Source organism: Amphiura filiformis, chromosome 14 (genome assembly GCF_039555335.1).
Source record: "Amphiura filiformis chromosome 14, Afil_fr2py, whole genome shotgun sequence".
Lineage (NCBI taxonomy): Eukaryota > Metazoa > Echinodermata > Ophiuroidea > Amphilepidida > Amphiuridae > Amphiura > Amphiura filiformis.
Window position 1 is genome coordinate 63,966,793 of NC_092641.1, and position 144,179 is coordinate 64,110,971.

General features: G+C 36.9%; 3 protein-coding genes across 3 annotated transcripts; 1 reads left to right on the forward strand and 2 right to left on the reverse strand.

Moving 5' to 3' along the window:
- Positions 1-39,662: 39,662 nt before the first annotated feature.
- Positions 39,663-50,954, reverse strand: LOC140169113 (uncharacterized). The gene is made up of 2 exons (XM_072192378.1): positions 50,152-50,954; positions 39,663-41,585 (listed from the first exon to the last, which is right to left on the reverse strand). The coding sequence occupies exons 1-2, from the start codon at positions 50,255-50,257 to the stop codon at positions 40,654-40,656; spliced, it is 1,038 nt and encodes a 345-aa protein (XP_072048479.1). The 5' UTR covers positions 50,258-50,954; the 3' UTR covers positions 39,663-40,653.
- Positions 50,955-59,601: 8,647 nt separating this feature from the next.
- On the forward strand, positions 59,602-110,541 carry LOC140170436 (solute carrier family 22 member 15-like). The gene is given in 13 exon segments (XM_072193809.1): positions 59,602-59,677; positions 83,872-83,960; positions 84,622-84,757; positions 84,760-84,833; positions 85,453-85,658; positions 87,174-87,303; positions 91,111-91,202; positions 91,807-92,031; positions 93,967-94,101; positions 95,309-95,394; positions 98,322-98,436; positions 101,330-101,402; positions 108,326-110,541. Coding segments are annotated over 12 exon segments (1,521 nt in total). The 5' UTR covers positions 59,602-59,677; positions 83,872-83,936; the 3' UTR covers positions 108,551-110,541.
- Positions 110,542-127,431: 16,890 nt separating this feature from the next.
- Positions 127,432-134,218, reverse strand: LOC140170438 (uncharacterized). Its single transcript, XM_072193810.1, has 3 exons — positions 134,102-134,218; positions 131,800-131,978; positions 127,432-127,875 (listed from the first exon to the last, which is right to left on the reverse strand). Exons 1-3 carry the CDS (start codon positions 134,142-134,144, stop codon positions 127,609-127,611), a joined length of 489 nt encoding a protein of 162 aa, XP_072049911.1. The 5' UTR covers positions 134,145-134,218; the 3' UTR covers positions 127,432-127,608.
- Positions 134,219-144,179: the final 9,961 nt, after the last annotated feature.

Below are 144,179 nucleotides of genomic sequence, written 5' to 3' on the forward strand. Positions count from 1 at the left end.
TTACTTTGTCTCGCAGTGATATGTTTAACGTTCCATTGCTCTTTGGGCGGATTGTAATTTAGTTTCTAAATATATAGTTAATGACCATGCTTCAGAGCCATACAGCATTGTTGGAAGGACACATTATTATATACTTTCCTTCTTAGTGACATGGGTATATTTTTGTTGCATAAGATTTCTTTGTCTTCCAAAGCAACTCCATCCTGCTTTTATCCTTCTCAATACTTCTTCCTTCGAATAATCCTTTAACCTCAGTGTTTGGCCCAGATATTTGTACTCCTCAACTCTTTCAATTTCCTGATCTTCAATAACGATCTTTTTATCTGTTGCCATATTTGTCATATATTTTGTTTTTTCTTTGTGCATTTTCAATCCCACCTTCTTGCTTTTTTTATTCAAGTCATTAAGTTGCGTTTCCATGTCCTTCACTGTTGAAATAGTAAGGGCAACGTCATCTGCAAATCGGAGGTTTGTTAATTTTTCTCCATCAACATTGATTCCTCTTTCTTCCAAATGTATTTTTTTGATAGCCTCCATAGCTGTTATGAATATCTTTGGTGACAACGTATTTCCTTGTCTAACTCCTCTTGATATCTTAACAATTTCAGAAACGTCACTATCCAGATGGATTCGAGATGTTGCATCCGTGTATAGATCCTCCAGAATACAAACATACCCTTCATTTGTACCTATTTCTCTCAGTGCTTGGAAGAGATCCTGATGTTCTACGGAATCAAATGCTTTCTCGTAATCAATGAATCCAATACATAAGTCAAGTTGATATTCGTTTGACTTTTCAATGAGTTGGTTTATTGCAAGTAGGTGGTCCATGGTTGATAAATGTTCTCTAAAACCCGCCTGCTCTCGTGGTTGATGTTCATCCAGTTTTCTTTAGTCTATTTTGAAGAATCTTTGTGAAATTTTTGTACAGATGTGAGAGAAGACTATGGGTCTGTAATTCTTGATGTCTGCTTTGTCTCCCTTCTTGGTGAAGAATAATAATTTTTGCTTCTTTCCAAGATTTTGGGATACATTTTTGTTGTTGATGATTTGGTTAAGCAGTTTTGCTAGATGGGTTATTACTTCACTTCCTTGAGAATATCCTTTGTTATCTCATCTAATCCTGGTGCCTTGTTGTTCTGCATCTCCTTGATCATTGTTGATTGCTGTTTCTACTTCACAAAATGTGATGTCTGGTAATTCTGAGTTTTCTGGTGATGTTAATTGGCTTCTTGGCCTCTGTGTGTGAATTGTATAGTTCTTGATAGAAGTCGGAACATATTTTGAGGATTTCCTCCATATTTGAAGTTGGTGAACCATCTTTTTTGCGCAGTTTTTGGATTCTGACCTTCTTTCTCCTCTTTTTTTTTTTTTATAAATTAATTTCTTTGGTACCTTTCCTATTTCCAGTATGTTTTGAATCTGCTTCTTCGTCTTTCTATTTTTCTGTCTTCATTTCTTTCTGGTTGTTTTAACAAGTTCAGCATATTCTACTTTCTCTCTTGCTGACTTGTTATCTTTTTCCCTTAGTTGCTTTCTTTTTGAGTTCAATTGATCGATTTCAATATCTTCCTTTGAGATATAGCCAAATAAAGGACATATTTTCTTTGTTGTTTTGGGAACTCTAATTCTCTCATCTTTGCTTTGCAATTACTTCGTACTATTCTATAAGAAAGTAAATATTTAATATTTCCGAGTTCCGGCTGATTTTGCTTATCGCATCACATTAACGTTTTCATAACATTTTCAAAAGGTCGCACAAAGGCTGGTGGTAGCAAATGTTTCCAACAAAATGTTTGTTATGTACTTAGGCCTACAGAACATTGTGCAAAGGTTTGCAAGTATTTTACAAAAACATTTTCGCATATATTTTCAAGCATTTTAAAAATAAATAATTTCATTCACATATATAGACAGGTATCAACTCGAATATTACAATATTCTGTTTTATTAACATTTTAACATTGGTTAATATATTTGACAACATTTAACTCTTAACATTTTAGATGTATCATATAAACTTCAAAACCACAGAAGTGTCATAAACTGTAAACACTACTCCCAAATAACAATGTGCTACTTACAAATGAGAGCGTTATGTGTGATACTCCCAAATGGCAATGTTATGTGTGGTTTTCTCAAATATAATTGTCCAGTGTGCTACATAATATGATCTAGTCATGTGTAATTTTCACGAATATTATTTATGTGTAAGTCTTACATCATGCATGTACTTGTACACTGCAAAAGATATTTTACTCAACATTGAGTAAAAAGGTCACAACCAACAGTTGAATAAAAAATTACTCAACATTGAGCTTATGTTGCATGAATTTTTACTCATTTGTTGAGTTGTGACCTATATGAGCTCAATGTTGAGTAATTTTTTACTCAAATATTTTACTCAACTGTTGAGTTGTGGCCTTTTTACTCAATATTTTTTGCAGTGTAAATAACACCGGTCATATGTGATTCTAACAAAGACACTTTCATGTGTGGTACCCACAAATGACAGTCATGAGTGTACTCAATGAGTGTACTCAATGAGTATACTCAAATAATACTTTAATGTCAGGTTCTCACAAAAACAGTCATATGTGATATTCATAAATAACACTCATGTGTGGTGTCAGAAAGGTACTCAAAAATTAAAATATTGTGTGTGGATCAGTAAATTCACACAATTAATACTGTTAAGTGTGCTTCTCACAAATGGCACTGTCATATATGTAGTTCTCACAAATAACATTCTGGTTTTCACAAATATCATTACCAAATGTTCTACTCATATGGACCTGCCAGGCTGCCATGTGCAGTTCTCACAAATAATATTTGTGTGTGGGTCTCAGTATACGTAGCAGTCATGTGTGCACTCATAAATAACACTGGTCATATCCTGGGGGGGGGGGCACTCCAACTTTGTAGGTGACGCGTATGTAAGGCTGTTAAGACCCCCTTTTTCAGCATCGCTGTCACCCAAAACCCCCCCTTTTTTTTAACGAACACATGCTCTGTCACCCAAAGACCCCATATTTTTCCATTTGATCTGTCACCCAAAGACCCTTACAAGTTCAATTTGAACAGCAACTTTCATTTATCACTTATTTTGAAAAAACAAAGAAATTTGAAGCCATTTAGAACTAGAAATTCGATTTTCGAGGTTTTTGTGGCGCTGTTTATTTTGGCTCTCACCCAAAGATTCCATTTAAAAAAAGGTCATGTTCTAACCCAATGACCCCATATTTTTTACATTTTGCTCTCACCGAATGCCAAAAATCATGCTCTCACCCAATGACCCCATATTTTTTACATTTTGCTCTCACCGAATGCCAAAAATCATGCTCTCACCCAATGACCCCATATTTTTTTTTACATTTTGCTCTCACGAATGCCCTTAGTGCGAAAGTGCCAGCCCTACACCTATATCCATTTCAAACTGAAGTGCCCCCCCCCCCCGGGTCATATGTGGTTTTAACAAAGACACATACTTGTGTGTGGTGCTCACAAATAACACTGTAATGTGTTGTTCGCACAAATAACAGTCTGCTGGTGTATAAATAACATTGTATTGTGTGGTTCTCAACAGTCATGTGCAGGGACAGGCGATTTGCGCGGAATTTTTTTTTCAGTGCAAAACATGTATCCCTGCCCATAGGAAAAAAATAGCCAATTGCGCGGAAAAAAAGTTCCGCGCAAAATCGCTTGTCCCTGGTCATGTGTGTACTCACAAATAGTACTGTCAAGTGTGCTATGGCACTGCCATGTGTGGTTCTCATAAATGATACTCATATGTGTGTACTCACAATTACAGGCCCTTTCAGTGATTTGCTCATCCGGAGACGATCGTAAAATTATCAAAATTCTGATTTTGGTACCTTTGTAATTGTCATAGATGTGCTAACATAGCCTCCAAGTGGTTCAGCCGAAAGCTATGTATTTAAGACAAAATAGGCATTTATATGAATCTGTAATTTATATATACTGACAAGTATATAAACTAGCTACATGTATTTGAATGGGGCTTCAACTTAGTCAATTCTAGTCTGCTGTCTGTTTTTTGCCAATTTGTTTTCATTTTAAAAATACCAAAAGACAATTTGAATGACTTCTCCTTCACTTAAAAACAATTTACAAACAATTTTAATTTTGTTACACTTGCGCTAGGATCATTGAATGGGCCTTTAATTCTGTCACATGTGTTACTTACAAATGACATTGTCATGTGTGGTACTCACAAATAACACACTGCCACATGTGATGGTACTCACAAATAACACACTGCCACATGTGATGGTACTCACAAATAACACACTGCCACATGTGATGGTACTCACAAATAACACACTGCCACATGTGATGGTACTCACAAATAACACACTGTCACATGTGATGGTACTCACAAATAACACACTGCCACATGTGATGGTACTCACAAATAACACACTGTCACATGTGATGGTACTCACAAATAAAAGTGTCACGTGTGAAACTCACAAATAACAGTCATGTGTGGCTTTTCCAAATAACACTGTCATGTATGGTTCTCATTAGGTTTTACTGCCTGAAGAGAATTGATCATGTCTCACCTCCTTTTTCAACCAAATCGAGTCGACGGTAATAACTCTTTAACTCTTATAAAGAGGGATCAACATTTAACTCACTTCCTGGGAACTCAATACCACACAAGGTCATTTTTATGTTGACCCATTTGTGTTATATACTGCCTCTAGCTATAATGACAGCCTAGTAATCTGGTCAACTCATTGAAAGATACTAACCTCAGGAGGGATTTCAATTTTTGATCAATTCTCTTCAGGTAGTGAAACCTAATGACAAATAACACTGTTACACGGCCACAAATAAATCATGTAATTATACCCACAATATGTCACAAATAACAGTGTGCTACTCACATGTGTGGTTCTCACAAATAACACTATACTGTAAAAACTTGATAGTTAGCATAATGTGCTTACTAAAAGTGTAAAGCGTTTTGAGCAAATCATCAAAACACATAGTTATATTACGAACAAGTAAACCTGCAAATGTGTCTCAACCCCATTAGCTCAGTTGGTCAAGCACAGAACTTTGGTACAATTTCATGTTTTCAAAAGCACTCGATAGTAAGCACACATGCTAACTATTGACTTTTTATGGTATGTGATACTCACAAATGACAATGTGTGCATGGTTCTCACAAATATAACACTCGCATGTGTGGTTAATACAAATTACTCACAAATAACACTATTATAGGCAGTTCTTACAAATAACCCTGCGGTATGGTACTTACAAAGATCATGCTTGCAACAGTAACATTTACTTTAAAATGAAAGAACAAAATGGGGATTATTAGCATGTGATAATCAAAGTGGGCTGAGAATTCAAACATTTTGACTGATTATTTTGGTGCTTTTGAATTATACCCATTATAAGTTTTGAAAAAACAATAGAAAACAAAAGAAATTGTAACAGGAACTGAAGCTATATTTTACAAACCTAGCCAAGTAACATGTACCTTTCTAAAGCTTGGAAAAATAAGATTTAAAAAACACCATCATTATTTAAAATTAAAAAAAAAATGTCATATAGAAACTTTTAATTTGGGATGATGATGATGATGATCATGATGACGATGACGATGATGATGACGATGACGATGATGATCATCATCATCATCATCATCATCATCATCATCATCATCATCATCATCATCATGACAATGATGATGATGATGATGATGATAATGATGACGATGATCATGATGATGAGACGGTGAATTCTCAGCACTTTAATAATTGTTGTCTCATTAGCATGATTGTTTTAAACAAAATTACATAGGCGTAGATCCAGGGGGATAAATCCCCCAATATTTTGCCGGGAGGGGGGGGTGGTCCATACAATCATCCCCCAATGTTGATGCCTGAATATGGGTTTCTGACCAAATTGCCCTCATATTTGCCCATTTTAGCCACAAAAGTGCAAATTTTCGCACACTTTACACACATTTATTCCACTTTTGTACCATATTTCATCAGTTTAGCTTCAAAATAGCAAAATTTTGCGTGCGCTTCACATGCATTTGTACCATAAACTTATTCTGTCACCAAAAGGTGCTGGATTCACCATACTTCAAGAATAGTTTTCAACTCCACCCCCCCATGTCAAAAAAAAATCTACGCCACTGCAATACCATTATTTGAATGAATCACTTTTTCCTACCTTAAATGCAAAACAGTAACTTCTAATACATATCTACAGAATATGATACTAAAAACAAGTTATTTATGGAACTTATATAACACTTGTATAGTTTACTTAAAATAGCACTAAAAGAAAAAAATACCATTATTTTGATATTTATAACAAAAATGTCATGTGCAGACAGTGCTGGTGATGTTTAATCAATAGCTATAAAGATTTTTTTTCTAGCTTAGGCTAAAAAAAGTTATGTCTCAAAGCCCATGGCAGTCTCAAAAACGAATGCGGAATGAGAGTTTTTTGTAAAAGATTTTTGAATTAAGATGTCATTTTCGAGTGTTCAAAAGTACAAAGCATAAAATTGTGGTTGATTTACACGATTAAAGTACAAATATCAATTGTTTTATACATAAACAATGCGAGAATTGAATCAAGTAACTTTTCCAAATTTGTCTCAGAATTTCATGACTTTACAGCAAATAAACTAAAAAAAAAGAAATAAAAAATGAATTTGCCGTTTCAGCTGACATGGACGGGCTAAGAAAAACGTGTGCAGATGCTTTGAGACACTTTTTATAGCCTTATAGAAACAAAAAAACAACACAAACTTTAACATCAAATGATTTTATGCCATAATCTAATCCAACCAGGCAAAAATAAGGCAATTGTGAAATGGAGGGGGGGGGAGGGTGTTGGTGAGGGGTGTTAAAGTGGCTCAACTTTTGGTCTTCAGTGAGAGACTAGAAGCTAATAGACAAAATAAAAGGGAGTCATTTGGTGACAAGCCCCCCCCAACCAAAAAAAAAAGGGAGGTCTTTCTGTGAGGCGGGGGAGATTTTACCAAAAAAAAGGAGTCTTTCAGTGAGACTGGGAAAAATTGGTGTCAAAAATATAAAAGTTGACAAACTTTTGATACAAAATTTTCAAAAAGTCATTGCATTTGAAGAAAAATAATGAAATTTTGGGAATTTTACAGAAAAACAAGATCATTCGATGAGTAAGAGATTTTCAAAAATCTGTTCAAAGGGTCTTTTGGTGTCAGTAAATTGAGCGAAACCAAAAAGGGGGTTTATTCAGTGAGAGGGAGCTGAAAAATGGGGGTCGAAGTGGCTGAACATCCCTGCCACTCAATTTTAGTGAGTGCCACCTGGCAAAATAGGGAGCTAAAAACATTACAATACATAAAGAAAATGCGCATTCCGAAAGCTCATAAGTCTGCACCCACATATGTAACACATGTACTGTGTAAAATTTGAAATTGCCTCCTTAAACCTGTTTGAATCACATTGTGTCACATGGCTCATTCTCCGATAAAGCGTCCAAGTTTGGTCTCGGTAATTGCAAAATTCCAACCACGAAGAATTCATGAAAATCATTCAGAATCGTAAACTTTAATAGTTTCAGAGCACAAAACAATGCATGGGTGATTTTTCAACAATACTTCATTTTTAAGCAATATTACTTGTACGCATTGGTGGTAACGTATCAGTGGTAACGTATCTGTGAAGCCCTTTCACACTTTTGTCTTAATCGTGCAAGTGTAAAAACTTACCGACTTAATACTCATACTTGATCAGTCATCACCCAATGTACTAAAGTCTGGTATGGTATTTGGCTTCATTTATCACAGCGTTTTTCCGAGGGGAGTAGAATTTAGGTAACGTATCTGTGACGACATGAACGTAACGTCAGGATTTTTTGCCATTAATAGACCTGATTTGTTTTACTTTGAAACCATTGTGTTATGTACCACATATATAATATAACTATGGAGCCTGAATTGATCCATCACATATGAAAACATTGATATAGCTAGTTATTTTGACAGATTGCTATCCATTAGAAATATGGTAACGTATCTGTGAACAATATTGGCGACATAGTCTCAAAGCCCTGTTGGAAAAATTTAATAAACTGCGTTGTGATGTTTTATACTTTATAATTAGGGCATGATACCAGCTAATGAAAAGTACTTATAATCCATTATTATGCGCGCATGTATAGCGAACAGGGACACATTATACGGAACGCACCTTGGCTGGCGACATGGAGGAAAACAATGGATGTGTATAATCAGCTTTATTGTTTTATACTTTCTAGGCATGTTACAACCTCTAGCCCCACACACTTTAGAAAGCAACTCCTAAGTATCAGTTATATTAATAAAAGTCATTTCTTTCTGACGAAACAAGTCTGAATACGACTTGTAACTATAGGCGACACAGATTTGGCTTTTTGGACACTTTATCGGAGAATGTGCCACATATGTGATGTGATCAAGCAAAATGAGTCGATGTTTGGAATATTGACTCTGAGATTTAGCCAATAATAGAATTCAACTTCCTTCGTGGCCTGCTATATCTCTAGAACTTTACGTTTAAAAATGGCAGCCTTTTCAGCCACGGCTCAGAAAATGAATTTTGATTTTGATCTATATCAGACTCATTTAGCTTGATCACATCAAATATGATTTTTGGTTTTCAATTTAAAAGGTTAACTTACTTCAAACTATTCAGCAAATTATATGAGGTGATACGTGGAAGGCAGGGTATGACGTATGCGATGCATGGCAGTGCCATGATGGCACTGGACTATTACATTTGAAATCTGCAAACCCTCTATGGAAGACTTGAGCTTTAATAATCTTCCATCAGGGAGTGTGAATTTCAAATGGGATTTCCTAAATGGGTCACTCCATTTGAAATCTACACCCCCTGTGTAAAAATTAAGATTGAAATCATCAGCAGGGCAAGTCTGACATTTTAAGAGTTTAAATGTTTGATTATTTCCATCTCAATTTTCAGATAGTCATAGTCATGCAACTTTCATGAAAATAATGAACATTTTGACCAAAAGTAAATAGTGATGCGGTAGGTGATGGGAAACTGGCATCATTTTTTATTAGTCTAGAATGTATGTGTCACGTTCATCCAGACTCACCATTGGGGTATTCCAGTTGAAATCCATACACCCCCTATGGAAGACATGACCTTAATCTCCCACACAGGGGCACAGATTTCAAATGGAGTCACAAATCCAGGTAACCCCATTAGAAATGTATGGGAGAGTGAGGCCACGTCTTCCATAGGAGGTGTATGGACCCGGGGGGTGGGGGTGGTACTCAAGTTTGGTTTTGGTAGGGACGTGCCGCTGAGAATTGAAAGTGGACCCATAAATATATCAATTTTTCAAGAAATTTGGACCCATTGATATACATGTACCAAAAGTCAAAATTTTCGGCCGAATTTAACCCAAATTGTCTTAGTTTTTACAAATTTTCCCAAAATTTTGACAATTTTGGCTAGATTAAGGAAAAATTGGGCTATTTTCCGAAAAAATTGAGAAAATGTTGAAAAAAGGACCCATTCATATACCAAAATAGGCTTTGAAAAAGGGGTCATTGATATACCAAAAGGCTGAAAATGCTACCCATGTTTGCGGCACGTCGAGGTATGGTCACTTGTACTGGGTACCCCCCCCCCCGGTATATGGATTTCAAATGGAATTGCCCATTTGACCACCAACCTCACAAACTCAACATTCTTCCATTTGATGAACTTGCTCATGTCTCCACCAATTCTTCACCACTTTAAAACTCTTGTCGCAATATCTACACAAATATTTATGTCCAGCATGGCCAGCCATATGTGTCACCCAATCACTGCAATGTTTATATTGTCCACCACACTGTGGACAGCCATAGGGTTTGTCAATGTCTCGAGAGTGGACAAAGTTATGAGACCTGAGTTGTCTCTGCTGGGTGAATGATGACGGGCAGAAGCTGCACCTGTAGAGACCATCTGAACCGCAAAAGAACTGAAAAAAAAAAAATATATGTTGTGGAAATGATCAAAATTGAAATGTCAAATTACACTCCTCAAAAGAAAGGATCAGATGAATATATCAGCATTTTTTATATCAGCATTTTTGAAAACGAAACATCATGTACCGTGCCGAACAACCAAATTTTAGGCTTAAACAGCTAAATGTGATATCATGCTAATGTATACAGATGCTTTTGAGTCATTCTTAACTTTAACTTCCCCTCTGTTACAAAATTATTCACTTTTATGGCATTTTTATAGCTTTTTCGGATATAAAATGTATCTATTTTAATGACAAATTGGTGGCACTATTTAGTTACTGGAAATTACTCTTTCAAGCTTTTAATACAAATAACCTCATTTTATTTTTTGATGATATATGTTTATAAAATTTCTTTGTTGCTTGTTTCACCTATTCCACCTGTTTAAATGGCAGTATTGATTACCTACCTCTTGCAAATTAAGAAATATGATTTATGATAAATAGCGCCACCTATTCTATATACATCAAACAACCGTGATACCAGTAGGATATGATGATAATATTATTGATAATTGTGCTTGATCTTTCATCACTTGTTCACAAAGTTGTACACAAAGTTCACTCATTACAAATATCCTCTATCACCCACATCTTGAGGGGAGGGGCAAAAATGGAGACTCATAAATGTTGATATATTCATCTCCTCCTTTAATTCTTTTGAGAGGTGTACATTGTGTAACAGAGCATTTTTGTTATAAATGTAAAACCCAGCAAAATAATATTTGAACCCATAGGCTTCTATATGCAGCTGGGTCACTCAACTATTGAAGTGATGGGTATAATTATGTGACTGTCAATAGGCCCCCTTTTTTGAAGTTGAAATACCCAATGACCCCTTGAAGTCCTACCCAATGACCCCCTTTTAGGTTTGGCTACCTAGCAATTTGTCATCAAAATGCCATAAAATAATGCAACAATTTTCAAATTCTCTTACTTCAGCAAATCTGTATTGTAAATTTGGCAAAGGATAGAATTTTTCAAAATTTGCTACCAGATGATTTATTTTTTCCAATTGTTATACCAGATTATCCCATTTCTCCGAAGTTTACACCCAATCCAATGACCCCTATTTTCATTTGTTTATGCACAATGACACGTTTTACAACATAGGCACTTACCCATCACTTAAAAAGTTGAGCTATTTGAAACTATTTAGACCCTTTTTGTCACCCCCCCCCCTTGTTGCCTTGCCCTCTCCTCTGAAAGGGGGCTTCAAACCCAATCTTATATTGTATTGCATTGTAAACTTTTGTCCTTTTGTCAAATGGGTGATGGAACAGTTTAAAATTGCCGTAAAGCCTGCATCATTTCACATTTCAGGTGGGATGGCCCACTTCAATGGCTGCCATTGATTGGTGTCGGAATGTGTAGAATCGTATTTGTCTAGTCTCTCATTTGTAAATTGTTATTATCATATCAGAAATTTGAAAAATACATGCATTTGGCTATTCCAGTTAAAACCATACACCCCTAACGGAAGACATGATGTGATTAAGTTAATCTTCCACACAGTGAAGCTCAGGGAGTGTAAATTTCAAATGTTGTTTCCTGAATAGATGACCATTTAAAATCTACACCTCCTGTGTGGTAGAGTAAAGTCATGTCTTCCATATTATTTTCCTTTTAATCATAGTTTTCCATCAAAATGTATCAAATTTTGATAAACCATACCTTTTCAGAACTATATACTTCCAATTACAATATTTTAAATGTCTAATTTAACATTAGGGATGGAATCCAAAACTCGACCGGCGGTTGATCGCCGGTTCCACCTGGTTCCGTCCAGCTACCATTGTTTAGAACAATAGCAACCGGACGGAACCATCAAGTTTTGATTTCGTCCCTTACCTCATTGTAACCGCTTCCAGCAGCTGTCCACATAGGTGTTACTGCTCCTCCATCATTCCTGAGTGACCATCCTCCATCTTCATCATGAAACCGTTGATGATATACCAAACTTATCTGACAATCAAATCCAATGTGACACACTTCACAAGTCCAGGGAGATGCAGCTTGATTCTTTGTTTGATTGCCTGGGTTATCTCCTGTTCTTAAGCTACTTGTTATTTGTATTCCATCTGGTGGTGGAGACTTTTGACTGCTGATAGCAGATACTGGTGAAGACTTCTGACTGGTGATAGCAGATACTGGTGAAGACTTCTGACTGGTGATAGCACTTTCTGACTGGTGATAGCAGATACTGGTGGAGACTTCTGGTTGGTGATAGCAAATACTGGGGGAGGCTTCTGACTGGTGATAGCAGATACTGATGGAGACTTCTGGTTGGTGATAGCAAATACTGGGGGAGGCTTCTGACTGGTGATAGCAGATACTGATGGAGACTTCTGACTGGTGATCGCAGATACTGGTGGAGACTTCTGACTGGTGATAGCAGATAATGGTGAAGACTTCTGACTGGTGATAGCAGATACGGGTGAAGACTTCTGGTTGGTGATACCAGATACTGGCGGAGACTTCTGACTGGTGATAGCAGATACTGGCAAAGACTTCTGACTGGTGATAGCAGATACTGGCGGAGACTTCTGACTGGTGATAGCAGATACTGATGGAGATCTCTGACTGATGATAGCAGATACTGGTGAAGACATCTGACTGGTGATACCAGACACTGGTGGAGACTTCTGACTGGTGATATCAGATACTGATGGAGACTTCTGACTGGTGATAGCAGATACTGGTGGAGACTTCTGACTGGTGATAGCAGATACTGGTGAAGACTTCTGACTGGTGATAGCAGATACTGATGAAGACTTCTGACTGGTGATAACAGATACTGGTGGAGACTTCTGACTGGTGATAGCAGATACTGGTGAAGACTTCTGACTGGTGATAGCAGATACTGGTGAAGACTTCTGACTGGTGATAGCAGATACCGGTGAAGACTTCTGACTGGTGATAGCAGATACTGGTGGAGACTTCTGACTGGTGATAACAGATACTGGTGGAGACTTCTGACTGGTGATAACAGATACTGGTGGAGACTTCTGACTGGTGATAGCAGATACTGGTGGAGACTTCTGACTGGTGATAGCAGATACTGGTGGAGGCTTCTGACTGGTGATAGCAGATACTGATGGAGACCTCTGACTGGTGATAGCAGATACTGGTGGAGACTTCTGACTGGTGATAGCAGATACTGGTGAAGACTTCTGACTGGTGATACCAGATACTGGTGAAGACTTCTGGCTGGTGATAGCAGATACTGGTGGAGACCTCTGACTGGTGATAGCAGATACTGATGGAGACCTCTGACTGGTGATAGCAGATACTGGTGGAGACTTCTGACTGGTGATAACAGATACTGGTGGAGACTTCTGATTGGTGATAGCAGATACTGGTGGAGACTTCTGACTGGTGATAGCAGATATTGGTGAGGTCATTGTAAACCAATCTGCCAATGAAGGAAGCTTTACACTGCTGTTAGCAGCTACTAAAGAGTTTTGTAGCTTTGTTGTACCGGTATCGGCCATTAACTTCTCGGCTCCACAAATACCCACAATGTTTCTACCAGCCGCAGTTGAAGGAGGTTTTACACTGCTAATATCAGATACCAAGGAGTTATTTGATGTACCTATCATGCTCCTCTCTACTCCAACCAAACCCACAATGTTTCTACCATCTGCAGACGGAGGAGGCTCTACACTGCTGATAGTGGGTACTAAAGAGTTTTGTGTTGATGTATCTGTCATGATCTTCTCTGCTTCATACAAACATGTCATGTCTTTGCCATATGCCCTTGGAGGAGGCTCTACACTGCTGATAGCAGATGATGAAGAGTTTTGTGTCTTTGATGTATCTGTCATCATAATGGTCTTCTCAGCTCCATACAAAAATGTCATGTCTTTGCCATATGCTAATGAAGGAGACCTTAGACTGGAGATATTAGATGCTGGCATAGTCTGCGTCTCCAGACCACCCAAAGTGTTCATTTCTGTTCCAAAACTACCCATGTCTCTTAAGGATGGAGGAGATCTCTGACTGCAGATGGAAGATACTGAAGATGTTTGTGTCTCTGCTACACCTGTGATCATCACTGCCTCTGTTGATGGAGACTTTTGACTGCTGAAACTAAATGCTGAGGACGTTTGTATTCCTGGAGAGTTAGTGCTCTTTTCTGCTCCAATCCAAGCTTTGCTCTTGTCATTTACTAAAGGGGAGTATTGACTACTGACACAGGATGCTGAAGAGATTTTTGTCTTTGATGCATCACACCTTCTCCTCTCTCCCCCAAGCCAACCAACTATGTCTTTGTCATCAACTGGAGGAGATGTGTGGCTGATGATACTGGATGCTGTCAAGTTTTGAATCTCAATTGTATTCTCTGTGTCCAATTCTTCTCTAAACAAATCCACCTGATATCTGCACTCATCTGTGGATGGAGAGGAATTATGACTGCTAATATTGTAATCTGAAGAGTTTTGTGTCACTGTTGTGTTCTTCAATGCTTCAAAAGTACACACCGTATTGTTGGCATCTGTTGATAAAGGGGGCTTCCGACTGCTCCTGCTGGATTTTGAAGTGTTCTGTTTCCTTGTCACAATTGTGTTCTTTACTGATCCAGAACAACACACTGTGTCTTTGCCATCTGTTGATGGATGAGGCTTCTGACTGCTTATGTTAGATTTGGCAGATTTCTCTTTCTCTCTTTCACCTGTTCTATTACCCACCATATTGTTGCCATATATTGATGGAGGGGGCTTCAGACTGTTCCTGCTGGATTTTGAAGTGTTCTGTTTCCCTTTCTCAATTGTGTTCTTCACTGATCCAGAACAACATACTGTGTCTTTGCCATCTGTTGATGGATGAGGCTTCTGACTGCTTATGCTGGATTTGGCAGATTTCTGTTTCTCTGTTTCACTCGCTCTGGTACCCGCTATATCATTGCCATTAATTGATGGAGGTGGCTTCCGACTGTTCCTGCTGGATTTTGAAGTGTTCTGTTTCCCTTTTTCAATTGTGTTCTTCACTGATCCAAAACAACACACTGTGTCTTTGCCATCTGTTGATGGATGAGGCTTCCCACTGCTCCTGCTGGATTTGGCAACTTTCTGTTTCTCTCTTTCACTTGTTCTAGTACCCACCATATCATTGCCATTTATTGATGGAGGTGGCTTCCGACTACTCCTGCTGAATTTTGAAGAGTTCTGTCTTCCTGTCTCAATTGTGTTCTTTACTGATCCAGAATAACACACTGTGTCTTTGTCAACTGTTGATGGATACGGTATCTGACTGCTCCTGTGGGATTTCTGTTTCTCTGTTTCACTCGTTGTATTCTTCACTGCTCCAAAGCAACTCATGTCCTTGCCATCTGTTGAAGATTTGTAAATCCCTATGATCCCTGTTTTGATTTTCACACCAGTTCTGCTTCCCTTCTGTTTGATTTCACTTACTCCTCTGGCAAGAACATCATGTCCTTTCTTAGTTGTACTCTTATTGCTTTCTCCATCTTCAGTCTTTACTTCTTGAACCAGATTCAGGTTACTTTCTTCATGGCTTTTCTTGTGTTTATAAAGCTGATCAGGCCAACCAAAATTCTTCTCACAAAATGAACATGAAAATGATTTCAGTCTCAGATGCACAGATTTTTCATGGATTATAGCATTTTCTTTTCTGGTGAAAACTTTCCCACAGAAAGAACAAGCACCAGTTTGTTTACGCTGTCCCCTCTTAGTAGCCATGGTAACTTTTGGAGGTGGAATGCTTGGATTATTTGTTCCTCTAGGTGGTGATACTAGTTGTTTTTGTTGTTTATTTTTCTTTAGACATTTGCTCACACCTTTTTTCACTTTCCTTGAGGCTGTCTTTGGTTTCACAAGCACATCGGTATGTTTTTGCACATCAAAATCTGTTGCATGGCATATAGGCATTTCACTCACCTCAAATTGGTTACTCATTTGCATATGTTTGGCCTCAAGATGACCCCTCATTTGCATATGTCCACCTTTGACTTCAGGTTGACCAACCATTTGCATACTATGTCCATTGATTTCAGGTTGACCAGACATTTGCATATTATGTCCATTAACTTCAGGTTGACCAATCATTTGCATATTATGGCCATTAACTTCAGGTTGACCAATGATTTGCATATTATGTCCATTAACTTCATGTTGACCAATCATTTGCATATTATGTCCATTGACTTCAGGTTGACCAATCATTTGCATATTATGTCCATTGACTTCAGGTTGACCAGACATTTGCATCTTATGTCCATTGGCTTCAAGTTGACCAATCATTTCCATACTATGCCCTTTGACTCCAGGTTGACCAATCATTTGCCTATGTCCATCTTTGCCCTCATGTTCGTCCTTCATTTGCATATGTCGACCTTTGACTTCAGATTGACCAATCATTTGCATATCATGTCCTTCCTTGCCTGGTAGCTGACCAACCATTTGCATACCATATGCTTCTTTGACCTCAGAATGGCCCCTCATTTGCACATCATTAACTTCTTTGAGATCAGGTTGATGACTCATTTGCATATCATGTACTTTGACGTCAGGTTGACCACTCTTTTGCAAATATCCTTTGACCTCAGGTTGAACATTCCTTTTGTTCTCTTTACTTAATATCTCAGCCAATACCACTTGTTTCTTCTTGGTCTGATTCTGATTTTCTTTCATTCTTGATACTTCTTGAAGTGAAAGTTTCTGTTTTACTTGCTTTCTCTTGGTTATCCTGGTAATACTCTGGACATTATTTGTGGTAATACTGCTGCATGTCTGCCGATGTTTATGAAGGTACCTGGAATAACCAAAAGATGCAGCACAAAGCTGACACTGATATGGTTTTAGACCCATGTGGATGTAGTTCTCATGATCAATACAATTATCTTTTCTTGTGAACTTCTTATCACAAAAAGAACAAATCCCTGGTTCTCGATGTTGTTTCCAAGACCCATTCTTTCCCTGCTTATGTTCAAGTTTTGGTGTGAGTTTTGTCAGAACAGGTGGTGGTGTGGTATCTGGAACCTGATCTTTCCAATGTACTCTCTTTTTGGAACTTTGTGACAATTTTGAATCTGCTTTCATCTCCTTTGTGCTCTTTGTAGGTTTAGATTCATTTTTCTTACTTTTCTTTCCATGCATTTTCGCTATATGACGTTTTAGGTATGTACCGTTTGGGAAGGCTGCCACACACAACTTGCACTTGTTAGGCTTTAGGCCTGTGTGAAGTCTCTCATGTCTGACACGGTTGCCAACAAAGGAGAATTTCTTTTTGCAGAATTGGCAAATGCATTTCTTGTTCATTTTTATTCTTTTTCCTTCAGATCCTAACACAGATATTGTACTAGAATACTCCTCTACTGCAGAGTTATGCATACCACTGCCTTGATGTGGTCTTGGTCTTTCTTTGCGTGCTTTCTGAACTTTGAAACTTGGTTCAATTTTCTGCTCATCTTGTCCATGTTTTGAGCTCTCTATGACATCTGCACCTACAGGACAATGACTAGTTTTGATATCTTGTGTACTTTGAGGTTTTCTTTGGCTTCCTCTGTGAGATTTCTTAACTTGTGCACTTCCTGAGCTCATTATAGCATCTGCTGTTACAGGACAGGTGGCCAAATGACTGGTTTTCATATGCTGTGTACTTCTTTGAAGTTTTCTTGCCCTTCCTCTGCGAGATTTCTGAACTTTGAACTCAAAGTTCTGCTCAACTTGTGCATTTTGTGACGTCTCTGTGGTACCTGCACTTACAGGACAATCAACCAAATGATCAGTTTTCATATCTTGTGTACTGCCATGTTGAAGTTTTCTTGGCCTCCCTCTGTGAGCTTGTTCATCACAACTACAGCTTTTTGTAATATTTGCATCCACTGTGATTTTTGTGACCTTTCTTGGCTTTCCTTTAACGGTTTTCTTAACTTTTAATGTTGGAGCAAATTTCTGTCTGCTATCTACAAAACCTGTGATGGAAGATTTTGGTAACCTATAACTTCTTTCTTTTGGCATTGTCTGCCTTCTTCTTCCAGCTTTCTTAACTTTAAATGTTGAAGTACATTTCTGGATGCTTCCATCATCTTCTAAAGTGGAAAACGTTGGTAAGGTGTCATTTTTGATATCCTGTTTTGTGTATCTTAAAGATGACTTCAACTCTCCATGCATTCTGTTTTCATGACGTCTCAGATATGTACTGTTTGGAAAGGCCTCAATACACAGCTTACACTTGTATGGCTTTACGCCTGTGTGTAGGCGCTCATGTATGACACGATTTCCAACATTGAAGAATTTCTTCTTGCAAAATTGACAAATGTTCATTTTCTCTCTCATCTGTGCATTTGCATTGTCTCTTTTATCTGCTTTATTTTCCTTTGTACGTTTCTTTCCTCTCTTTCCAGGCATATACGTTATATGCTTGTCTTTGCACTTCAAAGCAGGTGTTGTACTTGAATGCGCTGTTGCTTGAATGTTGTGTGAACCTCCAAGATGTCTAGGTGTACTTCTTTGGAGATTTCTAGGTCTTCCTTTACCAGCTTTCCGAACTTTCAAATTTGCTGCATCTTTCTGTTCCACCTGCTGATCAGATATTGAACTCTTTACAACATCTGCAGGACAGTTAACTAAATGATCTGTTTTCTTATCTTGTGTACTTTGTTGCTTTCTAGGCCTTCCAGCTGTCTTAGCTTTAATAGAAGGAGTCATTTTCTGTTCCATTTGATAATCTCGGGTATTACCTGAATCTACTGGTGTGACAGCATTGTTGTGATCAGCCTTGACATCACGTTCTTTGTCAGTCAGAGATGACCTCAACTTCATCTGTGTCTCTCTCACAGTCACCTTATTTCTCTCACTTGTCTCTCCATGTACTTGGGTTAGATGACATTTAAGGTAAGTCCCATTTGAGAATGATTCCATGCATATCTTGCACTGGAACGACTTACGGTCTCTGTGAAGCCTCTCATGTCGAACACAATTTGCAATAGAAGAGAAATCCTTTTGGCAAAATCTGCAAATGCATCCAATGTCCATTTTCCTTCTTTTCTGTGCACTTCCTGTTTGTGCAGCTGCTGTAGTACCTCTTATACCTGGCGCACTCCTCTTCTTCTGGCTACACTCCTTAAGATCGACTTCACTTGTTGAAGCAGTGTCTATACTTGAATTTACAGCTACTGGAAAGTTATAAGAACCATCTAAGTTGTTTGCCACACTTTGTCTCAATGTCAGTGATCTTCCTCTACTAGCTTTCTTAACTGTGGAACTTGGTTTAAGCTTCTGGTCCACATTCTGATCACTCTGTGAAATCCTTGTAGCATCTATAGGACAGATGGATAATTTGTAAGTTTCCATATCATGGGTGCTTTGAACTTTTCTTGTCCTTCCTCTGTTCACTTCTTCAACCTTGGACTTTGTCCTGTTATCTGGTGCAACTAATTGATAATCTCTTGAACTCTGCGTACTATCCGCATCTAAACGTCTCTTCAGCAAATCAGTATAAGTATCTTGTGCTATATCAATAACAGAGTTGGTGTCTGCCTTTGACTGTCTTGTAAGTTGTTTTTCTTTAGTTTCACTTCTTACAGTTTGCTCTCCATGCTTTCTCATCATATGATGTTTAATGTATGTATTATTTGAGAAAGCTTCTGTGCACATCCTACATTTGTATGGCTTCTGTCCTGCGTGAAGTCTTTCATGTCTTACACGATTTGGAACTGAAGAGAGTCTCTTCTGGCAATATTGGCAAATACATCTAGGTTCCTGCTTCTTTCTCTTCTGCACAATCACCCTGTCACTTTGGTATGTTGTATCTTCCTTACCACATGGTGCCATTCTCTTCTTTGTCCTACGATTCTTCACAGCTGAGTCACATGGTGCAGTAGGGGTTGTACTACAATTCATCCCAAGTGGATTGATGTGTGAACTACTCAAAGCTCTTGCTGTACTTTGCTGGTATTTCATAGGCCTTCCTCTTCCAGCTTTAACTTGCAAACTTGGCTCCATGTTCTGTTCCACTTGTCCACATTTCGTACTATCTTTGTCTACAGGCCAGTTGAGCAAGTCATCAGTTTCCATATTTTGTGTGCTTCTTTTAAGCTTTCTTTGCCTTCTTTTTCCAGCTTTCATAACCTCCAAACTTGGCTCAATGTTCTTTTCTGCTGGATTTCCACAAGTCTTGGTCAATTCTGTATCTGTAGAACAGTTGAGCAGGTTATTAGAGTTGTTCACATCTTGTGTGTTTCCTTTGAGCTTTCTTGCCCCTTCTTTTTCGGTTTTCATAACTTCCAAATCTGTCTCAAATTGCACTTGCTGTTCACATTTAGAACTCTTTGTACTAACTGTGTCTACAGGACTGTTGAGCAAGTTATCAATTTTCATATATTGTCTTCTTTTTGTTAGCCTTCTTGGTCTTTCTTTTCCAGCGTTCTTAACTTCCAAACTTGGCTCAATGTCCTGTTCCAATTGCTGTCTCAAACTCTTATTACTATCTGTATCTGCAGGAGAGTTGAGCAAGTTATCAACTTTCATCATATCTTGCCTTCTTTGTGTGAGTTTTCTTGACCTTCCTCTTCCAGCTTTCTTAACTTCCACACTTGGCTCATTGTTCTGTACCACTGGTTGTTCAAATGTCCCACTCGCAGTATTGTCAGAAGGACAGTTGAGCAGGTCATCAGGTGTCAATTCTTCTGTGCTTTCTTTGAGCTTTCTTGGCCTTCCTCTTCCAGCTTTCTTAACTTCCACACTTGGCTCCATGTTCTGTTCCACTGGTTGTTTAAATGTTCCACTCGCAGTATTGTCAGGACAGTTGAGCAGGTCATCAGGTGTCAATTCTTCTGTGCTTTCTGTGAGCTTTCTTGGCCTTCCTCTTCCAGCTTTCTTAACTTCCACACTTGGCTCCATGTTCTGTTCCACTGGTTGTTCAAATGTCAAACTTGCAGTATTGTCTGCTTCAGAAGGACAGTTGAGCAGGTCATCAGGTGTCAATTCTTCTGTACTTTCTTTGAGCTTTCTTGACCTTCCTCTTCCAGCTTTCTGAACTTCCACACTTGGCTCCATGTTCTGTTCCACTGGTTGTTCAAATGTCAAACTTGCAGTATGATCTGCATCAGAAGGACATTTGAGCAGGTTATCATCAAGTGTCAAACCTTCTGTGCTTTCTTTGAGCTTTCTTGGCCTTTCTTTTCCAGATTTCTCAACTTCCACACTTAACTCAATGTTCTGTTCCACTGGTTGTTCAAATGTCAAACCCTCAGTATTGTCTGCATTTGAAGAACAGTTGAGCAGGTTATCATCGGGTATCAAACCTTCTGTGCTTTCTTTGAGCTTTCTTGACCTTCCTCTTCCAGCTTTCCTAACTTTCACAACATTCAGTTGCACTTGCTGATCACATCTCAAATTCATAATACCTGCAGCTACAGGGTAGTTAAGCAAGTCATTTGGTTCCATATCTGGTATGCTTCCTTTAAACTTTCTTGGCCTTCTTTTTCCATCTTCCACACTTGACTTCATGCTCTGTGCCACAAGTTCACATCTTACACCTTTAATATTATCTGCATATGCAGGAAAATTGAAGTTATCCATGTTATCAGATGTCAGGTCGTCTGCACTTTCTGTCAGCTGTTTTGTCCTTCTGTTTCCAGCTTTAACACTGACAGATGTCAGATCGTCTGCACTTTCTGTGAGCTTTTTTGTCCTTCTTCCAGCTTTAACACTGACGGTTGATGCCTTTCTTTGTTCCACTTGTTGGTTCTGTTTTGAAGTCATGTTGATGTCTTCAGGAGCATTGTACAGGTTACTATGCACTGAATCAATCTCTGGACTATGTTTTTCAATGCTACATTTTGGTTTGTTAGTTTGCCTGATGCACCCTGATTTGCTTCTTGTGATGATTGCAGATTGGGTGTCTTGTGGCCCCAATTGGGTGTCTTGTCCAACAATTTGGGTGTTTTGTGACTCCATTTGTGTATCTTCTATGGCAATTTGGGTGTTCAGTGGCATGGTATTTGCAGTTTAGGTGCTATTTTGCAGTATTAGACTGCAAATTGTGTTGGTTTCTTGCATACACTGTTACACAGCTTCTGGTGGTGATTTTGAACTTTGACTAACTGCATAATGTAGAAAATTGAAGAAACAAAATTGAATTGAAATTAGCAATGAATACTTGGACTCACCCTTGATTAGCAGTGGTGGCATCAGGAATGGGCTACCATAAAAACTTTATAGTTAGAATATGTGCTTACTATCGAGCGCTTTTGAAAACATGAAATTGTACCACTAGTCCGGCGCTTTGCCAACTGAGATAATGGTTTATGAGACTTAAGTGGCAAGTTTTCCCTGATTTATTTTTAAAATACTGAATTCCACTATTTTCTGTGGGTAGTTTTAAAGTCTAAATTCTGTGATTTCATTAGAAAGGATGGCATGCCCTTGTGCTAGGTAGGCTTACAGAAGATGCGTGCCGCTTAGAGGTTAATGACTGCGCATCAGTTGTTTTGAGGGTATTGTGAAATATCTAAACATTGTGCTTTGGAACCCGAGCGCCCGAGGATATTCCGAGGTCCAAAGCACAATGTTCAGATATTTCACAATACCCGAAAAATAACTGATGCAAAGTTATTAACCTCATTCATAATCATGATAACCATCACTTTTCACTTTTTTTAATTCAATTTACGTCACATTTTCTTCTTTTAATTTGAAAAGAGAACACAATTTTAACTTTATCTGTCGTTTTTCCTGTAAAAAATTGAATAGCCCATTAAGGAAATACCGCTAGCGACCAATCACACTGGCACACAATCATGTGATGTCCAAATACGTTGGCCTGCGCCCACGTAAATTGTTCGAACGCGTAACATGTCACGTAACGCGGTCATTGTAGAGTGTACTTTTAGCTACGTCTTTTTCAATGACCTGCATTTGCGTCCGCGTATTTAAAAGTTATTATCTGTGATTGGATCGCACTTGCTGCGTATATTAATGAGGTTATGAATAAAAATCGGGGTAAAAGAAGTTACTTGCATTATATTTTTAATTGTTTTAAGGTTGCATGATATCTTTGAAGACAGACTTCATTTTCATTATTTTTACCTCACATTATCATTATTCTTCATTTCTATTTTTCTCAAGGAAAAACATGTTTTCCGCGAATTTCAGTGTTTTCCATTTTTTTCTTAAATTCCATGGATTTTTTCAATTTTTCTGTGACATCGATCCGAGAACTTGCCACTTTAATTGAGAAACACATTTGCAGGTTTACTTGTTCATATTATATAACAATGTGTATCAAAGATTTCTTCACAACCCCTTTACACTTTTGTGGATGGGGCTCTTCATGTTTGCTTGTTTTAAAAGCGCATGATAGTAAGCACATATGCTAACTATCGAGTTTTTACGGTATTGCCTCCGATACACCCCCAATTGGGTTATTCCAGCTGAAATCCATACACTTTCTATGAAAGACCCATTAAGGGCAGAATAAGGGGAGACACATTTTCTTCCATTACTCGCCCCAATAAGGTAATCCCATTTGAAATTCACACCCCCCTGTGAGGAAGATTAAAGTCTCCCATAGGGGGTGTAATGGTGGGGTGTATCAGGGGCAAAAATGCGAACATTTGCCTGCCCAAAATAGTACAATTATCTTTTTTTGGTTTTTGATGGGGGTGGGGCAAGTGCTTCCCATGATGCTGCTACTGGTATTTTGACAAAAGAGAAGCATTAAATGGTAATAACATTGTAGCTGAATGCGCTTTGACGACCTTAAACTTACTGTGTTAAATTTTGACATTGCCATAAAAAATAACACCATTATGCATTAGATTAAAGCCAAGAATTTTCTGCTTTACAAATGCTAAATTCCGCTTTTCTCCGCTTTGTAATTTTAGCACATTTCTGACATAATAAAATTTCACAAGAATCTTGTGACCATCATTGCGATTTGCAAAGTTGGGATGGGTGATTGGGTATCATGGCTGCAATGGGAGGTAGGACAGGCGTTATACGGTAAATCTATGACGGATTTTACTTTATTTTGATGAATTTTGAAGACCATTTCATTTAGTATTTTATTTATTTCTTTTCAATTGTATTTTTTTCCTTTTTCTAGGTCTTTTTGCTTTTCTTTTTTTTTTCTCTCAGAAATGCGTTTTCCGCTTTACCTCCGAATTCCGCGACAACGCGGAAAATTCTTGGCTTTACATTAGATGACTCGGCAACATGCTGCCTGACTCGGCAGTATTTCCTGATCAGGCAGTCGGACCGGACTGATAATGGACTATTCCAGTTGAAATTTATACACTGCCTGTGGAAGATATAACTATCATGTACAATCATATGAAATTGGTCAATTTTTTTCAAACTTGACTTTTTGGTATATTTGTATGTGGCGGATCCAGGAATTTGGGAAGGGGGGAGGCACACTCGGAAGTTTTTTGTCGCCACCTTTTTGAATGGCCACGAAGCACCATTGTGTCGCGCGCCGTGCAGCCGGCTGTGTCGCCTCAGAATTGGAAACTTGGTCAAAGCAAAGACCTTGAAGCAATTTTGGGGGATCATTGGGTGTAAGCTGATGGAATGGGGGTCATTGGGTGACATATTTGCAAAAAAGTCCACTTTACCTGCAGAGGAATGTTAAAATGTAGCCAACAGAGTCGTGCAACTTTTCAGTATAGCCCGAAAAGGCTAAATGTTAGGGTGGATGAGGCCACTTTAGTGGAACTTGAGAAAGTCCACATTTTGGAAATTCTGCATCCCCACAAATAAATCCTGGCTATGTAGGCCTAGCTATTAACAACACGGGCTCGCTTAAAATGTTTTGCTGCAACTTTTAAACATGTTGCTTACATGTTTTATACCATTATAACCCGAAAATGAAACTTTTTCTAGCAACCTCTTGTAACATTAATGTTTTATGTTTGTTGGGATAAAGTTAAAATCAACCATTTTGTCACGAGCTGTTTCAAAAGAAATCTGAGAGATTGAGTCAGTAACAACATTATCACAGGTCTGGATAATCATTTTAGTCATAGCTTCTTTAATATGACAGTAGCTAACATATGGTTATGAAGCTTACATGATCATTACTATACTGGATGAATAATCTCCAAGACACCATGATTATCATCACCGTTTACCATGTTTACTAACCACCCCTGTTTACTAACCGCTCAACTAGCGGGGACCCGCGCGAAGCGCGGGTCTCCCGCTAGTTACTAATATTTGAACATTTTGAATAAAGATAACAAAATTAAAATTTGACGGAAATTATATATGGCTTTAAAATCTCCAACACGGGGTGTAGATTCCCAATGAAGTCACCCATTCAGGGAACCCACCCCATTTGAATTCTACATAGCCTGTGTGGAAGATTAAGGTCATGTCTTCCATGGGGGTGCATGGATTTCAACTGGAATAGCCCAATGATGATAACTCCCTCTATGTTTCATCACAATAGAATAAATCGGTAAAAAAAAGTTAGAGCAATATTGAAAAAAGAAAATTACACATTCTAAATGCAAATTACATAGACATACAATCAAAAGTTGTAACAAGTCACCGAAAATTACATCGAGTCTAGTCAAGTCGAGATACTGTGTAATTTAGTGGTAATTAATATTGCCCTATTGGCAATAAACATGCTGCCTAGCGGTTAGGATACTAGCCTTTGATGCATGGGGTCTCCAGCTTATTAAAATTCCTGGCTGTGGAAACTTTGTGGTATATTGACTTGGGAAGATAACTTCTTCATGCAAAGGAGGAAATATCTATACTGTTACAGGGTAGCTCAAAAATGTTCAGGGTCCAGATGATTTTTCCGGACCCTTTAAGCCCTGCGAAACCCAAATTTATGGGGTCCGGTGAGAATCTAAGGGGTCCTTATCAGAGCATAATATAACCGGTATCGCATCGCATTTTGCTATACAATCTAGCCAAATTGCTATGCAATCACACAAACATGTGTTATTGCTATACATCATTATTGCTATACAAAGTAAACTTTGTTACAATTTTGCAATGCTAAAATCTGACACTAAATTATGCCCTGGTCCTTATGCGCAACCAGGAATATGTGGTAACTTGTCAAGGTTGATAATATTGTTCAGTATAGTCATTGTATTGACCGAATATTTTCATGATTTTTGAATACTCTATTCGAAAGATTTCTGTGTCATAAATGGTTCCTTTTTTGTATCGACAATAACAACATTTTAACAAATGATAACAGCTTCTGTGCATCGTGAAATGTAAGCGGTCCATGAAGTTTTGATCAGACCTGTTGGTCAATTTCAACTTCTAATTTAAGGGGTCCAAAACAAAAAGTAAGGTCCAGGATGGACAGACAACAAGAATACGGCCCCTGCATTGCACAGATAATGCTGTTATCTTTAACAGATAATGCTGTTATCTTTAACAGATAATGCTGTTATCTTTAACAGATAATGATGTTATCTTTAACAGATAATGATGTTATCTTTAACAGATAATGATGTTATCTTTTAAGATAATGATGCTATCTTTAACAGACAGGGGCGGCGGAACGATTTTGAAAGTGGGGGGCCAGTCAGGGTGATGTAAAAAAACGAAATAATGGGCGTTGCGCTTGCGCGACGCAGGGGGTGTCTGAGGGGGGATGTGCCCCCCTCCTAAGTGAGAAACTTTTGCAAAATGAAGGCCCAATTGAAACCATTTGATGGACTATTTTGGTACTTATTCAGTGTACAATTTGAGTTTGAAAAAGCCGAAAATTGGTGAAATGAAGCTATTAAAACCATTTGTGGACAAGTTCTCACTATTATTAACTGTATAAATTATTACTGTAAACATGAAGTGTCGGGTGTCCAAAGCAGAAAAAAGGCGAAAGCTGTCTGAGGGGGGATGTGCCCCCCTCAGAAGTGAAAACTTTTGCAAGCGGAAGGCCCAATTGGAGCCATTTGTTGGACCATTCTGGCACTATTATTGTGTACAATTTCATTTTGAAAAATCTGAAAAGGCCCAAATTGAAGCCATTCGTGGGTAAGTTTTCACTATTATTGTATAAATTATTGCTTTTAGTGTTGGTGTCCAAAGCAGAAGCGAAGAGGGGAATTTGTTTATCCATAGGCCTACACACTGTGTATTAACACAGGGGTGTTGGAAAATTTTGCAAAATGAAGGACCAATTGATGCCATTTCGTGGATCATTTAATTTACACTTTTTAAAGCATGTTAAGGGTCTAGAATAGAGATTTGATTACTTATGTTCATCTAAACATGCTACACACAGCACATTATGGGTTAAAAGTGGGGGGGCAGGCCCCGGTCAAAAAAAGTGGAGGGGCCACTGGCCCCCTGCCCCCGCCGCCTGGGGCAAAACTGCACCCTGGGTGCAAACTTATATTAGTTGTTCCATCGGTAGGCCCTAGTCCTAGTTATATGTAGGCCTATATTCAGTTACAATATGAAGTGGGCCTACCATCTCTGTGGAGTGAGTGGTTAACTTCTTATAGGCCTAGTAGGCCTGTAATTTGTATGACCAATATAGAAATATTCAGTAGGCCTACCATCTCTGTGGAGTAAGAGGTTAACTTTTAATCATTAATTCTATCTGTAGGTCTAGTTATATGTCTATGTTTCAGCGAAGTGTTTACCATGTTCGAGTAGGCCCCTAGATAGCGCCTCCATTTCCTTGAGTGAAGACAATTAAGTTATGTCCAATTGGGGCAAAACGGAACCCATCTGTGGGACAAAACGCCCGAGGCAAAACGGAACCCTGTTCCGTTATGCCCCGCACCTAGGGTTCCGTTTTGCCCCATACCCAATTTTTTAGAAATTGGTTGCATGCATAATACATCGTAGCATATAGGCCATGCACTTAATACAGCTCATGGCTAGTACCTTCGCGTTTACCATATACACAATTATTTGGGAATCCGATATTAATGAAGTAAAATTTCAGCGCATTAAACATCTACATATCTTACACCAGACGGGTAGTAATTTTTTGACTCGATCTTGCTCGAATGTCAGTGGATTGTTTCAGATAAAATTTTTGTTGTAAATCCTCGTAGCCATACTCAATATAATTTGCATAGACGGCAGTATTGCCAAGGCCTATTTTTCAGGTGGTTCCGTTTTGCCCCGGGGGTCCGTTATGCCCCACCTTCCCCTAATGATGTTATCTTTAACACATGCACAAAATACATTAAGAGCACCACAAAAATGCTGTAGCTAAAGTTTGTTTGTCTTATATAGGCCTAAGGCGGAAATTATTCGGCCTTTGTTACTGCGTGCATCAATAAAGTCCCAACTCACGCTTACATAAATTCACATAGGGGAAAGTGGGGTAATGCCGGACTGTGGGTAATCCTGGACACATCGATTACAGCTAAGCGGAGAAGGGTGGCACTATTATACTACCTTAGGGTATTAGCTACCTCAAGGTGTACCTCACATATACTACTACCAGCGCTTTGGGTCTCGCTTTGGGTCTTTCTTTGTGAAAATTACGAAAAAACAGAAATTGTCATTTTTGACTTTTTATCTGAAAAGTGATTTATTAGCAGGGGGACAGTTAATGTAACAAGGGACACAGATGAACTATGGATGAAAATTATGTTTGATACTTGATTGTTAGGTGAATGTATGAATTTTGGTACCGGTATTTTAAAAATGGATTAGTAGAACAAGCACTGAAAAATTAAGTCGGGACCGTGAGGAGTAATCCCAGACACATGTGCGTCTCTATACAGATGGGGTAATGCCGGACACTTGTTATTTCGAAAATATAGACAACAACGACAGCCCCCATAGTTGTATGCTTGAGGTAACAGAAGTACCTAATACATATAGGGGATTATCATCCTACTCCACTTTCCCTCTTAGCAGCAATCATGTGTCCGGGATTACCCCGTGTCCGGCATTACCCCATCATTTTTTACCATTTTGTTTTTTAATTCTAACTTATTAACTATAGATGTTGAGTTATCAAAAACTGGTTACTAGTTAGAACATTACTCCTACTTTGCATTGATATGATTTTCACTGATGAACTTTATTTAATCTTGTACCTGTGTAGCCTTATGGAAGGTGCCCGGGATTACCCCACTCCCCCCTAAGTGTGCATCAGTCACACATTACACAACGCATAACTTGCGTAAACATTGCGCCCAACTGTGTGCATGCCATTCTATATCAATACACGTTGTTATGAGTCTTATTTTTTAAGGCTTATATAAACCGAACAAATTTTTAATAGAATCCACAGAAGAAGATGTTTCCAAAAACTGGTTTAATATTACCAAATGGCTGCTTTGTGTGAAAATCTGTTTTGAAGTTTTCTTGTAGAGTTGTAGATCTTTTCAAAAAGAACAACAAGTCTTTTAACCATCCCAAATTTAAAACGCCCATATGCCCCATGGTATTAAACTACAGGTAAAATGTAGGGGCCTACTTTTTTTTCAAAACATTCTAACATGCCGAATCCAACTTCTGTTCTTTTTGAACTTTCAAATGGAGAATTGTGAAGGAATATATAACAAAATTATTTATTTTATTTAAATCAATTCATCCATTTAAACAGGGATTGAGTTTTGCGGCATGAGCATGCAATCGCACCTTAAGTAGGCCTAGTCAGGCCCGTACGCAGGATTTTGTTTGGGGGGGTGCGGATTTGGAAAAAGTGGACCTTTTTCCCAAGGGGGGGCAATTTTGTGAAAAGTGGACTTTCTTTCCAAAATTTGGACATTTTTTGACGAAAAACCCGTAAAAAACCTGATTTTTTTGGCTCACTACGCTCGCAAATTCTGCAATTTTGGGACTTTTTTTTCACTTAAGGCCATATAAAATTAATGTTTTGGTTCTTGTTCCCTTCCTCCTTAATTTCTGGGATTTGTCAGATTTTTTTTTTTAGATTTTTAATTATTTTAGACTTTGGAATGATTTATGATTTTTTCATACATATAAATAAGTTTATCAGAGAACAAGGATCACTTCCAAGTCTTTTGTGGTACTCTAGGGGTTTATCCTCAGAATCTCACATTTGAAAAAAAAAAAGTGCCTCATCGTTTCCTCAAGCACTGTTGGAAAAGACCGAAAACTACTGACAATGCTGATTTTACATTGAAAAAAAAAACAAAACAAAAAAAACACCTCCCTCCCTCATCAATTCATAAAAATCCTCTGGACGAGAACCAAAATATTAATTTTATATGGCCTAAGCAAATTTGGGGGGGGGTGGGGGGACGCACCCCCCTGCGTACGGGCCTGGGCCTAGTAGCATGCAATAGCACACCTCAATTCCTAAACTTCTTACTGAGTGCAATTTAATAGCATGCCTGACAGCACGCCTTAAGGGATCTAGAATGAGCGTTTATTGCGTTTCGACAGTATTTTTTGAGGGACATGAGAACACCTCAGACCTATCGAATTGCATTCTGAATACGAAGCATGTCTTTCTGATATCAAATAATTTTCATTTTTTGAAAATCACAATTTAATACAAATTTTATGACAAATTATAAAATTTGATATTTTTCAAATTTTTGATATATAAAAGTCCTCAAGTAAATTATATAAATCTAATGATATATTCTTAAAGTGTATGTAGCAGGGAGGAAAAGCCGACGGTCAATTGAAAATTTTGACATTTCATATTGAAGATATGGATTTTTTTCCCAAAAAGACCTAATTTTTTTTTGGTGTTTTGGAAAAAAAATCCATATCTGGGTATTTCTCTGAAAAGGTGTACTATTTGAAGATAGGCAAATATGAATTTGAAAATGATTATAAAAATGTTTCCTTTACATATCTGTAAGGATGTAAGTCTCTAGTGCATGAAAACAATATTTGGCGCAATCTTTAGGGCGCCCTCTATATTATAGAGGGCGTAATCTGCAGGTTGTGCCAGGTGAGCATCATCTCCGTCACATTTAGGCCAAAAAGGAAATAAGGACAAAAAATTGTTAAAACTCTTAATTATGAGTTTTATGGATAACTTGTAAGTTGCTTGATTCATGTTTGCTTTTTTCATTTAAAAAAAATATGATTTTGTACTTTCGTCATTTAGTTGGGACAATGAGAGGCAGGCTGTACGGAAAATGTCATGTCTGTTAGTATTTTTTATACAAACTTAAGTATATTCATAATTTTGCTTGAAATAACTAAATAAATTTCTATTGACATAGTAAACACATACAATATCAATTACATTTCCAAATAGTAAATTCCATGTTGTCTGGGTCAAAGGTCAAATAAAGGTCAACAACAATTGTGATGGAGATGACAATGCTGTGATGGAGATGATAGTGATGTGACGGAGATGATATTTCTACACAAATTCCTATAGAGAATCATCTCCGTCACAGACATTTGATTTCAGTAATGTTTTCACACTACTTGAAAATTAAATTCATACAGATGAGAAGGTCTAGAATTGGTAAGCATTTTCTGATAAACTAAACTGGACTTCGCTGTATCTCAAGATCCGGTGATGTGATGGAGATGATGGTGATGTGACGGAGATGATATTTCTACACGAATTCCTATAGAGAATCATCTCCGCCACGGCAAATTGTGACGCCAACTGATGTAGCGGAGATGATGGTTCAGACATTGCTTACGATTAATAGCAGGGTTAATCTTACCCACGTGTTACATATCACCACAACAGCTTGTGGGACATATTCAACCATCATTATTTTCCGGAAAATTTCAACAATAAGACTTATATCAAATTGATCAGAAACGTTTGGAGATGATGTTGAATAAAGGTACGCACGTGTATACTTGAAGATACCCTCAAAATTGGCAGGAAAAGAGTGCCAATGTGCACCTATTCCGGGTTGATGTTTTTCGTCGTCTGTAAAAGGCAGCGTACAGGGTCAAATTATTGACCTCTGATATTTGGTCTTCACCTCCAGTCGTTTTGATGCCAATGTGACGGCAATGATGCAAAACCAAGGGACAGCAATTTTTGACACAAATTTTTGAATTATTCCATAATATTGACTTTAGAAGTGGTTTTAAGCATTTAAACCTTCTTAGACATGATATTTACCCCAGTTAGTGGTAATTTTCACTTCCCACACTTGCTCACAAAAATACTACAAAATCACTAAAATTCGGTGCGTGACATCGGGACATGGGGTTTTCAGGGGGGTCGTCAGATATTGAAGAATTTTTTGACACCAAGAAATTAATTTTTCCCTACTTGGATGTTCTTAACTATTTTTATACATACAAAAGTCCACGACTAAGCCAAAAAAGAAAAAGAAAATCCGCTTTTAAAACTTTTATGAGCGCCGAAAGTCGCGGGACTTAAAAGTGACTCTTTTCAGAGAATCACCCATCTTCAATACGAAAGGTCAAAATGTTCAATTGATCGTCGGCTTTTCATCCCACCTACATACTCTTTAAGTATAAATCATCAGATTTATAAAGTTTACTTCGAGTACTGTTATATCAAAATATCAATTTTAATGATTTGCCATAAAATGTGTATTAAATTGCGAATTTCAAAAATCAAAATTATTTGATATCAGAAAGACATTCTCCGTATTCAGAATGCAATTCGATATGTCTGATGTGCTCTAATGTCCCAAAATAAATACTGTCCAAACGTTCATACCCCAGCCCTTAACATTTCCAGAAGCATGATTTGTATCATGCCTGTTATTTGCAAAACTCAACCCCTGATTTAAATGCTAAAATGTTAGAACACATAGGCCTACACAACTTATACCAAGGACAAATATACCAACTTACCAAGGACAAATTAACATAAGGCAGCTATAAGGCTAATGAAAGTCGATTCCTTGTTCCCGTTACCCTACTCCGCTCAAAACCAATTGCTGGCCAAATATTTCATTATTTTGAATAAAATGTTGATTTCTAACAAACTTTAACATACCAATAAATAATTGTGGTTTTAAATATATCTTAAATCTCTTTCTGTTAATTTTCAGGGATTTTCTTTGCAGTAGGAGCATGGTATATGGTTAATAATGAATTAATTATGAATACCTACTCAATTCTCTGTCCCGCATTTTTTAATCTGTTCTTTCCTCATCCCGTAAAAAATATTGTGAAACTTTTGATAATAGTTGTACAATCACCAAGTTCAACTTCATGTGGTTGTAAACTACATCTGTAAACTACAAACTGTGATTTATCACATGTATACATGGGTAGCTATTGGTTTACACCTGTAACATATGCAATAATGAAATGGTATAAAATAATGAATAATGAAAAATGAAATGGTCACCTACACAGTCATGAAAAATTGTGTAACGGGAAACTATGAATTGACTTTCATTGGCCTAAGCCATAGCATGATAAGCCATTAGTAGGCCTATACGGTTAACTACACTGCACCCCTGAATGGCAGGCAGGATCCCCTAGGGCGCGGCCGGGCAGGATGCAATAACACAAGTGTCCCCGAAAATGAACCAAATTGACATGCCCTTAAATTTAGTCAGAAGAACGCTCAAAATCAAAGCTTATTGTTTTCAACATATCTTTTAAATATGGCTACATACCTTGTATTGACTCCCTTGGCGAGATCACATTGACTTTGCAGTCGCGATATAGCCCACAAAATGAGCACAAAACTCGGGCACAAAACCTTGCGATGGTGATCTCACTGCTGCACTCAAATGTCACAAGCTGCATGTAATGTAGGGCTACATGCACGATGAGTATTTGTAGGACAACACATGTGTGGCAAGTTGCCAAATTTTACTACCGCCAAACTGAACACGAAACCATCACAACCGATAACGCCAATCTTGCCCTATATCACGTGTTTTAAGATTAAGGGAACTATCGGGGCTGGGGACTATGGCAAGATCACCAGGTTTGCTGCCGCATCAGCTTGGGGAAGTTGGAGGGCGGATGTAGGCCTACCACGTTTGAAACTCAACTCAGGGGCCTGGGAGCAAGATGAAGTCCCGTGGGCATTTCGTCGTCGTCGAAGTCGGGGAATCTCAAAGAACAGAAACCATGTTGTCAAAAATATAATTCTCTAGGGGCCTTGTTTTACTGAGACGAATAAAATTTTCTTCTCAGGTGTTTTAGGGCATTTAATAGCCACCACAAATATTAATTAGGGTAGGTGCAGGTAATATGGGACAGCAGGTAATATGGGACACCTGTTTTCATTTTAACAAAAAGTAGCTTAGAGAAGGTAAACACTTTAAGTTGATTTGTTAAGTGTTTAGAGACATCAATTGTGCTTCTAGAAATGCAGTTTTGGAGTCTGTGTATCAAACTCTTGGAAATCAATGCCAAAAAGAGTGAAATTGCCCAAAATATTATGTCGTTTTTTTGGCCTGATATAAAATCAATGACGTCACATTTTATGATTGTGTATCCAAAAACTCTGGTACTGAGGGGGCATTTGTCATTTTTTATGATCTTTAGGTGATGGGTTAAGCTTATCACCAGGTAAAATTCCACTGACAAGTGGCACTTTCCTTTTATAAATGATTATTTTCTCTGATTTTCAACTGAATGGGTGCAGGTAATATGGGACACATAGGAAATTGTGTGCATTGTCAATGCGAAAAGCAAAACTATTTAGAAAATTGAATTTTCTTGTAGAAATTTGCATTTAACATTCAAAATCATGTAACAAAAATGTTTTTAGAACAAAAGAGTGATTTTCTGAACTTTTGATTTTCACCATAGAGATAACACAGTGTCCCATATTACCTGCACATGCAGGTAATATGGGGCACTGGGCGATGACGTCATTTTGACGTCATAGCGTCCAAACAAACATAAAAACAAGGTAACATTGCCTGTTTTATTAATCTTAAAGGACAGGTTGTTCATCATAACAATCTCTTGTGGGCATATCTTCTTTAGTTTTTATGCAAATAAGCTAAACGTCCTTAATGGTCCCATATTACCTGCAGGTACCCTAGGTCAAAATTCATCCGGAGGGGGGGGGGGGGACTTCGATTATTTTTCGACTGGGGTGTGCGGCTCGAACTTCCGAACCCTTACTCATTTCCAAGGCAGAGTTTCCAAGGGTTATTTTACCGAAAATATGGACCCTTGATAGGGTAGACTGAGGTAAAACGGGACAGTGGGTAAGATGGGACAGTGATTTTCGGAAATACTTTTAGAACTTGAAATAGTCACGTTTTGCCCATTTTTGAAACAAAAGAACTTTGATATAGGCCTAATGTCTATTTATATTTCCAATACAATTAAGAGTAGCCCCTACCATTCTTCATTAAACAGGAACTTTTGAGGGCCGTAAGCCTTAAACATCAAAATAAATAATTTTTTTTCATGAGTAAGCAGCGGTCACGACTTGAGGCTATTAATATCTGAACCAATGGCCCGGATTAGTTTTTCTCAAATTAAAAAATAACTTCTAAGCCACCTTTTTCAATTAAATAAGACAAAAATTTAACTTTTTTCTTCGAAAATTATAAGAAAAGATTTCTTTTAGAAATGTGCCAAATAGGGGTTAAAATGGGACGCCATTGATTTACTGTGTGCTAACTAGCACTATCCCATCTTGCCCCAACAAAAAAATCCCCCAGTAAATCAATGCGTCCCATATTGCATATTTGAATGTGTTCCTAACGTTTTCTTACAACTTTTTAGGGCATAGGCTATGCCCCTAATATAGAAATGGTGCCCAAAATATCTGTGTCCAAAATCGCTTGCCCCCTCCCTTTCGACCTGCCAAAATCGCTTGAGCCCCCCCTTCGACCTGCCAAAACATGCTTGCCCCCCTTTGGCATGCCAAAAGATCTTTGCCCCCCCGGGGTACACATACTATTGCACCACCCCTAAGGGCCTATGTTTTTAACTTTGTCCAATCCTTAGGGCCTATATATTTATGGAGTTCAGATGTAGGCCTAACCATTTTCAAACTTTCTGAACGTTGTATGCATGTGCACTGGCTGCTCTGGGGAAAGATTAAAACTTGTTCATCTGAACTCCTTACCAATAAAATGTCAAAATACCGATGATGGTACGATGGTATAAGCTCAGCTTCAAAACGGTATCACGCAGTAGGCTATACATAAATCCTCATACATAAATTTTGGTTCAATTAAATTTACTGCCATGTATGAAACCAAAGTATGCAGGCAACTGTTTTTAATCCGTTTTATTTTTTGTTCACGGAGTGAACATTTCCACTTGAACCCATATATCATATGCACAGTTTTATATCCCTTATACATACACTGTGTCTTGAATAGCTATTGTAGCCCATCAACCCTGTGATTAAGAGGCTAGGAAATAATTCCCAATGTCTCATACCCAGGTTTGTATCCCTTTATCTAATCCTGCCCCACATGACAAGGACTTTTTAGCACATCTTATCTTGTACGTATTGAGACAATGAGAGCCAGGACTATTTTGTTGCCTTTTTTTCTAAGCATGTTTACTACACACTAAAAACTACGGGGTTATATTTTCCGTGGTCATTTTGAATTGACCACGTTTGGGGTTGTTTTGACCCTTCACGGGGTTGTACTGTTTTAATTTGACCACATTCACGAGGTCATTTTAGCCACGACGAACGTGGTCAAAAACTTAGTGGTCATTTTGCCGATACCGTCGCGCATTGATATCAGTTTCAATCTTCCGCTTTGAAAATCTCAATTCATAAATGAGTTTAAACATGAGCTGCGATTAATGTTTGTTGATTAATAAATAAAACTAATTTTTTTGACCGAAGTTACCCAATTTGTCAACTTTATAATGACTTGCATTTCGGAACTATTTGCACACACGGTGTGCATCGGCTCACGTGGTCACATCAGCGCCATATTTGTTCTGATTGTGCAGCTCAGCGGATTGTCGTGTGTGCTTGTCTGCATGATGGAATATGAAAAGCTAGTTGAAAAGTGAGACTGCAAGGATGCATAGACCCTTGTCTATGCACGCAGATTCATTCCAATTTCATGCTGTCGTGGCTGGTGTCTTGGCTGCAGTTGTTATAAGCTTATATCATGTAAGCTTATAATACGTGAACTGTCATAGGCGATGACTGACTGTGTGCGAGTGTGATACACAGATGCATTTTGCAGTTTGCTGTTTATGTAATGCTTTCTCTGTGCAGAAACACACTTATGTCCTGGTGGGACCAGCATGACCATAGGCCTACTAAAAAAATCCAGACAACCCCTAAATGTGGTTATTGAGTAACCCTATAAAACAACCCTTTCAAATGGGTCATTTCATTTGACCCCGAAATGAGGTCATTAAGTAACCCAATAAGGCAACCCTTTTGAAGGGGTCATTTCATTTGACCCCGAAATGTGGTAATATTTTGACCCCAATGGGGTTACTATTTGACCCAAATACGTAGTCATTGCAATGACCCCGACCAATGGGGTCAAAATGACCCCGTTAGTGGTATGGTGTTTAGTTGATAACTATGCTGGGGTCAAAAATGACCCCGTTTGGGTCATTTTTTGACCCCGTAGTTTTAAGTGTGTATTGGATTGAGTCATACTCATCACATGATTATAATATAGGCTTTACTGATTGGTGGGTCAATGCTATTGTTTATTTTGTGATAAGGCTGAGCATATTACTGCATATATGAAAAATACACTGCATATTTTGATACAGGCGATTTACTCAGTTACTTCCAAAGACGAAATTTAGTTCCTCTTATCTACCCAGTAATGTACTTGCTTATCTTAATTGGAACCCTAATAATCACCTCCATGGTATAATTGAATTTCAATAGGCTTATAGTGATATTGATTTGAAAGTTTGTAGGCCTATCTGCTGGAGAGTTATATAAGCCAGGGTCAGGATGTAGGTATCATTATGCCTCAAATCACTAATTTATTGTAAGATCAGTGCAGAGTAGGTTAGATAATTATGAAAATGGAAAGTTAGAACAAATTACTATACACCTGATCCGTGAACTGTGTCTTTTTGAAAGACTCTTCTTGTTTACTATTAACGTGTTATGTCAATTATTCCAGCTCCATACCCATTTCTGAAGATTTTCGATAAAAAGCCATTCGAGTGACATTACACGTAGGCCTAATTACCAGAGGATGATTTAAGTAGTACCCAACACCCCACTGGGTTAACTTGTGGTTAGCATAGCAGTGTGAGTGAACATGACACCACTGCTTGACCACTGCATAGAAGTGTATGGTTAAATTTGAATTTGGACAGTTATATTTACAATAAAAACACTTTTAATTTGCTGGTCGATTTCACATTAATAGTTATCTATAGGGTAGGACTACCAATTATCGGACACTTAAGCAATTTGCTCAATATTTAAAAAACTGAAGAATATTTTCCCAACTATAGAACATCCACGTAATGACCAAAGACAGCCCTAAATGTAACATAAAATTTGAATTGATGAGACAAGCCATTATAGATATATGGATTGAAAACCACATTGATGCATCTTGCCAGTTATCGGACGCCTATGCCAGTTATCGGACACTACGCAGCCAGTTACCGGACACCCGCAAAAATAACGGCACACATCTATTTTTTCAACTCAACCAAATGCAGGAAAAGTTTGTGTCTATTCCTTCATGATTTTGGGTTATATTTGGACATTGTCTGATACTTCACGGTGGCATTTTCCCCACCGCAAACCACATTTAGGTACAATGTAGGCCTATACATTGTAGGCGCATCAACTATTTTAAGGCCGTATAAAATTAATGTTTTGGTTCTCGTCCAGAGGATTTTCATGAATTGATGAGGGAGGGAGGTTTTTTTTTTTTTTTTTTTTTTTTTTTTAAAATTTTCTTTGTTTAGTTGTTTTCGGTTTTTTCTAACAGTGCTCGAGGAAACGATGAGGCCCTTTTTTTTTTTTTTCAAATGTGAGATTCTGAGGATAAACCCCTAGAGTACCACAAAAAGACTTGGAAGTGATGCTTGTTCTCTAATAAACTTATTTATATGTATGAAGATTTCATAAATCATTCCAAAGTCTAAAAAATTGAAAAATCTAAAAAAAAAAAAATCTGACAAATCCCAGAAATTGAGGAGGGAGGGACGAGAACCAAAATATTAATTTTACACGGCCTAATCATAACATTATAATATAACTTAAACTTAACATCAAACCCTATTTGCGTTCTCAACTTCGCTAAAATAAGCTAAAATACACCTAACATAGTGCAACATGTTAATTGACATACAGCGCCGGCTGGCTGGCAACTGTTTATATGAAGGCCAGAGGGTGTCCGGTAATTGGGCATGCGCAGATTTTACAAGCCAATTATCGGACACTTCATTCAGCCGGAAGCGTTGTTAGCAACCGGTCATGTCAGATGTTGCTGCAGAAACTACACAGTTTTACAAACATAATAATAAAAATATATCAGTTTTAGTCAATTATGAAAAGCTCAAGACCCACACAAATTGGTCATGCCGAATTATGCTACCTCATAAGTAACATGTTTTTAATATAAATAAAGAGGCATACTCAGTCCATTCACGCTCGTATTTGCGAAATAATAATAAACGGAACCAGCTGCAAGGCAGCCATTTAAATGCAGTAAGTATCCGTTCTTTCAATTGATGCGATATAAATTCACGTTGACTTGAAGAAACAATTCCACATGGTCCAAACCATGTAATCGTCCGATAACTGGCATTGTCCGATAATTGGTAGTCCTACCCTAGAATGTGTGAATTATCCTTTATGTACACATCACTGTTAATCTGAAATCGACCAAGTAATACTGACACACACACAATTTTAAAACAGCATCTTTTGCACAGAATTCAATGGGATTTGAGAAGTAAAGTGGCAGTTGAAACTCTAGTGATAACACTTTTGCAGTGCATGATGGGGTTTCCTTAAATCATCCTCTGGCCTATTTACATTATTGACTTTCGACTAGTACCGGTAGATTGTACAGAAATATAAGTTGATACCACTAAAATTGGCTATTCTAATTGAAATCCATACACCCCCTATGGAACATGTACGCCTAACCTTAATCTACCACAGGGGGTGTAGATTTCTCATGGAGTCGCCGATTCACGTAACCCCATTTGAAATTCACAATCCCTGTGTGGAAGATTAAGGCGATGTCTTCCATAGGGGGTGTATGGATTTCAACTGGAATAGCCCAATATTATTTTCATGACAGATATGAAAGCAATGCAACAAAATCTTCTTTAAAGCCATATCATAACATTTGCTGAGGAGACCGCGCTCAAAAAAATTTAAATTCTGGATTTTACACATTGTAATGTACTTTAGTCAATAAGATGCTCTGCAAAAATCAAGACTTTAGGTGCTGTAGTTTTGTCTAAATCCGAGATTTTGAATAAAACAATGGAACCGGTGTTTTATCATTACGATGGAAATATTAGTCGAACACGTATGCGCAGTACGTACACGGCGTACGGGATACACATACACACACACACCCCGAGGATCGTACCGTATTACAACCGCGGGAGTAACATGCATGGGCGCTAGTAGTAAATTCCAATTTTCTATGCTTTACCTCACTTGTTCGGCTCAAAATTAAAAGGGGACATAGCTGAGAGTATAAAAGCTAACATTTTATGGAAAATAAATACTAATCTATTTTTACAGAAATGTTATAATATGGCTTTATTAAAATTCAAAAGTGACCCCCTACATTGCATAGGCCTACCGTAATCAGTGCGATTCATATGAAGCTACCTGAAGCCTTTGTGTAAAAAGTTCATTATAATATTTCATACTAGCTTGTGCTAATTCCCTTACATCATCATCAACGTGATCAGGAAGATCCATCTTCTCACCAAAACCCGATTGTGAAAAAGAAGTTTTATGAGTCGGGTTATAACCATAATAGACACTCCTCCACCACCATTTTAAGGATGTTTCCTTTGGTAGCATCCAATTCCACCAAATGTCATTATTGGGTTCCCAATTGAGCATGGTATCGCTATAAGTCAATCCAGTTTCTTTGCAATAAGCTTTGATCATTTCCTCTGGGTTCTCTAGCAAGTCATCTGAATCAATTATTATCACTTTTAGTTTAAGAACATCTCGTATATGATGCACCAAATCATACATCTCCTTAAAGAAATATCCCGACGGTATCCAACAGCTCGAAAACTCAGTTAATTTTAAGCCTTTATTCATACCGCCCTCTGTATTATGCTTTTGCTTATAAGAAGCAAACACGCGCAGAGGGTGTCGGATGAGAAAAGTATGAGTATACCCATTTGGGATATTGTTAAATTTACCGGCAATTCCTTTCACCATATCTTTTACAATAACATTTTTATCGCCATTGTAATTTTCTAATTGTTGCTTGACCCAAGTGAAACTGACGTCTCTCATATCATAGCCATGAGTAACAGATAACGAGGCTAATGTCATCTTCAGTCCCCATTGGAGTGAAACAGACTCTCCAGATAACCGAAAGTGCTCCATCTGTGACGCAAAGAGGTAGGGTTCGAACCAGGCTTCTACATCTGGGGACTGCGAGAGAGAGATTAGGAGGGTGGTAGAGACAGACCGTGGTACAGCCCAGAGGAATACTCGAGTAGGTGGCTTGTCTGCAATCACATCTCTTCTTATGGTTTGGGATTGAGGAGTACCTAAAAGGAATAAAGGAGAAAATTAGTGTATTTTGTTATCAGCATAATATATATGTAAAGTCCAACAAGGCATGTATTGTTACCAATGGTTCAAAATATTTTATTGATATGAGCAATAGGTTACCAATTGCTAACACCAGTAGATATAGCTTTTACTGCTATCAGAAGTAGAAATCATTTATAAGTTACTTTCAACAGTGTTGCTGTTAGCAACGGGAGACACAAAGTTTTGCAGATAGCATCTATTAATATCAGTAGAAAGCATTTCATCCTATCAGTAGTAGATTGGTAAGGTAAGAAGGTCAAGTCATGAGCAAGAGCAATAGCTCATATGCAGGCCGAAGTAGATAGCATTTATTGCTATCAGCAGTAGACAGCATTTATTGCTATCAGCAGTAGACAGCATTTATTGCTATCATCAGTAGATAGCATTTATTGCTATCAGGAGTAGATAGCATTTATTGCTATCAGCAGTAGATATCATTTATTGCTATCAGCAGTAGATAGCATTCATTGCTATCTGCAGTAGATAGCATTCATTGCTATCAGCAGTAGACAGCATTTATTGCTATCAGCAGTAGACAGCATTTATTGCTATCATCAGTAGATAGCATTTATTGCTATCAGGAGTAGATAGCATTTATTGCTATCAGCAGTAGATATCATTTATTGCTATCAGCAGTAGACAGCATTTATTGCTATCAGCAGTAGATAGCATTTATTGCTATCAGCAGTAGACAGCATTTATTGCTATCAGCAGTAGCTAGCATTTATTGCTACCAGCAGTAGATAGAATTTATTGCTATCAGCAGTAGACAGCATTTATTGCTATCAGCAGTAGATAGCATTTATTGCTATCAGCAGTAGATAGCATTTATTGCTATCAGCAGTAGATAGCATTTATTGCTATCAGCAGTAGACAGCATTTATTGCTATCAGCAGTAGATATCATTTATTGCTATCAGCAGTAGATATCATTTATTGCTATCAGCAGTAGATAGCATTTATTGCTATCAGCAGTAGATATCATTTATTGCTATCAGCAGTAGACAGCATTTATTGCTATCAGCAGTAGATAACATTTATTGCTTTCAGCAGTAGCTAGCATTTATTGCTATCAGCAGTAGATAGCATTTATTGCTATCATCAGTAGACAGCATTTATTGCTATCAGCAGTAGATAGCATTTATTGCTATGAGGAGTAGATAGCATTTATTGCTATCAGCAGTAGATATCATTTATTGCTATCAGCAGTAGACAGCATTTATTGGTCTCAGCAGTAGATAGCATTTATTGCTATCAGCAGTAGCTAGTATTTATTGCTATCAGCAGTAGATAGCATTTATTGCTATCAGCAGTAGACAGCATTTATTGCTATCAGCAGTAGATAGCATTTATTGCTATCAGCAGTAGATAGCATTTATTGCTATCAGCAGTAAATAGCATTTATTGCTATCAGCAGTAGACAGCATTTATTGCTAACAGCAGTAGATATCATTTATTGCTATCAGCAGTAGATAGCATTTATTGCTATCAGCAGTAGATATCATTTATTGCTATCAGCAGTAGACAGCATTTATTGCTTTCAGCAGTAGCTAGCATTTATTGCTATCAGCAGTAGATAGCATTTATTGCTATCAGCAGTAGACAGCATTTATTGCTATCAGCAGTAGATAGCATTTATTGCTATCAGCAGTAGATAGCATTTATTGCTATCAGCAGTAGATAGCATTTATTGCTATCAGCAGTAGACAGCATTTATTGCTATCAGCAGTAGATATCATTTATTGCTATCAGCAGTAGACAGCATTTATTGCTATCAGCAGTAGATAGCATTTATTGCTATCAGCAGTAGACAGCATTTATTGCTATCAGCAGTAGCTAGCATTTATTGCTATCAGCAGTAGATAGCATTTATTGCTATCAGCAGTAGACAGCATTTATTGCTATCAGCAGTAGATAGCATTTATTGCTATCAGCAGTAGATATCATTTATTGCTATCAGCAGTAGATAGCATTTATTGCTATCAGCAGTGGACAGCATTTATTGCTATCAGCAGTAGATATCATTTATTGCTATCAGCAGTAGATAGCATTTATTGCTATCAGCAGTAGATATCATTTATTGCTATCAGCAGTAGACAGCATTTATTGCTATCAGCAGTAGATAACATTTATTGCTTTCAGCAGTAGCTAGCATTTATTGCTATCAGCAGTAGATAACATTTATTGCTTTCAGCAGTAGCTAGCATTTATTGCTATCAGCAGTAGATATCATTTATTGCTATCAGCAGTAGATAGCATTTATTGCTATCAGCAGTAGATATCATTTATTGCTATCAGCAGTAGACAGCATTTATTGCTATCAGCAGTAGATAACATTTATTGCTATCAGCAGTAGATAACATTTATTGCTATCAGCAGTAGACAGCATTTATTGCTATCAGCAGTAGATATCATTTATTGCTATCAGCAGTAGATAGCATTTATTGCTACCAGCAGTAGATAACATTTATTGCTTTCAGCAGTAGCTAGCATTTATTGCTATCAGCAGTAGATAACATTTATTGCTATCAGCAGTACATAGCATTTATTGCTATCAGCAGTAGATAGCATTTATTGCTATCAGCAGGAGCTAGCATTTATTGCTATCAGCAGTAGATAACATTTATTGCTATCAGCAGTAGATAGCATTTATTGCTACCAGCAGTAGATAGCATTTATTGCTATCAGCAGTAGATAGCATTTATTGCTATCAGCAGTAGATAGCATTTATTGCTATCAGCAGTAGATAGCATTTATTGCTATCAGCAGTAGATAACATTTATTGCTATCAGCAGTACATAGCATTTATTGCTATCAGCAGTAGATAGCATTTATTGCTATCAGCAGTAGCTAGCATTTATTGCTATCAGCAGTAGATAACATTTATTGCTATCAGCAGTAGATAGCATTTATTGCTACCAGCAGTAGATAGCATTTATTGCTATCAGCAGTAGATAGCATTTATTGCTATCAGCAGTAGATAGCATTTATTGCTATCAGCAGTAGACAGCATATTACTATCAGCAGTAGATAGCATTTATTGCTATCAGCAGTAGACAGCATTTATTGCTATCAGCAGTAGATATCATTTATTGCTATCAGCAGTAGATAGCATTTATTGCTATCAGCAGTAGATAACATTTATTGCTTTCAGCAGTAGCTAGCATTTATTGCTATCAGCAGTAGATAACATTTATTGCTATCAGCAGTAGATAGCATTTATTGCTATCATCAGTAGATAGCATTTATTGCTATCAGCAGTAGCTAGCATTTATTGCTATCAGCAGTAGATAACATTTATTGCTATCAGCAGTAGACAGCATTTATTGCTATCAGCAGTAGATATCATTTATTGCTATCAGCAGTAGATAGCATTTATTGCTATCAGCAGTAGATAACATTTATTGCTTTCAGCAGTAGCTAGCATTTATTGCTATCAGCAGTAGATAACATTTATTGCTATCAGCAGTACATAGCATTTATTGCTATCAGCAGTAGATAGCATTTATTGCTATCAGCAGTAGCTAGCATTTATTGCTATCAGCAGTAGATAACATTTATTGCTATCAGCAGTAGATAGCATTTATTGCTACCAGCAGTAGATAGCATTTATTGCTATCAGCAGTAGATAGCATTTATTGCTATCAGCAGTAGATAGCATTTATTGCTATCAGCAGTAGATAACATTTATTGCTATCAGCAGTACATAGCATTTATTGCTATCAGCAGTAGATAGCATTTATTGCTATCAGCAGTAGCTAGCATTTATTGCTATCAGCAGTAGATAACATTTATTGCTATCAGCAGTAGATAGCATTTATTGCTACCAGCAGTAGATAGCATTTATTGCTATCAGCAGTAGATAGCATTTATTGCTATCAGCAGTAGATAGCATTTATTGCTATCAGCAGTAGACAGCATTTATTACTATCAGCAGTAGATAGCATTTATTGCTATCAGCAGTAGACAGCATTTATTGCTATCAGCAGTAGATATCATTTATTGCTATCAGCAGTAGATAGCATTTATTGCTATCAGCAGTAGATAACATTTATTGCTTTCAGCAGTAGCTAGCATTTATTGCTATCAGCAGTAGATAACATTTATTGCTATCAGCAGTAGATAGCATTTATTGCTATCATCAGTAGATAGCATTTATTGCTATCAGCAGTAGCTAGCATTTATTGCTATCAGCAGTAGATAACATTTATTGCTTTCAGCAGTAGATAGCATTTATTGCTATCAGCAGTAGATAGCATTTATTGCTATCAGCAGTAGCTAGCATTTATTGCTATCAGCAGTAGATAACATTTATTGCTATCAGCAGTAGATAACATTTATTGCTTTCAGCAGTAGCTAGCATTTATTGCTACCAGCAGTATATAGCATTTATTGCTATCAGCAGTATATAGCATTTATTGCTATCAGCAGTAGATAGCATTTATTGCTATCAGCAGTAGCTAGCATTTATTGCTATCAGCAGTAGATAACATTTATTGCTTTCAGCAGTAGATAGCATTTATTGCTATCAGCAGTAGATAGCATTTATTGCTATCAGCAGTAGCTAGCATTTATTGCTATCAGCAGTAGATAACATTTATTGCTATCAGCAGTAGATAACATTTATTGCTTTCAGTAGTAGCTAGCATTTATTGCTACCAGCAGTAGATAGCATTTATTGCTATCAGCAGTAGATAGCATTTATTGCTATCAGCAGTAGCTAGCATTTATTGCTATCAGCAGTAGATAACATTTATTGCTATCAGCAGTAGCTAGCATTTATTGCTATCAGCAGTAGATAGCATTTATTGCTATCAGCAGTAGACAGCATTTATTGCTATCAGCAGTATATATCATTTATTGCTATCAGCAGTAGATAGCATTTATTGCTATCAGCAGTAGATATCATTTATTGCTATCAGCAGTAGACAGCATTTATTGCTATCAGCAGTAGATAACATTTATTGCTTTCAGCAGTAGCTAGCATTTATTGCTATCAGCAGTAGATAACATTTATTGCTTTCAGCAGTAGCTAGCATTTATTGCTATCAGCAGTAGATAGCATTTATTGCTATCAGCAGTAGATATCATTTATTGCTATCAGCAGTAGATAGCATTTATTGCTATCAGCAGTAGATATCATTTATTGCTATCAGCAGTAGACAGCATTTATTGCTATCAGCAGTAGATAACATTTATTGCTATCAGCAGTAGATAACATTTATTGCTATCAGCAGTAGACAGTATTTATTGCTATCAGCAGTAGATATCATTTATTGCTATCAGCAGTAGATATCATTTATTGCTATCAGCAGTAGATAACATTTATTGCTTTCAGCAGTAGCTAGCATTTATTGCTATCAGCAGTAGATAACATTTATTGCTATCAGCAGTACATAGCATTTATTGCTATCAGCAGTAGATAGCATTTATTGCTATCAGCAGTAGCTAGCATTTATTGCTATCAGCAGTAGATAACATTTATTGCTATCAGCAGTAGATAGCATTTATTGCTACCAGCAGTAGATATCATTTATTGCTATCAGCAGTAGATAGCATTTATTGCTATCAGCAGTAGATAACATTTATTGCTATCAGCAGTAGCTAGCATTTATTGCTATCAGCAGTAGATAACATTTATTGCTATCAGCAGTAGACAGCATTTATTGCTATCAGCAGTAGATATCATTTATTGCTATCAGCAGTAGATAGCATTTATTGCTATCAGCAGTAGATAACATTTATTGCTTTCAGCAGTAGCTAGCATTTATTGCTATCAGCAGTAGAAAGCATTTATTGCTATCAGCAGTAGATAGCATTTATTGCTATCAGCAGTAGATAGCATTTATTGCTATCAGCAGTAGCTAGCATTTATTGCTATCAGCAATAGATAACATTTATTGCTTTCAGCAGTAGATAGCATTTATTGCTATCAGCAGTAGATAGCATTTATTGCTATCAGCAGTAGCTAGCATTTATTGCTATCAGCAGTAGATAACATTTATTGCTATCAGCAGTAGATAACATTTATTGCTTTCAGCAGTAGCTAGCATTTATTGCTACCAGCAGTAGATAGCATTTATTGCTATCAGCAGTAGATAGCATTTATTGCTATCAGCAGTAGAAAGCATTTATTGCTATCAGCAGTAGCTAGCATTTATTGCTATCAGCAGTAGATAACATTTATTGCTTTCAGCAGTAGATAGCATTTATTGCTTTCAGCAGTAGATAGCATTTATTGCTATCAGCAGTAGCTAGCATTTATTGCTATCAGCAGTAGATAACATTTATTGCTATCAGCAGTAGATAACATTTATTGCTTTCAGCAGTAGCTAGCATTTATTGCTACCAGCAGTAGATAGCATTTATTGCTATCAGCAGTAGATAGCATTTATTGCTATCAGCAGTAGATAGCATTTATTGCTATCAGCAGTAGCTAGCATTTATTGCTATCAGCAGTAGATAACATTTATTGCTTTCAGCAGTAGATAGCATTTATTGCTATCAGCAGTAGATAGCATTTATTGCTATCAGCAGTAGCTAGCATTTATTGCTATCAGCAGTAGATAACATTTATTGCTATCAGCAGTAGATAGCATTTATTGCTATCAGCAGTCTATATCATGGGGTGTTCAGTGGTGGATTTAGAGTAGTCAGCGGGGGTCAATGTGAGAAAAAAATTAGTTACGGCCAGTGAAAAAGGTCAGAGAGCATTTATTGCATTCATGAAGCCTAAACTACAAAATGACAAAACAAATATAATATCTACTGCAGATAGCAATAAATGCTATCTCATTGCCTAACAATAATAACCGAAATTGTAAATTGAGCTTTATTCCTTCTTTTTAAAACCAACCGACTTGTTATAAAGAAGATAATTTTACCCTAATGGTTACATTTCAACACATCACACCAAAGCTCCCATGGGCGCCCATTCCCTTTTAAAAGAAGTTTTTATTGGCAATGTCAAAAAGTAAATACCCGGGCAATAATACATAAATAATAGATCACTGTAAAATAAGTATTTGACCAATAAGAACCCTCCGAAATAAGTGATACACGTATTTCTGATATTTCTAATATTATTATGATTTCTCCATCTCATTAACCAATCACAGTGGTGCAATTTCCAAAATGAGCAGTGGTCGAGTAGAACAATGTGATGTGGGACCACTGGTATCCATTGTTTACCTTTACACCACCATGGATCTACTATTTCCATGTGGTGGACCACGAGGTTAAAACATCTCTATTGTCATGATTGTATGATTGTTAAGACCTTGAGGAGGTTGTTACACTTATTATGCACTGTTCAAAATAATATTTCCCTTGAGACGGGGGCACTTAACACAAATGACATACGGGTATACGGGAAAGACCCCTCTATTTCGCAGCTCCAAAAGACCCCATATATTTGACCAAAATAGACCTCCGAAAGACCCTTGATTTTGACAACTTCAGCTCTAAAAGACCCCGAAATTGCTCATTCCTCATATTTCTGTTTTTTAAACCAAAAAGCCAAGAAAGACCCTTGATCTTGACTGTTCGGCGCTCCAAAAATCCCGATTAATTTTTGCTTTTTCGAGGCTCGGTTCGCAGCTCCAAAAGGCCCCCTTTTACCGGTACGCCGTCGTCACTGAGCTCCCGACCCACCACCTCAAAATTCCGAGGGAACATTATACCCACCAGAAGTTTTTGGTGGGTGCCCCCCCAGCCCGAACTCAACAGTAGTTTAAGATGGAATCAGTGTCAAGTACATCAGCAGAATTTTTAACCTCAAGTGGCATGAAGTTTAAACTGTGTCATCTCTTTGGAATGTATAGCAAAATAAATGTTATACTAGAGGTGCTGTTTTGGAACAAATTTATTCTCAAATTAGACAATTATGTCTTTCATAGTATGATACAGGTATTGGGAATTGTGCATGTGCAGGACAGAAATCCATATCTCAGTGTTTAAACCAAATTGAGTTAGGGCCAGAAAGCCAAGTTAAAGCCATAATGTATGATTTTGGTCATTTAAAAAATATTATTAATCCTTGTCCAAAATTATAACGTATTACAGCCTGACGTATTATTAAAACTGTCAAAGTCGTTTTCTGATCATTTTAAGCCGCAATAATCAGGCGGCATAGGAAGCGCAACACGTGACGTACGAGGCTGGCGAAGATACAGGCTGACAGCCCCATTCAAAATACACGGTTAGCAATTACAAATGGAAAATTAACATACTTGCAGTGTGGTACACGGTCGTACCCCGACGGTTTTAGAGTAAGATAATTTTGCTTTGACACCACATAACAAATTTAGAATTGTTTATGAAGATTTCATGATTATGTGTTAATCCAATGGCGACCTCAAAATTGGCGATATCGCTTCCATCACCGCCTGGCAATAATGAGACATGGCATGACCTAATAATAGTAATATAATGACAAAATTGTCAACAAAAATGAACATACAAAACTATTAAAAGGGGAAGGAAGGGGAAAAGAAGGAGGTAAAGGAAGAAAGTGACTCACCAGTGGTTATCAATTTAGTGAAGAGAAATAAGCTTGCAGTAATTATGGATAGCATCGCATATCTTTGCCCCAATCTCATGGCTTTTGCAGGCATTTTGATCTGCATTATCCGCTGAGCTCTGTATAAATATTTCGATGTTTATATATAACATGAAGAGCAGCTGCAGATGTGTATGCTGAAGATTAAAGCTCGTCAAATCTATGTTGTTGTACTGATATTTCCGATTAATAATTTCGGTAACATTAATGCCACTTTAAATTATATTGTCCCATCAGTGTTTAGCGGCTTTTACTAGCGCAGATCAAATCAAAAACCTTCAAGAGTGCCTCAGAAGTGTTATCAGGTTATAACTTGTAGTGTCCCAGTACCAGCAGTATACCATGTAGTATTTGTGTAGTTTTTTTGTGGTGCGTGATCCAGTGTTAGCGCAGATCAAGTCAAATTTATGGTTCTTCTATATAGAGAGCTCCGGTATTATAGTATATCATGAGGTGCAAGGTGGTAGGATCTCATCTTACAACTTGATCAAGTCTTGGTTGAGGCAATTAAATCCAAAGACAGTCATTACGTGAATATATAATAGTAGATTTTAGTGGGTGTAAACGGATTTAGATCATGCAGATTAACCAATTCAGGCAAATTGAGCTTATAGGCCTAGTGTTCCAGAACTTAACGTTTCTGCGATCTGGGAAGAAAAACTTGCAACTATCTTGATACATATGTTAATCCAATCTTGGTATAGATGAATTCATATCACTGAGTTTCTTATAAAAGTTGCTCATCAGGATGCCCGAATTTCTCGAAATCAGTTGGTCCCCCGGAGTGTCCACGTTTTCATTTGCAAAATTATCTGGAATACATGCAGTAAAATTCAAATTTTCAATGACATGATAAAGCACTCAATGGCTTGTTGTTGCTCTAAGCTGATATTCCTCATCTCCGCTCCGATGATCTTGTGTATTCAGTGACACGCACTGCATGCATAATGTGGTCTACTAGCACACATTCATTGGGAAAACTATGCAAATTAGCTCAAATTCTGGCTACCCAACATTATTCATTGGTTGTATTATTTGATCCCTGTATCTCATTTCATGTCATTTAGCTATTTTTGCAGGATCCTTTGTTCATAATATCTGTAAATAACCTTATTTGACTCGAAGGTGTTAACAATCGCAGTTGTATCACCACCTGAAAATGAGACATCCTGATCATACTGCAGTCATACTACAGTACAATATTCTTCAACAACTTGGTTGAATAATATTGACACAGAGTAAAGTTGGAGGTTAAATGACTTAAATACCATCCCATAATGCTTAGCTGAAAAAATGTTTGAAAGATGCAACTCTGCCACACTGTGACACTCTCCTAGCATCCAACATAGCCTTTTTTCTGGTCTCATTCTTCAGTATTGGAGTCTTCCCAGCAAACACAAAACGTTTTCGACATCATTCGCAAAAGGTTATAAAAGGTTGTCTGAAAACGTTTAAATGTCGGGTTATATAAAGGGTACATTTATGGTATAAAATGTTTTCATAACATTAAATAACATTTGTTGGTAATTTACTGCACAGCAAACACAAATGTTTTACAGAAAACATTTAAATGTCTGGTTATATAAAGGGTATAAAAACGTTTTAATAACATTCTAAAAACATTTTTGAAAACTTGGTACAAATCATTCTAAACAGAATGTTATTTTGGTGTTGAAAAAATATTATGCAAAAAATGTTTGCCCAAAATATTTACAATAACGTTTTTAAAATGTTTTCACGACCTTTATATAACGCGACATTTAAATGTTATTAAAACGTTTTGTAAAAAACATTTTAAGAACATTTCTGTGTTTGCTGGATGCAAATATTTTAACATAATGTTATTTAAGTGTTGACAAAATATTTGGCCAAAAAAAATTAAAAAAATAGTTAACAATGACATTTCGAAAACATTTTAAAAATATTGTTGTAGTGTGTTTTCATACAAAACGTTTTAAAACGATTTCATGACCTTTATATAACCCGACATTTTAATGTTATTAAACGTTTTTGCCTAAACCAAAACCCAAAATATAACTTATTTAAAACGTTTTAAAAACGTTTTTGTGTTTGCTGGTTCCTTCCGCTGATGATTACGGGGTTGCTGAAAATTCCAAAAACTCCGCACTGTAGTAGGCCAGATCAGAGCACCAAGTTGCAAATACTATGATAAGTATGTCGGCTTTCCTAAAGTAGGACTCGATTTACAAGTTTTAAAAACCAATTTGTCCATCATATTGGTGTCTTTTTATGCGTGAAAGAACTCGTGGTAATCGCACTCCTTCACAATTCATAGTCTATTGCTTGATTTGCTTCCAAAAGTTCGAATCAGAAATGCTTTCTTCGGAATTGTTGCAGTTGATTAACCTTCTTTTAACAATTTTTGGCTCAAAATTTGACCTCAAGTTTTGGAGTATTATGTTTTTATAAACACATTCAAAGGTCATTCTATTTAAGCCTATTAGTATAGTATTTAGAATTAAAGATTGAGAACTGTGACTGAGGTCCAATAGTGTTGACTCACTAAAGTGTATAAAATAGGGATAAAATAGTATTAATAATGTACTAATATTTTATTTAAAAACCAACTCATTCATTCAACCGTTGCTTATCTTCTAATTGCTTCCATAATAACATAACTATTCACTTTATAAGTCTTTGTTCTAAGTGTCCTTGTACAAGAATCTCTCTCTCTCTATTGGATTTTCTCTTAGGCCTAATATAAAATTAATGTTTTGGTTCTCGTCCAGAGGATTTTTATGAATTTATGAAGCAGGTTTTTTTTTCTTCAATGTAAAATTACCATTGTTATAGTAGTTTTCGGTCTTTTCCAAAGTGCTCGAGAAAAGGAGGCATGCTTTCTCTTTTTTCAATTGTGAGATTCTCCCTGGAGATTCTTAGGGATAAACCCCCTAGAGTAGGCCTACCACAAACAGACTTGAGAGTGATGACTGTTCTCTAATAAACTTATTTCTACGTATGTATTATTAAGTTCTCCTAAATCTATTTTAAAAATCTGACACATTCCAGAAATTGAGGCAGGAGAGGACAAGAACCAATGCAACTGAACATTATTTTTTTTCTGCCTGCAAACGAGACACTACAATAGATGTTAATCACCGTCTTTGGATGGATATGCTTAAATAGGATAAAAGCTTTTGTACTGAGTTGGGCAAACAAAGAAATCTCTTATTTCTGTTATATTCTTAACAATTTTCTTTGGGCTGTAATATTTTGCTCTTTAAAAGTAACTAAAACTGCCGCGGTGCAGGCCTATACGGTTCAAAAAACAAATTAGAAATTATTATGGAGGGGAATTATGTTTCTTGCTTAGGGACCGTTCACAAACACTTGTTAGGGGGTCCTGATGCAAAAAAAAGGGGGGGGCCTGAAATTTTTAGACCCTCCTAAGGGGGGCCCTGAAAAAATGACCAAAAATTTTCCTGGGAAAATTGAGTTTATGCTTTTCTATGGGGTTGACCCATAACTTTCATGTCAAAAGGGGGGGGGCTGACATTTTTAGGTCTGTAAATTTTTTTTGCATCATCCCCCCTTACAAGTGTTTGTGAACGGTCCCTTAATTCATTTAAGTTACTTTTCCCCTTTGAACATGGAATTGCTCAAAGAAAATCACGGGGTGCCGCATACCACATACATCGACAGGGGTCTAGGGGGCTCAAGCCTAGGCGCCCATGTTGGGGTCCAGGGGCAGAGCCCCAGAAGGAAAGTCCAGTTCCCAGGAAAATTGACATTTTTAGACCATTTTGCACTATTTTTTTTATTTGACTGATTCCTGGTTGACCCCCCAAAAGTTTTTGTTGGGAGTGATTTTGTTGGGAATAATTGTATCATTTGGTGTCGGTTTCACCAAAGTAGGCCTATTGTATTTTTTGAAATGAGCTCACAAACGTATAGACAAATTTAGTCATTTTTTTCGCGATATTATATAGCAACTTTTTAGTCATGATGAATATATCATTTTGGAAAATGCGCGCGAAGCGGGCAAAATGTTTTAAATTTTAATGCAATTTTCTTACTGTTTATTGACTCAGTTTGGGGTGGTGGGGGAATTTTCTTTGGGGTTGGGTTACATGTATAACCAACCCTCAAAGACCACACCGGATGAAGTTTATGTATTCTGGGATACTTACACTGACAAACTAAATACTGTAAGCTTTGAAAATAATAATAATAATAATAATAAAGAAATAATGCTTACAGGTAGAAAGTACAGAATTGGGTTGCTTTATCAAACTGTTTCACCTCGAGAACACAATGTGTGTATCATGGAGCCTTTTTTGCATAATTTGTTTGTTTGATGAGACTTTGCTACTGTGTAAACCAGTCCGGGAAGAAGTATTATTTGAGAAGAATAATGTGCACTGTACACAAAGTTACTCTGGGAGGTCTTTTTTTCTTCAAGGTGTCAGTGACCAGAAAGCCAGATTACTTGGAAAAACATTTCTAAGTAGAACCTAAATTTGTTGTAATTGAGCTGTCCTGTACGTGGAACCGTGAAGGCTCTACAAAGAAAAGAAGAGATTTTTATTATTTTTATTATTAACTCAAATAGTAAAACCATTTTTAATGGAATTGACATTTTTAGACCATTTTGCACTATTTTTTTTATTTGACTGATTCCTGGTTGACCCCCAAAAGTTTTTGTTGGGAGTGATTTTGTTGGGAATAATTGTATCATTTGGTGTCGGTTTCACCAAAGTAGGCCTATTGTATTTTTTGAAATGAGCTCACAAACGTATAGACAAATTTAGTCATTTTTTTCGCGATATTATATAGCAACTTTTTAGTCATGATGAATATATCATTTTGGAAAATGCGCGCGAAGCGGGCAAAATGTTTTAAATTTTAATGCAATTTTCTTACTGTTTATTGACTCAGTTTGGGGTGGTGGGGGAATTTTCTTTGGGGTTGGGTTACATGTATAACCAACCCTCAAAGACCACACCGGATGAAGTTTATGTATTCTGGGATACTTACACTGACAAACTAAATACTGTAAGCTTTGAAAATAATAATAATAATAATAATAATAAAGAAATAATGCTTACAGGTAGAAAGTACAGAATTGGGTTGCTTTATCAAACTGTTTCACCTCGAGAACACAATGTGTGTATCATGGAGCCTTTTTGCATAATTTGTTTGTTTGATGAGACTTTGCTACTGTGTAAACCAGTCCGGGAAGAAGTATTATTTGAGAAGAATAATGTGCACTGTACACAAAGTTACTCTGGGAGGTCTTTTTTTCTTCAAGGTGTCAGTGACCAGAAAGCCAGATTACTTGGAAAAACATTTCTAAGTAGAACCTAAATTTGTTGTAATTGAGCTGTCCTGTACGTGGAACCGTGAAGGCTCTACAAAGAAAAGAAGAGATTTTTATTATTTTTATTATTAACTCAAATAGTAAAACCATTTTTAATAGACCCGAAAAAAGAGGGGTTCTTGAAGGCCAGAAAGAACCATGCGGATTCTCATTGATCAAGATCAGCACAGGAATATCAAAAATATCTAAAATATCAAAATTATCCTAAATAGCCATAATAATATCCAAATTAACCTATCTAAAATATCCAAATTGGATATCTCAATAATCTGAAATATCCAAATTATCCTAATTAACCATAAGATTGTCTAAAATATCCAAATATCTAAAATAGGCCTATCAACAACTATTATCCAAAGTAGGCCTATCCTTTAATAATATCCAAATATCTTAAATATCTAAATAGCTTAAAAAGCTAAAGCTAATTGGATATTTGTCAGGATAATTTTAGCCTATCAGCTCGTAATAGGTGGGAATTGTTAGGCTTTTACCACTACGCCGAAAATAATTGCTATTTAGTTGACCTGTTTGGTCTATATTTGTGACCAGATCTGATCCATGGGGGCCAAAGGCGGCAAATTTGAAATTGAGATAAAGGCAAATATATGGAGTAAAAAAACAATAAAATACATAAGAAAATAGACATCACGAAACTTCATAACTTTAGAACCAAGTATGCTAGACCTTGGGTGTTTTCAGTATCATGTGATAGCCTAATGTTTGTATAGGCTAAGGTAATAGTTATAGTATTCAATTTTCAAAAATGCCTCCTTTGGCCCCCATGGACCAGATCGTGTCACATTTTGTGTGTAGGCCTATAAAGAAAGTAGACAAAGTATAGGGCTTGTATTGAATTAGGCCAAGTAAATAAAAAAACATGTTTCTCGTCCCCTCCCGCTTCCTTTTTTGAAGATTTTGCTTGTTTACATATGCGAATGTTGTCTCATTTGCTCTCGGATCATTAAAATGAAAGTGGTTACATAGAGAAATCAGGCCAATTTTCACTAAACGAGCTTCTACTGAATGAAATAAAAATATCCAATTAAAATCCCATTCAGATTTTAAAACTAGGCCTATACACATTCTTCTCACAAAATCCGTTCATAAAATGTGTTTAGAAGCTTTCATTTCTCAGGACGGGTCGTGTAAATGTTGCAAAATCACCCTTTTTTTACATGCGAAAGGGCAAAAATTAGCGTGAATCCAGTGAAATCCCGACATTCAAATGGCCCTCTCGCGGTTGCTGATGATCCAATTCTTTTTCCCAAAGTGCATTGCAAAATTGATTATCTGCTTTAGAAGTATCTATAAAAACAATTCTGATAGGTCAAATATTTTTTCCGGACTATTCAATAATGTAAAATATCCAATCGGTATGCATGTTATTAAAAGGTCAGGAAATAGCCCATTAGCATGACGTCATCACGACATCCCGGATGCGTTGCTTGGGGACGCCGCCGCCATTACCGCTTCAATCAGCTGATTGTAAGGACGTACTTCGCATCATTTCATTTAATTTTAAAATTTCTTTGCGTTCAAAAAGATAGTTTTAGTTCTGATATACTATTTAGATTTCACTGGAAGTCATTTGCTGGTTTAACAGAGTGGTGAATCAACAAAATATCGCATTTTATTTTATCCGTGTATGTCAAATCTCCCAACCGGACCCAAGGCCAAATCGGCTTGAGCCGCAGAACTTGCACTGTAGGGGTAATAGGGTTTCCTGTGTGTTATGTTTTCTACGTTTGCGATATATGAGGACCTGACACACGTAAGTTGTTGTGGTATTTGTGGAAAATTTGTAGTAATAAAAGTTTGTAAGAAACAGAAAACAACCAACACATGCTTCATGACCAGTTTGTGAATATTGATTGTGTCTTTCCCCCTCCAATTTACCCATGCACAACAATGGAGTGGTCCTAATTGCAAACTCCCTGGGTGTGCTTATGCATTATCTAATCTCCTGTGCAATGACCCAGTGAATTGTGTACATAGAACTTTGCACTGTGTGTGGATGAGGAGGTCTATATCAAATGAGACAATACTGCCAAAACGTTTCCATATGTTTTACCCGGGGGGGGCACTCAATTTTTTTTTGGGTAGGGGTGTGCCACCGCCAGTTTCGAACTTGAGGTCTAAGGAACTGATCGGCAGGTCAAAAAAGGGGGTCTAGGGAACTGATCGGCCAGTCAAAAAGGGGGGTCTTGGGAACTGTTTGACCGGCCAAAAGGGGGGGTCTTGGGAACTGATCAGCCGCCAAAATCTGAAAAATCTCGGCAACTAAACCATGCAGGCCAAACCAGGGTTCAATTTTGTTGCGTTTTTGCCACAGATTTTTGAAGGAATCGATTTCACTTTGAATTGTGCATTAAATTATTAAATCAGGAAAACCATTAATGCAAAATAGGCCTAGGTCTGTTTTGGCCTATTAGTATTACGATGAAAATCTCAGCAAAGCAAAACAGCATTCGAATCAAATTAGGGCCTACTAGACCCTGCAGACCTACAATCTATGCTATTAGCCTACTGATAATTATAGCAGCAGCTAGCAGCATTACATAAAAGTCCACCATAAAAACAAACCCACAAAAATATTTTTTTCAGTGCCGAAAAGAAAAACATTGACTACATTGAACTGCATGAGATGATTGAGTGTAGTGTGCAGAATTTGACACCATTCCACTAGACCAGTAGATCGTAAATTACCTTTTAATTCACTGTTATGGCCAGCTGCAAGGATGTGCACACAATTATTTGAGGTACTTTTCCTCATATTTGGCAATTTTATTCCCAAAAGAGATCTCAAAATCATTTATTTCAAGCAAAATGTTCATCAGCTGAAGGCATCGGCATCGCGGCAGGCACTCGATAGTGCAGTGCTGTTTATGAACAACAAACCAGTGTTGCCACTACTAAAGGAGCCCAAAAGTTCACCTTACTCCTAATACAATGTGTTTCAATGGGGAAGAAATTTATGGAAAATTCCCTTTGAAGTTTTGAGCTCGCAAAAGTAGCTTTTGGGCTTGAAATAGTAGGACAGAAAACACGCCTGTCAAGATGCCAATGAGAGCGGAAATCGATGATCTGAGGGTCTATGGAACGGCTAGAAAATTTTCGGGGCTTCAGAGCGGGCAATCAATGAATTCAGAGGGTCTAAGGAACGGCTAGCGGTTCTGAAAAAGGGGGTCGTCGCCGCGGCACATACCCGTATAGCTGGGAAATGTGAGTGCCCCCCCGGGATGTTTTATTTTGCAATCTTTCTGTAACTTTTTGTAAAGATACTAGAGAAGTTGCAACCGTCTCTTACAAGCCTTTACAATAGTATTAGAAGCATTTGTGAAGTATTTTGCTATAAAAATGATAAAAAGCGTCTAAATAGGGCAATTTAGGGCATTATTTCAATAAAAAATAAAAAGCCCCTCTTCCTCCTATTTTTCCAAAACCTGGACGAGAAACATGTTGTATTTTTTACTTTGCCTTAATAATTCGGGAATCGGGATGGTTCTGGCGAGATGTCGCAAGAAAAATTTGAAAATAAAATATTTTGATATTAATCCGCGATGTTAAAGGGTCCGCGCCGATTTACGAGCTGATCATCAAAGCCCGCCCCTCAAGAGCTCTCAAGGACAAGGTTTAGCAAGTAGCAGCTATTTTAAACTGTTGCGATTTGGTAGTTCACAGCATCTTACGAATGGTAGTGAGCCGTGGAAAAAATTGCATTGATTATTTCATAGCGGACGTGTAGAAGAATTTAAATATCACAAGTATTCTTTTGTAGGTCATGTGGTTCTTGAGTTATGTTGAAGAGAGGGCTAAAACAACAACAGTTTTGTAAAACGTACATGACAATAAATCCTGGGAATAAATCAAGCAAGTTTTTAAAGTATATGATTTGGCAAATGAACTTTTGCAAAACATCAAAGTATTATTTTTATTAATATATTGATTTAGATAATGAAAATCGAGTTTTTGGTTGCTTCGACCAACAATTATTACTTCCTGATACCGGAGCTCCGCGGAGGTGCTCCAACACAACAGGAGGAATTTCTATTAGAAATAACAATACGAGAACAATGGCGGCGCCCACGTAGCATAATTCGATCTGTAAACTTGCAGAAATCCTTCTTTCTTCTTCTTCTTCTACCGGTGAGTACATTCCTCTCTTCGAGAGTATCGTCGTACTGTGTGCAGTGCAAATGTGGACGAGCGGGAACACGGCTTCTAGTTGCTCATGAAGAAAAAATATATACAGGTGCAGTTGCAGACAAGGTGCGAGTATGTATAAGCTTACAGGTCCTTGACTCACTTAATTCTGTGTGGGATATAAACCTCTACCAGGTGTTTACACTGTTTTACACAGTAGCGAACAGATGCAGATGTAAATATTAATTCTGTTGTCGGTGAAATAATAAAGCTCTAGCTTGTTCGATGACGATTAGACTGCGGGGAAACGGGACACTTCACACCCTTTCAATTTCGGACCCGTGCACTTTCGCCCCCTTTCTATTTCGCACCCGTGCACTTTCGCCCCCTTTTTAAACCGCGGGTAATGTGCTGCTGTTGATTGATGCACGATAGATCGCTTCAAATCCCGGCGGTGCAGTGCAGTGTCTGTGACTGTGTTAGTCGGGATTATGCACTTTCAGTTTCTCACGCGTTTGAACGGGAATTGGATTGCGTACTTTTTTGATGTCTAGTGAGCAAATTTCTTCAATATTTTGAGAAAATGATGTCAAATTTTCTATTCTATATTGTTTGGTAATAATGTATTTTGCCAATAGTATGTTTAAAGTTGTAATTTTGTGTTTTTGATCATAAAGATCGGATATTTTCGTTCGATTAGAATTCTGAACCCTTCGCAAGGGTGCCGATTTCGCAGAACTTTGACGATAATTTTGCCTTTTGGACACTAAAATGCATTCAATCCTTAATTTTGTTTCAACCGAGTCTTAAATTAGCAAGCACAATAAGGTTGGTACCACTTATACATTGATAAAATTTTAAAGATTTTTTTTCAAGTTTCTAACCGGCGCAAATCGTTAAGTGTGTATTTCCCATTGACATCCAAAATGGGAAATACGAGTCTGATGGACATAGGAACGGCGACTTACGGCGTCCATGAGACTCAGCGAGTCTAGACTGTGTAGTATGTGTATAGTATTGGTTGACTGTTGAGTGTTGTTGCCTGTCTGTGTTTTGCAGTGGTAGTGCCGGGCCCAGCGTGGATTGGAAGGTGTACCGGTAATACCGGGGTGTAATAATAATAAATAATAATTATATTAAATGTGCTGCGACTGAAAATTGGTACTCATATGTTTTTTAGTTTTTTATTTTATTTTACTTATTTTATTTTATGTTATTTTATATTATTATTATTATTATTATTATTATTATTATTATTACAATGTATTATTAGTGTTGTTATTATTATTATTAGAATTATTAGAATTATGTCACCTTAAACTTTAAATATATATATAATTTAGTGTTAAATTAATTATGGCCTATATAATATTGATATGGCCAAAAATTTGATGGCTTATAATCTTATAATTTTATCCCATCTTTATGTTGCCGAATTAAAGTCGGTTAAAATATAATAAGTTTGAGACATTCAAAACTTACAGTCCTAAACATATTAAATCAGATAAGATCTTCTTTGATATAATGAAACTAAAGGAAAAATATTTGGCAAATTTCTCAAAGACAAATGTGCACAACTAGCAAAACAAGCGCCTAGCAGCAGCTTTGCGACATTGCTTTATGTAATTAACTCTAAGACAGTGGAAGCCTTCAAAGTCAACACAACAAAGCATTTCTCAAGTCACTAAATCTTCACGCGAGTCACCAGGTCATTTCAGTTGGTGTGATATGCACATTGTGCACCTTAATTACCGACTTACTTTCGCCCCTTTCTTCACCGCTAGTATTCGCCCCCTTTCACCGCAAGTATTAGCTGCCACTTACGCGAAAGCGCGGGTGTGACATGGGTTCAATGGTAGCCCTACGGTGACTAGACAGTAGCACGCAATTGTCCCAGAACACACCCGTACGGTCGTACCGGATCGATTGCTTGACAAGTCTCCGGGCTTACACACATGACATTATGATACCGGGTATGGTTTTGACATCTTATCTAGTGGCATCTGTGAGTCGCATTAAATATTAATTTATCAAAATTAATACAGCCTTTACCGTTTATTTAAACGGATAGGCCTACTTTATCATTGCAAACTCACTATCACTATGATGAGAACGCACGTGCTAATAATGTTTTATCTGTTCACTCCATACTTTCTCCCTCCCCTGCAGCTGATGAGTTCCCACTTATCTGAGGAACGAAAACCGGTCCTGCTGTTTTATCTTTTAGATTACGGTACATGGAATGTGTTACAATATAGGCCTAGCTATCACGCAGGCTTATATCATCTAATATCCGTACCATACCATGAATTGGTCTGAACTTATAACAACCTTAAACATGTATCGCAAAGCATGTATTGCAAGTGTATAGCATCATCATTGCTATACTGAGCTATGAAACGAATATATCAGGCATACCTATGCAACCTACTTGCATGTAATTTTATTTTCTATCATAATGTAATCAAAATTTAAAATAAACATTTATTTGTCTTCTCCAATTGTAATATCCAGTCTGTAGTTATATTTGGTAATGGCTTGAAGTTGAGTTTTGGCTATATTTATTATTATTATTATTAGTGTTATTATTATTATTATTATTATTATTATCATTATCATTATCATTATCATCGTCATCGTCATCATCATCGTCATCATCATTATTATTATTATTATTATTATTTATTATTATTATTATGTTAATAATTGAATGTTATTGCTGCTACATGTATTATTATTATATTAAACCAGAGAAGATGAGCATCTTCTCTGATTAAACTCATTGCTGGTATTATTACTATTTATCATTATTACTAAGTTTCTATCATTAAAGGTGCATTTCGTGATCCACAGCCTCATCCCCACTTTTCTCAAAAAAGTTGAGATTTTTATATCACTGGAAACCTCTGGCTACATAATGTTTATGTACAAAATATTTCTTGCAGATTAATTCGTTTTGCAAAGATATCGTGAAATTTGAATTTCGTTCTGGTGCACCAGAACGAAATTACAACGCATTGTCTATGGAGCAGTGTAACACACATAATCATGCATAACTCGCATAAGCATAAAATCGGAATCAACTGAAATTTTGGGAATAGGCTTTTTTCGTGGATATGTACTGAAAAATGTCATAAAAGGAGGATGCTAGGATCACGAAATACTCCTTTAAATTCTAATTATTTCATTATTTTGGGTAAGCCTGCTGCCAAAATATTTCGCTTAAAATGGCTATTGTGGTTATATGTGTACTGAGAAAACAAATGGTTCCTCTATTTTATTATAAATGTAATGATATCCTTTCTTGCCTTCCCGGGTTTATCATTACTTTAGTGCATACCCGACGGCCCCAGTACTATAACATACTATGCCGCACCGCCGCGGCGGGAGTTCAAGCAATCGATCGTGCATCAATCATTACAGCAGCACATTACCCGCGGTATAAAAAGGGGGCGAAAGTGCACGGGTGCGAAATAGAAAGGGGGCGAAAGTGCACGGGTCCGAAATTGAAAGGGTACGAACCGTCCAGCATTCGACTGCGGAACTTAGTCCTCAATGATAGTCAGTCATTTATCTTTTGGTCGTTATATGACTATCATTTGAGGGACTGAGTTGTTATAATATATCTTCCGAGGTGCAATTTCAGACAATAGCTGGGGATTAGTGGGGCAGAGGTTATCTATTGAATCCTTTCATGACCACTGAAGCATAGTCAAGTCTGCCAAGGACACTCGGCACAAATTGAAAGACCATGTGAACTCTCGACAAAAGAATGCATGCATGTCAGGTCATCGACACCAATTTGGTGTTTGTTATGACACCAATTTGGTGTTTGTTATGCACCTCGAAATATGTACCTTAAAGTCTGTGTCTAGATGACGATGGAATAAAACTAAAGTATGTTTGTACAGTTGAAAACATGTTTAACCTTGTTGCGAAAGTTAAATATGATAAATTTGCAATTTGTACCTTTATATAGCTCGAGTGGTCTAAAAGTCAGGATCGCCATGTTGTCAACATGTCAATGTCAAAATACAGTCAATGATGATTTTTAATTATAGTGGGAATGCTAATTGAATGATTTTTGAACGCAGCTTTCAATAGCGTGACGATTTTTTGCGTACACTGCACGATGTACGCCAGCGTGTGCGACTGCGTGAGTCACGCGGAAGTGAATCCAACCATGCCAACGCACACGTGATTAGCATTGTATCCAAGGTCATGCGTTCGCGTTGTATTTTGAAATACGCGATATACAACTTACAAGATTTCGCGGTTGGATCGAGTACAGCTGCTGAAAGCTGCGTTCACTCAATTGCAATTCCTATATGGCCATGTGTTTTGAGTTGCTAGATTTTTCAGTACCCAAAATTTCCAAATTTTGTCCTCTTTGAAAATGCATGCTTTTTGATACAAATATAATTGTATGTTAACTAAACCCATAAGTGCAAGAAAAGTATACATTTCCTGACAGGAAATTAAACAGGGAATCCAAAAATGATATTAGTTTTCCAGTAGGAAGATTGGTAGGGAGGTACATGTAGTATAGACTTTGAATATAGCAACATTTTCCATAAAAAATGTTCCATCTTCAGTGAGATATGCTGAAAAGAACATCATATTTGAGTTCCTTGGCTCAAGAGCTTTAAAAAAATGTATACTTTTATTGTGATAGGCATTTTCTGTAATCAAGTGATTTGCACTAGAAATTCACAGCATTTCGGTGGTGTTTCTAGATCTTAGTCTCATGATGATAGCAGCTTTTTTAATGGAACTGCTATCAAAATCCCTCTAAAATTCCATGTGCGATTGTCTTATCACCATAAAAAATCATATATTTGGGTCAAGTGAAGTATCGAAAACATATTTATGTAGTATAGGTATCTTTGACCAGCCTGTCCAATCTGTTCTTTTAAATTTCTATGATATGTATTGTGTTTGGGCCCTGGTCTAGGCGAATTTGGCTGACTAGCAAATGTGTTAACTAAGGTTTGCCTCTCATACCTACAGTATATGATATACCGGTACTTGGTACAATGTAGTACAACTTAGGAACTTATATAGTTCCAATAATTGGAACTCACGGCTCTGACCAAGTCCTCAAACGTTCAAAATTTGTAGTTACTACAACTAGGAACTTATACGATGTCCTCATTAACAAACTGATACTGTCTGTCCATCGTATAAGACTATTACCGTACGGCAGCGTGTTGAAGGAATATTACACAGTCAAGAATAGGCTCCGCTCCGTCACGTCACCCGCTGTTTCGGATCCCACACAGTCTCCCAAAACATGAAAAGCGTTGCACGTATACTATGTCCAGACCAGTGTGGTCACATCACACAGACCTAAAATTGTGTACACAAATATTTTGGTCCACACATTGTGCATGTATTCATTGAGTTGTTCGAGATGTACACGTATATACTTACTTAAGGCAGCTGTGTACTCTCAGACATGCATGTAGTAAAAGTGCCATAACTTTGTAATTATTCACGCAAGACATATAAAAGTATACATTTTTATAAAGGCAATACATCAATGAATCTTAATATAAATACAGATTTGGTGTAAAAACAACAATTATGAAGAAAATCACAAAAAGTGAGTTTTTGGCCATTTTTGTTCGGTAAAAAATAAAAAAAAAATACTCCTTCCAAAAATTTTTGTTTTGTTTTTTTCTTAATCTTGAGACACCATTCCAAAAACGTTTTTTTTAGTATTTTGATATTGGCCTTATTTTTGAGATATTGACCATATAAGGCATCAAAATGAACTTTTAAAATTCACAAACGCCTATTTGCACAAAATGATGCCTAAAATCGGAAATAGACCAAAATATAAAAAAATGAGAAAACTGTTTCTTAAGTCGATCATGCTTTTTATGATGTGCATAATTGCTTACTTATACAATGTAGATGCTGTATTTATTGAGTTATCGTGTACCTAAATCGTCATTTTAATGAGAAAATGAACATTGAAATAAAGGCCGTTGAAGTTTAAAGTGGTCATATTTTGCACTTTGATCGAAGCTCACAGGAGAATGCGGCAGTTCTCGTTTTTCTACCTTGCATTACGTGAACATCGGGTAAATCCACAGCCCCTTGAGAAGTTTGGGCGAAATCTATTCATATCTTGATGTTTAAATCGGGGGAAAGAACTTGAAAAAATTCACATTTTAGCAGCTAAAACGGAGCCATTTGACCGCTTGGTTTTTATGAAATCTGTGCTTCCGTGTTGCTTCCATAAGATGCGCCAAGCATGCAGATAAGCGTTATGCGTGTCGTAGTAGCGTATCTGTGCGTTAACAAATTGCGCGTCTACAAAACGCGATGCCTTGTTGGTACAACAAAGATTTTTCTTTCCTTTTAAATTGCGGAAACGAGTGAAATAGTGAAATAAAATCCATAAAATAGAGCAGTTGGAGTTAACAAATCTGGATTATCTTTCCTTGTATTTATAAAAACATAACAAAGCAAATACATTTCAAAAAGCTCAATTTCATGAAAGAAACAATGTCTAGAGTATACAGCCGCGTTAAGACTGTCCTTTTCAGGGGCTATTTTAGAAGAAAAAGTCACTGCACGTTAGCAAAAAGTAAAATCTAAAAGATCGGCTAGCGGAGACAAGCTTGAGGGAAGGGGTTGTTGGCAGAGAGAGGGTTGTCTTCCCTCAAGTTCTGTAAACTTTTACCAATCACGCGTTACAATCACGCATTTTACTGACTCATTTTGGACGTTAAGGGCTGAGAGCAGAGAGCACATCACTCAGACATACCAAATTGCATTCTGAATACGAGGAATAGCCTTAACTGATATCAAATAATTTTGAATTTTGAAATTTGCGATATAATACAACTTTTATGACAAATTATATTAAAAAATGACATTTTTGACATTAACAATCCCCGAAGTTAAGTTTATCAATCTAATGATATGCACTTAAAGTTGAAAATTGATTCATGTCTGGTTCACTAATGTATTTCACTAATTCATTTCATTTATAATTACCTACAGCTCCATGAAAGTACACACTAGGATCATAAACGTTATTAAGTTTATGGTATTGATGGTATTGATATGCAAAAACGAATACAATCTCTGCAAAAATGAATAAAATGCGCACAGGTGCCTAAAATTGCACAAATTTATATCTGTAAAATAATGTTTTACGAGCAAAGCGAAAGGAAAACAAATTTACCCATGGCGAGAAATGGACGATCCCTATTGTGTTTGTCGATCCGGGTATGGTCATGCTAGCTCCATGCTGGGTGTGTTGTGGTGTTGGCATGGGGATCAATAGGTGACATCGATTTTGTAAACATCTACATGTAGTGCGCGATTGAGTTTGTGAGTCATTTATGAATGTCTCTCCATCAAGTAAACATCGGAAAGAAATTTCTCTTCTTACTGCACAACAATATTGTGTTTGTATTACGTCTAAAAAGGATGCCTGGCTGGTTCATGTTCATCTCAAAACTCGAATTGAAGTACCGGAAAATCAAATTTAATTTTCCGAAATCACACGCTAAGATATGTACAATTGCATTGGATCGGCTGCTGTTATACAAAATGTAGATTTCAAGCACAAATACGCAGAGGCCAGGCATCAACGCAATGCTAAAACTTTGATGTAAAAAATATGGATAGTAATATCAATATTTCTGAGGACGTCTCGGTAGCTATAATATCCGTATACAATCGTGGAAATTGATTGTATGATTTGTATCTGCTGGTAGTTTCACGGTCTCATGGACCGGGTCGAATCTAATTGTCAACACTATTCAAGCAAGCAGCCATCAGATTCTGGATCGAGTATTTTGTTCCGTGGACATGTAGACGGATAACATAATCGGGTGAGAATGATTGTATGTATAATTGTGGACTTGATTCTGCATTTGAAGGCGTCAAAATAACAATTATATTTATTAGGTTCTGGCACACGAAAAACGCTCCAAAACGTGGCATTATTTCCTGTGGCTTTTGCGCATTAATATTGTTTGTTTATCGAGCGTGATCCTATGAATAATTCATATGAGGTGCGGTTATGACCCAAGTATGGCCCCACATACAAAACTGGGGATGGATTGTCAACAACGTAAATTATCAGTCGCACCCAAATATGGTAGCTCAAGATCCAAATAAGGCAAGACGTAATTAAACGGCGCGCTCATGACGTCAGGGCATAGGTCAGGGTTCATGAGACGGTTCAGTTCAGGAAATCTGAGCTCTGGGCGAATCAATCGATATCACGATAAAGCAAACATTGACTTCCCATTGAAAACCAATGACGATCAACGATGGTTTGATTGAGATAATGTTTATTCCCCGGCGAATTTGGACAAGAGTCAAGTTTTGCAGTGCGGAATTGGGGTTTGCAAAATTTAAGCAAATTAAACTGTCGCATTTGATTGCTTCGTATTCATTTAGTTAGGTTTTCAGCAATCTGGTATGTTTTAGGGCAAGGTTGAGAGTCGTATTCTCGGGTCGTATTTTACTTTTAGAAGCTTTTAGCGAGGGGCCGGAAAAAGATATTGGTAAAAAGGATAATTGTGTGCAAAGGAAACATTGTCGGTTTTCATGAAATTGGAGGTTCGAAGGACCCGTTTAGTTTAAATCACAAACATGTGGGGATCATGTAGCCTAGGTTTACGTATTAAAAGTTGGAAAGTCAAATAGAGGATTGATGTCAAATTATGTTCAGAGTTGTAATAAATAACAAAATTAATAATAATAACAATAGGGGCATTCAAGCGTCATGAACAAGTTATGCCCCTGCATGACGTATCAAACAAGTTGGTTGCGTCCGTTGTCTGGTAGTATGAAAGCATCATTATTTTGAATAACAATTATTTACACAAGTTTACGCACAATTCGATCTCTCCCGGGGCAATTAGTTCGCGATTTCCCGCTTAATATACATCAAAATAATATTCGAAAGTCACAAAAATAACACTGAATATGTACTTATTTAGATTGTAGAACGATTGAATTATTTTGTTCATTAATAAAAATTATGTTCGAGTTTGGGAAAATGAGTATTAAAAAGTCATTGACCAATTTCGCTGTGTGCGTGGCGAGATTAATTACACATGGGTGAAAATGCGGTCGGCCAACGGTCACGTGATCGGGGGAATCCCTAACAAATCATATGCATGATAAGAAGATAATTAGCTTTAATACGAAGATACGAAGTGCAGATCATAATATATATCGCCACTGATTGGCAAAATATTTCGCAAAGGCAAGTCATTGTGACAAATTTAAAATTATCTATAGAAAATCTGAAAATGCCATGATTTTCTAAAATTTCCGGGTCCATTTTCCCATTTCGTGCATCAAGGTGGCGGTACTAGGGACAGCCCGTCTCCCTTAGAAACTTGGCGAATTTCAACTTGTTTTGGTCAAATTTTGGACATTTTCCAGGCTTGCTTTTTAAAGTTAGTGCAAGCAAATTGTGGGAGTTAGCATAACATGGACTTACCGTGACTCATGGGTTTATTTTACCTTCATAATTTCTTCAAAATGTCTAAGGCTTACTTACTCTGCATAAAAGGTGTATTTAATTAATACATGTCTTGTTGTGTGATTTACCTTTTTTTACCTTACCATGATTTACCGTCATAATTGACGATTATGTCTATGCTTGTTTTGCATAAAATGTATAGGGCCTATTCAATGCATGCAGGTCACATGGGTTATTACTATGCATTACTGCTTGTGTGGATTAATGGTTACTTGGGGCATAATGCCATATTTATAAGGTAACCTAGTCGATTTCATCTAAAAGTGGTCGGTAGTGTAGGGCTAATGTCAGTCAGAATGCATCGATAAACTGGCACGGGCCAATATAGTCCCTGGACTAGAATTGTTATTTGAAAAAAAAAACAAAACAAAACAAAAAAAAACATTGGACCCCTGCTATGCTCTTTTGAAAAGAAAATGGCGATCTAATTTTAGTAACTTTTCATGACAAAATAATAGGGGAAAAAAAAAAAAAAAAAAAAAAAAAATAATAATAAATAAATAAATAAATAAATAAATTGGATATTTGGATTTGAAAAAGAAAGAAAAAAGACTGACTCATGCAATGCTCTTTGGATTGTTCATCAAAAGGGAGATCTATTTTTTGTCACTTTTCATGTCAAAATACACGGAAAAAATCGATATTTGGATTTGATTGGATTGAAAAAAAATTGCGGAAACGAGTGAAATAGTGAAATAAAATCCATAAAATCGGAAATAGACCAAAATATAAAAAAATGAGAAAACTGTTTCTTAAGTCGATCATGCTTTTTATGATGTGCATAATTGCTTACTTATACAATGTAGATGCTGTATTTATTGAGTTATCGTGTACCTAAATCGTCATTTTAATGAGAAAATGAACATTGAAATAAAGGCCGTTGAAGTTTAAAGTGGTCATATTTTGCACTTTGATCGAAGCTCACAGGAGAATGCGGCAGTTCTCGTTTTTCTACCTTGCATTACGTGAACATCGGGTAAATCCACAGCCCCTTGAGAAGTTTGGGCGAAATCTATTCATATCTTGATGTTTAAATCGGGGGAAAGAACTTGAAAAATTCACATTTTAGCAGCTAAAACGGAGCCATTTGACCGCTTGGTTTTTATGAAATCTGTGCTTCCGTGTTGCTTCCATAAGATGCGCCGCGCATGCAGATAAGCGTTGCGTATGCGTAGCGTATCTGTGCGTTAACAAATTGCGCGTCTACAAAACGCGATGCCTTGTTGGTACAACAAAGATTTACTTTCCTTTTAAATTGCGGAAACGAGTGAAATAGTGAAATAAAATCCATAAAATAGAGCAGTTGGAGTTAACAAATCTGGATTATCTTTCCTTGTATTTATAAAAAACATAACAAAGCAAATACATTTCAAAAAAGCTCAATTTCGCGAAAGAAACAATGTCTAGAGTATACAGCCGCGTTAAGACTGTCCTTTTCAGGGGCTATTTTAGAAGAAAAAAGTCACTGCACGTTAGCAAAAGTAAAATCTAAAAGATCGGCTAGCGGAGACAAGCTTGAGGGGAAGGGGTTGTTGGCAGAGAGAGGGGTTGTCTTCCCTCAAGTTCTGTAAACTTTTACCAATCACGCGTTACAATCACGCATTTTACTGACTCATTTTGGACGTTAAGGGCTGAGAGCAGAGAGCACATCACTCAGACATACCAAATTGCATTCTGAATACGAGGAATAGCCTTAACTGATATCAAATAATTTTGAATTTTTGAAATTTGCGATATAATACAACTTTTATGACAAATTATATTAAAAAATGACATTTTTGACATTAACAATCCCCGAAGTTAAGTTTATCAATCTAATGATATGCACTTAAAGTTGAAAATTGATTCATGTCTGGTTCACTAATGTATTTCACTAATTCATTTCATTTATAATTACCTACAGCTCCATGAAAGTACACACTAGGATCATAAACGTTATTAAGTTTATGGTATTGATGGTATTGATATGCAAAAACGAATACAATCTCTGCAAAAATGAATAAAATGCGCACAGGTGCCTAAAATTGCACAAATTTATATCTGTAAAATATAATAATAATATAAAAATCCTTTTGATTTACTTAGAAAGGTAATAGGTTTCATTTAAAATGTCATTCCATTTAATTGAATTGTCATTTTTGAAAGCTCCATAAAAGTACACAGAACCTCTTTATTAAATGTTGAATGAAATGCACACGTGTCCCTACCATCTTTTAACGTGTCGTACAGTAGCGTAAAGTTCTCACAATGTGAATGTGATAAGATTTCTGCAACTTAAGTAATGCAAAGGTGCATAAGTTGTCGGCAAATTGCATAAAAAAGTTGCATACAAATTCATTACAAAAGATTAAACACACTCTTCATGAACTAAATGTCTATAGTGCTCAACTTAAAACACTAGATGTTCAGTCCATAAACAGGGTGCTTGTTTTCTACAAGCAATTTACAGGGTGAATCCAAAAGTGCAAAAGTGCAAAGAATCCATCTTTATTTTATAACCAGATTGAACTTTTAGGATTTAAAACACATGATAATTAGCACTTGCCGTTCTGTTTTTATGACACCTTTTACAGCTTTTTAATGCTTGTCCGCGAGACATCTAAACTTTGAATGTCAGCACACGTTACTATGATTATACTATTTGGAACAACTGCCATTTTCTTAACCTCATTGGCACTGAAGTAAAATGGAGCACCCAAAGTTTTATTGTCCCTGGTCTTGTATAAGTAGAGGAAACATTGCTTTTAATTGTTGTTATTTTCCTATTTACCTTTACGTAAAAATGTTCATTCTCTATCAAAGAAACATACAAATATTTGCGCGGATTTTTCAAATGTCGAAAGGAATGTGTGCAAATTGAAGTGGTGTGAATTACAAAATATCCAGTATAAGTTGGACACATTACAGGGAATCGAAAAATTGGAGTTGGAGTTATTTTCAATAATGGGAAAGTTCAACATGGTTCTTACGTGGATATTGATTCGTTGACCTTTTTTACGTTTAATACCAAAATGATTTGACGTGTTCATCATTAGGTGTCTATGTGTTTAGTTTAGCGTTGAAAGTGTTCAATTTAGTATTTACCTCTATACGTTTACCTTGTAAGCACATAGAAGAGTTATTAAGGGTTGTGTAAAGCTATATCAGGTTGGTAGGGGTAAAAGTAAGATTATTGCCATTTTGACCAAAAACACGTACGCATTTATGATTTGCCAAACAGAAACTAACAGAATAACACCTAAAAGTATCATTTTTTTTCATTTTGCATAAATACGACTTTCCACGATTTACAAAATGTTTGTACCGGGTGTGCCTGTTGTCAAATCGATGACAGACACACGTACCAACCTTGTATAATTATACTGAATTGTGATGTAACATTCCGTACAGAGGGTATTCAATACGGCGTGACAGAGCCATTATCATTCAAATAAAAGTCTGGCCTCCATAAGGTAACAATAAAACAGGTAATAGGTATGGCTGGTCGTGAAATCGATCTTGAAACCTGTCTCGCTGTCATCTTAAGCTACAGGGTGTCACTTGCATTTATTATGGAGTGCAGAACTAACCATCCATTTGTTGCCGAAATGAGTAACATGTAATTGTGGACATAGCTAGTTCTTGCTCTGAGCCCTCGTAATATTGAAAACACATGAAAAGGTCACTTAATCCAATATCAAGAATTATTCAGTGTTTCAAGCTCTACATCTGTGCCAAATTTGGTGTATCTCCTATGACAACTGTATGATGTCTACACATAATTGCAAAGTAGGCCTATGCGATAGTGATAAAGCAGCAATGTCTTGTGCTTATGAAGCCTTTGTGCTGTAAGTTACACACATGCAATTTTTACACGTGCAAAACATCTAGTTTTAAGAATATCAATATCACGCCAAAACGAATGAAGTTTTTGCAATGAAAGTAACACAATAAGTAGGTGACATTTATGCCATTGTATTTCACGTACCGTACTCAAATTAAATACAATGTTGATTAATGTTTTCAAACACGGTATAGATCATTCTGGAACACCCTGTATCTTAGAACCGTCCTTCAACACAGGTGATAGTATAATTGTTATATTGTTCCGGTCCATTTACGACATAGCCTTCCTGATTTTAATACACGATGATACAATAAAACATGAGCTCGGTTTGAATGGTTGTGGAATCAAACTAGAGACCTGTTCCTTTGTCACATTAATAGACCTGATAAATCAAGCAGAACGATTTCATCACAAATCCTTTCACAGAATTGACCATGTTTCCAGTGCTGCAGTGTTGGTATTAACTTTGGGCTTCTTATGAATTGATTGTCAATACATTACAGGTATATACATTAAAACTCAAACGGGAGAAAGAATCGCGCATACGCACGTTAGAACATTTTAAACATTGTTTTAAAATTGTATATTACAATTTATTTACATTAACATTGTACCCTAAATAACATGGACATTTGGGTGATATATTGATGTAGTTACGGGCCATATTTAGTGCCGATTTGTCCCAATTTGCTTTTGACTTGCCTGGCAACACATGGCTTGTCGTGTGAAGAAGCTTGAAGACAAAGTTGGAGACCCATAAGGAATTATATTTGTTCTCAAACGGAATCATGATAAAAATCGTAAGTAAAAGTAATTAAATAACATAGCGCTATTAGCTCGCCTATGAACCTTGGTATTCGTTAGTTAACCGGATAAATAACTTTGGCAAAACTGACAAATTTGTACCAAAATTGACGTTAACTCGTTACTGTCAAAAATGCACAAAATATGGCTTCTGTGAATCTAAACAAATTGATATTTAAAAATTGGTTAATTGTATTACCATAAATCGAACATGGACATGCAGGATGGTATCTCTAGAAGTCTTTTTGCCTAAAAAAATTGGAATTTTGTTGAATTTAAAGTAACAAAATAACATGCGCCAGACAGTGGTCGACGAGAGTGTAAAATCAGGTAGTATTTTGTGTATTGACGAGCTTCGAACATGCCTTCGTTGCATTCCGAAGTCGCAAATATCTATCATAATTCTTATTTCAAGGTCCTGTAAATACCTCAGCAAAAAGATAGGGTCATCGTCCAACACGGACTGCTCGAAAAGAGTTCACCTATAAAAAACTGCGTGGGCTGTTATGCGTCGTTATATGTACAGGCATATTTGAAGAATTTCCTATCAACTAATAATATTAAGATTAAAATAATCAAGGTATGGTTGTCAACAAAAAGTACTCAAGACAAAAACCAAGTGCAAAACTGGGGAGATGAAGTTATTTGGAACAATATTTGTATAATTAGCAGAGGTAAGACTTTTTATTACAAGGAATGGGCTAAAAGAGGTATAATATGTATTTCAGACTTGTATGATCAAAACGGTGTCTTTCATTCACTAGACGAAATCAAAAGTAGGTTTCCACAGCCAGCCAGTGTTTGTATACAATATTTAGCTCTAAAACAAGCAATTTTAAAGACATGTAAAAATAAACAGCAGAATGCTATTAACAAGGACATATACTTTTATGATGGAAAAACTTTTGTTGCATTAATGAATTGCACCACACAATTATATAGGAAAGCTATGTTATCAAAGATTTCGACTAAACCAATATGTCAAACCTTTTGGGAAAATAAATTCAAAAATATGAAATTCAATTGGAGCAAAATTTGGAAAAATATTCTGGCAACAAAAGAACCTAGGCTAATGACATTGAATTAGAAAATAACCAGTAACATTTATGCAACAAAAGTCTTTCTTAACAAAATAGGAAAAGAACAAAGTAATGTATGTGAAATTTGTAACGAAGTAGATTAAAATGAACACATTTTTTATAGGTAGCAAAAAAATAAAAAGATATGGAGCGAAGTGGACAAAATAATTTTGCAACACTATAATGTTAAAATTAAAACCACACAAGCAGATGTTATCTTTGGTTACTACCATGCAGGAAAATGTAATACTACAATCAATAAAATAATAAGTGTTAGTAAACTGTCAATTAGTAAATATCGTTACGGAAATATCCCGATTTGATCAGTCTATTACATTCTGAATTAAGAATCAGAAAGCTTATGTAGTAAATATTGTAGAAATTAGCAAAGTCAGAAATTAGTTATGTAATGAGTTATGTAAATATATAATGTGATGAAATCAACGAAGCAAATAAAATAAAAGATAAAAAAATAATATTAAGATTGCTAAAATATTAATCTAAAGACTTCAATCTTAAATGTGCACCATAAATTTTGCACCTGAGATAGATATTGCTAGGCAAAATTTCACAGCAAACATGGCAGTTTTCTCCCATTTCGGAGATATTTGAGACAATACAGCTCGACCCCTTAAACCGGCTGATATCACATGCATTTAGCAAATGAAAAAACAATCAATTTTTGTCTCGCCTGATAAGGCAGGAGACTATATAATCACTTTTCCGTGCGGATGTGTGTAGGGGTGTGTGTGTGTATGTGACAAATTTGGTTAAAGTTTTGGTTAAAGTTTGCTTTCCGCCTATTTTCTCAGAGACTATGAGTCGCACGTTCCTCAAACTTGGTGGGTGGGTGCATCTTGACCCGAGACAGAACCAGTTTGTATTGGTTAGTGGGTCAAGGTCACTGAGGTCACCTAGGGGTCATCTGAGGTCAAATTAGTAAAAACTGTCATATGTCCATGACACTTGGTGGGTCCATTCAACATTTAAAGCCAAATTTTTGGAAGGTCATTTCGAGGTCACCAGAGGTCATCTGAGGTCAAATTAGTAAAAACTGTCGTATGGGCATGAAACTTGGTGGGTACAGTCAACATTTAAAGCCAAATTTTGGAAGGTCATTTCGAGGTCACCAGGGGTCATCTGAGGTCAAATTAGTAAAAAGTGTTGGATGGGCATGAAAATTGGTGGGTACAGTCAACATTTAAAGCCACATTTTGGAAGGTCATTTCAAGGTCACCAGGGTCATCTGAGGTCAAATTAGTAAAAACTGTTGGATGGGCATGAAACTTGGTGGGTACAGTCAACATTTAAAGCCAAATTTTTGGAAGGTCATTTCGAGGTCACCAGGGGTCATCTGAGGTCAAATTAGTAAAAACTGTTGGATGGGCATGAAACTTGGTGGGTACAGTCAACATTTTAAGCTAAATTTTTGGAAGGTCATTTCGAGGTCACCAGGGGTCATTTGAGGTCAAATTAGTAAAAACAGTCGTATGGGCATGAAACTTGGTGGGTACAGTCAACATTTTAAGCCTAATCACGCGTTACAATCACGCATTTTACTGACTCATTTTGGACGTTAAGGGCTGAGAGCAGAGAGCACATCACTCAGACATACCAAATTGCATTCTGAATACGAGGAATAGCCTTAACTGATATCAAATAATTTTGAATTTTTGAAATTTGCGATATAATACAACTTTTATGACAAATTATATTAAAAAATGACATTTTTGACATTAACAATCCCCGAAGTTAAGTTTATCAATCTAATGATATGCACTTAAAGTTGAAAATTGATTCATGTCTGGTTCACTAATGTATTTCACTAATTCATTTCATTTATAATTACCTACAGCTCCATGAAAGTACACACTAGGATCATAAACGTTATTAAGTTTATGGTATTGATGGTATTGATATGCAAAAACGAATACAATCTCTGCAAAATGAATAAAATGCGCACAGGTGCCTAAAATTGCACAAATTTATATCTGTAAAATATAATAATAATATAAAAATCCTTTTGATTTACTTAGAAAGGTAATAGGTTTCATTTAAAATGTCATTCCATTTAATTGAATTGTCATTTTTGAAAGCTCCATAAAAGTACACAGAACCTCTTTATTAAATGTTGAATGAAATGCACACGTGTCCCTACCATCTTTTAACGTGTCGCACAGTAGCGTAAAGTTCTCACAATGTGAATGTGATAAGATTTCTGCAACTTAAGTAATGCAAAGGTGCATAAGTTGTCGGCAAATTGCATAAAAAGTTGCATACAAATTCATTACAAAAGATTAAACACACTCTTCATGAACTAAATGTCTATAGTGCTCAACTTAAAACACTAGATGTTCAGTCCATAAACAGGGTGCTTGTTTTCTACAAGCAATTTACAGGGTGAATCCAAAAAGTGCAAAAGTGCAAAGAATCCATCTTTATTTTATAACCAGATTGAACTTTTAGGATTTAAAACACATGATAATTAGCACTTGCCGTTCTGTTTTTATGACATCTTTACAGCTTTTTAATGCTTGTCCGCGAGACATCTAAACTTTGAATGTCAGCACACGTTACTATGATTATACTATTTGGAACAACTGCCATTTTCTTAACCTCATTGGCACTGAAGTAAAATGGAGCACCCAAAGTTTTATTGTCCCTGGTCTTGTATAAGTAGAGGAAACATTGCTTTTAATTGTTGTTATTTTCCTATTTACCTTTACGTAAAAATGTTCATTCTCTATCAAAGAAACATACAAATATTTGCGCGGATTTTTCAAATGTCGAAAGGAATGTGTGCAAATTGAAGTGGTGTGAATTACAAAATATCCAGTATAAGTTGGACACATTACAGGAATCGAAAAATTGGAGTTGGAGTTATTTTCAATAATGGGAAAGTTCAACATGGTTCTTACGTGGATATTGATTCGTTGACCTTTTTTACGTTTAATACCAAAATGATTTGACGTGTTCATCATTAGGTGTCTATGTGTTTAGTTTAGCGTTGAAAGTGTTCAATTTAGTATTTACCTCTATACGTTTACCTTGTAAGCACATAGAAGAGTTATTAAGGGTTGTGTAAAGCTATATCAGGTTGGTAGGGGTAAAAGTAAGATTATTGCCATTTTGACCAAAACACGTACGCATTTATGATTTGCCAAACAGAAACTAACAGAATAACACCTAAAAGTATCATTTTTGATCATTTTGCATAAATACGACTTTCCACGATTTACAGTATGTTTGTGCCGGGTGTGCCTGTTATCAAATCGATGACAGACACACGTACCAACCTTGTATAATTATACTGAATTGTGATGTAACATTCCGTACAGAGGGTATTCAATACGGCGTGACAGAGCCATTATCATTCAAATAAAAGTCTGGCCTCCATAAGGTAACAATAAAACAGGTAATAGGTATGGCTGGTCGTGAAATCGATCTTGAAACCTGTCTCGCTGTCATCTTAAGCTACAGGGTGTCACTTGCATTTATTATGGAGTGCAGAACTAACCATCCATTTGTTGCCGAAATGAGTAACATGTAATTGTGGACATAGCTAGTTCTTGCTCTGAGCCCTCGTAATATTGAAAACACATGAAAAGGTCACTTAATCCAATATCAAGAATTATTCAGTGTTTCAAGCTCTACATCTGTGCCAAATTTGGTGTATCTCCTATGACAACTGTATGATGTCTACACATAATTGCAAAGTAGGCCTATGCGATAGTGATAAAGCAGCAATGTCTTGTGCTTATGAAGCCTTTGTGCTGTAAGTTACACACATGCAATTTTTACACGTGCAAAACATCTAGTTTTAAGAATATCAATATCACGCCAAAACGAATGAAGTTTTTGCAATGAAAGTAACACAATAAGTAGGTGACATTTATGCCATTGTATTTCACGTACCGTACTCAAATTAAATACAATGTTGATTAATGTTTTCAAACACGGTATAGATCATTCTGGAACACCCTGTATCTTAGAACCGTCCTTCAACACAGGTGATAGTATAATTGTTATATTGTTCCGGTCCATTTACGACATAGCCTTCCTGATTTTAATACACGATGATACAATAAAACATGAGCTCGGTTTGAATGGTTGTGGAATCAAACTAGAGACCTGTTCCTTTGTCACATTAATAGACCTGATAAATCAAGCAGAACGATTTCATCACAAATCCTTTCACAGAATTGACCATGTTTCCAGTGCTGCAGTGTTGGTATTAACTTTGGGCTTCTTATGAATTGATTGTCAATACATTACAGGTATATACATTAAAACTCAAACGGAGAAAGAATCGCGCATACGCACGTTAGAACATTTTAAACATTGTTTTAAAATTGTATATTACAATTTATTTACATTAACATTGTACCCTAAATAACATGGACATTTGGGTGATATATTGATGTAGTTACGGGCCATATTTAGTGCCGATTTGTCCCAATTTGCTTTTGACTTGCCTGGCAACACATGGCTTGTCGTGTGAAGAAGCTTGAAGACAAAGTTGGAGACCCATAAGGAATTATATTTGTTCTCAAACGGAATCATGATAAAAATCGTAAGTAAAAGTAATTAAATAACATAGCGCTATTAGCTCGCCTATGAACCTTGGTATTCGTTAGTTAACCGGATAAATAACTTTGGCAAAACTGACAAATTTGTACCAAAATTGACGTTAACTCGTTACTGTCAAAAATGCACAAAATATGGCTTCTGTGAATCTAAACAAATTGATATTTAAAAATTGGTTAATTGTATTACCATAAATCGAACATGGACATGCAGGATGGTATCTCTAGAAGTCTTTTTGCCTAAAAAATTGGAATTTTGTTGAATTTAAAGTAACAAAATAACATGCGCCAGACAGTGGTCGACGAGAGTGTAAAATCAGGTAGTATTTTGTGTATTGACGAGCTTCGAACATGCCTTCGTTGCATTCCGAAGTCGCAAATATCTATCATAATTCTTATTTCAAGGTCCTGTAAATACCTCAGCAAAAAGATAGGGTCATCGTCCAACACGGACTGCTCGAAAAGAGTTCACCTATAAAAAACTGCGTGGGCTGTTATGCGTCGTTATATGTACAGGCATATTTGAAGAATTTCCTATCAACTAATAATATTAAGATTAAAATAATCAAGGTATGGTTGTCAACAAAAAGTACTCAAGACAAAAACCAAGTGCAAAACTGGGAGATGAAGTTATTTGGAACAATATTTGTATAATTAGCAGAGGTAAGACTTTTTATTACAAGGAATGGGCTAAAAGAGGTATAATATGTATTTCAGACTTGTATGATCAAAACGGTGTCTTTCATTCACTAGACGAAATCAAAAGTAGGTTTCCACAGCCAGCCAGTGTTTGTATACAATATTTAGCTCTAAAACAAGCAATTTTAAAGACATGTAAAAATAAACAGCAGAATGCTATTAACAAGGACATATACTTTTATGATGGAAAAACTTTTGTTGCATTAATGAATTGCACCACACAATTATATAGGAAAGCTATGTTATCAAAGATTTCGACTAAACCAATATGTCAAACCTTTTGGGAAAATAAATTCAAAAATATGAAATTCAATTGGAGCAAAATTTGGAAAAATATTCTGGCAACAAAAGAACCTAGGCTAATGACATTGAATTAGAAAATAACCAGTAACATTTATGCAACAAAAGTCTTTCTTAACAAAATAGGAAAAGAACAAAGTAATGTATGTGAAATTTGTAACGAAGTAGATTATATTGAACACTTTTTTTTTGGTTGCAAAAAAATAAAAAGATATGGAGCGAAGTGGACAAAATAATTTTGCAACACTATAATGTTAAAATTAAAACCACACAAGCAGATGTTATCTTTGGTTACTACCATGCAGGAAAATGTAATACTACAATCAATAAAATAATAAGTGTTAGTAAACTGTCAATTAGTAAATATCGTTACGGGAAATATCCCGATTTGATCAGTCTATTACATTCTGAATTAAGAATCAGAAAGCTTATGTAGTAAATATTGTAGAAATTAGCAAAGTCAGAAATTAGTTATGTAATGAGTTATGTAAATATATAATGTGATGAAATCAACGAAGCAAATAAAATAAAAGATAAAAAAATAATATTAAGATTGCTAAAATATTAATCTAAAGACTTCAATCTTAAATGTGCACCATAAATTTTGCACCTGAGATAGATATTGCTAGGCAAAATTTCACAGCAAACATGGCAGTTTTCTCCCATTTCGGAGATATTTGAGACAATACAGCTCGACCCCTTAAACCGGCTGATATCACATGCATTTAGCAAATGAAAAAAACAATCAATTTTTGTCTCGCCTGATAAGGCAGGAGACTATATAATCACTTTTCCGTGCGGATGTGTGTAGGGGTGTGTGTGTGTATGTGACAAATTTGGTTAAAGTTTTGGTTAAAGTTTGCTTTCCGCCTATTTTCTCAGAGACTATGAGTCGCACGTTCCTCAAACTTGGTGGGTGGGTGCATCTTGACCCGAGACAGAACCAGTTTGTATTGGTTAGTGGGTCAAGGTCACTGAGGTCACCTAGGGGTCATCTGAGGTCAAATTAGTAAAAACTGTCATATGTCCATGACACTTGGTGGGTCCATTCAACATTTAAAGCCAAATTTTTGGAAGGTCATTTCGAGGTCACCAGAGGTCATCTGAGGTCAAATTAGTAAAACTGTCGTATGGGCATGAAACTTGGTGGGTACAGTCAACATTTAAAGCCAAATTTTTGGAAGGTCATTTCGAGGTCACCAGGGGTCATCTGAGGTCAAATTAGTAAAAAGTGTTGGATGGGCATGAAAATTGGTGGGTACAGTCAACATTTAAAGCCACATTTTGGAAGGTCATTTCAAGGTCACCAGGGGTCATCTGAGGTCAAATTAGTAAAAACTGTTGGATGGGCATGAAACTTGGTGGGTACAGTCAACATTTAAAGCCAAATTTTTGGAAGGTCATTTCGAGGTCACCAGGGGTCATCTGAGGTCAAATTAGTAAAAACTGTTGGATGGGCATGAAACTTGGTGGGTACAGTCAACATTTTAAGCCAAATTTTTGGAAGGTCATTTCGAGGTCACCAGGGGTCATTTGAGGTCAAATTAGTAAAAACAGTCGTATGGGCATGAAACTTGGTGGGTACAGTCAACATTTTAAGCCTAATTTTTGGAAGGTCATTTCGAGGTCACCAGGGGTCATCTGAGGTCAAATTAGTAAAAACTGTTGCATGGGCATGACACTTGGTGGGTACAGTCACCATCAGCCAGATAATCGTGCCCAGCCGATAACCGCCAAATTCATTTACCTCTACCAAAAGTAATTGAAAAAGCAGGTGGTCGCAAAAGCTGGCGAGACTCGTGGTTCGAGAACCGCCTTGTTTTAATAATTATCATATGGTTAAGCAGTGCTTTTTTCACTGATCTGGACTCCACTCTACTAATATATCGCAAACAGGCCCATAACCAGGATTTAGGGGGGGGGGGCTGGACTGATTTTGAAAAAGTGGACCTTTTTTCTCAAAATTTGGACCTTTTTGGACTGGGACGGATTTTGAAAAAGTGGACTTTTTTTTCCAAAATGTGGACCTTTTTTGACCAAGAAGGCTACGCTCGCAAACGGGACTTTTTGGGTTAAAAACGGTGATTTTTTTGGCCATTTTGGGATGGGGCGCCATCCCAAATTTCCCCTGCCAACTGAATGTTTGACTGATTGCCACAAACTATACAATATAGGATTTCCCGACTAGATCAGACTTACTTTGTGGAGGAACTTCTCTTTAATTTCTTAGTCATTTTTCGGGCTGAAACTAGTATAGAACTATTTCAAGCACGGATTTGTTATTCTCACTGCACGGATTTCTATTCTTACTGCACGAACGTGCCAGGAGGCACGTTAAAATAGCCCCTGGTCCTTTTTTCACATTTACGCAGACAAAGTAGGGCCGACTTGCCTAGAAATGGTCAAATTTTGGCAAGAACTATCTCTGTGTAATCCTATGCAAGTCCCACATCACATCGATATCGGCGATCATGTTTTTTTACTGAAGTTAGGCTAGGCACAACAAAATACCATGATTGGTCAATTCTCAAAAGATGTGCTTGGCTGTAAGCATGTGGTTTTTTGGAATTGTCGCAGAAATATACGGGCTAAACTAAGATTGATAAGCAAGACATTTGAAAAATCAGGATGTGTTGTTCATTGTACATTTCCTCACTACAGACCCATAAATGTTGCACTAGATAGCAAATCAGTACAGAAAATTGAAATGGGAGAAATGCATTGTGGGAAGTATAAGATATCTTTTCTGTGTTCAATCTGACGTTGATTATTTTTAATTGTTTTTTTATTTTTATTTTAACAACTCTTCCTATACTTTTGTACAGGAGCCAACCGTTGTTAATCCGTGATGAATCCACACTTTTACTGTAGCGTAAACGCGAACGCGAGCGAGACTACGTGTTACGCGAGAGCGCGTAAAATTTGTCATGTCTGGAACCTTTGTGCGTATGCAAGCTTACAAGTTGAATTCAGTATTTTTCAGGTAGCGGCTAAACATTGCCGTTTTATTCTGTTGTTTTATGCTGATATCAACTGAGAAATCATCGAAGTTTTTGTAAGGCTGAGTGGCAATGATTAACTGACATTCCTCGTGAAATAATCGTAAATTGTACGATCTTTAGCTTCTTTTCGTTGTTGAAAGGGATTCAATCTAGTTTCACCGTTGTTCATCATCGATTAACAACTCGTGTCCGGCGCGTCTGTGTGGTTTACTTCGCTCGGGCAGCTAAAGCTGCCCTCACGAAGTAAACCACGCAGACGACACGGACGCATCGTTGTTAATCGGTGATGAACAACGGTGAAACATGATTGAATCTCTAATTCTACAACATAATTCTTGTATGATAATGGACTCATATTGTGTTTATTTCATGCAGGCTCAGATCAGAAGAAAAAGAGCTCTATCAAGTTGTAGAGCATCCACTCCACTGTGACTTGAAACATGGAGTTTGATGAAGTATTGAAGGTGAGCGGATTATGTAGGTGAAGTAGACAAGGGGCAGTCTTCAGTGAACAGCTCTTTTCAGAGCCACCAAACCTTTAAAATTAGCAGATAGGCGAGGTATGCTTGTTTTCTGTAGACAAGGGGCAGTCTTCATTGAACAGCTCTTTTCAGAGCCACTAAAACCTTTAAAAATGAGCAGATAGGCGAAATCGGCTTGTTCTCTGTTGACAAGGGACAGTCTTCAGTAAATGGCTCTTTTCAGAGCCATCAGTATTCAAAATTTGTGAATGTCAGCGTTTTTTGCGCAAAAAATGTTGAAAAGCGACACCGCTATTTCAACGCCAAAACTAGCATTAAAACTTGGTCCGTTAGCAGTAATTCAGACAGGGCTTACTTTTCTTGTAAAATCGATTTGTATAATTTCATAGATCTATTCTAGTCATTAATAGGCTAGCATCTTTCATTTAAATTTTGCATTCAGAACATGCCAACCTCACAAAAAAAAAATGGTCCCTATTAAAGGACACCACCTTTTCTCCAGTAGCCATACTTTTAACTGGAACTCATCGCCATTGCACCTTTCGCATAGTGATTTGGTGTAATGCACCAAAGGCTGTCCTGATATTGCCCTTATGAACTCTCACTCTTCTGTTCACTTTGGCATCATATTTTTTGTTTGCAGGTGATTGGTGAATTTGGTAGCACCCAAAAACTCCATTTCACCCTTCTCTTATTGCTGCAGCCCTTCTTTGCGTATCATATGTTGCTCTTAGCATTTGTTGGCAAGGAGCCGTATTCTATTATCTGTAAAGACTCACCGGTGTGCATCCATGTAAAGTTGACGACTGTAAGGAATATGAATATGGACCAGAATTCACTTCTATAGTGACAGAGGTGAGTCTAGTTGCATTATAATATCATGAAGATATACAGCAATAGGGTTCGATTTACTTTGAAAAAAATGCATAGCAATTTTTAGCGAAAACATTATTTAGGTGATGTTCTTATAATATTATTTTTTTATTTAGCATATGTTTACATTGTAAAAATTGCTATACAAGCTGAAATTTGTGTAGCAGGTTGTCCAAAATTGGGAGCATTTTGCTCCGCGACACAAGTTAAATCGAACCCTGTACAGCAAACTTTAAAATTCACAGAAGCAACAAAGATCATGGCTTTGACTTGAATAGTGACAAGTGAGTTTTGTGTGAATTATAATAGCATGAAACTTTTATACAGCATGCCTCAAAATTTCAAATCATGTGATCTCATTCTAATCTTGGGATCTTTTTTGCCTTTTTGTGGCAATTTTTATTCTATAAACTATATACGCAATTGAGTTCAGTCCATGCTTTCGGCACATTATCATGGCACATTTTTTGCTCTTTCTTAAGGAACTCTATATGGTTTAGGAACCGTGAAAGCCGCATGGTCCAGCTTGGTGCTTTAAGAGCCGCCCTTGTTTTTATTTCAACAGTAGCTTCAACATATTAACTGTATTTCTCCTTTACAGTGGGACCTTGTGTGTGGGGAATCCTATAAAGCAGGAATGTCACAATCTATATTCATGGCAGGTGTGTTAGTTGGTGCATCAGTTTTTGGCATATTAGCTGACATGTATGGAAGGCGGACTATGACAGTGATTGGATGTGTATTCATGGCTTTGTTTGGGTTAATGTGTGCATTTACACAAAGTTTTGTGCAATTTTCTGCGGTTAGGTAAGCATTTATGTAACTTATGAAAACATATGACACACTAGTCTTGGTTTCAGCCTGTTGTGTCACTAAACAAACTGCCTGGCAACAAGCTTGAAATAACGATCACTTGGATGAATTTCCATATAAAAAGAGTGATTGCCGAATAAGGTGCAACTCTACTAGTCTTATTACAAGACTGCCCTACCCCAACCCTAAACCCTAACCCTAAACTCCGTAAATGAGGACTGGACTCAAGTCTAGCAAGTTGCACCCTATTCGGTAATTGTACCAAAGGTTTTCAATTGGCTATATAGAACCATTAGGATGTGACTTGTGGAGAAGTAACACTGTAAAACACTATATATTTGTGAATATTCTGAATCATCCAGGCAGATAGATACAATAAGGTAAAATATCAAACTGCTCATTAGGACTTACTGTTTACAGCTGGCTACAGTATCACGTCTCATCCGAGATACATCCTAGGCCTAAATGGGCTGGCGCTGACCCGAGACTAGGTTGGAGTGATGTCAAGGGAGAGTCCAGGTGGTGTATGACGTGCATTCCCTAAATTCAGTAAATTTTCATCGTCAACCGTGTAATTGAATGGGATTATTTTGAAATTTTAAAACGCTTGAAATATCACAAACAAATAGGCCTATGTTGATAAATAATATAAATACAAGCTAAAACCGTTGGGGTTCGATAATGAACCCCACAAAACTAACCGAGTATATGGAAAATGCCATACGGCCGGGCGGTTTCACGAGTTGCGGCTTGATCATGTCATCCGCCGCCTGGGAGAGTCGTTGAGGAACCTGTTTGATGGCTGTGTCACAGGCCCTAGACAGGTTATGACGTAGTCACCCTACTCGGTTGAGTGAAGGCTCCTCACATCAGGTCGAGGAACCTGTTTGATGGCTGTGTCACAGGCCCTAGACAGGTTATGATGTAGTCATCCTCCTCGGTTGAGTGAAGGCTCCTCACATCAGGTCGAGGAACCTGTTTGATGGCTGTGTCACAGGCCCTAGACAGGTTATGACGTAGTCACCCTACTCGGTTGAGTGAAGGCTCCTCACATCAGGTCGAGGAACCTGTTTGATGGCTGTGTCACAGGCTCTAGACAGGTTATGACGTAGTCACCCTCCTCGGTTGAGTGAAGGCTCCTCACATCAGGTCGAGGAACCTGTTTGATGGCCGTGTCACAGGCCCTAGACAGGTTATGACGTAGTCACCCTCCTCGGTTGAGTGAAGGCTCCTCACATCGGACATATGTGGCTTCCTTGAAACCCTCGCTTAAACCACTTGGGGTCAAGGAGGCCATATTTTAACCTTACTTACAAAAGATAGCATGGAAATTGTTTGTTTTGGGGGAGTTATGGAGCATATTTTATTTAATTCGATTTTTCAAAAGACTGGGTATTTATTAGAGGAGGGCATTTATTAGAGTATAGGCCCTAAAGGTATGTGACTATAAAGATTAAAAAACAACAACTGTGAATCATATTTTTTACCATATTGAATTTCTCTCCATAGGTTTTTCAGTGGAATCAGCACTGGTGGAACCATATTGGTATCATTTGTGTTAGCTACAGAAACCTTAGGGCCATCAGTAAGGGCCCCTGCTGCTTCTGCTATGCCTATTCTATTTGGACTTGGAATAGTGGTAAGTGTTTCACCAGATAACCAGATCACCTCCCCTAGAGTAGATTCCATACTGGTATCATTTGTGTTAGCTACAGAAACCTTAGGGCCATCAGTAAGGGCCCCTGCTGCTTCTGCTATGCCCATTCTATTTGGACTTGGAATAGTGGTAAGTGTTTCACTAGATGGCCAGATCACCTCCCCTAGAGTTGATTCCATACTGGTATCATTTGTGTTAGCTACAGAAACCTTAGGGCCATCAGTAAGGGCCCCTGCTGCTTCTGCCATGCCTATTCTATTTGGACTTGGAATAGTGGTAAGTGTTTCACTAGATGGCCAGATCACCTCCCCTAGAGTAGATTCCATATCGGTATCATTTGTGTTAGCTACAGAAACCTTAGGGTCATCAGTAAGGGCCCCTGCTGCTTCTGCTATGCCCATTCTATTTGGACTTGGAATAGTGGTAAGTGTTTCACTAGATGACCAGATCACCTCCCCTAGAGTTGATTCCATATTGGTATCATTTGTGTTAGCTACAGAAACCTTAGGGCCATCAGTAAGGGCCCCTGCTGCTTCTGCCATGCCCATTCTATTTGGACTTGGAATAGTGGTAAGTGTTTCACCAGATGACAAGATTACCTCCCCAGAGTAGATTCCATACTGGTATCATTTGTGTTAGCTACAGAAACCTTAGGGTCATCAGTAAGGGCCCCTGCTGCTTCTGCTAAGCCCATTCTATTTGGACTTGGAATAGTGGTAAGTGTTTCACCAGATGACCAGATCACCTCCCCTAGAGTAGATTCCATATTAGTATCATTTGTGTTAGCTACAGAAACCTTAGGGCCATCAGTAAGGGCCCCTGCTGCTTCTGCCATGCCCATTTTATTTGGACTTGGAATAGTGGTAAGTGTTTCACCAGATGACCAGATCACCTCCCCTAGAGTAGATTCCATACTGGTATCATTTGTGTTAGCTACAGAAACCTTAGGGCCATCAGTAAGGGCCCCTGCTGCTTCTGCCATGCCTATTCTATTTGGACTTGGAATAGTGGTAAGTGTTTCACTAGATGGCCAGATCACCTCCCCTAGAGTAGATTCCATATCGGTATCATTTGTGTTAGCTACAGAAACCTTAGGGTCATCAGTAAGGGCCCCTGCTGCTTCTGCTATGCCCATTCTATTTGGACTTGGAATAGTGGTAAGTGTTTCACTAGATGACCAGATCACCTCCCCTAGAGTTGATTCCATATTGGTATCATTTGTGTTAGCTACAGAAACCTTAGGGCCATCAGTAAGGGCCCCTGCTGCTTCTGCCATGCCCATTCTATTTGGACTTGGAATAGTGGTAAGTGTTTCACCAGATGACAAGATTACCTCCCCTAGAGTAGATTCCATACTGGTATCATTTGTGTTAGCTACAGAAACCTTAGGGTCATCAGTAAGGGCCCCTGCTGCTTCTGCTAAGCCCATTCTATTTGGACTTGGAATAGTGGTAAGTGTTTCACCAGATGACCAGATCACCTCCCCTAGAGTAGATTCCATATTAGTATCATTTGTGTTAGCTACAGAAACCTTAGGGCCATCAGTAAGGGCCCCTGCTGCTTCTGCCATGCCCATTTTATTTGGACTTGGAATAGTGGTAAGTGTTTCACCAGATGACCAGATCACCTCCCCTAGAGTTGATTCATATCGGTATCATTTGTGTTAGCTACAGAAACCTTAGGGCCATCAGTAAGGGCCCCTGCTGCTTCTGCCATGCCCATTCTATTTGGACTTGGAATAGTGGTACATGTAGGTGTTTCACCAGATAACCAGATCAGATTCCATATCATTTGTGTTAGCTACAGAAACCTTAGGGCTGTTCTAGGGCCCCTGCCGCTTCTACTGTGACTATCAATTTGGACCAGGAGTAGTGGTATAAAGTTCCAATTGATCCTATAGTTTCTGGGAGGGGCACTACCATATGCACAGCATTATCAGGGGGTATGAGGATATGTCACATGCAGGGGTCGCATTTAAGGAGTTTGCACGTCCAGGGACTCCTTATTTTTTTATTTTGGCCATTTTGCACTCCTTAAATCACAAGTTGAAAGTGACCAAAGGGTCAGGTAAAAACTGTATGGACTCCTTAGTTTTACGATGCACGGATGCGTAAATCAGTATAAGAATCATCGATCAAAAGTAAAAAAATAAAAAGATCAGTAAATCTTCCAAATCACCATAGGCCAACGACACTAATAATTTCACTGGAAAATTTGACAAGTTTAGAATTTCGGACAGGCCGACTCCTTAAATTCTCATTGGACCCCTTAAATGTTTGTTTTGCAGGTACCAAAGGGTCCAGAAAAATTGAAATATAAAAAATTGATTTGTTGTGCCCGCGCTACCCCTGGTCACACGTCCACACAGGGACAACCCCCTTTTTCAGCCTCCGCTCCGTTGCTTGTTCCCGAGACACCAGTTGTTAGCTTTATGTCCTCCGTTTTGTACTTTTTCTTCCAAAAAACATTTTCAGGTTGTATTTGCACCTACTGTTGTCAAATTTTAGCTCCCAATGCCTTACTATTTTTCAAGAAAAATTGATTCCCCCTCCCTGGGCATGAGGTGTTGCAACAACATAATAACTTGTGAGGTCACCATGACTTTTTTACTGACTGTATTGATGATATTGATTTATTGATGATAATCCTTCATGAGATAATTTACAGTTAATCAGTAAATACAATCAGAATATTGACAAACAAAGGCAGGTGATCCAATTGACAGCCTTATTCCTTTCTCCCACTTAATCCCACCAAAACTGAGATTTTTGGCATCTGAAGACTCCATTCATAACACTTTTGACTTGATATGCAAACCGCTAGAGCAATCTAACCTGATATAAGATTGTTTAGATGATAGGCTTTCATGCAAGGCCTAACATTTTTTTGATTGGCGTAACCCGACTGACCCTAAAAATAGGATGGACCCTGACTTTTTTTTGAAATTACAGAAGAATTAAATCAAATTTAAAAAAGAAAAAAGTTCAAAGGCTTTTATCATAATGCAATTTACAGCTTTAAAAGTAAAAAAAAAAAAAAAAAAATCCAATACAACCTACTTACCCTAATTTTTTTTATGCCAAACAAAGAATTTTTTTAGGCCTAAGGTACAACATTAATATACTACATGTCGTCATATGAGTGCAAGAAAGTCATAGCTGCCTTTTGCCATTTAAGATATGTAGCACTGTTAAAGAAGAAGCCCCATCATAGAAGTTCTTCTGGGGTGAATCAAACCTGCCTGGTTATCACATTAATCAGTGATTAGGTTACCTTTGAATTTGATGGGTGCTGGTTATTGTTGCATTAACATGTTTAAAAACATCTGTCAGCACATGTTAAATTCAGAGATAATCTTGTCACTGATTAATTTGATAACCAGACAGGTTTGGTTCACCCCAGAAGAACTGCTCTGGCGGGGCTTCCTCTTTAAGGTGGCAACTCTGGAGGTATAGTGGGACTTGACATTCTCCCAGGTGGTCTGTTTTCTACATCGTCGGGTGAATGCAAGAAAGTCATGTGCAATGGCTGCCTGGCAGATTTTGAAATTAAATTTGCAGAGGAATCCAAAAACTAGGCAAAAATGTTAATTTCATTACGGCATTGAGTTTGAGATTGTACTTGACATGATCACAGTTAGTCCCTTCTTTAATGCAAAACAAGGTGTTTTTGGCCCTCAAACACAGATCTTTGAAATTGTTATGACCCTCTATGGCCTATGAGAAAGTTTAATCAAGAACCACTGGGTATATTATGTGCATAATACATTTATATTTTTTGTCTTTTCAGCTTTATGCTATATTAGCATATTTTATACGTGATTGGAGGTGGTTAACAGCCATTGTTTCGTTTCCATTATTTGCATGTTTAGGATTTAATTGGTGAGTGTGATCAGTAAGCTATGTGTTGTCTTTTTTTTTTTTTGATAGTAGCCTTATTTTTTAAATAATTTTTCAAATAAGGAAAATTTTTGACTAAAATGACTTTCTTAGTCAAAATGGTAAAAAGTTATATTGTGGATTTATTTGGTCAATAGTTTAAAACAAAATTGTTCTTTTATTGTGTTTTTCCCCAAAATCTGTGTTTATATTTTGATTCCATTAATTATTTCCTTTCCAAAAATGTATACTATATTCTGCATGAATAATTACAAAGTTACAGTTTTGTGAACAGTCACCTTTTAAATGACAATAAGGGTAGCAAATCCATGATATTTCCTGTTAGCAGGTATAATTATCTTCTATACCATGATCTGCTCGTAATAGACGGGACACAACATCGTGAATTGATATAGAATGACGTACACACTGCTGGGTGCAGCAGCAATGTGAACTGCACTTTACTGTACTGTACTTGTTGAGTGACTGTCATGCGCTTTTTGTGGACAGGGGCATAATAAGTTGTCACTTATTGACACATGCAGTAACAAATAATACTCATACCAAATCTTGACCATGCATATTACATACTGTTTTTCTTCTCTAGGATAATACCAGAATCACCTAGATGGCTAGCATCAAAAGGCAGGATATCAGAGGCAGAGGACATCTTGTATTATATTGGTCATCGTAATGGTAAACCACTCACCAAAGCACAGGTGTCCTTGAGTAGTCCTAATAAAGGCGCAAAACAAGACAGACAATATCAGGTTATGGATTGTTTTAGGACGCCAGAATTAAGAAAACGAATGCTGATTAATATATTAACATGGTAAGTACAGGGAGCAATAACCGAATAGGGTGCAACTCTACTAGTCTCATTACAAGACTGCCCTACCCTAAACCCTAACCCTAAACGCCGTAAACGAGGACTGGACTCTAGTCTAGCAAGTTGCACCCTATTCGGTAATTATACCAAGCAGGGTCTTAGCTAGAAATTGAGGGTTGCCCGTCATTTGAATAAAATTGCCTGTCCTAATTTGACCTTTAAAACATTTACCAGACATCTATATAGCCCATTGGGGTTCAAAGAGTTCAAATATGTGCTGATATGGCCTTGTTCTACAAATTGGGATCTACTAAAAAGGGCAATTATCTTCTCAAAACATACAATTGAATACCTGAGTGGAAGAAGGGCCCAACTCCATCAAAACTGTTTTTGAGATATTAAGAAAAAATTTAATATTTGGAAAAGTTTTATAGACAGAATGTTTTCATCTTCAGGGGACCTTTAATACATGAACATACAATATTACATACATTCGAAATTTATTATGATGTTTCCATGGCAACGGTACAGGTCTTAATACGAGCTGGAGTTGGGCCCTTCTTCCACTAATATACTGCAAGTGCTAGTTCCGTAAGCAGACGTGTTATAAATAGCTATAGAAATTAGGTAATTATCCATTAATTGCAGAAGTAGAAGCATGTAAATATGTTAGCAAGAAAGTTTATTGTAGTGAAAAGCAGATTTCATGGATGTACAAAATTCCTCTTTAATCCAATATTAGTGGAAGAAGGGCCCAACTCCTTGGATTTGGGCCTTTCTTCCATGAAAACCATGATTAAGTGTACGTGGAAGACTATTTAGAGAGTGAATTTTGGCTCATCTTTCACACACAAGGAAGAACAGTCTGCTGGCAATAAATGCTGGGTCTAACTCATTTTTGTAAAAAATTGGAGTTGGGCCCTTCTTCCACTCAGGTATTCAATTTATAATATAGCATCTGTCAAAGACATTAATTTTGCCCGTCCCAGGAGCAAACTGGCCGTCTAAAATGATGGCCAGACGGGTGGCTAGCTAAGACCCTGATACCAAGTACAGTAAGACAAAGAATTAAGGTACTGTTCACACCTGTATATCCTAATGCCTAAATAAAGACAAATATGTCAAAATTAAGACAAGCAGCCAATACCTGTACTCTTTATCTCAGATTTAAGACAATATTTGTTGAAATTGTTTGAGAATTAAAGAAACGGTGATCTGAAACCTAATGAAGAAACAAAATCAAAAGTTGCACTTTTGTGTTCTAATCAATCAAAGCACGATGCTAATATAATTTTAACATGCTAATCAATGGAAGCACTGTGCTAGTTCTCTTGTTCGTGAATGCTTTTGTACAAATCTATAGGGCATGCAATGGAGCAAACTGCAACTTTTAAATTGGCATCTTCCTTGGGTTTTTTGGATCGTTGTATCTGCATTTCTTGAACAATATCAATGAGTGAGGTCTTAAATGCGAGTTAAAAGATTAAACTGTGCTGCTTCCAATTACGACATATCTGTCTTTGATTAGGATATACAGGGAGTGAACATGTTACTCGAGTTTGGTTTTGGTAGTGATGTACCCCTGAGAATTTTCAAGTGGACCCCATCCATATACAAATTTTCCAAGAAATTAAAATTTAATACAAATTGCCCAAACTTTCACAAATTGCCAAAAATGTTGGCAAATTTTGACAATTTTGGCTACTTGTTTTAAACTTTTACCGACACGTATAATGAGCATTTATTCTACCATTTTAGGTATTTGGGGGAAAATTGGGATAATAAAAAAAGACCCATCCATATGTCAAAATTGGCCTAGAAAAAGGTGTAATTGATATACCAAATGGCTGAAAATGCAAAATTATGTTTGGTCATTGTACCGAGGGGTTTATCTCTTGAATGGTTTTCAATGTATTGTGTTTGTAATATTTTCTACAGGTTTACATGCAGTATGGTTTACTATGGGCTAACTATGAATGCCAGTAATTTAGGAGATAATATGTATATCAGTGTGGCACTGTCTGGACTAGTTGAAATACCAGCATACATTGCTTGTATAGTGTATGTAAATAGGTAAGCTTACATAATATCGATCCACACCCCTTGTTGGTATTATGACTTGCTAAAGTTTGTTCGGCTTATATAAGGCGCAAAAAAATAAGACTCATAACACTGTGTATTGATATAGAATGACGTGCACGCAGTTGGGCGCAGTGCTCACGCTAGGTGTGTGTTGCGTAATGTGTGACTAGCGCACACTTATGTGAATTTACGCGAGCGTAAGTTGGGACTTTATTGACGCACGCAGTAACAAAAGCCGAACCATTTCCACCTTATATAAACCGAACAAACTTTAACATCCAGCCATCCACTCCATGAACATGAATCAGCAAAAATGCACCCAAAACTGTTGAAAATGAACAGGATTCACATAGAACATGCTGTTGGTTATTTGGTCATTTACAGACTAGTAAACAGTTAAAATGGGAAGTATCGGAAGGTGTGTCAGGGTATTTTTTCTAGTTAACATACAAGAAAAGAATTGACCAATTATTAAACATTGTACATGTAAGGTTTATGTAATTGGGCCCACTTGTTACATTTGACCTTTGCAATTACATATGAGAATTTTCCACAGAATTAGATAAGGAGAACCGGGACTCCCTATACTGCCACATACAATCGTGCCGTCAGCTATGGGGAGAAAATTAGGGGTATTCATGTCCTTGCCGGCGGTGCGCAGAGACAAACAAAACAATTCTGCATCTTTAGTGTCTTGGTATCCCGTGCAGGTGGCATCAAGTGCGTCTCTCAAATATGCCCATCATCCATGTCGCTCTTGCATGACAACAATTGCCTCAAGCGCATTCCAATGGAAACTGAATACCCCCAATTTTTGCTCCATGCATGCCATGCATGTATCAAGATGGCGGTCGAGTCCCTGTAGTTCTCCTTCTCTAATTCTGTGGATTTTTTCCATCCATGCAGCAATGATATGTAATTTGATCCAATGAGGCCAAATGCAGCAGTTGTGAAATTGATATACAAGCAAAAATAGGAGCAGAAATCAGTATCAGAAATTTGTCATTATAATGTTCACAACCAAGTATAAGGCATAACAGGATTTCAGCAACTGATCGAATGCTTGATGGTTGATGATGATAATAACATAATTTTCATAATTAAATTGCCTCCTGTTGCATGATGGGATCAGATTGTATCACATAATGTTCACTACTGCTATTGAATAGATTTTCTATATTTTCTGTATATTTTTCAGGGCAGGAAGGAAGCGTATGTTATGTGCATCTTTGTTATTAGGTGGCGCCGCATGTTTAATATTTACCGTCTTACCAAAAGAAATAGGTGAGTGATACATAGTATGCACCATTGCTGTTTTAAGTCCGCTCACTCCACATGAACTGTCTGCTAATGATAACCAGGGATGTGATTTGTCTGGATTTTTCCAGATTTTTTGTGGCCAAAATTTATGAAATTTTATTGATTTTCAGTCTGTTTTAGGGTATTTTGACCCAATTTTGGACTGTTTTTCTGGATTTTTTACTATTTTCTGGATATTTCACAAGCTTTGAATCACACCCCTGTGATAACATCATGAACCGTTTTTGATTGGCTTAAATCTTTCCCACGGCGTCAACCACATCATCAAGCAAAACATGAAACAAATGCTTTCAATGTGTTAATCTGCTACTTAATATTCAGAGTGGTGACCCCATATAGTAGCTCATAGTCATGTGGGGTGATTGTATTTACCAAATTAGATGTACTATACATGTAGTCTGTATATCTTTCTCAAGACGGTAAAGTAAAATAAAATTTTGAGATTTTCTCAAAAACTGTTAATTTTGCAGGAACCTGTTATCTAGTTGGATTCGTTGCATCATTTCTTTTCTGATAATGTACACTTTTGTATACTTCCCATCATAACATTACATACAATAAAAAGCAATGCAAGCATTTTGCTAGGCAAATCCAATGAAAAAGTAACTCACTACTTAAGCTTTCGCCATCACGGCTGACGGCTTGATCACAAGTGACTTAATAGTCCACTGCTTTTCCTTTGAAATGGCTTGTTGACATTTCCCGGAAGTGATGTTTTTGTTTTGAGCAGTGGATCTTATACGTGATCGAGAGAGACAAATACTTTCTGATACTTTCCTTTATTTGAAATGTTAAGTATATAAATGTCTGAAATGACGACAAAACCAACACCATTTTCTATGTAAACCCTGTTAATTTTCATTTTTTGCATCTCACACAAAATGTCAAAATCATAATGAGGTTTATTTAAGTATATGAAGAGCTCTGTTGCAAAAGCCCTTACATCCACTTTTGGCTGAAATTGAGTTATTGGCATGACATTATAGTGTGGGTAAAAATACACATTTTGGTGGTTGTTTCACCTTCATACCACTTTTCCCTCCGGAGATATTGTATATTTCCCGTTTGGGAAATCTTAGGAAATTTCTGGAAATCTGAACTTAAGGGGGTACTACACCCCTGTCCAATTTTGAGCATATTTTTGCATTTTCTCAAAAAATTATAGCGCATTGGTGACAAGTAAGATATGTATATTATAGGGGCAAGGACTACAACTACTGCACTGGAAATTTTATTTCGCACAGACAGCAGTTGTGGACTTGCCGTCAAAAATGAGGGAAACCAGTATTTGATCAATAAATCAATAACTACTTGCCTTGAGTTGCTGAATTTTCAGAGCAATAGTTGTAGTCCTTGCCCCTACAACATGCATATCTTAATTGAATACCTGAGTGGAAGAAGGGCCCAACTCCATCAAAACTGTTTTTGAGATATTAAGAAAAAACTTAATATTTGGAAAAGTTTTCTAGACAGAATGTTTTCATCTTTAGAGGACCTTTAATACTTGATCATACAATATTACATACATTCAAACTATATATGATGTTTCCATGGCAACGGTACAGGTCTTAATACGAGCTGGAGTTGGGCCCTTCTTCCACTAATATACTGCAAGTGCCATTTCCGTGTTATAAATAGCTACAGAAATTAGGTAATCACCATTAATTGCACAAGTAGAACTCATGTAATATGTTTAGCAAGAAAGTTTATTGTAGTGAAAAGCAGATTTCATGGATGAACAAAATTCCTCTTTAACCCTATATTTGTGGAAGAAGGGCCCAACTCCATGGAGTTGGGCCTTTCTTCCATGAAAACCATGATTAAGTGTATGTGGGAGACTGTTTAGAGAGTGGATTTTGGCTCATCTTTCACACACAAGGAAGAACAGTCTGCTGGCAATAAAATGCTGGGTCTAACTCATTTTTGAAAAAAATTGGAGTTGGGCCCTTCTTCCACTCAGGTATTCAATTGTTACCAATGCGCTATAATTTTTGAGAAAAATGCAAAAATAGGCACAAAATTGGCCAGGGGTGTATTACCCCCTTAAATGAATATAAAATTTTAGTAGCCTTGAATGTTCTTTACTACTAAAACCAAAACAAACTATTTTGGGGTCACAATGTTTGAAAAAAATCATTGTAATTAACGAAAGCTGTAGCTTCAGAAATACTCAAAAACATCATTTTCCCGGATTTAATTAAAAATTCATAATTAAAGAAGTAAATGAGATAATTCAATTTTTCTTTTTGATTTTGAAAGCATTAGTCAAGTTACATAAAGTAGTGCAAACAAGTGGGCTCAAATTTGATTGCAAAGGTGGTTTCTAGAATAGGGTAAATTTATTTTGTTGCAAAAGCCCTTACATCCACAAAAGGCGCAATATTAAAGAAATAATAAAATAAATAGGAAGGCTTGAAAATTGTACCTAAACTATTCTTTTAGTTTCTATTCATCAACACTTTAGCCGAACCCAAATTGAATCAAATCGAACAAGCAATACTTGCACAATTAAAAAAAGCTGTTTTTCTCAAAAAGTCAAAATTGGATGTAAGGGCTTTTGAAACAAAGCTCTTCATATGGGGGCCCACTTATGAGGTTTTGCATTTTACCTTTGGAATTACATATGAGGTTTTTCCTGCCCAGGGGTGATATAGAACACTTCCATGCTATAGATGGTGACAGGTGTATCTGAATAGGGCCATTCCATTTGAAATCCATGCACCTCCTTAGGAAGACATGACCTTAATCTTCCTCACAGGGAGTGTGAATTTCAAAAAGGGTTACCTGAATGGGGAGATTAAGATCATGTCTTCCTTTAGGGATGTGTTTCATTCAACTGGAATAGCACATTTGTGCTATAGTTTATAATTGTTGATGTCATTATCTTGCAGAGGAAAATAATGCAACTGTTGGTACATCCCTGGCACTTATAGGTAAAATGGGCATTTCAGCAGCTTTCTGCATCATTTATATTTACTGTGCTGAACTATTACCTACGGTATTAAGGTAAGCTCAGAATGATCTCATACCCATTTGTTTTTGTGGGTACACATACATCTCTCCAAAATACACATTTATTTAGATCAGGCTCAAATTGCGATCATTTGCTCAAAGCGCTTGCATAAATGTGTACATCCATATCAAAACGATGCACTTGTCGGCTGATACATGTGTCTTATTTCACAAAATAGATACCAGACTCATCTCTAGCTAGTGGAGGTCACTTCAAATCATCCCCCAAGTCACATGGTTAAAGAGTGTTCTCTGTATTACTATACCATGTGACTTGGGGATGATTTGAAGTGACCTCCACTTGAGAAAGTATCTGTCTCAGGAAAGTCTTACCATTTTACACAATTCCCTTTTATTGCCAAGAATTGACTACTGTGATATTGTATGGGGCAACTGCAGCAAGTATTTATGTGACAGAATAGAGCACCTCCAAACAAGATCAGCCAGGGCTATTCTAAGGAAACCAATTCGCACAAGTAATGAGTATCTTCGTAAAAAGATGGGGTGGGAAACTTTGGAAAAGCGCAGAAATTACCATCTCAATCTTGCTGTTTTTAAATGTCTTTCTGGGCTGGTCCCAAATGCTTTGTGCAATCATTTTTCACTTGTAGGGAATTCCCACACTCTCAATACTCGCTCGAGTGCTCACGGGAAAATCAGACCCATTAGGCCTTTTCTTGAATATGGCAGGCGCTCATTTCAATATAGGGGGGCTCTTGCTTGGAATCAACTTCACAATTCAATCATTTCTCCGTTACCAACCAGTACTGGTGTTTTTAAATCAAGATTCTATCCAAAATAGTAGGTTTATAAATTTCTCTTGCCACCAAACATTGGTTTAAAATTTAGGCTCTTTTGTTAAGTATTTTTATTTATAATAGGCATTGCAATGATTGTTACAGGATCAACTTTTGCCAAATTTCTTTTGTAAAATGTTTTGCTGTTTGATTATTGTGTTCTATCCTACATTTTGTAGCCACTAAGTTTTTATCCATTTCCTTTGATTATTTGAATGTAGTTTGTTGTATTTTGAAATCCTGATTTAAATTATTATGCTGGCATAATGTTTTATCATTTTAAAATTTAAATTCTCATAGTGCAATAAGAAATAATAATAATATTAATTTTGTAAATGTATTTAAAAATGTAGTCTAATTAATGCAATATAGTGTGTGCTATGTATTATTTTTTACCCATCTTTTAATATTATTGTTGTACCCAATTAATTTTGGTAATTCATGTAATTTAAGTTAATATAGTAAATTATTCTAAGTGTTTTGTAATTATTTATTTGTATTTTTAGATGTAATAACTGGGCCATATGGAAGAACAGGGGAATACTTAAATTTTCCCCTGAATATGGACCCAGTATAAAGAAGAAATAAACAAACAAACAAAGATGAGTCTGGTATTTGCATCCTACATATTACGTGAAATAAGACACATGTAGCAGCCGTTAAGTGCATCATTTTGATATGGAGGTACACAAATATGCACACGTTTAAAGATGCCACATAGATTTGACGTGGAGCAGCTGTCTCACCCTGTTGATGACACTGCGATTGATCTATGTTTTACAGAAACCATATAGTTTTATCTTATTATATGTGTACATCCATATCAAATTCAAAAGGATGCACTTGTTGGCTGCTACATGTGTCTCTCTTTTTACATAATTACCAGACTCATCTCGAGTGGCGGTTACTTCAATGCATATGCATCCCCAAGTCACATGGTTTAGGAATACTGAGAACATTCCTAAACTTGGGGATGATTTGAAGTGACCTCCACTTGAGATGAGTCTGTTATTTATTCCTAGCTTTTACATAAAATGAGACGCATGTAGCAGCTGACAAGTGCATCCTTTTGATATGGATGTACACATATTGACAGAGTGCACAATATGTGAAGCTATCTCATGCAATCAGATCAAAGGTGGCAACAATGAATTTGAGATATCGCCAACAATATGGAGCAAAAAGCATTGCAGAAGAAAATTGAGAATATAAAAGATCATAACTTTGTACTGTTTGTACATGTATCATAGGAATGTCAGGATATCAGCAGAAGTATACTATGTAAATTGATGATAAAAAAAAGTAAGGTTTATTTCAAACTCTAATGGTGACCCGCAGGTCAAATTGCACGAATTTACATTAAACACACCTAAACAGACACAATGCAATTTGCAGGCAGCAGCTTACTCAGCGCCAATGTTGCAACAAACAACTAGTTACAAACATCCAACCCCACCCCACTCTACGTAGACAATGAGGATAAAGTGCCTTGCCCAAGGGCACAACACGTTGACATGAGTGGGGTTCGAACTCGCAACCTATGGATTATGAGTCGAGCGCCTTATCCACTCGGCCACACGTGCTCATCAATAGTAACAAGTCAATTTTCAAAATAATATGCTTCCTTTGGTCTGATTGGATCAGATCCTGTCATAATTAGTATTTGATTTGTATAGCTGCTTGTTGGAGACAGGGCTGTCAACTCTCACGCATTGGCCGTGAGTCTCACGCATTGGGTCACTTTCTCACGGTCTCACGCCAAGGTAGTATAATCTCACTCCTAGGAAGTAAATCTCACACAAAAAGCTGGAAAATGAGTAAAATCTCACGCATCGTCATGAATAATTTGTTACTCCTACCATCCCCCACCGCTTTTCACATTCTCGAGCACTGTGGCTCAAATAATCATGGTACAAAATGAACATTGGAGTCGGCTAAGCCCGGTACGCCTCTGTCTCACGCCAAGTAATTTCAAAAAGTTGACAGCCCTGAGTTGGAGATCGAGAATCAAGTAACTGTCAATCCACAACACCATAAAATAAAATGTCGCCTTAAAGTTAACTCATGTTATTGGACTTTCTTTTGCACAGAAATAGTGGTATGGGTGTGTGTTCCATGGCAGCTAGATTTGGAGGCATAGTAGCCCCAGAAATTGTACCGATGGTAAGTATGTGGTCACCAAAGGCTTAGCCACTGACTCGTCCACCTGTCTTCTGAATGGGCAATCATTTACTTGAACAGTCAAAATTAATAGGTACATTTTCACAGGAAAATTTTCTGGACACGTGACGGGCGCAGACATATTAGCATTATGGAATGTGACCCCGAGCACAGCGGGTGGTCTACCAATGTATTTGAATAGGAAGAATTCCTCTTTTGATGCAAAATAAGTTACTTGTCGCAAGTTGATAATATTATGGTAATAGTTTCCATGCATAGATTAATATTTTTTTCCATAGGTAGATATTTTTGAAATTACGTTTTTGATGATATTGTGAAGAAATTAAGATTGCATAATATTCAATAAATTTGCAATGCACAAAATTGCAGCCAAGAATACTATTCCAATTCAAAATTACGAAGACTTGAATAGCGAGGTCACCACCGGGGGTCAGGGATCAGGCTCGAGGTTACACTCACATTGATATGCATTGGTCACATGTCCAGAAAATTTTCCTGTGAAAATGTACCTATTAATGTTGACTGTTGAAGGCATGAAAATGCCTAAGCCGTCCAAAACCTGTCCAATACAAATCCCTGATGAGATCAATTTATAGTAGAATATCTTTTGAGATATTGAAATGATGAAAGAAATTAAAAAATTTTTCAGGTAGCAATTGATTTTTGGTACCCGACACTGCCAGATTCTGTCACATAGTAGACGTGATATTATAATGTATTTGTATGAATCTTGGAACCATGCAGTGATTGAAATAGCACAAAATCTTCAAGGACCACTTGGATTTGAAATCTGAGGGCCCTCATCAATTTTTACAAGCCTGAACTCAAATTGTAAATTTGAATGTCATACTGGTCCACATGGTGTGACACTTTGTAAGACTTAACCCCTTGAGAACTACCTGCCGATTGGCCAAGAAGAAGTTTTCATTATCAAATGGCCCAATCAGCAACATTGTTAGAATAATTTCACCACACAAAAAATTGGGGTGAAGACCACGCATCTTATAGTCAGGGAGTGAAAGCAGTTTAGGTAGAATTAATTCCTCAGTCGACGATTTTTTGTACCAATTTTGTAGAATATATTGTAATATTGTATTACAAAAATCGACTAAAAACTACTTTGGGCAACAAAATTTACAAGCCTTTGAAAATTGCACTTATTTTAACTTTGAGCAAGTTTAATTCAAGAGGTAAATAAAAATACTTTTTATGCGTGGTCGCATCGGCTATCGCGGCGGCATTACGCTGATACATTAGCGCCAAATTGCGAATACTGCGCATACACCGCTTTTCGCGCTGAATCACATTTTATTATAGGCCTAATTATCCTTCCGCTGACACACGGCTCGCAGCATTGATGCATAATATATTTTGCCATTTATTGACGGGCGGATTGTTTGCGCTTTGTTTTACCAATGAAATGCGGTTGTTAATTTGGATCTTCAGCATATTTTTAGCTTACAAGATATTTCAAGGCACGCTGTTTCAAGGTGTCGATTTAGTATTAGTCTAACTTTGCATCAGTTATATATGTCGGGCATTGTGAAAAATCTAAACATTTTGCTTTGGACCTCGGAATATCCCTCGGGGCTACGCCCCTCGGGATATTCCTCGGTTCCAAAGGCAAAATGTTCAGATTTTTCACAATGCCCTCCAAATAACTAATGCGCAGTTATTAACCTATAATTATGTTATGCACCTACGCTACGATACCCCACTAGGTCTATTATTAGGGGAAAAAATGTCTCTCGTCCTCGGCTCTAGTCCGGGTTTTTTAAAACAAAAAAGAGGAAGAGCTGCTTTTTTATTTCTTATGAATAATCTAGCGTATACAAAATGATATGTCTGGAAAAAAGACAAGGGCTTAGGGCCTAGATATTTGTTCTGAGAGGTAGGCCCCCGGGGCCGGGGGTAGGGCCCATCTAATTTGGCTAGGCCTATATGTGATTGGTTCTTTTAAGTGGATCGTAGGCCTATACCTATGTCCAGGGTAGCGTGTAGTACGGTAGCCTGTGTCCCGATTGACCTTTTCCTCGTGAAGCATGGTGTCAAGATGGTGAAAGTCTAATAGAGTAGAAACTGGATTTATCAATCATAAAAATCTAAACTTGTTTTACTTCAATCCTATACAAATCTACAAATAAATGTAGGCCCTATTAAAGCTATAGGTTAAACTAAGTTACGTCAACTTTCGTTTAGAAATAAAATAATATTTGAGCAAGGTTGTTTTAATGATAATCCGCCATCATTGTCAGTGACTCAATTTCATGGGGCGATAACATTTCAACTTAATCAATATAATGGCCCAATAGGCTATGTGCACGTTTAATAACCCTTGCCTACATTTCTTCCCGAACAAAATAACATTAATTACCATAAGTACCTATTAAACTGATATCGGATAATATGTGGCTGGACGCGGCGAATGAGCCGTAAACTCGGCAAACTTCATTTCAAGCTACAGGTGAAAATATATGCAAATCTCGTATTTTGGCGAAGTTGAGATTTTTGCAGATTTGAAATGTTTAAACTTTCTTCTAAACACATACAAAGTTTTATTTTAAAGAAATAAGTGGAAATATGAAATAATCCACATTTTCTGAGGCCCATCTGATGAATGGTCATTTTGCTTCCATAACTTTGATCGCGTTTTTCTCGGTTTCGCGTTTTGATTCATGACAACCTATAACAAGCCATAACTTCGCTTCTGATTGTCATATGAAGTTCATTGAGGTGTCATTTTAATCCCTGAAACATGTTCTTTGCAAATATGTAAAAAAGTAAAAATAACCAGAGAGTGACTTTACGGCTTATTCGAGGTGTCCAGGCACATATTGCCAACAATTATTTTAATCAACAGATCATCATTTACGCCATAGTCATGGATTATGGTATAGGCCTAATAATTATCAAACAAATGCGATATCACAGGTGTATAAGCATGTGCATGCAGGTATACTATGACGTAGGCCTATCATAGTCCTATTACTAATAGGCCGTCAGTTATATTTTAGGCCTGCATTAGGCGGGACATTAGGAAAATAAAAACACGATAAATCTACTGCATTAGCAAAATAATTGCATATAAATAGGCTTATAAACAACCCAGTTAGTAGGCCTGGACCAATCTGTTAGGTGACTAAATGCTTGTCGGACCAAATGGTTTGTATAGATCAAATGGGTTATTAGACCAATTGTGAGACCAAAAGGTTATTAGACCAAATGGTTTTAGACTTATTAGGAATTAACTAAATGGTTATCGAACCAACTGGTTAAAAAACAGAATAAAGGTGCATGGAAAAAGAGGGGAAATGAGAGAAAGCCAATCCACGGAGATACTTAGGTTTAGATAACTATTAATTTCTGTTGTAGGGCCTAACTTGTAGGCTTCTTGTAATGTCTGATATACGATCTAGTCTGGCCTATACCATGTAGGCCTATACTTTAATATCTTTTTCATAACAAAGTCCTATACTTTTTCCACAGAAAACAATATACATTCTTGTCGAACCGCTCTGATAAGTTTGTATTTATTTAGGCTATAAGTGTTAAGGCCTATGGGTTTATTTATAGACCTAAAGGTCTAAATTGATTAGACGTTTAGTACGCCTATACTATAATGACGTATAGGTCTAGGTTTAATGACTAAGCTTAATTACAATTAATGACATCAATGTATTTTATACATTAAATGTATTACTTGATTTTTTCATATCCATTCAACAAATGGGAACACTTTAATTCAGGTATGACAGGTAAAACTTACACAATTAGGTGTCGATCAATTAGACACCGACTTCGTGGTGTCGTGTGTTGTGTGACGCGACGCTCTGGTTTACGCAGTATGCAACGCCAACACGCTCACTTGTTGCGCGCACGCAAATACAAAACAGTAAGCATGGACGCGTTAACCATGTTTGCGTAAATGCGCCTTAACAGTCGGAAACGTTCGTGATTTGTGTATTTTTACTGTAAAATAGTGATTTTCAAATGCCTGTAGATATTTTTTGCCCAGGGTGGATTTTGGGCGATTTTGGATATGTGATAGAAAAATTGAAGCCACGCCTACCAGTACAAAATTGTCGATTGAGGAATTAATTCCAGCAGACAGCCTTCCCAGAGCTCTCTCTCCCTCACTATTATGTGATCTGATTGCGTCATCATGTCAAACTACATAATAGCACAAAACCGTTGGCTGGGCCACTGTCACACGCGTGGCTAGCTATACCCGTTCTACTGGTTGGCACCCGAGGGATCAGTGGGTCAATTCTCGCTATTCACAATAAGGGCGCCGCCAGCGGTTTGCGATGTAATCGTGATGTATCATGGGAAAAGGTCGACATCCAAGTCCGCGCAATACGAATATTACCATGCTATTACATAGGAACATGTGACAATATTTTTTAGTTTGTCAAAATAAAGGTGTTACACGCGAATCGATACTCAATAATACTTAATAATGTGATTTGAAATGTGCACAATTAATTTTTTCTCTATCGATTTGCGTGTAATACCGTTATATTGACAAACTAAAAATATTGTCACATGTTCCTATGTAATAGCATGGTAATATTCGTATTGGCGCCGGACTTGGATGTCGACCTTTTCCCATGATACATCACGATACATCGCAAAAATGTTTTCAAAAACTATTTTTGCAAACATTTTTGCCAAATATTGTGTCAATACTTAAATAACATTATGTTAAAATATTTGAACCCAGCAAACACAGAAATGTTCTTAAAATGTTTTTTCAAAACCTTTTAATAACATTTAAATGTCGGGTTATATAAAGGTCATGAAAACGTTTTTAAAACGTTATTGAAAATATTTTGGGCAAACATTTTTGCATTTCTGTTTAGAATGTTTTGTATCAAGTTTTCAAGAATGTTTTTGGAATGTTATAACGTTTTTATACCCTTTATATAACCCAACATTTAAACGTTTTCGGTAAAACATTGTTGTTTGCTGAGCAGTAGATTATCAAAAAATGTTTTTTAAGGTTATGAAAACGTTTTATGCTATAATATACCCTTTATATAACCCGACATTCAAACGCTTTTCTGACAACCTTTTATAACCTTTTGCGAATGATGTCGAAAACGTTTTGTGTTTGTTGGGATGTTGGGCATTGAAAAATCTAAACATTTTGCTTTGGACCTCGGAATATCCCTCGGTTCAAAGGCAAAATGTTTAGATTTTCACAATGCCCTCCAAATAACCGATGCGCAGTTATTAACCTCTAAGTAGAGCACACAAGATAAGATGTAGAGGTTGAAAAAACAACATTGCATCTGACCGGATTTGAACCAGCGATTTTGTAAGTAGAATGACTTACTGAGTAACAGAGTCACGCTGGAAAAGAGTGGAAAATTAAAACCTCTAAGTATTGCAGTTTGAACCTAATACCTATAGATTTCAATCTTCAACAGTGTGCGTCTGTTGCTCAGATGGTATTAAAATGTTGTTCTATACAGGCGCGTAGCAAGCGGGGGGACAGGGTGGACGAAGTCCATGGGCCCCGAGGGTTCAGGGGCCCCGAGCACAAAAACGAAAATTAAATAAGGGCTGATGAGAGCAGGGCCGGATTTTTATACCATTGGGCCAGGTGGGCCCGGGTCCAGGGCAATTTTGGGCCCCAAAATTGCCCTATGCATCTTTCTTTTAACTCCAATAGCAGCATGTTTTTTGGTCAAAATAGGGCAAAATTGTAAAATTTTCCGCGCTTCGCGCGCATTCAAATACCACTATATATGTTGATCTGGGGCCAAAATAGTCAGAAATTGAATTGAACAAAATATGTTAGTCCCCCTTGGTCCCACATTAGTTAAACCAAAACTTGGCGACTGACTTGAGTGCACATACCTACCTCGCACGTGAATTGGGCCTCCAAATTTTGGCCTGGCCCAGGGCCCCAATAAGGTAGGCTAAATCCTGCCCTGGTTAAAAGGGCCCGTACTGCTCCTTGTCCATGGGCCCCTGATGCTCTTGCTACGCCCCTGGTTCTATAGTTATGAAGGATGCCGGTTCGATTCCAGCCAGATGCACAGGTAGTTTCTTCAACCTTTATGTGCGCTGGCTGCTCTGGGTAAAGAATGATTTACCACTCTCCTGTAAAATCTACATGTAATGCTGCTTTCATACTTTCTGCCGCTTGCCGCTGAGCAGCGTGATGCTTTATCATGCCGCACACTGCTAAAGCGGTAGCGGCATGACTCTGAAAGCCACTCTTGCCGCTCAGCACCACTCCAAAATCGTATTTTGTTCTCAAACATCAGAGTGGCACCGCTCCGTGTTGACTTGAAGTCAACTCCCAGCCAGTGTTGCAAAAACTTTTCAGCGTCAAGGCGCGGCACATTGACTCGCCAGGCTGCGATAAAGGATTCTCAAGTAGCCCAATTTTTTAAGCTTCCAAAAAAGCGCCCAATACCGGATATTTGGGCGGATTTACCCGAATTTATAAAACAAAACACCTAATTAGGCGGAAAACACTTGACTTTAAAACTTCCGGTACTTACTGGGAAGTTACTGGCCGATCAATAAATGGTCACAAAACCCATTGTAATTTCAATTTAGAGCTTCAGAGACTCCAAACCTTTATAAATCGGCTAAATTGAAAGGAAAATACATCAAATTACTGCTGCGGCCTGAGACTGGCAAAAGTAGCCCAATTTTAGGCAAGTAGCGGTATGCTTTTTTGAGTAGTGGCAAGTGATTGCCAAGTAGCCCAATTGTGCGCCTAAGGCGTGGCGTTGGCATCACTGCTCCCATCGGTGCTGGTCACCGCTAGCGTTTTTGGTGTGCGCAGTGAAGTAAAATCATCTTCAAAGCAGCAAGTGGCAGGAAAGTATGAAACCAGCATAATGGTCTGCAATGTAATCATTTCTTTTCTTCCATGCCTACAGGGGGATTTCTTAGCCTACCTCATATTTGGAAGCTTTGCATTTGTCAGCGGTATCCTCAGTACTCGACTTCCAGAAACACTAAATCAGCCGCTTCCTGATTCTATTGAAGATGTAGAAAATGCGCCCTCAGGAGGGAACAATGCAAAAGTTACGCTTGATGATGAGAATGTGGTACAAGCAATGGAAGAGAAATTGACTATGCTTGATGCAGAAGAAAAGACCTAGGTTGGTGATTGTCTGCATATAATATAATAATAAATTTTGGATTTATAAAGCGCCTTTCTCCAGATCTTGGAGGACTCAAAGCGCTGTAATTTCGCTGCAATGGCACAATCAGATCGCATTTTAGATTGTAGATTTAGATTGTAACATCCACCAATTATCTGTGCAGCTCCCCAAATTCAATTGGGTGAAGGAAGTTGTTGATAACCAAACAACTAATCACCGATTTTTGCGATACAGGAGGAAACCGGAGATCCTGGAGAAAACCTGCGAGAGCGAGCATGGAATCGGGGCTTGAACCCGGGACCTCAGTGGTGCAAAGCGAGGGAACTACCGCTGCGCTAACTCGCCCTCCCATGGATGCAGTGGTGTGAAAGATGTATATCAAATGCTCCTATTATAACAAATAGAGTAAGCTCACAGAAGGGCTGTGCAATGGTTGCACACAATGATGGGAATATTGGTGAAACCGGGAAGTGTCACCTGGGGGTGGATACTCACATGTACAGGTGGTACAGGTATGTGCGGCAGCCAAGGGTCCCTTTTTCAGGCGCTCCGATTTGGATCATGCTCCAGTACTTTGGGCCTCAAACTCTGTTAATCATAGCTCTTTACTCAAATTTGGACAATTTTTGATTTTTTTAGCTACCTTGTACAGTCTATTAATTTGACCCAATTTTAGTTCACTGGACCCCTAAAATGTTGAAATTTCAGTTCATCAAGCCTCTATTTGACCCAGAAATCAGTTCTTAGTTCCCAAATTTCGGCACCGCACATCCTACCAACATTTAAGTTGAGGTGCCCCCACCCGGGATTGCCGCTGTTGAAGCCATGGGAGGGATATAATTGATGATGCAGAGACTGCATGGGTCTTTTACTTGCTGAGCTTTTTTCCTTCCCCAAACATGAAAGTTTTTAGTTATTGACTCGTCCAACTTTGTCCCTTGGAAATTTTGCCCTATGACACTAAGAAAATGATTTGATTGGCGTAACATTAAAAAAATAGGGTAGGGAGGTCGCGAATTTTATGCCTCCACCATGCACGAGGCATATTTTTTTGCAATATCCGTACTTTCATACATACTACCATACCTCAGGATGCTGTAACTTCCTTTTAACATCAACAGCCACAAACTACTGTATTTCATTTAAGAACAGTTTATTATCCATAATCAAATTTAAAAGACCTTTTTTTTTCTTTCACTCACTCAAAATAAATAAAAATATTTAGGGTTGGCAATATATTTAGGGTAGGTCATGTTACGCCAATCAAGCAATTGTTCTTTTTTGGCCTAATTCATAAATTATATATAAGGTCTCTCAGCATAATATGTGTGTGACTGAAAGCTGTATACCAAAGACTTCCTCTGATCCAGTGGATTATTTCCTGTAGTTCCTGAAGGTAGTCGAGTCGCCTTGGTATCCTCCTCTAATCCAGATGATTATTTCCTGTTGTTCCTGAAGGTAGTCACCCTGGTATTTCACTCATTGAATAGGCCAAGTTATATTACAGCCAGCCAGGGTTGTTTGATTTAAATCACACCGATTTAAATCACTTGATTTTTTTTTTAAATCACTGATTTAAATCAACTTTTTTCATTTTTTACCATTTTTGATAAAATAAGTTATTTTCTTTCTTAAATTGACTGTTTTACTTCATTTCTAATGTTTCTACAACTTTTGGATACAATTAAAATACCTCTATGATGTCACTTTATCTATTGCTAAAAATTCATTTTCAAGGTGCAGAATTCAACAGGGTTTTCCCCCATGATTTCTCCAAATTTTTCTTTGAAATTTTCACATGTAAAAACATGTTTTTTTTTTGTTGTAAATACCTGGTAGGATTGTGCATATGACTAGCATTCCACTAGTACTCTTTTGACTTTATTATGGGGTTTAGCAGTTCTTGGAATAAAAAAAATCAAAAAAATTGATTTAAATCAAACAAATCCGATTTAAATCAAACAAATCCGATTTAAAAAAAAAAAAAACGATTAAAACAAAAAATCAAAAAAATCAACAACCCTGCAGTGAGCCAGCCAGGTTTATAATTTTGGAATTTTACCAGCCTAACAACAATGTTATCAACTTGTTAAGGGGAAGATCCATGTAGGAGTGGGTAACCAAATTTGAGTTGGTAGGATGTGCTGCTAAGGACCCATCCATAATCATACCAATTTTCTAAGAAATTTGAACCTAAAAGTGAAAACTGTTATTCAAAGTTAATGCAAATTGCCAAACTTTCCCAACATTTTTAGCAAATTTTGGCTACAGTTAGGCAACTTATATTGAAAATTAATGATTCATATATGTGACACGATCTGGTCCATGGGGGCCAACGGCGGCAAATTTGAAACTGAGATAAAGGTAAAAATATGGAGTCAAAAAACAATAAAATACATAAGAAAATAGACATCAAAAAACGTCATAACTTTAGAACCAAGTATTCTAGACATTTGCTGCTTTCAGTAAATGGTAGCCTATTGTATGTATAATATAATAATTACAGTATCTCAATTTTCAAAATTGCCTCCTTTGGCCCCCATGGACCAGCTCGTGTCACATATATACCAAAATTGGATTACATGTAGAAAAAGGGGTCATTGATATACCAGATGGCCTAAAATGTGACCCATGTTTGTGGGACATAAATGTATGGTCATTTGTACTGAGTACCCCCCTGGTATATACCTATACCTAGTACAGTTTTCACCACAGAACTTCAGCGGTCTCCCAATTTGGCGCAGTTTATGGTGTGTACGGAAGTGGGGTTCTGATTGGCTAATTGAATCATGTCATCATCACTTCTGCACCTCATTCGCTAGTCAAACTGCGTAGCATTGCATGACCTAGTTGATTTATGCGATAATACGACAGAGCAGACGGACACCACTGAAGTAATTTGCTGAATAGTATAGTAATATATTCTTATGTTAGGCCTAGCATATGTTTTGTTTAGATGATATAAACAAAAACATGGTAGTTTTAGTGGTTACCACTTTGGAAGTATACATGCTCTAATGCTCTATGTACCACTATACTATACTGCGCCAATAAAGTATCCTTACACTTAGAAAAATAATCACAATTTCAAAACTGAATAATATTGGGGTAAATTTGTTTTTTTAATAGATGTAGATGGACTATCTAATCCTGCACATTATGACACCACATTGAATCCAATGTGACCTCAAGAAATAAAGTTATAAGTAAGTGAATAGACGAAGATCCAGTTTTAAAAGTGACAAACTGGCCTATACAAGGCGCAAAAAGATTCCAACAAAGAGACAACACATTTTCTTCAATGAAACGATAGACATGAAACCTGGTGGGTACAGTCACTATTTAGAGACAAAGTTTTGGAAGGCCATTTCAGGGTCACCTGGGGTCAACTGAGATCAAATTAGTATAAACAGACAACACTATTCTTGACATTGGCCTATGTATTTTGATCAGTTTCGGTCCATTTGGACCCATTTCTATCCAATTCCACCCGATTCGATTTATGTCGCTAAATAGTAATTCCCTAAATTGATTGATGTATTCTTATATGCTCTGCAAATGAGATAGCTACCAACCAACCAGATGTACCCATTGAATGTGATCTGTCACATTGCACAATCGACTCCAAGAACAATTACTTTCACTGTTACGAAAAGCGCAGAGCCACAGCGCCGTTGGTGCTCTTGTTATTTCAGTTTTTACTTCTCTGTACTTTTCATAACTTTCATTTTATTTGTCAGTTCCTTTGTTTCAGTTTTCTTTTGTTCCTTTTGTTTTCAATTAAAGCCAAATCGATAAATTAGCCATTCACCACTCTCAAACCAGATGTCTAGTCTGTGGAGTTTTGAATAGGCCAGTTTGTCACTTTTAAAACGGACCTTCGTCCAATCAAATGCTTGTAACTTTGCTTCTTGAAGTCACATTGGATTCAATGTTGTGTCATAATGTGCAGGATTAGATAGTGCATCTATTAAAAAAACAAATTTACCCCAAAATTGTTCAGTTTAGAAATTGTGATTATTTTTCCAAGTGTAAGGATACTTTATTGGCGCAGTATATGATCAGCTCGTAATCGGGGCAATTATTAGGCTTTATTCACTACGCTGAAAAGTAGACCCAAATTAAGAGTGATATAGTTGATCTGCCTGATCTATATTGTGAGTGTTAAAGAAAGTAGGCAAAGTACAGGACTTCAATTAATAATTTGTTATACTTTTAGTGAGATGTTACAAGACAGTTCCCTCAAAAAATATTGATATTAATCCGCGATGTTATAAGGCCCGCCTACTACAAGCTGATCAAAGTGTAGGATACACATTTTATCCTTCTAGATAAGAATCCATATGACTGGAGCAATTGAAGTCATTATTTTGTTTTGATGAATCCAAGTGTATGAAAATACTGGATCTAAAACATAATAAAGATAAACTTGGGATGCTATATGCCAATATTTATTGATATCGCTATGAATTTTAAAATATTGGAACAACATACAACTCATAAATAGGAGCTCAATCGATCCAATTTTAACTCAAAATTTAGAATAAGAATATTTGGATTATGGGTCTTGATGTAAGGTAGAAAACACAGTTGGTTACAGTTGAATACCTGAATACAAAACCCACCCAAGTCCAAATTTTGGCCAAATTAAGTTAAGCATGGGAAATTGTTGCTTATACATACCGTATTTCACAAATAGTCGCCTCAAATAAACGCCCCCACCACTTTTTTCAACCAAGATGTTTCAAAAATGCCGATATTTCCATGCTATCTTATGTAGTAAGCTTTCCAAGTTGCCCACATATGGTAGATAATAGCGTCAATAATTGGCTAAAATCTGGATTGAAACCCGGAAATGAACCAGAAGTCAGTGTTTCTAGTTCATATTTCGTCATTTTAGCGTTTTTATCGCTCTAAAATTGACCTTTGAATAAACGCCTGGGAAATTTAACGCTCGAGGCGTTTATTTGACTAAATACGGCAGGCCTATCATATATGTAAAAGAACAACACAAATCCACCCTCTACATGCATCTATTGAGCATGTGAAATCCAAAAACCAAGTCCAGGACTTGATGGTTTTTGCACACATATTATAGTGTCTTCCCAAACAGAGCAAAATGGCTAAATTGAGGCGATAGCAACAGTGATGATGGAATAAGTAGAAAAAAATCCAGAAATGAAGCTGAATGGGCACAGAACAAAAAAAAAAGACTGAGAACAAAGGGTAAAGAATACACCAACTATGTGATTCAAAAAACAACCCATGTCCGGCATACAAGATGACCCCCCATGAAGTTCCCGAAATGCTAATCGTTATACCTAATACAGTTTAACCTACTCATTTGCATGTAAACTCGCCCTATTTACCAGGTAAATCTAACTAAAAAAATTAAAATGGTACACAGTTTTTTTAGTTTTCTCAAAATCACTTTTCATGGACTTGGGTGGGTTTTGTATTCATGTATCCAATTAGATCAGAATCTGATCACACACCTTTTTTAAAAATTCCAATCATTGTAATAATGTAGATATATTACAAAATCAAATCTTCCTATATGATATATGTATTCAACATTGGGCTGTTCCAGTTGAAATCCATACACCCCCTATGGAAGACATGACCTTAATCTCCCACACAGGGAGTGTAGATTTCAAATGGAGTCGCTCCTTTTGGTACCCCATTTGAAATTCACACTCCATGTGTTGGAGATTAAGGTCATGTCTTCCATAGGGGGTGTATGGATTTCAACTGGAATAATCCATTGATTTATTTTCTCATTCTATATGAAATTATTTTCTAAGGAGTTATAAATGTGACACAATTTGCTCCATGGGGGCCAGAAGGAGACTAACTACCTGCGGGGCAACCCGGAAATCCAAAATACCCCGGACCATTCCAGACCGACTCAGAAATAGATATCTCAAAACTTCATAACTTTAATTTAGAACCAAGTATGCTAGACCTTTAGTTTTTCAGTAGGCTATATGATGGCCTAATGTTTGTATTTAAGGTAATAATTATAGTAACTCAATTTTCAAAAATACCTCCTTTGGCCTCCATGGACCAGATTTTGTCGCATATTATTTTATATGCTGTCATTTTCGCGAGTTTTTTATTTGCACACATTTTGCAAGTGAACATGCAGGCGTGAAAATAGCACCCGAATAATGTTATATTACACTTGCATAAATTCTGTGAAATTTAAACTCACACAATTTCCAAATGTCTTGAAACATTCTGTATGTGAACATAAGTTTAATTAAATTTTTTCATTAGGCAAATTGTGGAAATGTTTAGCTTTATATAATTATAAATTAATGTGAATATCTCAGGGTATCTATTATTATCAATATTTCTTTATTATTTTTTTTATTTACTTATTTTTCTGTAACAAAATTTTAGCCGATATTTATTGTAAAATGCTGTGTATACCCCCTTTTTGGACATAGTTTCACGCCCAGCTCACTTTATGGAGAGTTCATATGCAATAAGCGATATATCCGTTTTTCTTGATTTGAGATACAGGCAAATATGAATAAGTCAAATGTAAAGAATATGATAATATGTGATGCGATCAAGCAAAATCAGTCGAAACTCGGAAATATTAAATTTTCAGTTTCTTGTATTAAAGATAGTAAAAAACATTTACAAAGCTACGTTTGGCAGAAAACCCAATTGAAATTGAACAACCAGTTACAAAGATACGAGCAATTAAAGTGTTTGCAAAATAAGAGGAAACAAAAGGAAATATTTCCTTTGTTTGGCTATATCTCAAAATCAATATTTCTGAGTTCTGACTGATTTTGCTTGATCACATCACATATATGTACTGTTTTTTTATCAAGTTAAAAAAAAATACATTGTATTTCATAGGATTTAAAGCTAGCATTACAGCTGCTGAGATGTCGGCAAATGGACACAGAAATGAAAAGATAACAACACACAAAAATGTGTTCATATAAGAGGTTTCTTTTTTTTTCTTTCATCGCCTAATAGAGTTACATTAATTTAAACTTTTATATTCTGTAAAATAAACAATTTGTAACATTTCTAGTGTTAAGGTAGGCATAGACACATTTGGACAAATTTGTACTTTATACATTGTTAATAACTCTTAGTCAGTGGTAGGTATGTCCACATTGCTTATTATAGAGGGCGACGTTCAACTCAAAAAGCTCAAAAGTTGCGACCACAGTAAATGGCTTAACTGTGTAATCCCCATATAGGAAAATACAAAATTTTGAAATTTGGACACCAGAAACTTGGAGACGTAGTCTAAAAAGTGCTGGTCCTTTATCCTTGATACAGAAGTCATCATGCAGTGATAGTTAGATTTCATAAAATAAAATCGCCTTTGTGTAAAACGGATCATCGTGGTGAAAAATGATGCATTACTGGCTCTTTTGTACAGTATGTCATTGTAAGGCATTGTCAATGATGGCCGCAGAAAAATGAAATTTTTAAAAAACAGACATTTGCCCATAACTTTGTTGATATTTGAGCTACAGACATGGTTAACCCCTCATTTTTTTAAGTTAAATGATCACCTTTTTAAACAAAATAATTTCCATGTGAAAAAACCTACTTGAAAATTTTGTGATCATGCCTATCAGTGGCTGTAACTTAGCTTGTTAGCACTGAATTTCATTAGTTCTGCATGCCATCTATCACACGGTAGACAGCAGCAACCAAGTTGTTGTAGAAAAACGCTTGTTGAGTATGTGGTGCGTTCTGTATAATACACATACAAGATCGCACTACGCGAAACTAAGACGGTAAACCAAGTTTTGTTCATTTCAGAAAAAGGGGTTTTCATGACAATAAATAAATTTTTGCTAAATAATACAGTGTTTATTTATTAAAATAATATTTAACTGACTTAGAATGCGCCGGCATCCACTACTCAAAATATTGGACCTGCCTGTCGTCTATCACATGGTAGATATCGTTTATTCTCTAAGTAAATGACAAAACATAATTGCATAGTGCCACTGATGTTGTTCTCGCCATCTGCCGATAGTCAGCAACAGTATTGGCATGACCTTAAGCTTCCACGTACACAGGAAGTGTGAATTTCAAATTGGGATACCTGGATGGACGACTCCCATTTGAAATCTACACCCCCTGTGTGGGAGATTAAGGTTATATCTTCTATAGGGGGTGTAGGGATTTTAACTGGAATAAGCCTCCCAGTTCGCAAATGCTGACGTCAATCCTGAATCCGGCTTCCTGTTATTTACATATGTATAGGCAATGCATGAAGTGGGTAACATGCTTCCTCAATTCTACCTTTTGACATACAAAGTAGGCCTACATCCCGGGGGGGGGGGTACTCAAGTTTGGTTTTGGTAGGGACGTGCCGCTGAGAATTTGAAAGTGGACCCATAAATATACCAATTTTTCATTGATATACCAAAAGTCAAAATTTTCGGCCGAATTTAACCCAAATTGTCCTAGTTTTTACAAATTTTCCCAAAATTTTGGAAATTTTGGCTAAATTAACGAAAAATTGGGCTATTTTCCTAAAAAATTGAGAAAATTTTGAAAAAGGACCCATTCATATACCAAAATAGGCTTTGAAAAAGGGGTCATTGATATACCAAGAGGCTGAAAATGCTACCCATATTTGCGGCACGTCCCCGTATGGTCATTTGTACTGAGAACCCCCCCCCCCGGGCCTACATGTATCCATCAGTCTGCTTTTAAAGGGTCATTGTGGGATTTAAAAAGAATTGTGCCCTCAATTTTGTTCAAATTCCAGTTTTTAACATGTACACAATGTTTATCCAAATACGGTACTATAATCAGCATCTGTAAGTAAAAAATATTTTGTCATTGAGTATAGGGCTGCCTTTATATACATGTTCAGGCATTTTTCAATGTTGTCCACCTCTCCATATATTGAAAGATGTCAAGTGTATTTTTTTAATGATTTAAAAAAATATCTATAAACTAAAGATATTTCTAATATACATGTAATTATGTTAGATATGTTTATGACCAAAATGTTTAAGAAAAAGGTATATACATGTAGGGTTATTATTTTATACAGTTGTGTAAATTCATACATACCGATAACAAACAAAAAGTAGAACAATATAACCTTTGATCTGCATTCACAGGTTGGTTGACAGGTAATTGTCTCAGATAATTTCAGATTGTTTCCTTCCTGAAGTTTACTTTTGTCTACCTTGAAGTTGTGTTGTTGAATATTTGTAGTATATTTGCCATGCGATGCATGTTATGCTTATATTGAGGTTTATAAATATACAATCATGTTTTAAAATACTTGCATGAGCATGGTAAATATTTAAAGTAGTGAATACTAAGAGTGTTGCTATGTTCTCTAGCAGTGGCGTAGCCAGAGGGGGGGGCTGGGGGCGGTTCTCCCGCTCATGATGGCCGTTGGTTCATGTGAGTCCGACGGTAGACGGAAGGTGTTGGTGAAATATAATTTGGGTTATCAATGGACTAATATTTTACTTTGCTTATGCACGGTGATGATGAAAGAAAGAACTTGGAAAATTGTATAAAAAATGTTTAAAATTGAATTATACATAAAATTAGTTGTTTTTCGTTTTTTGTTTTTGTTTTTTTTTTGCTCTTCACTTTTTCAAACCATTGAAAAAAAAAAAAAAAAAAATTGGGGCAACCATTCACAACTTCCGTCAGCCAAAAATATTTCCGTCTGTACATTTACAAGTTTTGCCCCCTCGGTTCCAAAATCCTGGCTACGCCACTGGTCTCTAGACACCTTCTTATTATTTTTTGTAATTTTGAGAAAATATACAAAATATGGTTCAAACATGCATAAATTATGAAATCACCCTAATTATTTCTGATTATTCCTTTAAATTTGCCTCATTATCATTTATTTCTTGTGCAAAGATTGGTGAATAAATAGGTTTAATTGCTTGCTTCAAGTTGAACCATTATGTGACCCAATCTGATCCTCTCAGGCCAAAGTTGGACATTTTGAAAATTTAGTTACTACCATTACTATACTTGCTTAGTACCTACAGTTACTGATGTTGAATCCCCAGGTCTCTTGAATACTTGTTTGCAAATTTATGAACCTTTTATATGTCCACTTTCTTATGTTTTTTTTATTGTCTCCTCACATTTTGCATATCTCAGTTGCATTATTGCTGACTGTAGCCTGATTTAATAGATCAGATCTGCTCACATACTTTGTACTTAGAGAATAAAGGTATTGGTTTTAGCCCCTGGAGTGCATCTATCATCTCATATAACATGGGCGACATCATTATTTTAAGTAAAACAACGAGGCAAAGCTGAGTTGTTTTACGCCAAAAATAATGATGTCGCCCATGAGATGATAGAAGAATAACAAAAAAAACAATACCTTTATTCTCATTCTTAAACACTTCAATAATTATTATTCAAATAGAAATATCATAAGTATTACAAATTTTAATCAAATTAAATCCTACATTTTATAAGGAACTACCTAAGGCTTAAAATCGATCAGTCCCGTTGTTGCTATGCGCCTCCCGATTGGTTCAAATAGCGAGCACGGGTATCGCGTTGATGCACACGCGCTGACCCGTGTGATATCGTGTAATATCACACGGGTAAGAACCAATGAGGTTGCAGGAACGTTCTCAAGTGTTTAAGAATTGTTATCAAATTACAACAACAAAAAATTACCATCCAGCTATAATAGGGTTACAATACTAAAGTAACTGACTTGATAACTCTGTATTCAAATGTGATTGCACAGAGGCTGGGTTTATTTTCAGATAATCAAATTTTTAAGTTTGCATTATGTAGAATTCCAGATATGATGAATAGCTCAGATGCAAAAATGGATAAATACATTTTTCTTGATTTGAGATAAAATATTGGATTTTTTAAAAGTAGGGTGTCAATTACAAGCTACAATCATAGAATTATTGTGTTGGGACACGTGGTGATTGCACTCATTGTTTTCATCCCCAGTCACATAAATTTTGATGGATGTTTTTCAAGTAATGTTCTACGTGTAGCCTCAGCCCTCCTGTAAGCCATATCCTCCCTTCCCCACCAATCAATGTTGCAGAGTCCAACACGGAGCCTGATGATAAAACCCCGATCAACATTGTTCCGGGGGGGGATCAATTCTAGTGCATGGTCCTAAACCGTCCCAAGACTAAATTCTATGATTGTAGCATGCAGTATGTATAGGGAAAATGGTGGTGATGGTCTATGGTATTTGTCCGATTCAAGTAGGCCTAAAACAGTAATTTTTCTATGGCCTAAGAAGCCTTTTTTTCAGTATAAAGTGTTGTTGAACTGTATTAATTTAAAAACTAGTCTTATATCCCAAGCCATTTTTCAGAAATTGGCATTTAAAAAAAAAAATTCTGATCTGTACAAAATTATAACTTCTTCATATACTGGGGTACTCGAATAGCAAGACCAATAAAAGCAAATGTTAGAAAAATGTCAGGAGTGCATTGGGCTATTCCAGAAATTAATGGCACCCCCCAAGAAGACATGTAAGTTTGTACCATAAATTTTTGGGAATTTCCAGACCAAACTTTAATAAAAAAAAATGGGAATTCCCATTTTGACAATAAATTATTTTTTGGGGGGAATTCCCAAGCCTAAAATAAAAAGGTATCTTTTTCTTGGGAATTCCCATGTCTTCTTTAGGGTTGTGAAAATAATGACAATTTTTTTTTTTTTTTTGGGGGGAATTCCCGAGCAAACAATGGTGAAAAATTTTGGGAATCCCATGTCTTCTTTAGGGGGTTGCCTTTAATTTCTGGAATAGCCCATTCATTGTGTATACACTTCTAGTGCCCGTTTCTATTCATCGTTATGTATTCTTCTCCCGTGCATTATTTTCGCGAACTACCCTTCACAGCCCAAATTATATAAACCTGCACGCTAAACAATGCATTATCTAAAACCTGCACGCTAAACAATAGATTCTAGATAATACGTGCACGCCAAATACTAGAAATACTACTTTCACATAACCATAAAGTAGAGTTAGGTGGCGCTTTAGACACAGAGATCACATAACTATATAATTGTCTGTTCGATATATATACCAACAAAAAAGTACGAAATATACATTCTGTGGTGTTAAAATGGTATAGTTACAAACGGTGTTCTATAATAGTGTACAATTACGAATAAGGTGCAACTCGCTAGACTTGAGTCCAGTCCTCGTTTACGGAGTTTAGGATTAGGGTTTAGGGTTGGGATAGGGCAGTCTTGTAATAAGACTAGTAGAGTTGCACCCTTGCAAATATCATTGTCATAAATTATGATTAATGACCTCAAATAAATCAAACATCAAATGAGAATAATCGAGCTTCTATTAATTAAAAAGGGCCAAACACAGGTGGATCATAATTATACAAGATGACACCATTGCAAAATATTCAGCATTTTACAAATGAAATACATGTAGGCCTATATCTAAAATAACATAGCCGGGCCCGGGAAACACACACTAGCGCATAATATCATGATCATGCTTTATATACCATAGGCCTTCAAACACATGTGTTTGAAGGCCTATGATAATACTGAACAAATTGTTAAATCCCAATGTCGTGTGTTTTAATATAAGTAGTTCAAATTATAGAGCTATAAAGTCCAGTTGATATTCACCGTAGTACTAGTCTGACATCTAAATCGATCGTTTCCAACTGGTTCAGTGCTCTCTGTGTTCGAAACCACGATATTAAATGATCACAACATACAGTCAAGTCAATTAAACCATGCGTGAATAAGTTACCTAAGTATGACGTATGGCGCAATCGATACCATTGATTACAGGGATTGATTTTCTTTACCAGTTAAATGCTACGTAGCTGGTCAATGTCCTGACGGTGTTTTTAAAATGTAAGATATTTTCCCTAATATTAAAACTAATATAATGAATGCAGCAATTAATATTGCCTATTGTTTTAATAGGCCTACACTCAAAGTGTATGACGGATAATGTATTGTGCAAATGCATTCGTCAAGATAATTGCACTTGCCATGGAGTTATTGCATTTAGCTTTCGAGCCTATCGGCTCTCAAGCTAAATGCAATAACTCCACGGCGCGTGCGATTATCTTGACGAATGCATTGCACTCAGTTCATTATCCTTATCATAACTCATGGGTGTGCACTCCACATACTCCATGCAGTGCTTTTGGACACATTCATTTTTGTTGCAGGCTGATGCCTTTGTATTGGCTCATTTTATCTACTATTTTTTTTATAAAAATAACAAAAATCACAAGGTGTTTTTTTGTTGTTTTTGCTTGTGTATAAAATAGGTGAATAAACATGTATCACTTGATAAGTATTATGAGATTTTGACAGAACTTTAACAAATTATAGATTATTATATACCTCATCTAAAGATTCCCGCCTTCTGATTGGTTAAAAGAGCGGGCATAGTTTTGACTATGCCCGCTAAAGTAACTATCCCCCGGGTGTAGTTCTACGTGTGCGTTGTTCCCAGCGTAAAATGATATTACGCACGCGTTAATGTTTGCGCGCGCTATAATTACGCGGAAATCGCAGATTATAATCTGTGTCATTCGCATTGAAACTATTAATTTCTCTCTTTCCAAAATCGATGCTTTTAAGATGGCAAGAATCTTTAGATTTGGTATATAAAACAAATATTGACTGCTTTTTATTCGGGACATGGTTAAAACTATAGGCCTCGGGGCATAGTCATGGTTTTGAGATCACCTTGGGCCTATAATATTTACCATGCCCCTCATAGCAGTCAATATTTGTATACTATAATCTTAGAAGCAATATACGATAGCTGTACAGAAAGCCCATATATTAATTCCTACATCTTATGAAATAAGCTCTATTTTCAAATAAATAAATATTTCTTTATCTTTGATTGTATAACAGTAGTTTGCATTTATTTTGTGTTTTATGTGAAGATAAGGATAGGATCCAACAGACTGTTAATTATCCTATTTTATTGACTTTTTCGGTAAACCCCATAAGCCTTTATGCGAGTACACCTGAGACGCAATACGCTGCGTCCATACGCCGATGCGCACATCGTTTAGCAAACATAGTTTCTGTGCATTGCAAGTCGGTGTGACGTCAAATGACGACATATCAGGTGTACTTGCAAAGGCTTATAGGAATTACCAAAAAGGTGAATTGCAAAGTTACATGTGTATTGAACTAATGCTATTCCAGTTGAAATCCATACACCCCTTATGGAAGACATGACCTTAATCTTCCACACAGGGAGTGTGAATTTCAAATGGAGTCACCCATTCAGGTAACACCATTTGAAACTTACACTTCTTGTTTGGAAGATTAATATAAGGTCATATCTTCCATAGGGGGTATAGGTTTCAATTGGAATAGCCTATTACCATGTGCTGATGGATTACAGTTAAATTGTGTCATCAAACTTGGTAAAGACAGCAGTGATGCAATTTGGGGCTAAAACATATCAATATCAGTGTATATGATCCTGCATCATATACTGGGGCACCCAAAAAGGTGGTTTTGTTACATTCCCAGCAAACACAAAACGTTTTCGACATCATTCGCAAAAGGTTATAAAAGGTTGCCAGAAAACGTTTAAATGTTGGGTTATATAAAGGGTATATTAAGAGTATAAAACGTTTTTATAAACTTAAAAAACATTTTTTGATGATCTACTGCTCAGCAAACAAAAATGTTTTACAGAAAACGTTTAAATGTCGGGTTATATAAAGGGTATAAAACGTTTTAATAACATTCCAAAAACATTCTTGAAAACTTGATACAAAACATTCTAAACAAAATGTTATTTTGGGGTTGAAAAAATATTTTGCGAAAAACGTTTGCCCAAAATATTTTCAATAACGTTTTAAAAACGTTTTCATGACCTTTATATAACTCGACATTTAAATGTTATTAAAAGGTTTTGAAAAAAACATTTTAAGAACATTTCTGTGTTTGCTGGGTTCAAATATTTTAACATAATGTTATTTAAGTATTGACACAATATTTGGCAAAAATATTTGCAAAAATAGTTTACAATAACGTTTTTGAAAACATTTAAAAATATTGTTGTAGTGTGTTTTCATACAAAACGCTTTTAAAACGTTATCATGACCTTTATATAACCCGACATTTTAATGTTATTAAAACGTTTTTACCTAAACCAAAAGCCAAAATATAACTTATTTAAAACGTTTTAAAAACGTTTTTGTGTTTGCTGGGTTTCGATGTGCCCCAAAGAAGACATGTAAGTTTGTACCATAAATTTTTGGGAATTTCCAGACCAAACTTTAATAAAAAAAAAATGGGAATTCCCATTTTGACAATAAATTATTTTTTGGGGGGAATTCCCAAGCCTAAAATAAAAAGGTATCTTTTTCTTGGGAATTCCCATGTCTTCTTTAGGGTTGTGAAAATAATGACAATTTTTTTTTTTTTTTTAGGGGGGAATTCCCGGAGCAAACAATGGTGAAAAATTTTGGGAATCCCATGTCTTCTTTAGGGGGTTGCCTTTAATTTCTGGAATAGCCCATTCATTGTGTATAACTCATGGGTGTGCACTCCACATACTCCATGCAGTGCTTTTGGACACATTCATTTTTGTTGCAGGCTGATGCCTTTGTATTGGCTCATTTTATCTACTATTTTTTTTATAAAAATAACAAAAATCACAAGGTGTTTTTTTGTTGTTTTTTCTTGTGTATAAAATAGGTGAATAAACATGTATCACTTGATAAGTATTATGAGATTTTGACAGAACTTTAACAAATTATAGATTATTATATACCTCATCTAAAGATTCCCGCCTTCTGATTGGTTAAAAGAGCGGGCATAGTTTTGACTATGCCCGCTAAAGTAACTATCCCCCGGGTGTAGTTCTACGTGTGCGTTGTTCCCAGCGTAAAATGATATTACGCACGCGTTAATATTTGCGCGCGCTATAATTACGCGGAAATCGCAGATTATAATCTGTGTCATTCGCATTGAAACTATTAATTTCTCTCTTTCCAAAATCGATGCTTTTAAGATGGCAAGAATCTTTAGATTTGGTATATAAAACAAATATTGACTGCTTTTTATTCGGGACATGGTTAAAACTATAGGCCTCGGGGCATAGTCATGGTTTTGAGATCACCTTGGGCCTATAATATTTACCATGCCCCTCATAGCAGTCAATATTTGTATACTATAATCTTAGAAGCAATATAAGATAGCTGTACAGAAAGCCCCTATATTAATTCCTACATCTTATGAAATAAGCTCTATTTTCAAATAAATAAATATTTCTTTATCTTTGATTGTATAACAGTAGTTTGCATTTATTTTGTTGTGTTTTATGTGAAGATAAGGATAGGATCCAACAGACTGTTAATTATCCCTATTTTATTGACTTTTTCGGTAAACCCCATAAGCCTTTGCGAGTACACCTGAGACGTCAATACGCGTCACGCCGATGCGCACATCGTTTAGCAAACATAGTTTCTGTGCATTGCAAGTCGGTGTGACGTCAAATGACGACATATCAGGTGTACTTGCAAAGGCTTATAGGAATTACCAAAAGGTGAATTGCAAAGTTACATGTGTATTGAACTAATGCTATTCCAGTTGAAATCCATACACCCCTTATGGAAGACATGACCTTATCTCGCACACAGGGAGTGTGAATTTCAAATGGAGTCACCCATTCAGGTAACACCATTTGAAACTTACACTTCTTGTTTGGAAGATTAATATAAGGTCATATCTTCCATAGGGGGTATAGGTTTCAATTGGATAGCCTATTACCATGTGCTGATGGATTACAGTTAAATTGTGTCATCAAACTTGGTAAAGACAGCAGTGATGCAATTTGGGGCTAAAACATATCAATATCAGTGTATATGATCCTGCATCATATACTGGGGCACCCCAAAAAGGTGGTTTTGTTACATTCCCAGCAAACACAAAACGTTTTCGACATCATTCGCAAAAAGGTTATAAAAGGTTGCCAGAAAACGTTTAAATGTTGGGTTATATAAAGGGTATATTAAGAGTATAAAACGTTTTTATAAACTTAAAAAACAGTTTTTGATAATCTACTGCTCAGCAAACAAAAATGTTTTACAGAAAACGTTTAAATGTCGGGTTATATAAAGGGTATAAAACGTTTTAATAACATTCCAAAAACATTCTTGAAAACTTGATACAAAACATTCTAAACAAAATGTTATTTTGGGGTTGAAAAAATATTTTGCGAAAAACGTTTGCCCAAAATATTTTCAATAACGTTTTAAAAACGTTTTCATGACCTTTATATAACCCGACATTTAAATGTTATTAAAAGGTTTTGAAAAAAACATTTTAAGAACATTTCTGTGTTTGCTGGGTTCAAATATTTTAACATAATGTTATTTAAGTATTGACACAATATTTGGCAAAAATATTTGCAAAAATAGTTTACAATAACGTTTTTGAAAACATTTAAAATATTGTTGTAGTGTGTTTTCATACAAAACGTTTTAAAACGTTATCATGACCTTTATATAACCCGACATTTTAATGTTATTAAAACGTTTTTACCTAAACCAAAAGCCAAAATATAACTTATTTAAAACGTTTTAAAAACGTTTTTGTGTTTGCTGGGTTTCGATGTGCAGTTTGGATATTACAAAACACTGTCTCTTCAGTATTCCTTCACTTAGAAGATTCAATTAGGTCTTCAGTTGAGGCTAATTTATTCTTTATTACTCATGTTTTTATCCTGTTTTAAAATAATTTTTAATTCTTTTCTTATGATGTTTGGCATGAAATGTGCCAGGGTGGTTGTGGATTAGGGGGAGGTGGATTAGGGGGAGGGATTCCTATCGTAAATTTGGTCTTAAACCCCCATTAAAAATTTGAATCTTGTAAAAAAATGTCTAAATGAACTCCCAGACATCTAAACCAAGTAAATAAATACAGAAGGTCATATAAAAGACTAATACTTGCTCAGAATGATTGTAAATGTGGAAAAAGGAGGTGGGGTTAAATCCCACCTACTTTGTGATTGTTTTGCCTGCACTCTCTCATTTTTAACCAATTTCCATTAAAAAAGGTGTCAAAATGCTCAGGATGATGAACCACTTCAAATGAGACATGTAGGTAAAATGTTTGAAACATTTCATTTTTTTACTTTGTAACACAAAGGTACCCCCAAGTTCTGACACAGGACCATATGCACTGATATATGATGAGCTGTTTTAAAAGCAAGCATTTTAAGCCCAAAAATGTAACAGTTGAATTAAAAAAACCATTGGTTTACTAGTCTCAGGGATATTGAACTGAAAAGAACAATCAACATAAAATGATATTTAAGGATAAAGACATAAATAATGATCAAGGGAATGAGTCAGATGTCGCTAATATTGTTTATGAAATATTGGCAAAAACAGCATGAACTGTGTTCAAATTGTTTTATAATGTTTTCAGCCATTGATAAATTGCTCATAATTCGGTAACCAGATGTCTGATTTTGATAGGGTTTGCATCAAAATGTAGCATTCTTTTACTGCCAGAAATGATGTTAAAAACTTCTGATTAAAAATTGTCAACATGTGACTCGTTCCCTTTGATTTGTGTATGCCATCCGTCGCCTGGTGTAATAAAAAAAACACCTTGTTTTCTCTATCTTCTAGACTTTGTTACATTGCTTTTCTTCAATAGGCTATTCCAGTTGAAATCCATACACATCAAATAGGGTTTACCTGAATGAGTGTATGGATTTCAACTGGAATTACCCAATTTTTGTCATCTAACTCCATCAACATAGCAAACTTTGATACACGTCTATGTTTTCAACCTTTTGGCAATCCTTGGTTCAAGAGTTTTTAAAAATATTATTCAGCCGTAAAATATTATTTAGCCGTAACCCATACCCATACCCCAAGCCAAACCCTAACCCCAAACCTTGAATCATAAACCCAACCCTTACCCTAATCCTAAAATTAAATTCTAACCCTAAACATACACGAAATAATATTCATAATGAGCAAAACCGAGGATTGCCAAGATTTTTTTATTTTAAAACAACTTCCTGTGTAAATACGGTACTAAAAGTTATCTCTCCTCTGCATAAGCCTCCTTGCCGTCTCTGCTGGGTGTTTATAATCTGCCATTGCGCATGACACATACGGGTTTGGACTACTGTTAGGTCCAAACACAACCGAGTTACGTATATGAATGGTCTTGATGGTGTTTAGGTCTTGAATCCTCTCACGAAACACCCCACTGAAGATACTTGGCCCTTTGTTGGCGAAGTCACGCTGTTGAGTTGTGGTTGCTACATGGGCAAAGGGGAACTGCTCGGGAGAATAAATCTGAAATGTAAAGAGTAAAAGAAAAGTAAATACCCGTATGGATTTGTTTCTAAATTTCAAAAAGCATTTCTTCGATTGAAAATATTTTTGACATGCATTATCTATAGCCTATGCATACCCAGTGATTCTAATCCAAAAGGTGTTCTGATGCATGAGTAACACACATGACTGGTGAGATTGCTGATTTCGAAAGTCGCAAAAATGAGTATCCGTTATCAGGAGGATGGTTAAAAGGGCATTTCGTGATCCACAGCCTCATCCCCCACTTTTATCAAAAAAAGTTGAGATTTTTATATCACTGGAAACCTCTGGCTACATAATGTTTATGTACAAATTATTTCTTTCAGATTAATTCGTTTAGCAAAGATATCGTGAAATTTGAATTTCGTTCTGGTGCACCAGAACGAAATTACAACGCATTGTCTATTACACCGTATGCATAACTCGCGAACGCAAAATCGGAATCAACTGAAATTTTGGGAATAGGTTTTTCGTGGATATCTAATGAAAAATGACATAAATAGAGGATGCTAGGATTATGAAATACTCCTTTAAGCAGAATCACTATGTGCATCCACTTTTTGTCTGACCAGAATAGGGCAGTTGCAATCGGGCACTTGCGTTATAATCAGGCACCCGATATCTAGAATATTTTGCACTATAATCGGACAACCATTATAGCAATTACACTTGGGTTATAATTGAGCACCCGGTATCAGGAAAACATGCATTGTAACTTTGAATTAGTGAACTCTTTCATTTAATGTGTCCTCATTCAAGCATGAAGTCAACTACAGATATGAAAGCAGTGTCTTTGATGAGTCTACTGATGATGCATGCCAAAAAAATCTTTTCAATTGAAATACTTTTTATAATATAGAAACAAAACCAATTGCATACCTGCCAACTACTCCGATTTTCGCGGAGTTACTCCGATTTCCCGAGTTTTAAACCCCCGAAAATCGGAGCACTCCGATTTTCTGGAAAAAAAAATTAAAAAAAAAAAAAAATTTTTAAATAATTTGTTTTAAATTTCTTTTCCAAAGTTTTCGGCGACTTTGGAGAACCACTGGACCTATTCTGAAGTGCTAGGATCATTCACAGTTAATTTGAAAACAATTGGAAAAAATTACAAAAAAATTACAGTTTGTTATCCTTAATATGCAAACCACTAACTAATGTTTACCTCTTCATCTAGCACATATTATAAAATGCATGGAAAACCAATGCATGTATAATATTGTGATAGATGAAGAGGTAAACATTAGTTAGTGGTTTACATATTAAAGATAACAAACTGTAATTTTTTTTGTAATGTTTTCAATTTTTTTTAAATCATCTGTGAATGATCCTAGCACTTCAGAATACGTCTAGTGTTTCTCCAAAGTCAACAAAACTTTGACATGTTTTTGTTAAATGTTTTTTTCTGAATTTTTAACTTTGTATTGTGCATCATATCAGTGTCCTATCAGTCACGTAGGCCCTGTTATAAAGCCAAAAAATCGCTTCAACGAATGATCGTTATGTACAAAAGTATAGGAAACTGCATTTTTAAAAGCACATTTTCTATGTGAAGGAAGCATATTTTTCAAACTTGTAAAAACAAGTCCCAGAATGTTTTTTCACATTTTTTCAAAGGTTGCATGCATCAAATATGTGTTGAAATTGTTGCCAGATATGGAGTATAAATCCCTTGTCAAATGCAACCTTCAGAATAGGTCTAGAGGTTCTTAAGTTGCCAAAAACTTGGAAAAAATTAAGAAAAAATGTTTTTTTTTTTTTAATTTTTACCTTTGTATTGTGCATCATATCAATGTCCTATCAGTCACGTAGGCCCTGTTATAAAGCCAAAAAAGTGCTTCAACGAATGATCGTTATGTACAAAAGTATAGGAAACTGCATTTTTAAAAGCACATTTTCTGTGTGAAGGAAGCATATTTTTCAAACTTATAAACACAGGTCCCAGAATGTTTTTTCACATTTTTTTCAAAGGTTGTAGTCATCAAATATGTGTTGAAATTGTTGCTAGATATGGAGTATAAATCCCTCCTCAAAGTGTATAAAAAGCCTAGGGCTTCATTTTCACCTTGTTGTTTTTCTATAAAATGTGTCTAATGTGAAGGGGCTTATAAGGGTTTTTACAGTGTAGAAACCCTCTAGCTTTGGGGGCTTCGCCCCTCAACCCCTGACCGGGGCTTTGCCCCTGATCCCACCAAGGGCCCTTAAGCGGGCCCCTGGACCCCCCGCCGTCAGAGACGATACTACGGGCGCTTCGCGACCTACGTTCGCCATGTACTCTGTTTTCTAGGTTTTCAATGTTGGCAGGTATGCAAATGGGTATTTTTGTTTTACTCTTTAAAAGGAATGTAAATGAAATTTTTTGGATAGTTAATAGTACTCCCGATTCCTGAAAAATACAACATTAATTTTTTGGATAAAACAATACTATCTTGTTTTGCCAAATGAAACATAGCTAAATCATCATCCTTTAATCCACACCAAGATCTTGGACTACTATTTTTGGACTATAGGCCTACTAAACCACGATCCTAATCCTTTAGTTCTGTTTCAGTTTTATTTTGCCACACGTCAAAATAAGTAATACAGCACATTTTTATATTCATATTCATTAACTTTTGGCAGTGATTACCAAGTAAAGCCTTTTGTTAGGATTAGGATTAAGCTATGTTTCATTTGACAGAACAGGATAATAATGTTCTTAATCCTAAAAAAAAAATTAAGCAAAAAAGCAAAAGAAAAGTTTTAAGAATAAAATGTTATTGTAAAAAATGTGTTGGCATACTTTTCTTGCAAACGTTTTGTCAACGCTGAAATAACTGTTTTGAATATTTTGTAGAAAGTTCTAAAGAAAATGAATGAAAGGTTAGGCCTGTATTAAAACATTTTACATAACCTACCCTCCATATTACACATTTTAATTGTTTTAATTTTTATTGTAAAACGTTTTATTTGCTAAGATACGTTAACTTGTATAGCCTAGATTAAAGGTACCAATTTCTAACTCGTCTTTTCTGTTATGTATTGTGCATGTCAGCTTTTATTTTTGATATTCAAATTCCCCCGGTCAACCCACATAGGGTGGTCTTAACCCTGGAATTATGGAAACTTTCGGGTCTCATAACTGCTAAATTATTGGTGTAAAGTATATAAAAAGTATACTGGCAAAGACTTGATAAATTCATTATGTGAGGTCAACTTTGGGCCAAAATGCTCCTTTTTGGAGAAAATCCCCCCAAAACAGTTTTTTGGCCCAATTTTTTTTCGGTCAATGTAACAAAAAAATTCTTGGGCCAATTTTTTTCTTCACCAAAAATATTTAAAATTTGGGCTAAAATCAGGCTTTTTATGATTTTTTTTGTTGAAAATTGAGCACGTTAAGTCTTTGCCATTCTAAAAATGTATACTTTTGTATTCTTTAGACCAACAATTTAGCAATTATTAGACCCAACTATTTCCATAACACCTGGGATAAGACCACCCTTAATTCAAACCCAAAGGATGTTCTTGCTTATGTAGGCACCCGGGGGGTCACTCCCATCGTGGCATGTACACCGTCCGCGATAATCAACTTTTGACAAACACCCTAAACAAGGATTTAACCCTTGGCTAAAACGATACCCTAAACATGTAACACGCGCCCCTAAACTGGGATTTTATTCCTTGCATCAAATTTCATACCCTAAATTTCATTTCCGCGTATTAGCAATTGCAATTTTGCTACCTTTTTTCCAATTTTTCATGTTTTTGACACCCTAAACACGATACGCGCGTATCGTGCCTACCCACGAAAAACTGCCCTTTTTACTCGTTTTCATTATCGCGGATGGTGTAATGGGAGTGACCCCCCCCCCTGGGGGTAGGCAGAGGACGTATTTTAGGCAGTCTTGGGTTCGAATCTCTTACCTTTGCACATGATGGTGGTGTTGCTGCTGCAGGCTTTACATATTTCTTAGCTCCATGTTTGGTCTCGATATAATCCTTATAATACGATGACTTGAAGTTTGTCTTCTCGTCGCCTAGGGTAAAGTTCGTAGACTGCTTGAATGGTTGGACAGCCTTTACCTCTGTGCTAGTCATATTGCCTATAGAATATATAAGGAAAGGGGTTGAAGGACAATACCTGGAATGGCCATTTGGGCTATTCCAGAAAATGGAACACCTACACACACCCCGGAGTTCGGATTTCCAGACTTTATGACCAGTTGTGATTGTTGGAAATACAGACTTTCAAAGTGGAAAGAGTCATAACCGTCACTTTCATCTCTTCACTTTACAAAATAACACACAATTGTCATTTTGGGGATATGCAAAATTAGCTGTTCCACTACTTGCATTAGGTTTCACTGCCTGAACATAATTGATCATGTCTCACCTCCATTTTCAACCAAATCGAGGGATCAACTTTGAATCACAAACTGCCTCAGGCAAAACTCATGTCCTGGGAAGTAAATATCAAACAAGGTCATTTTTATGTAACTCATTGACCCATTGTGTCATATACTGCCTCTAGCTATAATGACAGCCTGGTGATCTGTTCAATTCATTGACAGATAGGCCTACTAACCTCAGGAGGGAATTCAATTTTTGATCAATTCTCTTCAGGTAGTGAAACGTAATGTGGACTTTGGGGGACTTGTGATATTTTCTTTAATAGACCTTATACTTTTCTGATTAAAATGGTTTCTGTTACAATTAGTGGTGGGTTAAGCGCTGATTTTTCGTAATTAATTTTGATCGGCCTTTTACTACCAACCATTTTGTAGCTGCACACATGCACGGTTTCACTTACCATGCGTGTAGGGTAATGATTGGTGTGGTGGTATGCAAAATCCACGATGGTGCTGCAGTTTATACGGATACCTCCTCGTATAACCACGGTAACTCTTACATAACTTGCGTAATTCATAGTCTTCCGTCAGTCTTCCGTATCAGTGGCGTACCGTGGTCGCTCCTAACCCGGGGGCCAAGAAAATTAAATCTTGCCGTCGCGTCCCTTCCTCAACAGCCCGATGAGCTGCTGATTTTTGGGTCTTACAATGTTTAGTTGTGGGGTCATTTATTTAAAAACTTTGGAAGTGCTTGTCAAATAGGCCTCGTTTCTTGGAAGTCGATACCCGATGACTTAATTCTGTGTGAGAAAACCTCTACCAGGTGTTTACGCAGTAGCGAACAGATACAGATGACCCCCCTTTTTTCTATCCTCAAAATGATGCCGAAACTTTCAAATAGGCCTACCTTTTGATTTCAGCAACTTTGTATCATAAATTTGGGAAGTTTGGAACAAGAAATAGAATTGTGCTTTATTTTTGTCAAAATTTTCTACCCGATGACCCCTTTTTTGAAATTTTATACCCATGATATGACCCCTTTTAAAAATATTAGGCCTATACCAAAATATGACCCTCTTTTTCATTTTGTTTGTACCCAATGATCCTCCTTTTCTATATAAAACAACCGATATGCCCCTCGGGAGGCCCCTACTTCGCGACGCCGAGCTGGTATAGCCACAAAACTCATCCCTAGCATTAGACATCTGAGCTACCTAGAAAGATTACAGGAGATGAAGCTGTACAGTTTGGAGCAAAGGAGATTAAGAGGAGATCTGATTGAAACATTCAAGATCATGAAAGGACTGGAAGGGATTACTTCAACGAAGCTCTTCACCTTGAATACCCAGAGGCACAGAGGAAGAGGACACAACTACAAGTTGTATAAGTCAGCACTTAAGAAGGGCCTCAACTGCAGGAAGAATTTCTTCTCAGTCCGAGCAATTACAGAGTGGAACAACCTCCCAGAAACAGTAGTAGAAGTCAAGACAACAAACCAATTCAAGACTCAGCTTGATAAGTTTTGGTGCAAGAGCGAAAATGGATATGGGGTCAAAAAGGCTGATGCCTAAATTATTCCCATCATACCTTAAGTGTAAGTGTAAGTTTAGTATACCCGTCACTTCTAAAGAGTGCGGGGGGGGGGGCTTTTCACTCCTAGTGTCCAAAGATTCTGCACCTTCCCGTCGTCGGTAGTGTGGTCGCATCGCAACCTCTTAACTGTGAACTTCTTTGAATTTGATACAACTCCGCCAAAGCTTTTATTCATTTTTATGCCTACAACTGCATAATTTATCTCATTCCTCATGATATAGGCCTAGATCTATATATTAGCCTACATAGTATTAGTAATTTAACATTTAACAAAGAGAACTTACCGGGTATTTTAGTGAAGGAATTCGGAAATTTGACAGCCTGCATGGCACATGGCCCGTTCACAATATTATCTGGCGTTCTCTCTTTCTTTCTCTCTATTATAAAATACCAATAATTATGTAAACCAGGAAAGAAACATTTTTATTAAGGTGCCGTTGGCGTTGAAACGAAAAATACGAGATACAGGAAGAAATAGCTTTGCTGCTATGATAGTCACCGCGCAACCAAACGAGGCGCAGTTTTGCGCGTCTTTGATTGTTAGCAGCGCGATACTACACACAGTGGACTTGTCGCGCGTGTCAAATCGAGGTGTATTTTAGGGATGAATTTCGGAGCTAATTGTCCCGCTAATTGTTTTATAGATTTCAAAAATAGATCAAAGGCTTTGGTCAGATTAGATTCTGATATATTAAGTTTATTTGATGAGAAAAAGTAGATTTTTTATTCGCCAAATTCATTAGGTCTATTTTCAGGGTGAACAAAAATTTCTTGGTTCGTGTTTTTTTTTTTTTTTTTTTTTAGCTTTTAGTTATTAAAGGAACACTCCGGCAATCACAACATTATGACTTATAATTATGTACAAGTATCAAGCACGAATTACATGGTTTAATTTAAAACAAACTCATTTTGACCATAAAATTAAATTAAAACAGCCGGGCTTCAACACGCGATATTCAAAATTCCCGCGCCGAAATTGTCTAGGGCAATGCAATGAAGTCATGGTTATTTGTGCTCAATTGTCGTCAGCCTTCACTGTGTTTCTGGGACGTCATATTATTCACTTGTAAAGTCTGCACTTGAAGGAAGGAAGGCTATTTTTATTTGTTTAGTCAATAATGAGTTTGTTTTAAATAAAGTCACGGGATTCGTGCTTGATAATTTTTCCAACATGGCATAATGTTGTGATTGCCGGAGACTTCCTTTTATTCAAAGGCAGCTGTGGACTCTCAAACATGCATGTATCATTGTAGTACTAGTAGGGCCCTAAAACTTCTTAATTATGCACGCATGACATGAAAGTTACAGAGGTTTTTTTTTAAGGTAAGACATCAAGTGCAGACTTTACAAGTGAATAACATGACAAAGTAGGCCACAGAACTTTTGTAAAAACAACAATTATGGAGAAAATCACACACACACACCCCCACACACCCCACCCACACACAAAATAAATAAAAATAAATTTTTTACAAAACTTTTTTTGTACATCATATTAAAAAAAAATCTTCAGACTCTCTATTCCAGGAACGGGATTTAAAAGTTCTGCCTTTACTGACCGACGTGGTTTTAAAGTTGTTGGTTCTTGTATTTTTGGCCCATTTTCGGCACATCTTCCCCATGAAATAAATAAACTTTGCCTCCCCTGCCTTTTTCTTCCAACCACTTTGGAAAAATCCTGGCTAAAGCCACTGTCCTGGTGCGGCAACACGCGCAAGTCTGTGCAGCAATTAGCAATTCAATAAAAACTTGTCCAATACCTATTCAGAACACACAACTTTTATGGGTTTCATATACTACAAGCTGATTCAAAAAGAAGTTTTGCGGCAGTTTTATACGAAATCTAGAAGGAATCTGCTGTAAATGAAAATATCATTGAAAAGAGCAGATCCCGAACGTCCAAATAAAAAAAAAATGTTGTATTTTCTTAAATACACCAAACCCGAATTATACTCAAAACCACCCATTTTTGCGGCTAAACCACCATTTTTGAGACGTTGGCCCAACGTTTAAGGCCATCATCAAAGATTTGATGTTGACCCAACAAACAAATGACATAAGGTTGGGTCAATGTTGGATCAACCTCGGCCCACCGTTGCTAACGTTGGGCGCCTGGCCAAAATCACGTTGTGCCAAGGTCAAAACACAACGTTAGACCAACTTATGAAAGTCGGTTGACACTCGTTGGGCAGTGGCGTAACTACGGGGGGGGGCAGAGGGGGGCAACGTGCCCCGGGCGCCACTCTTAGGGGGGGGGGGGCGCCAAATTGACAAATTCAGCATAGATTCTGCGCCCCTCCAAAATACATAAAACAAATAAATTAACTATATATGATATCTACTAGCGGGACATACATACATACATAGATACAACATTCCCCTATTTATAGTAAGACTAGCGGGATACCCGCGCTTCGCGCAGGTCCCCGCTAGATGAGTAAATGGGAGCGTTCACTATAACAGGAAGAATTACTGGACAGGTAGAATCATCGAAAAGATACATTTTGATTTTCCGTTTCCATGTTATTTATTTATTTAAACCCATTTTTTTCTAAATCTGTTATTTGTTACATTTCTTTTAGCTTCATTTTTTATTTGCTGCTTGTGATTTCCCGTTTCCATGTTTTTTATTTAATTCTGTTATCATTATTATAGCTTCTTTTTTTTCTTACATTTCCTGATTAGTTTCCTGATTACCTGATTAGTTTCTTTCCTTCTTTGTCTCGTTCCCGTTTCATTTAGTTAATTTAACCCGTTGGCCTAATTACTCGTACCTCTTTTGTCATTTTAATTTCATTTTTCTTTATAGTATAGATCTACCGCTTCATTTTGTTTATACAACACACATATTTTTCCCGTATACGTCCTCTCAGAGCGTGTATGCGGACGTGTTCATCTTTATCATAATCCCGTGACCCGTCCATGTACCTTTTTGTCCTTTAATTTTTATTTATTTTCCTTCTTTCTGTATTATCATGTCCACTGGTCTGTGGCTCGCAAGTCGCGTGGCTCTGCGCCGTTTACGCGCGCATTGGCGTAGTGCGCAATACGCTCGCGCGCCGACGCGCTGCCTGCCAGCTGCAGTGACCCGCAGGCTGGTAACTGATTTTCATAACAAAAACCCCGTTTTTACCCATATTTTCACTGTTTTTGCAGCCAATTCTTGATCGATTTCAACCAAATAAAGTCGAGGCAATTTCCCGTATATTCCTCGATCTCCCGTATGAATTTGGCGACATTTGGATCGAAACTGACGGAGCCTTTTACATAAACCACATAGATACATACAACATTCCCCTATTTATATAGTAAGATGTATCCCCAGACAAACAAGTGGTATGTCTATGGATGTATCTATGTATCTATGTATGTAGGCCATGTAGGCCTATAAAGGCTCCGTCAGTTTCGATCCAAATGTCGCCAAATTCATACGGGAGATCGATGAATATACGGGAACGTGTTTAAACTTTATTTGGTTGAAAACGGTCAAGAATTGGCTGCAAAAAACAGTGAAAATATGGGTAAAACGGTTTTTGAAGCAGCCCGCAGGCGATGCTTCCTATTTAATTTCACTGAAATGGCTTGCATACGATTAGGTGATATTCCTCAACTTTCGTTGATACACCATTCAAAATACATTACGATAATTGAGCTCAAATGAGCCTAGAATATTACAGGTTAGGCGCATGCACATGCTGTATTTTGTTATGAGTTTGATTTGCATGGCAGTACATGACTGAGAAAGAGAATAAGAATAGTTTGTCTTTTTAACAGTCTGTGCAAGGGTTGGCCGGTTTGTAGTATGTATTGACAGTGTAAGTAGAGGTTAACTAAGGTGAGACCACCAGATTTGGAAGGGGTTATATTATATTATTCAGTCGTGAATTTGCACTATACTCTGATTAAAAACAAACGACACGCCATTTTATAAAGTGACTGTAGTGCCCTTAGTAAAACCAGATGAAAACTTAGTGAAACTTGACAGGGCCTTACCAATTATAATGGTGTCTTTTGTGTGTAATTTAGGAACACTCTTGATTTGCCAGATTACAATTTTATGTTTCCCTAAAAATATAATGGTATGTCTTTTATAACGCAGATCTTCCGAGTGACGTAAAGTAGCACTGGTTTCTGTGCTGTACTTTGATACCTGTATGATGATTTTCCAACTGTAGGATAGTCATTAGGGTGATTCACAAAAAATGAAATTGGTATTTTTCAACGGGACACCCCCTCATTTTGTTCATTTTGGTAATAAAATCATACCTGCAAAATATGAAAAAAATTCAAAAAAGTTTAGGGGGTACTACCGGTCAATGAACTTTTGTACACAAAGTCAATGGGATTTATGAGCCATTTTCTTTACAACACAAAAAAGCCATGTTAATTTTCCCTGATTGTGCCAAAAATATTTGATCATAGTGTGAGTAATGTCCTTAAAATAAATGCTAAAGAAAATTGTAAAATTGTTAACCCGCTTTCCAGAATATTGCATTTTTGTGAAAACTGTTACATTTGTGGCAAGGCAGTTGCTGGAACAGCCAAAATATTATGGTACTTGGCTAATATAAAGTTGTGTTTATGGGGCTCTAGTTCTTTTTTTTTTTTTTAAATGTTTTTTTTTTTGTTTCTTTGTTTGTTTTTGCTTTGTTTTGTTTTTATTTGATCATGATTATGTGTTGTTTTGTTTTGTTTTGTTTTTGTCCTGTTATGTTTTGTTTTGGTCTTGTTTTGTTTGTTTTTACTTGATCATAATTATGTTTCCTATATTGTATTTTGTTTGTTTTCTCAGAGCATGTAGGTCTAGTGTAGAAAACTCAAGATGGTATGATTTTTTCTTTTTGTCTTTGTGGGTTTTTTTTTTGTTTTTTTTGTTTTTGTTTTTGTTATTGTTTTGATTTTTTTGTTTTGTTTTTGTAGTATGTATGTCTTAATTAAATTAAAAGATTTGCTGTTTTGTGTTAAGTACGTTCGCAAATAAGTTTATTTCATCAAAGTTTCTTTATTTCGGTCAGGGTATTTTTGTCGATAACACTTCACAATGTTTGTAATTTTATGTAAGTGTAGTGTAATGTTTAATGTGTAATCCAGTACTCAGTAGTAAATGTGTCTTAGCCACTCTAGCTCTTGTCACAAGTACCTTGCACAAGGTGTAGTTTTGAACTGGCCACTATCCAATGTTGTGACCCCAATTTATATACATTTCTTTTCAACCATGGTGAATCTAATCCTTCCTGTGGTCATTCAATTCAAACAATACAAATCTTCATCAGGTATGGCCATAATGACCACCCCTGATACAGATGTATGGATTTTGATAGTTACTATTACATAAGATTTCAAAAGCTGGTATCACCATTGGGGTAAACTAATATGTGAAGAATTTTAATCTTTTTTTTTTTTCAACAGTTCAGTTCAATAAGGTATAAATTTGGGGTGTCTGGTGGGATTCCAGGGGATATCCCAGGGTATTCTTTTCTTGAGCTACACTCCCTCTGTCACTTTTGAAACATTTTTTATTATTACAGTCAACTATGAACTTTAATTTGGTAAAAACCCATGTTTTCACAGTTAGTTAAGTAAATCATTGAACATTTACTTCAGTTTTGCAAGCCTGGTAGACTTTTTAGGCCCTGAAATAAGCGTTTGAAATTTTTGACAAAAAATCCCATTGACTTTGTGTACAAAAGTTCATTGACCGGTAGCACCCCCTAAACTTTTTTGAATTTTTTTCATATTTTGCAGGTATGATTTTATTACCAAAATGAACAAAATGAGGGGGTGTCCCGTTGAAAAATACCAATTTCATTTTTTGTGAATCACCCTAATAGTCATGGTAGCCGATACGCTACGCTCAGTGTTGCCAAAACTTTTCAGCATCAAGGCGCGGCGCATTGACTCGCCAGGCCGCGGTAAAGGATTCTCAAGTAGCCCAATTTTCTAAGCTTCCAAAAAAGCGCCCAATACCGTATATTTGGCCAGATTTACCCGAATTTAGAACGCAAAACACCCAATTGGGCGGAAAAACACTTGACTTTGAAACTTCCGGTACTTACTGGGAAGTTACTGACCGATCAATAAATGGTCACAAAACCCATTGTAATTTCAATTTGGAGCTTCAAAGACTCAAAACCTTTATAAATCGGCTAAATTGAAAGGAAAATACATCAAGTTAGTGCCGCGGCCTGAGACTGTCAAAAGTAGCCCAATTTTAGACAAGTAGCGGCATGCTTTTTTGAGTAGCGGCAAGTGATCGCCAAATAGCCCAATTGTGCGCTTAAGGCGCGGCGTTGGCATCACTGGCTACGCTACGCTACGATACGATACGCTACGATACGATACGCTACGATACGCGCGGAGACTGGTAACGAGTCGAGTCCAAAAAAACTATAAAACTTGGTTTATCGATTGGCAAGGGGCGATTATAGCATTCAATCGTCATTCAATGTAGACCTCCTTGTAAACAAACCTGAACTCCTTGGTTATCGATTAGCATGGTCTTTAACATTTTAACATTTTACACCAAAATCATTATTGTAACTTAATGCTTATAACTTAGATTAGTTTAACTTTTAACTTATGTATAATATGCGTTCTTTGTAATATTACAAATGTACTTCTCTACATCTAACTTTAAATACGTTTATTACGTTTATAATGTATGTCCACATTTACCAGTACAAACTGTACAACTCATCTGCCAAACCAGATTTCATGTAATCTTTCAACAGAGCCTTACTTTTGCCAGTAACTAATATTTTTATAATTATATGTACATCTGAACGTTATATTTTTCCACCAAATAAACTTACACGAAGTACAATTTCTGTGTTGAAGTGCTTTACTCCGAAGTGTTCTCACAGTATATAGCTTAACTCCTTTGCTTCCACTTCAAACAGTGTGCATAAAACACAAACCTATCAAATGCCAAACATTTCGTTGAGCATACACTTTATCAAAGTGTTTAGAGTTTTTGTAACACTTTTTAACACTGAAAAGTGTTTATTTAGGCCTGTCCAATTCACACTAAGTGTAAAAGACACCTAAACACCAAAGCAAACATGAAGTTAACACATAAACACAAAGAATAATCATATGACAGTATTAAGATCCTAAACATCGGACATGTTGAGTTCCAAAATTGTTTAAAAAGTAATAAAATACAACAGTAAAACATATACCCCCCTTACAAAAAAAAAATTCATCACAGATTCCAAAATTTCAAAGATTTCCTTTGACGCTGCTTAACCCTTTTAAAGGGTTTTTTTATTTGTTATGAAAATCGGTTGTCAGCCTACGCGTCACTGCAACTGACCGGCAGCACTACGCCAATGGGCGCGTAAACGGCGCAGAGCCACGCGACTGCGAGCCAGAGACCAGTGGACATGATAATACGGAAAGAAGGAAAAATAATGGACAAAAAGGTACATGGACGGGTCACGGGATTATGATAACGGGTGAACACGTCCGCAGACACGCTATGAGAGGACGTAATAAATACGGGAAAAAGATGTTTGTTGTATAAACAACATGAAGCGGTACTATAAAGAAAAATTAAATTAAAATGAGGACAAAAAAGTACGAGTAATAGGCCAACGGGTTAAAATAACTAAATGAAACGGGAACAAAACAAAGAAGGAAAAAAAAAAAACTAATCAGGAAATGTAAGAAAAAAAAAAAGAAGCTAAAATAATGAGAACAGAATTAAATAAAAAAAAACATGGAAACGGGAAATCACAAGCAGCAAATAAACAAAGAAGCTAAAGGAAATGTAAGAAAGAACAGATTTAGAAAATAATGGGAACGAGGTTAAATAAATAAATAACATGGAAACGGAAAATCATAAGCTAAAGAAACTAAAAAAGAAAGTGTAAGAAGAGACAGGTTTAGAAAAAAAAATGTACCTTTTCAATGATTCTACCTGTTCAGTAATTATTCCTGTTATGGTGAACGCTCCCATCGGGGACCCGCGCGAAGCGCGGGTATCCCGCTAGTAATCTTAACAACCTTCAGTCGGCATAATACAACATCATTCTACAGAAACGGCCCTGGTACGCTTTCCTGCTCGCTTAATTAGTTCCATAAGGGACGTTGTACGTGCAGTACTACAAAGAAGAAGAAGAAAAAAAAACCGATCTAAAATACGATAACAAGGAGGTTATAATATTTTTGGACTTATCCGCCGCGTTAGATCACATCATGTTGCTAACTCGGCTGAGGGAATAGACAGTCAACCATGCAGCAATATAGAAATATACTCGTATTATAAGTGAACGCGAAAGTCCATTGAGCGCTGATTCCGAGACTGGTCCAATCTGTTAGAGATCTCCCTTCCACATATTCGTTCAACGAAGCACGTTGTTTCCGATGTCACTTAGTACGAAAGCCCCGCCCCAGTTTCAATTCAAATATGGTAGCACAAAGCTATGCCGCGGGATGTGACGCAAGATCGGATGGGACACTTGTCAACAACTGAGAGGTATTGAGCTCAAGTGGCACGCGTCTGATAGACCCATGGTACGCGCAATAATAAAAGGCAACCACTCGACTCGGACTTAGGCCTATTGTCCATATTGCGTATATTATCGCGTGCGGTTTGCAAATGTTTGCACATTATTTAGCTAGGGAAGCCTTTTCAAATATCCCCGCGCTGCCAAGCTGCGTTGATTGGTCGGATACAATTTCGTCGTTTTAGTCGCTGACACAAACGTTAATGTAGTGAAAACATGGATGTGGTATATAGAAAGATTGCGTGACTCCAAATCCGTAAAAGTGAACTCCCAGCATTTTGTGGGAACTTGAAGGCAAATTGCTTACAGACTGGGAGGGTCCATGTATTGGGTTGATTTTTAATGCTATGTAATCTACATTACCAGTCGTTCTCCATGGACCCGAGGGAGGGTCTACTGAGGGAAAGGTATGGTGTCACTGAAGTAGCCCTTGCACATGTTGAAATGTTGAATGGTTGCGATATTACCATTCTGAGCGCGACCAAGCAGTGGTCATTGGCAAGACTGTTGAAGAGAATCATCCTCCCGGATCATCCTCTAAGCTACAGTGTTCCGCAGGGATATGTGGTCGGCCCGATACAGTTTATTTTGTACTCAGGTCCAATTAAAGATATTTTGAGTGCTCATGGAAACATATTATGTTTGATCCGTCCGCTAGCGCACAAGCTATTGCGTCAATTATAGAAGCCTGTGTTTCCGACATTCGTTCTTGGGCAACATCCAACAAGCTCAAGATAAACGATGCAAAGACAGAAATTGTGCACATTTCGTCCTGATATTGATCAAAAAGAACTGCGCCATCTGTCCAGGTCGGCACTGCTGACATTAAACCGGTGGAAGGCGTATGGGACATATAAGAGTGTTCATCGATAGCTTTATCATGTTTATCATGTCAGCAATGTGTGTCGGACAGCCCTTTACGCACTGTGACTACTGTGGCCAATTAGCCAGCTGAGGAAATACTCGATAAAACTACCACAGGGCGTCTTGTTCATGCTTTATTTCGTCGAGACTTGACAGTTGTAACTCTCCACTTTATGGACTGCCAGACGCTAATATCGCGAAGCTACAGCGTATCAGAACTCGGCATCAGCTCGTCGTTTAGTTGTTGGAGCTAAGACGCAACTGCATACAACAAATCCTTTAAAATTTGCACTGGTTGCCGATCAGAAAGTGGATCCTTTTCAAGACGCTTGTGTTGGTTTACAAGTCCCTCCTCTATGAACTTCTCACTGCTTATCATGCTAATATGTACCCTCGCGAACTTTAAGATCAATTACGCGCGCGTCTCGAGCCTTTTTCCATCGTGTGTTGTGATTTTATACGACTAGTTGTGATTTTATACGACTATTTTATACGAAAACGTGGTGGACAGAAACTTCGGTATAGAGATGTTGTGAAGCTGACATGGATGTTGATACATGGGAGACGAAAGCTAGTGACCGGGTCAATTGGAGGAAGAAGATCCACGATGCTGGGAAAACAGTGGAGCGGAAGCGAAAGGAGAAGTACCTTGAAGGATGGAGAAAGAGACACCCATCAACTTCGACAACTGTGCCTTCATCGAACTCGATGGGCAGCCGATGATGATGATGATGATGATGATGATGATGATGATGATGATGATGATGATGATGATGATGATACGACTAGTCCAATAAATTATCCACTTACTTGCAGATGTTTCGAAAACTACCAGTTTTCTTTTTCGATGCTATTGTTTTAATGACGGTTTGTGTTACAGCTGATGTTTACTGCTGCTTAGCATCTGAGTTGCCGGTTTTTCTGTCAGTTGAGATGGTCAAATACGTGACTTAAAAGGGCATTTCGTGATCCACAGCACCATCCCCCC

Bases quoted from the DNA above. Each gene is read 5' to 3' on its own strand.
- LOC140169113 (XM_072192378.1), bottom strand. From the start codon at position 50,257: ATGCAGATCAAAATGCCTGCAAAAGCCATGAGATTGGGGCAAAGATAT. The intron at 41,586-50,151 runs GTGAGTCACTTT...TATTCCTTTTAG, and splicing joins CACTAAATTGATAACCACTG to GTACTCCTCAATCCCAAACC.
- LOC140170438 (XM_072193810.1), bottom strand. From the start codon at position 134,144: ATGCAGGCTGTCAAATTTCCGAATTCCTTCACTAAAATACCCG. The intron at 131,979-134,101 runs GTAAGTTCTCTT...TATATTCTATAG, and splicing joins TTCCTTCACTAAAATACCCG to GCAATATGACTAGCACAGAG. The intron at 127,876-131,799 runs GTAAGAGATTCG...TTTACATTTCAG, and splicing joins CACCACCATCATGTGCAAAG to ATTTATTCTCCCGAGCAGTT.